At 39.8% G+C, this 144,179-nt stretch overlaps 1 protein-coding gene across 1 annotated transcript; it reads left to right on the forward strand.

Moving 5' to 3' along the window:
* Window positions 1-18,271: 18,271 nt before the first annotated feature.
* LOC149198217 (uncharacterized) lies at window positions 18,272-19,060 on the forward strand. The gene has a single exon (XM_089408955.1). The coding sequence runs from the start codon at window positions 18,272-18,274 to the stop codon at window positions 19,058-19,060; it is 789 nt and encodes a 262-aa protein (XP_089265081.1).
* The last annotated feature ends 125,119 nt before the right edge of the window (window positions 19,061-144,179 follow it).

The following is a 144,179-nucleotide window of genomic DNA, read 5'->3' on the forward strand; positions in this document are numbered from 1 at the left end:
ATCATCAATGAATAATATCAGATATTCTTCTCCTCGAGGTGTCCTTTTCCTAAATGGACCACATACATCTGTATGGACTAGCTCAAGAGGCAAGCTAGCTGATCCTTCCTTTTCTGGAAAGTTAGTTCTGGTTTGCTTTCCAAACTGACAAGATTTGCATATAGTGTTGTCTGGAATTTTGATATCTGGAAGATCGCGAACTGCCTGATATTTGCATGCTTTTCTTATTTGTGAGAAGCTTAGATGTCCCAACCTTCGATGCCATAGCCAGTGCTCTTCATCCTTGCTAAGATAGCATTGTTGTTGTCCTTCTTCAAATATGTACAGATTATTTGGAGTTCTTTTGCCTTTGAGAACTGTTTTACCTGTATCAAGATCACGAACAAGACATCCATTCGATCTGAAAATAACCTCGGTTTTTTGATCACACATCTGACTGACACTTAGAAGATTATGCTTCAATCCATCAACATACAAAACATTTCCAGCCTTGACCTTTTCTTTCAAAGGAGCAATACCTTTTCCTTTTATAGTTGCAGGAGTATCATTTCCAAAAGAAACTTTCTTTCCCTTTTCTAAAGTAGAATAAGATTCAAGTTTTTCTTTATCACCTGTCATATGTTTCGAACATCCACTGTCAATGTACCATAGATTTTCCTGTCCTTCTGCATAAAACGCTATCCCACATCTTTCTGTCTGAGGTTCTTTTATTCTCCATTTTTTGGTGCTCGTGGCTTGTTCCTTTTTCTCCTGAAACCTGCTCCTGCATTCAGATTCTTTATGACCAAAATTATTGCAAATAGAACATTCAACTTCATTTTCAAGAACCGAAAAGTTGTTATAGGTCCTCTTTGTAATCCCTGTCATACTTCTTTGTTTTTGAGCTTCCCTAGTCATGATTGTTTTATATGCAACACATTGAGCTGCTTTGTGACCAAAGTTATGGCAAGAAAAGCATTGTCCATTGAAGAAGCTTCTGCGGTTATTGAATCTACCAGCCAACTGATTGTAATTTCTATTTTCATCTATTCTTGTGCCAAACTGAGAAGATTTTACCTGTGGTTGGTTGTAGCTTTTGTTCACCCTTAAGAAGGATTGTCCCTGATAGTTTCTGTTTGTAATTCGTCCCTGCTTTACCTGATTATCTTCATTGTTCTTCTGCTCATTTCTTCTTGCTGCATCAAGATAATTTTTGAGGTGGATGCTTTAGAGGTTTCTCCATTATAGCCCAAACCTGTCTTGTTTAGAGGAGACCGCTGCACATTGATAATCTCATCCAAAGTTTCAGATCCTTTGACAAACTTAAGATTAATAGCTTTTGTTTTCTCAATTTCTTTTCTGAGACCAACAATTTCACCTTCTAGTTTTTCAAGATGTTTTTCCTTTTCATCAATTTGAAATTGCAAAGTATCAATGATCACACTCTTTTCTTCTATGCATCTCTTGAGTCTAGTAATTTCATTATAGAGATTATCCACATCTACAGCATCCTCATAATCATCATCTTCAAATGCCATTAATAGCTTATATTTATTACCTTGTTCATCTTCATCACTGTTTGATAAGCCATCACTATCTTCATGGGTGTAGTAGCTTTTCTTATTTGCACTTTGTTTCTTATTCCATCTAGCAGGTTCTTTTCCTTTATCTTTATTAGGACATTTTGCAGCATAATGACCTACTCTTCCACAAGCAAAGCATTTGAAAGGTAGCTTACCTCTGAACCTTCCAGCACCCCTTTGAAGATTTCTAACAAAATTTGATTCTTCTTCCTCTTCTTCTGGAACATGGCTTGCCTCATAGTAATCTTCTTTTCCTGATGCCTTAAAAGCAGCTTCCCTTCTGTCTGATGGACCTCCCTTTCTCATTTCATAAGCAGTTAGAATTCCATGTAACTGAGACATAGTGAGAACTTTGAGATTTTCCTTTTCTTCTATTGCAGATACTTTAGATTCAAACTTGGGGGATAATGATCTTAGAATCTTTGAAACTACTATAGTTTCTTTTATTTCTTCACCCAAATTTTTCATACAATTAACAATCTCGTCTACCCGAAGAAAATAATTTGCCACACTTTCATCATTATACATCTTGAGAGTCTCATATTGAATCCTGAGAGTTTGAAGTTTAGCTTCCTTTACCTGTTCATCTCCTTCATAGCTAGTGATCATTTTGTCCCATATCTCTTTTGCTGATTTGAAGTGCATGACCTTCATGAATTCTGTTTGGGATATACTTCCTAATAGAGTACTGACTGCTTTTGCATTTGTTTCATATGTCTTTTTCTCAGCTGGATCTGTAGGAGTAACTGAAGGAAAAGCATAGCCTGTTTCTACAATGTTCCAAACTTCTGTACCAAGAGATTGAAGATATGCAGTAACTCTTACCTTCCAATAATTGAAATTTGTTCCATCAAAAACCGGTGGCCTGATTGATGCTTCTTTCTCGTAGTTGCTCATGATGAATGATCTACCTTCAAGCGATCAAGCTTCCCTGAAGGACCTGCTCTGATACCAATTGTTGGAAATAATACTGAGAGGGGGGGTGAATCAGTATTATCAGATCAATCAAACCTTTTCAATGCTCAGAAACATATACGCTACTTCAGTTAAGTAAAACAGCGTGTACACGCTACTGTGACTAAATAAAACAGCGTATAAGCAGAAAACTCATAACTTAGTTAGCTTATTCTTCAGTTAAGTTCATCAGGACATTATTCAGCACATTAACAGTAAGTAGATGCAGTATAACAGAACGGATCAAAAGTCACACACATGAACACCAAGATATAAGGTGGAAACCCAATGTGGGTGAAAACCACCTGCTGCAAGTTATCTCTATCTTTCTTTAAGAAACTTCAGTTTACAATCTTTTGTACTGGTGCAGCCTTATACCAGTACGCAGGCTACAACCTGCAGAAGGCTACAACCTTCTCTCGTTCTCCAAACTTCCTTGGAAGGGAGTTCCAACCCCCCTGTTCTTGTACTAGCCAAGATACTAGTACGTAGGTGCTGACCTACAATCTTCTTTTCTTCAGGTATCACCTTTCATACATTTTCAGACTTGAATATTCCTGAAGCACAACATTACAATCTGAAGACCACAATTCATTCAATTTCCACAACAGATCATTGAAGCATAAAACAACCAAACTCTGAATCACTGAACCACTGAACCCTGTCAATCACCAGTTATCAGAACACAGAGCAGACTACAGAACTCTGCAATAACTGTCAGACCCCACTGTAAACCCAAAAACAAGCTTCAAAAGATATACGCTACTTCAAGGAGCCAAACCCGCGTATACACGCTCTTTTACCGAAGCCAACCTGCGTACAGATCTAAAAATAAACTTTCTCAATTTGCAGCTGTACCAGACATTAGTTAGATCCAGAACATAGCATTGCGACAATATGCAGATCTAGAAATAAGCATAATCAACCATATCATGATAGTGCATTTCAAACCATTAGATCCCGATCTATCCTTAGATCTAGTCTTCCATCAACCAATGTGATCTCTCCTTGGCTTAGATCAAGCAACCCAGCACCTGCAAATCAGATCTCTTTCACTCTTAGATATTCAAGCCCTTGTCGAAAGATGATTTTGCCTAATGATCTTCTTCTCCTTATATAGTCTTAGGCCTAGCTCAATACCAAGAGCCAAAACCATAGTAACACAATACCATCAACTTCAAAACTAGGGATCGACACGCCCGTCGAGACACAATGGTCCGAAATCATAGGCACAACTTCCAAGGACTAACCACCATGGACCAAAGGAACCTTTCCACATACACGCGCTTTTTATGAATCGAACTAGCGTGTACACGCGACTTGGGCTTAACGAAACGGCGTGTATGAGCTTCCTTGGCATGCTGTACTGAGATCTGTCTTCTGATTAAGATGCCATCACTTGTACCAACCTCTGAGCACTTGTACCATCCTCTGAGTGAGTTGCCATCAAGGACAACACTTGAATCATAATGCCAACAAATGGGTGCACTGTTAAGGCACTCCTTGCGATAGGTCACCGGTTCAAATCCCCCGTGGGTACTTAGGTTAGTCTTAACTAGAAAAAAAAAAAAAAATCCGCCTCCATCGCAAGTCCCGGCTAATAGCGATATCCTCTACCAATGCGATCTCCGATTGCGATGGGAACCCAGACCCGACGCAGTATTTTTCATGTTCTATTTCCATATCGCGTCCAGCCCTTATCGCTTTCCTTTGTGATGGGCCTTCCTTCGCCAAAATGCGATTGTGATATGCAATTATCCTGTATCCGACATCATTATCCACCCGAGTTCATAAAATTTCAAGTCTTCCATATCTGTTTTGCGAAGGTTTTCTTTGTTAAATCGTTTTTATGATTTTAACGAAGAATTAACCTTAACCTTTATTTAACCACTAAATCTCAGTTTTAACCCATAATAAAGCCATTGCTACCATAATTGATCATTGGTTCCCTCCGTACTGCTCATTTTCTCCACCACCGTCCGATCTAAGGCCTTCAAATCCAACGACCCTTAGGGATTTTGGGTTGGCTCTCTGTACAGGCATTACCTAGCCGAAAAGCGGTATTCCACCGTCCTCCATTGCTACGTGTCAGGATTTAAACCATATTGGGTGAACCCTTTCTAAAACCGCCCACACCTTATAAGTGGCGTGATGAAAACCACCTCCCGCATAACGACAAAATGGCCATTGTTCACCTTGCACCATAGTTCAAAAAATGAATTTTTTTTCCATTTAAAAGCAAAAAACGCCACTTTGCTTTGTTTTGCCTGTTTTACACATCGAAGCCTCCATAAGCCTTTGTGACCAAAAAAGCCATTGTTTTGCCTTCCGATACATTTTGGACTCCTTCCAATATCCTTTTAAGCTCAAAAAGCCATTGACGACCGTCTCTGTCACCTGTGTTTTCCTTAACAGTTTCTGTGTTTTGCAGGTAACGCTTACGTTCCAGGTTTACAAAGAAAAAGCCTGTTTACAGTTTGAAGACAAATATGGAGATCATATCAAATTACTTTACCATGTGACATAAATTCTAAAAGGATTTACTGTTGAAAAACACAGTAAAAACCTCAAATGCACTGTAAAGGTAAAAAAAATAGTAAAGGTTACTCAGCAGGGTTAAAGGAGATTCACAGAGTTTAAAGAGTATTAGATGAAAGTTCAAATGAAGGAGTCAACTAGTGCAAAGGATTCAAACAATCTAGCAGCATAAAGGGCAAAATATCAAACAACAAAGCTAGCACAACCTGAATAAAAGGGACAGCAAGAAGAAGTTCAATAACTGCCCCTGTCTTCTTGCATGAAGATCATTCCTTCCCTACAATAAATCTTAAACAGTTTTAGGATATTTTATTAGTCTCATTATTGTATAAATAACTCTCTTCTCGAGTTATTATGGGTTCAAAGTTCAAGGTTCATAGTTCATTGCTTGTTAAGTTGTGATTGTTTATTCTACTTGAACCTGGAAGCCACCTTTGAAGGAAGCTTTTCTAGACACTTGATGTACTCAGTCTTTCTGGAACCTTAATACAAAGTAGAGGATTCTGAATTTGGTTTTACACAGTTTGTGTTATCCTATAAGTTTTTCCAGTTGTCAATCATTATGTTTTTCCTCATATGCTTATGACTTATAGAGATATCTAGGTAGGAAGAATTGTGTCACAATTTATTCCTATAAGCTCCTGAAGTGATCATCTATTAAGAGAATGGATTAATGAACTGTATGTTTAGCTAATCCCCTCTAATCAATAAATTATCAGCATCTTGTGTAAGCTTAAGTATACTTCCTTGAACCTTTGGAACGTATTTTATAAGGTTTTCCCACTTATGATTGTTCTGTTTTACAGTCTGGAAACTATGATAATCATATTATTTGTTGTCTTCTTCTCGCCACTATTTTGATCTATATCACTGTGTAAATTCTTATAGCAGCCCTTTTCTGAGATATTAATATAACCCAAAGGATTAATTACTTCAATTCTACATCTATTTTCATTCATTGGTCTTCCAAAACTAAAACCAAAAACCCCAAAACAATTATTTTAGATGCTTTGGCATTGGTAGCTGGCCTACTACTATCTCAAAGGTACAACATCAGACTGGCGCCGCTATCGGGGATTCAAATTTCATTTAAGTTTCCCTTGGGACAACAATATTCATTCATTCTTTTCCTTTAAAGGTGATTAAAGGTTTAGAAAGGTTAAAATCATTCACCTAGGCGACTCCACACTCCCAAGCTGGCACCTTTTAAACATACCAAATCTCGTTTAGAAGCTGACATAGTTAGTCCTCTGTCAGATCATAAAAGGCTTATGAGAAAAGCCAGTTCTAAAAGGGGACACCATCCATCTTCTTCTTCCTCTTTAGTCCTACAGTTTGAAGAATTAGAATCATTTGACCCCTATAGTAATATCCCATCTGATCCTGATTACTCCCATTTATCACCTAGGGTTGCTGAACTTCTAAATAGAGGAGTTGATTTTAAATCAGCCTACCTTATTCATTCGTTAGAATCTCATCCAATACCCAAACTACCATCAAGATCACCTAAAACTGAATCTGATTTGGGTGTTGATCTACCAGACTATAAATGCACAGATTTCATATCCCCTAGCACCTATCCATTTCCTTCCATCTTTGACCAACCTTAAGCTTCTTCTTCTAAACAATCTAAGGAAACTTTCTCTATATATACCAATCCTCTTTTTGAAACAAAAGAAGGTATTCCTTTACAGGTCCCAAAGCTAGTTCTTAAGACTCCTTTGAAGTCTTTCAGGAGATCTCCTCCTCCTTCACCTCCAACTAGTTTATCTACTGCTAAATCACCATCTTCTTCCTCTACTTCTTCTTCATACACCTCATACTCCACCTGGACAACCTCATACACCTCAAGCACCTCATACACCACCTGCTATCATGGCTTTCCGACCTATTGTACAGGCTAGATATGCTACCTTAGCCTTACCTAATAACCTTGATGCATTCCTAGCTGGATACTTAAAATACCTTCCCAACTAGGATGGAGAAACTGGGCCCTCAGCTGAGGACCATCTTCAAGCTTTCCTAGACTTTGTAGACAACATGAATATTGAACAAGAAAACGTTTATATGAGATTGTTTGTACAGTCACTTGAAGGAAATATGTGGATTTTGTTTAGGCAGTCAAAAGAAGCTTCCATTAGAAATTGGGAAGAGCTTACAACCATATTTAAAAATCAATGGGGTGTGAAAAATGATCCTCTTTACTTCCTCACATAATTTGAAGAGCTTAAAAGGAACTTCGGTGAGCCAGTATCATATTTTATCAAAAGATTCAATAAACTCTATCACAAAATGCATGCTGATTGTAAGCCCCCTATAGCAGCAGCGATGTCTATATTCTCTAAAGCTTTTGATGATGACTTTGCTATTATGCTAAGAGAGAGAACTTCAAGAACTCTTGAAGATATGAAAACAAGCACTATAGAAGTAGAAGCAAATAGGGCAGCCTCAACTTCTTTAAAACTTAACAAAGAAAAGGCCCAAAGAAAACTCAAATCTATTCAAGAAGCCTCTATTTCCTCCAAGACTAAATCAGAAGACTTAAAAATAGATGAAATAACATCTCTTCTAGAAACCTATCAAATAGAATTTCAAAGATTGAGACCCAACCTAGGACAATACAACAAACAATTACTAGACCTCAAAATCAAAATCAAGGTCAATATAAAAGAAATCCACCACCACAAATCCTTCAGAGACCTAGCAACGATCAACAGGTTCCTACTCCTCTACTAATATATGACCAACAACCTGATGATAATACAATGACAATTACTGAATATATTAATAGTATGGATTCTTCTTCCAATCAAATAGCCATTATTCCTCTCTCACAACAGAATCAGGTTCAAGAAGATTGGGAAGCTTCACAAGTCTCTAAATATCATGATTTCTTTGAATTTTTAATTGCAGAATTAAACAAGAGGTATGATCTTAGGCCTAGGCCCGGTCTTGGGAGACCTCCAAAGGAATCTCTAGTAATTGAACCACGTACCAAAACTACTGAAACTCAAACAACTCTTATTCAGCCTTTAGATTAGTCAATTGATACTACCCAAACTGGTATAAACATTTTGACTACATTTAATGTTGAAAAAGAATTAGAGAGGGTTAAGATCCCAATTCCATTGTCAGAACTTTCTAAAAACCCTGGTTATAAGAGCCAAGTCACAAAATGGATACAAAATGCTTCAGTTGATGCCGAAGGAGATGTCATAAGTCTGCAAGATGAAAAACCAACAGTAGTTTGTGGCCCTAGTTCAGACATGATAGATGAGATAATGCCTCCTTGCTATGTAACTCTTAAAACAAATGATTCCATGTTGTATAATTGTATGCTTGATTCAGGAGCATCACACAACCTTATGCTAAAATCTATCATGGACCATTTGAAACTCGACATAACTAGATCCTACCATGACCTGTACACCTTTGATTCTAAAAAGGTGCCCTGTTTGGGATTGATTGATGATCTAGTGGTTACTCTTGCCAAAACTCCAATGAAAAGTGTAGTACTTGATATTGTTGTCACAAATATCCCTCCCAAGTTTTGAATGCTCCTTTCTAGGTCTTGCTGTGCCAAATTAGGGAGTACTCTACATATGGATATGTCATATGCTACTATTCCTGTTTATGGAGGAAAGCAATTAAGATTATATAGAGAGGTATGATTTATACATACTGTTTGTAAGACTGACCAGCCAAGGAACCATCCAATTTATGCAATAGATCAAGGCTTTGCTTGTTTTCAACTCACTTCAAACCAACATAAAACTCAAGTAAAAATTGAAGAGGTAGTTGAAAGTCCTGAACCAAACCAAACTGATATTTGGAAACTATTATTTGATGGCTCTTGCACGAAAGATGGGGCAGGAGTTGGAGTAGTCTTAATTTCACTTGAAAAAGAAAATATAACCCAATCATGTAAATTAGATTTTGAAGTTAGGCTGAATATGAAGCTTTCCTTTTAGGATTGCAATTAGCCAAAAGCTTAAAAGTTCAATACTTAAGTGTTTTTACTGATTCAGAGCTTATTGTTAAGCAAGTAAGAGATGCTTTCTAGACCAAACACCCTAGACTTAGGTCCTATCGAAATGAAGTATGGGATTCAGTTGGAAACTTCTTTGATGCTTTTAATTTGACTCATATTCCCAGAGATCAGAATATTCATGTAGATGCCTTAGTTGTGTAGGAATTTACAGGGTAAGTTCCACAGAAGAATACCAAAAGGACACCGCTCACAACCAGATCTCAAATCAATACACCAGTATTTTTGACGTGGTTAAAACCCTCAGAGTGCAAGGAGGGAAACAGTCCACGGCCTGTCCCAACGTGGGTACAGACAATTTATTAATCAAAGAATGAAAATTTACATAAGCTTCTCTCATGCACGGATTACCCGAACAATGACCCTCCATGCGCTTTAAATAGAACTCATGGACCAATCGGGTGTCAAGCCACGGATCAAGTGTCGGTAATACCGAGGTGAGAGTGAACCGTCGGATCACTACATATCGTGACCGTCGGATTGTAAGTTACAAAATGTACAACGGTAAAGAAACACACTTTACCTAACTCTAACCTAACTCTATACTAGACCAAGTTGAACTTAACTATATCCTATGTGTCGGAATATCCTAACATCCCCCCTTAAGAACAACTTGGGATAGGATTGAAGGATTTACAAATATGACACAATAGGAGAAGGAAGGAGGCACTAGAGCCTATCCCCCCTTAGTGACAACTTCCTGAACTCCAAGCATATATCGAAGTTTAGTGAACTTCGCCTCTGTGAGAGCCTTTGTGAAGATGTCTGCAACCTGATCATCCGTTGGACAATATTGCACTTCAAGAACATGGTCATGAATGAGCTTTCTGATGAAGTGCATGTGTAGTTCAATGTGTTTGCTGCGCTGATGCTGGACTGGATCTTTGCATAGCTGAATGGCACTTTGATTATCACACCAAAGTGTGGTTGGATGCTGCTGCTCAAAGCCAAACTCTGATAGGATCTGACGAAGCCACAAGGCTTCCTTACTAGCTTCCACGGCACCACGATACTCTGCTTCTGCTGACGAAAGAGAAATGGCAGCCTGTTTCTTACAAGCCCATGTAATAGGTCCTGAACCAAGAGTGAAGACATAACCGGCAGTAGACTTCCGATCATCAAGGTCACCAGCCCAATCAGAATCAGTGAAACCAACTAACAGAGGAGCTGCTTTGGCACTGTAATGAATCCCAAACTGTATTGTACCTCGAACATAACGAAGTATTCTTTTAGCTGCTTTCCAATGACTTTCACGGGGGTTTTGCATAAAACGAGCAACAAGGCCAACAACAAAGGAAAGATCAGGACGAGTATGGGTTAAATACAAGAGTTTTCCGACAAGTTGACGGTATAAGGTAGCATCAACTTCAGGAGAAGTACAAGAGACTGAAAGTTTGACTCCAGACTGAAAGGGAGAAGGGGCTGGCTTACAGTCTTCCATGTGAAAATGACGAAGAATATCACAAGCATACTTGGACTGGGAAAGGAAAATACCCTCTTGGGATTGCAAGACTTGAAGACCGAGAAAATAGTGTAAGTGTCCTAAGTCTGTCATTTCAAATTTCTTTTTAAGGCTGGACTTCACATGGTTTATAAGGTTGGGATCACTACCAGTAAGAATAAGATCATCAACATAAAGAACAAGGATGATGAGAGAGTTGCCCACTTTCTTGGTGTAGACAGTATTGTCAGAATGACACCTAGAAAAGCCAGATTCTAAAAGAAAGCTATCCATTTTGGCATACCAAGCTCGAGGAGCTTGCTTGAGGCCATAAAGGGATTTCTTAAGTCGACAAACGAGGCTGGAGTCTGTTTGTATGAAGCCAATGGGTTGTTCCATATAGATTTCTTCCTGCAAGTCCCCATGCAAGAAGGCAGATTTAACATCCATTTGATGGACTTCCCATTTTAAAGAGGCAGCAAGGGAAAGAACAAGGCGGATAGAGTTCATTTTGGCAACTGGAGAGAAGGTTTCAGTGTAGTCAATGCCTTCAACCTGTGAAAAGCCCTTAGCAACTAGACGAGCTTTATGTTTATCAACTTTCCCATCTGGTCCATACTTGGTTCTGTAAACCCATTTGCATCTAACAAGTTTGCGTCCCTTTGGTAGAGGAACAAGATCCCATGTATCATTTGTCATCAATGAATGATATTCTTCATTCATAGCTGTTTCCCAATGTGGATGGCCTGAAGCTTCTGCAAAAGTGTCAGGATCATGATTTACTGGAGCTTGAGCCAGTAAAGAAGAGGCTCTTTCAAACTGAGAACGTGTACGTCGCTGATCTGTAGGATCACCGGCAAGATCACCTGCTGCATCCCGAGTAGCACGGACCCATCTTGGAAGTTGAGGATCCTGAGAAGGTGGGGAAGGATTATCATCCTCGCTTTCATCATCAGAAGAAGAAATGTTTCAAAGATAGAAGAGATGGGAAGAGGTGGCACATCCGCCGGACTAGGCTCGCAGGCCGATTTATTTTCATCAAATTTTACATCTCTTCTAATGATAACATTTTTGGACTTAAATGGAATAAGTCTATAACCTTTTACATCTTCAGAATATCCAACAAAAGTACATTTCTCACTCTTAGGTTCTAAAGCTTTATGCTTTTCATCTGGAATATGGGCCCATGCTTCACTTCCAAACACACGAAAGTGACTTACATCTGGTTTAATGGAACTCCAAGCTTCTTCTGGAGTGATATTCTCTAGAACCTTAGTAGGAGTGCGATTGATTATATAATTTGCACAATTAATTGCTTCGGCCCAAAAACTAAGACTGAGTCCTTTAGATTGCAGCATACAATTAGCCATTTCCTTTAAGGTGCGATTTTTCCTTTCAGCTACACCATTTTGTTGTGGAGTGTATGGAACAGTATGTTGCATTTGAATTCCATTTTCGGTGCAAAAGTTGATGAATGCATTTTTAACATATTCTCCACCATTATCAGTTCTTAGCTTAAGAATTTGATGTCCAGATTGTTTTTCAACGAATGCTTTGAAGGCCAAAAAGGTGGTAAATACTTCGCTCTTGAGTTTTAAGAAGTATACCCAAGTGCGTCTAGAGAAATCATCAATGAAAGTTAAGAAGTACTTGCAGCCAGAGAATGAAGCAACAGGAAGAGGACCACATAAATCACTGTGCACAAGCTGTAAAGGGGCTGAGGCGTGCCAAGAGGCACGTTTGTCAAAACTGTCCCGATGATGTTTTCCGAGTACACATCCGGAACAAACACCATCTTTGCAAGATACCATAGGAAGACCTGTCACCATATTTTCTTTACATAGATGCTGAAGGGAGCGATAGTTTAAGTGACCATACCGCTCATGCCAAAGTTTGCTCACTTCATCATTATGAGCAACAAATACTGAGGGAAGATGGGATGACCCAAAGTTGTGAAACTTATACAACCTTTTGGAATCATCAGCAAGACCAGTAGCTAGAATCTGTTTAGGATCTTTTAGATCCTTGATTACAACATCATGAGGTGAAAATTCAACAATTTTACCTTCACCTGAATGAGTTATCTGATAGACAGATAGAAGGTTGCAGGATAAGTTTGGAACACATAATACATCATTGAACTGACCATTGTCTAGATGAACAGTTCCAGTCCCTACAACATTAAGAGATCTATCATCACCAACATATATATTTTTGGTGTTACAATCATTTAAAGAAGAAAACATGGCTTGGTTTTTGGCCATGTGACAAGAGGCTCCAGAATCAATGAGCCACTCATGAGAATGAGAAGAAGAAGAAGATACATTTAATGCATAACCAGACTGAGATGATTGACGATGACATGCAGAAAATGCCGTTCCGGAAGTTGAAGTTGAAGTAGGCTCCAGATGGATGTTATGTTTCTTCATTGCGGCTTCCAAGGCTTCCATCTTCTTAAAGCATTTAGATTCTAAGTGGCCATCTCGATTACAAAAGTTACAATGTCTATCAGTCTTCTTCCATTTGTTTTTATTGGTCTTATCATATTGCTGAAATGATCTTTCATCTTGAGGCTGAGTTGGTTTAGGACCATTCCTTTGAGGATAAGACTTCTTAGGATTCTTTGAATTTGGTTGCTGCTGGGCGGCTAACGCTTTTGTGGAAGAGTTTCCAAGATTAAGAAGACCAAGGTGTAAGAGTTTTTCTTGTTCTCTTATTAAGGAATCACAAAAGGAGTCAAAGGAAGGGGGCTTGTAGTCTTTGCCTTGACAAATGAAAGCTTCCCTGGTAGAATGGAAAGTGGAAACAAATACAGAGTAGGCTGGCCCAACTTAGTAAGGATGGAATAAATAAGGTTACCATCATCTTTCTTAACTTTAACACCTTCCAAGAGATATCTAAGGTTCTTGAATTTTGACAAGAAATCTTCAATGCAAGAAAAATTATTAGGATCCAAAGTAAGCAGCTCATTTTCAAGTTGATGGGCTCTAATTTCATTTTTAATCCCAAAAACTTTAGCAAGTTTTTCTAATGCTTCATGAGGAGTTTCAATTTCTGCAATGTGGAATCTAAGATCAGGAGAAACAGACATTCCTATCAAACCACGTGCTTGATCTTGTCTATTTTCCCATTTTTCGGCCTTGTCTTCATCTTTGGGTTTCTTCTCTTGGTCTGTGGCTATTCTGAAGAGACCTTTACTTCTAAGTAAATCTCCCATGTAGGCTACCCATTGGAAGTAGTTAGTGCTGTCAAGAATGACTTGGCATGGACTTTCCATTTTTGAAAAACAACTGAAGCTGAAGATGCTGAAAGTAAGTGGTCCAATGGATAGATCTCGAAAAAATAGGCGGTTTTAAAAAAAAACGGCTCTGAAAAAGGCTTCCGGATGAAGAAGTTATGGCTTTTTGAAAAAAAATTGTTGACGTTGCCGGCAAAGTGCGCGAATGTGCGGGAATGAAAAAATCCGCCCCCACAAAATGGAGACTTGAACCCAAGACCTCTACTCTCTTAAAAGGTCTTTGAACCAATTGATCTATACAAAAGATTTGAGAGAGAGAGAGAGAGAGAGAGAGAGAGAGAGAGAGAGGGGGGGGGGGGGGGGGGCCTCGATTTGCGTGCTTGCCTTGGGAAGACTCTTTTCCCCTACAAAACACAAAACACAAAACCCAACACGAATATCCAAAGAAAAACGAACCTTACGGCTCGAAGTTAGCTTTAGCCAAAAAACTAGAAATTTTAAAAAAAAATCTCAAAGTTAGCTTTTAGCCGAAAAACTAAATATTTTCCTCAATGTTTCTGATTTTCCGAGATCACACTAAGGTGCAGGGAAAAGAGCATACGCATGAGAAAAATCCTTTCTTTCTGTTTCTGATTTGCCCAGATCGCACAGAGTCGCAGGGCAAAGAGCATACGCAGAAATGAAAGGTATAGATCCGGGGAAAAAAAAAAGGCTAAATAAACCGAAACCGAAATAAGCAGAGAGAAAATGACAGTAAACTGCAAAAAAAAACACTGTATACCTCCCGATCTGAAAAATGACGCAGCTAGGGCTACCGGAAACCTTTTCGCGTGAAACGAAAGGGGTTCCTCACTGAAACAGATGCTCCGAATGCAACAGAGCAGTCCTCTCGGCCCGAAAGCAGTCAGAAACAGCAGATCTAGGAAACGACAGCCGCATGCAGTTCTACCGGCTTCAGATTTGGATCACCAACGGACGCGGCCCTCAAATAGCTCTGATACCATGTAGGAATTTACAGGGTAAGTTCCACAGAAGAATACCAAAAGGACACCGCTCACAACCAGATCTCAAATCAATACACCAGTATTTTTGACGTGGTTAAAACCCTCAGAGTGCAAGGAGGGAAACAGTCCACGGCCTGTCCCAACGTGGGTACAGACAATTTATTAATCAAAGAATGAAAATTTACATAAGCTTCTCTCATGCACGGATTACCCGAACAATGACCCTCCATGCGCTTTAAATAGAACTCATGGACCAATCGGGTGTCAAGCCACGGATCAAGTGTCGGTAATACCGAGGTGAGAGTGAACCGTCGGATCACTACATATCGTGACCGTCGGATTGTAAGTTACAAAATGTACAACGGTAAAGAAACACACTTTACCTAACTCTAACCTAACTCTATACTAGACCAAGTTGAACTTAACTATATCCTATGTGTCGGAATATCCTAACAAGTTGTCTCTGCTATCTCTTTTAAAATTCCTGATCATACTGATGTACTCTATCAGATACAAGTCAAATATAGGCCATCTATCCCAGATAATCTAAAACATTGGCAAATATTCGAATATGATGAACATTTGAAATCATTTCTACAGGTAATAGATGATTTTTCATTTCTACAAATTGATGAAGATAGAACTGAAATAAATGAAAATGCATATGGAAATGATACTTCAGATTTTAACACCCAAAATTTCTAATCATGACATTATTCAATTGTCTAATTATTTTATTCCAAAAGGACTCATTCCTTTAGAAAAATTGTTTGATCAAAATGATGTCCTCCGAAACCCTCAGTCCATTTCTTCAGAAGATGACATAGAAGAGATTAATATTTGAAATGTTGAAGATATCAAAAACATCAAATTATGTGCATCTCTAGATCCTTAGATCAAAGCTCAATATCTTAAGTTACTACAAAATTATAAGGATGTTTTTGCTTGGACTTATGCTGATCTAAAGACCTATGAAACTTTATTAATACAACATAAGATTCCTTTGAAGCCAGAAGAAAAACCTTATCAAAAGAAACTTAGAAGGATAAATCCAGCCCTTCTACCAACTATAGAAAGGGAGATTAAGAAAATTCTAGATGCTCTGTTGGGCAGCGGACCCCTTGCGTAACGGTTATGGGGCTTAAAGCCCACAATTTTGGTTATTGGTATTATAAAGGACCTGCGAAGTGCGCGGAGCGTGAGTTGTAATGAGTCCAGTCAAAGAGTAGTTCACTCTAAAATATTGTAACCTAATATAGAATGTGTTGGCTTACCCATGGTCTGCGGACCATGGGGAAGGTATAAATAGAGTAAGGCTCTAGGTGTAGAAGGCAGTTTTTAGATTTTATGGGAAGTAGTATGGTTTTCTGAATGCGGTATTTGATCTAAGTCTATAAGTCTGAGTTTGGGTTGTAGTAGGAGATAGAGGCTCGACAACTATGTGTGCCGAGGCCAGGTAGACTCTGCAGCTGTGTGCGCAGACCCCTGTAGCTGTGTACGCAGGGTAGGAAGTGGATTGTAACTGGAAAAGGCATTAATAAAGATAAGTTGGTTTTGGAATATTGAGTATTTGTTTCTATATTTCGATTTATGCATTTGTTTATGGTTTATGATTGTGCGCATATCTGTTTATGTTAAATGGTAACTAAAAGTATTGGATCTACTTAATTTATTTTAAGATCTATAATAATACTAAGCACAAAACGGAGAGAGCTCTGAGCGGACTGAGCGATTAGGGTTTTGCAGGAAGCTGTGACGGCGCAGACAGCGCTGCTCTAGTACTGCACTCATCCTATCTGTTTCCTCTGGCGTGTAGCAGAACAGCACGGCATTAGATAGGCGCTATGGAATATCCTCAGGGGGGGGCGTCAGAGCCCTCCCCAAAGCAGAACGACCCGGAACAGGCATTCCGTTTTGGATCGATCGATAGAGAGATCCTGAACAAAGGGAAAAGACAACAGCAAGATCACAAGAAAACAGAAGGACGACAAGACCATGACAGCGGCAATCAGGAAAAGGGAAAAAACCCGGAGGAAGCACCAAAAGTATCCTCTACAACCTGTAAGCCAGTAGCCACAGAAAGGCCAAGAATCGAGTTACCTGGGCACAAAATAGATGCTCGAATCGAGTTCATGAGAGATCATGCCATCATTGGGAAATTTATAGGGTTCTGGCCGACGGAAAGAGCTCTATATGGGTGGATTGCAGCAAAATGGAAGCCAAAAGGAGATGTTACTCTGCAGTTAGGGCCAAAGGGCTTCTTTACAGTTATCTTTTACTGTATTGAAGACAAACTCAGGGTACTGGGAACAGGGCCTCACTTTTTCAACGCAGCAGGCCTGTACATGAGAGATTGGATACCAAGATTCAACCCGGACAAGGAAGACCTCACCTGGGCGCCAGTCTGGATCAGAATGTATGGACTTCCAGATGAATATTGGGACGAGGACGTTCTCAGGAAAATTGGAAATGGACTAGGGGAATACATTAGAACTGCAGAAGAAACAAAAATGCGCAGATTCATTTCCTATGCTCGCATCTGCGTATTTATGCGGCTGAATGAAGCACTTCCAGAATCGATAAGTCTCTCTCATAGGGACGAAGAGTGGATCCAACCCTTGGACTACGAGCATGTTCCCTTCCGGTGCAGAAGATGCCATGCTCTAGGACATCTCTTCCGTGACTGTCCCTTGAATGCCAAAGTTACTTCACCTGACCCTTCTGCCTCAGATGCCCAAGATGGCTTTACAAAAGCCCCCAGCCGAAGACGCGCGCACAGGAAACCCTCAAATGGGCAAAAGCCCCTGCAAAACAGCTCTAGCGGCCCTGCATCTAAGAATAGTTTCGAAATCCTGGCTCAATCCTCTGAGGATCCTCCCCCGATCTCTGAAGCTAACCCTTCCCATCCCTCCTCTTCCACCCACCCACCTCCTTCCTCCTCCCCCCAATCGCCACTCCCCCTTCCGCTTCCATGATCTCCCCTCCGGGGATAAGAAGGATCAGGCAAAGAACGACAAGGAAAGGGATATCGATGGAAAGTCAGATTCTCCTTCTAACGAAAAATTGATTGAGGACGAAGGCACTCAGGTGCAACCGATGGAAGAGGAACCGGAAAGCATAGACCTGCATGGCCTTGATATTCTAGAACTGGAACTAGCATGCAAAACGAAGGCGTATGACAGCATCTCAGAAGCCCAACTTAGCAAGTTGGAAGTGGTTATCTCAAGAGCATACCAGCAGCAGCAACTTGGGATTCAACCAGGAAGCCAGTGGGATGGAAGCCAACCTCCAAAGGAGTCAAAAAAGAGGGGACGAAAAACAGATCTACAAAGAACGATCGAGGTCGGGAAACTCCTGGTAGACTCAGGCAGGTATGCGAAATTGACAAAGTACTACAAACCCTCTCCAAATGGTTGAACCATGAAGCTGGTCTCATGGAACTTAAGAGGGCTCAATAGCCCAGGTAAACTTAGAATGTTAAAAAACATGATTAAAGCGGAAAAGCCGCAAATTTGCTTACTCCAGGAAACCAAATGTAATGGAACCACATTAGGCAGCATCCTCACAAAAGCTTGGCCAGGATGCCGCTCAGTAGCAGTAGATGCATCAGGAGCGTCAGGAGGGCTGGCCATCGCATGGAATACTCAAGCAATAGATCTCTCAGAGTTCCATGCCTCTCATCACCTCATACAGGCAGCCTTCCACATTTTGGGCACGAATGTACATGGTAATCTCTCGAATGTATACTTCCCGCAGGACACAGGAAGCAAAATAGCACTTCTAGACACCATCGAGGCACTGAATAATAACAGAAGGCACCCTCTCTGGATCATTGGAGGGGATTTTAACATGATCACTAAGCTAGAAGAGAAGACTGGGGGGAGAAACAGATTGGAACAAGAAAACATCCATTTCAAGGACTTCATTCAAAACGCCTCCCTTATAGACATGCCTTTCTGCAATGGTACATTCACGTGGAGTAATCACAGAGCCGGCAAATACCAAATCGCATCCAAGCTCGATCGCTTCCTCATCTCAGATAATGCGATTCATCTTGGAGGGGACATCACAGCCGCTATTCTCCCGCATACCGGTTCGGACCACTGGCCGATAGCTCTCCAATGGCAACGACCCGGAAACCAGACTCGGAGACCCTTCCGTTTCGAAGGTTTCTGGCTCTCGCACCCTGAGTTCAAAGACTTTGTTAAAGCCACTTGGACCTCCTTCACCCCTCCAGAAGGATCTAAGATGTACAAATTCCAACAGAAGCTCTGATTCCTAAAAATCCACCTAAAGCGATGGAACAGAGAAACCTTTGGAGATATATTCAAAGCACAGCAAGATCTCAATCGGGAACTAGCGGATCTCCATCAAAAAATTATCACAGAAGGACACACAGAAGGGACACTGGAACAGGAAAGGCGCATCCACAGGCAGATTGAGGAAAGGCAGAAGCAGGAGGAAATTTACTGGAAACAAAAGTCCAGAATAAGATGGTTGAAGGAAGGCGAACGCAACACCAAATTCTTCCACAGAACCACCATTCAAAGAAGAATGCACAACAACATTCCGTTTATCCAGAAGCCAGGAGGAGAGAGAGTAGAAACGCATGAGGAAATCGAGGAAGAATTTCGCAATCACTTCAACCAGATCCTTCAAGAGCCGGAAGGAGATAGAAGACAAGCAATTGAAAAAATCACTAACAATGTGCCTAGAATCATTACGGAGGAACACAATGAGCTTCTCCTCCGCCCGATTCAGCTTCAGGAGGTGGATGAGGCAATGTCCCAGCTCAAGGATGGAAAGGCTCCCGGACCAGACGGATTCACCACTACGTTCTTTCATACCTTTTGGGAGATGATAAAACAGGAAGTATGGCAAATTGTTGAAGAATCGAGAGCACTCCACTGGATGTTACCTTCTCTCAACACCACCTTCATAGCCCTCATACCCAAAGAGGAGGACTCAATCAAGCCCGACAAATTCAGGCCGATTGCACTCTGCAATGTAATTTACAAGGTCATTTCTAAAGTTGTGGCCAACCGGCTGAAGCCCCTGCTGCCGCTGCTCATATCCCAGGAACAGTCAGGTTACGTGGAAGGCAGACAAATCTTGGACGGCATTCTCCTTACGCACGAGATCATTCACTCCCTCAAACAATCAAAGCAAGCAGGTATGATTCTTAAGCTTGATCTTTCAAAGGCTTTTGATAAACTCAGCTGGAACTTTATTCAGCAAATGCTAAAAGCTTTTGGTCAATACTATGTGGATCCGCTGGATAATGAGCTTAATAAGTTCAACTCAATTCTCCATCCTTGTTAATGGAATCCCTTCTCGGCCCTTCAAACCATCAAGAGGAATTAGGCAAGGGGATCCCCTATCCCCTTTCCTATTTGTTCTCATGGCAGAAGGGCTTGGCCGTCACATCAAGCAAGCTCTCCAATCCCACCAGCTCAAAGGTCTTTCTGTTCACAACTCCCCTGCCACCTCTCATCAGCAGTTTGTTGATGACACCATGCTTTTTGGATATCCTTCAGCCCAGGAAGCCTCTTGCCTCAAATCCTTGCTCAATGACTTTGCTGATGCATCTGGCACTGATGTAAACTGTACCAAATCGCAGATTTTTTTCTTTCACACGCCCCCTCAGGTTAAATCTGCTGTCACCCGAATTCTTGGCTTCCCCTCAGCGTCTCTTCCCTCAAAATACCTTGGAGCCCCTCTCACCGCCTCTGCTATTAAGCATTCCTCATGGCGTTCCCTCATTGAGAAGCTTGAATCTCGTCTCAACCTTTGGACGCACAGATCTCTCAACCTGGCCAGCCGGGTCGTGCTCATTAAGTCAGTTCTCCAGGCAATGCCATTGTACCTTTTCTCAGTCCTTGCAGCGCCCAAATGGGTCTTAAAAAGAATCAGGAAGCTCCAGCGCAGTTTTCTATGGGGCGGATCAGCTACAAATAGGAAATGGGCGCTAGTCAAATGGTCTGCAGTATGTCAACCAAAAGAAAAAGGAGGCATAGGGCTAAGAGATCCGGAGCATAGTAATTCTATTATGAGTGCCAAAATATGGTGGCACTGGATCACTAATCCAGAAAAGCCCTGGGCAAGAATCTGGACGGCCAAATATGCCAACAACCGTCCCCAGGAGGAGCTCATTCGGTTCACCCCCAAGGAAAAAGGATCACTAATCTGGAATGCGGCAAAACAGCATTTCCAATTAATACAGCAACACAGCTTTTGGGAGGTCAGGAATGGCAAAACGGCGAGATTTTGGACAGACGCATGGAACCAAATGCCAAAGCTGACCCACATTCTTCATTCACCGCTGGACCATATAAGGCAGGAGCAGCAGCAAGAAAAAATCCATCACTACTGGTTGCAGGAGTCGGAGCACGGATTCAGGAAATGGATACAGGGAAATCAGTTAACTAACCTCACAAATCTACAGGATACAGGGGAATTGGAGAGGGAGCTTGGAAAAAGGAGAATCAGACATGATGAAGGCAACGATATCCTAAGATGGGGATACCGCCCAAAAGGTAACTTCTCAACTTCAGAGGCCTACAAGATAGTCTGCAACCATAATATCCCATCGGACCCAATCTGGAGTATAATATGGGATCCTAACTCATGGCCCAAAGTCTCATATTTCCTGTGGTTGGTGAGTCACAAAAGAATTCTCACCTGGGACAAACTACGAAGGAGAAATTTCCATGGACCATCTATATGTCCTAACTGCCATCAAAATGAGGAAACGCTCCAACACCTTTTGGACTCCTGCCCCCTAGCCAATCATTTGTGGGAAAAGGCTAGTTTCAGATGTCAAAAAAGGTGCAGAACAATGAATGACATAACTGACTCCCTAAGACACTGGCCGCAGCATCCTTATAAGAGCGAGCTCCTCAATTGCCTATGGAAACTGCTACCAGGTCTCATCCTATGGGGTATATGGAAGGAAAGGAATAAAAGGATATTTAAAAATCAGAGCTCCAGGGTCGATGATATATGGACCAGAATATGTGGGAACCTCAATGAAACGCTGGCTCTCCACTCCTGGACACTGGAAGATCTCCCATCTCTAGACATCGAGAAAGGCATTCTAAGCAACTGGCATTTATCTCTACCACAGACCCCCCACAAAAGCAGTACTTCTACAAGCAGCAGCACCATTGAAGGTACTTGGAAGGCCCCCCCAAGAACTCTTACAAGCTCAACTTTGATGGGGCCTCCAAAGGTAACCCGGGAAAGGCAGGCTTTGGAGGCATCATTAGGAATCAAGCAGGCACACCCTTACAGTTATACTTCGGATCTTTGGGATGGGACACCAACAACTCGGCGGAGATCGAAGGTTTATGGCAAGGAATTCTTCTCGCTAGGAACCTCAATCTTCAGCCCCTGATCGTGGAAGGAGACTCCCAGATTCTCATAAACATGGCCAGGAGACTTCAGAATGGCTCTCAAGCGGGAAAAATCACAAACAGCTGGAGACTTGCAGCCAGACTAGAAGCCATTGAACAAGCTCTCCGCAGCAACAGGGCTATCACCTTCACTCATACAAAAAGAGAAGGTAACAAGGTTGCGGACTTTATAGCTAACATAGGTGCAGATAATGATCATTATCTTCTCACAGGCACCATGGCCATCATATCAGACATTTCAAAGGCTCAGGAATTAGACAAGCTAATCCAAAGTGAGGCTGCTTCCCCGGATGCGGGTGCCACGAGCGAGGAGCTGGGAACGCCACCTGGTCACCATGGGCGGTACCAAGATTAAGAGGGGCATTCACTGCAATCTTCCGTCAGGGATTGCAAGCGTGGGCGTTGTTGAGAGAAGGGACGACAATTTATTACCTGGTCCGGAATATAGCTTTGGTTGCTGTGTGCAGTTATGGCATACGAGGGTCGAGACATCGCAGAGGAGCATAAGTATGATGAAGGTAAGGAATGTTTTGCATTGGATCGTTCACAGTTTGTGGAATTTGGAGTATGGTTGTCAGCTCCCAGAGGTTCGGCTCAAGGTGCCCCCGTTGTATTTGAAGTTGGGAGCTCATCTGCAAGTGTGGGCGACGGGTGTGTTTCTATTCTCCCTGCTCTGTTTCGCTCTCCGATTTTCAACACCATCATGGTCAAGCCCCGACAGCACCTTATCAGCCGTCGCGGCTCTGGCAGAGGCGGAACTTCATGCCCCTCCATCGATAATGCCTCTTCCCGTTGTTGCCGCTGTTTATGTCACCGAGTTGTAGAAGCTAATCCCTTGCAATCGCGCCAGTTCATGGATTCTGGCAATCGTGATACGGGCTCTAATCCTCTTCCTGCGTTTGGAACGCGGTTTTCTCCTTTAACAGCTCCCAGGCCAATTCGCGCATTAATGCCCATGTCTCTGTCCTTTTTCTGGAAGAACCAGTGGAGGAGGTCGGGGAGCAACCCCTCCCACAGCTTCATCAGGCTGAGAGCTCCAGGGCTGCTGAGGGAATGCCAGAAGACCGCCCAAAGCTAGACATCGACCCTCCTGCGACTCAGGAAGCGCCTTCGTCAGAGAAAGCCAAGGTCGATTGGGGTCCCCCCCGGAAGGTACGTGCTGGATATATGAAGAGGAGCCGGACGATTAGTCGTCCGCTCGCTCAGTCTCTTCCCTTCATTCGATGCTCTGGTTTTGCTATGAAACGTCATGTAAGCCGCTATGGAAGCTGGTATGTTTTGAATGTCTCTGTTTTGTATGTGAATTCTACTGTTCAGTGTGTCTCCATGCCCCTGCGAGGGATTTTGTTGAAGATTCTCTTTTTCTCTTCCACGCCCCTGAATGGAATGACTACTTCTGCCCTCACTGCCCCTCAAAGGTTTAAAGTCCCTGCGTGTGCATTCTATCTCTGTGGTAGCGCCCCTACGTGGGTGTCTGGTCTCAAGGATGCTGCCCCTGCGTGGGTGATTTGTTTTCATGCTAAGGCCCCTGCGTGGGTTATCAATCTAGTGGTGTGGACCCTGTATGGGTGGTGCCATCCCCGGCCTCTGGCATATGACTTCATGGCTGTAACTGTTTCTCTTTTAATGTAAATAATAGCATAGAATAGTATTAACGAGAAAAAAAAAAATTACTAAGCACAAAACGGGTAAATAACATTCATGCTTGTCATCCTACTCGTGCGAAGGTAGTTGCACTGAACATACAGCTTCGCGGAAGTAGCGTAGCACGTAGGATCAGTTCGCAAACTTTCCATACCTCACTAAGACATCCCTAAGGTGCGGAAACTTGGTTCCAGCACCCTCCCATACTACCTCGGGTGAGACCTCAGTTTGTGCTCCGTGGACTATTGCCGAAAGGGCCGGTAGTTTCATGATTTGTTTGGCTAAACATTTCTGAACCTAGGTCAGGCCCCAATAAGCCAACATGCTCAGATCATCCTCCCTCTTAGATATTCTAATTGGGTTGCAAATCTAGTTCCTGTTAGAAAGAAAAATGGAGAAATAAGATTCTGTGTGGATTTCAGAAATTTGAATAAAAACATCATTAAAAGATAATTATCCTTTGCCAAAAATGGATGAGTTACTTCAAATGGGTTTAGGAGCACAAAGACTTTCTATGCTTGATGGTTTTTCAGGTTACAATCAAGTGAATTTTGATACAGCAGACAGAGAGAAGACAACCTTTACTACACCTTGGGGTACGTTCATGTACGCTAGGATGCCATTTAGCTTAACCAATGCTGGAGCAACGTTCCAGAGAGCTATAGACATAGCTTTTATGGGTTAGGTAAATAAATTTGTGGTTATTTATCTTGATGACATAACTGTTTTTTCTAAATCTGATTAGAAACATCTAAAGCACTTGATGAAGGTTTTTGTTAGGTGTAGAAAATTTGGAATATCACTGAACCCTAAGAAGCCCTTGTTTGTTGTCAAATAAGGAAAACTGTTGGGCCATATAATTTCAAAGGAGGGAGTAGTAATTGATCCCAAACGAGTATCTGTCATTGAAACATTGACCTTACCTAGAAACAAGAAGGAGATTCAAGCTTTTCTAGGCAAGATTAATTTTTTAAGGAGGTTTATTCCAAATTATGCAGAGATTGTAAAAGATATAACTGACATGCTCCGAAGGGACCATGAAGTCAGATGGACCCCCTCTTCTAGGCATGCATTTGAAAAAATAAAAAGGGCTATCTCTGAAGCTCCCACCTTAGCCAATCCTTATTATACTAAGCCATTTAGTATTTTCTCTTTTTCCTCTGAAACAACCCTTGCTGCCATTCTATTACAGAAAAATGAAGATTCCCATGACCAACCCATAGCATTTTTCAGCAAGGTTATAAGAGATGCTAAGCTTAAGTATGAGATCATTGAGAAGCAAGCCTATGCCCTCATTCAAGCCCTGAAATCATTTAGAATGTATGTATTACATTCACCTATTACTGCTTATGTTCCTAACAGTGCTGTGAAAATTGTCCTAACCCAACCAGACACTGATGGGAAAAGAGGTAGATGAATCACTCAAATTCTGGAGTTTGATCTAACTATCAATACTACCGAGTTAGTAAAAGGTCAAGGATTAGCCAAGCTTCTAGCTGAATCCAACTATAAAGTACCAGAATCAATTATGTTTCAGCAATTCAAGGGAAGAATAAACAAGAACCTTCTCTCCCTGCACAAGGGAAGAATCCACAAGACAGAAGGGGAGAATCCACAAGAACCTTCCCTTCATCCTAAAGGGGAGAATCCACAAGAACCTCTACCTTCAGAGCAGATTAGTCCTACACACATTGATGAAAAATTCTTGTTGTCAAACTGGTATCAAGATATTGTAAACTTCTTGATCCATTTTGAGTGTCTAGCATCATTCTCCAAAACCCAGTGTGAAGCCCTTAAGTTAAAATCAGTCAAGTATTGCATTATAAATGAAAATTTATACTGGAAAGATCCACTGAATATTTTTTTATTATGTTTAACAGAATCAGAAACTGAAGGAATCACTGATCAGTTTCATACAGGATTTTGTTAGAAAAGTTATCTATATGAAAAATAAATGAAAGACATATAATATGTGGAAAAAAACAAACACATAAAACCAAAGAGACACATATGTACATGTTTCACCCAGTTTGGGCTAAATCCACCTCGAATAGCTAGTCCTTCCTTTATATTATCAAGCAAAATGAAGAGACACAAGTTACAGCAGATCCGCTGTAATTTCCTCTGTTTTCTCGCACAGTCTCACCTATTATTTTCTCACTCTGAGAATACCCATCTATATCACAACCTCAGTATAATACCCTCATACAAAGAGAGGGGTTGCCTTATAGGGAAAAAAGCCCTAAACTAAACATAAATTCTACCGTCAAATCAGCCACCTAATGAATGACCCAGATTGACTAGAAATTACTATACTTTTACAAGGTAATTTTACATTTGTTTTTAGCTTCAAGGGCACTACCCCTAAAACCCCTGCCAGGGGACTACTGGCCCCCAGACCCCCCAGCCGAGGGGGATGCCCCCCCCGAACTCCTGTGGGGGGGGGGACAAGTCCCCCCCGAACTCTCGCGGGGGCGGTTTGTCCCCCTCGAATTCGCGGGGGGTACAAGTCCCCCACGCACTCCCCCGCGTGGAGGGGTGTACAATCTTCCTGGGGTATACATCCAGCTGAAAACAAAGACCTCTAAATAATCATGCTCCACACCCAACAATCTCCCACTTAGAGAATGATTGTAACAACTCCACTGCTGCTTCATTTGCTGGACAATGACTCCTCTTTGGACCTGGCTGTTTCTCATCTTCATCGTCATCCTTGAAGACCAATTGAAACTGAGCATATTCTCAGTTTTTCCCTGGTTACAACTTTTTTTAGCATATCTGCAAGATTCTGGCTAGTGTGTATCTTTTCTAGCTTCAAATCTCCATATTCCAACACTGATCGTATGAAATGGTACTTGAGTTGTGTGTGTTTAGTTCTGGAATGAAATGCTGAGTTATTTGCAAGATGAATGGAACTTTGGCTATCACTGTATAACGTGCCCATATCATGCTTCTTACCCAATTCATCCATAAACCTTGTAACCAAATCATTTCTTTACTAGCCTCTTTAGCAGCAACATACTCTGCTTCTGTTGTTGAAAATGCAACAACACTTTGGATTTTTGAAACCCAACTGACAACTGTTCCACTTACAATAAATACATATCCTGTAGTGATCCTCCTGTTATCTATGTCACTTGCCATATCTCCATCAACATATCCCTGTAGAGAAATGTTTGAACCACCAAAGCATAATGCTTGATTTGTGGTACCTCTCAAATATCTAAGAATCCATTTCACTGCCATCCAATGTTCTTTTCCTAGATTGTTCATGTACCTACTTACAACTTCCACTGCATGTGCAATATCAGGCCTTGTGCAGACCATTGCATACATTAAGCTTCCAACTGTTGATGCATATGGAACTTTAGACATATAATCCATGTCTTCATGGGTCTTTGGGCACATCTCCTTACTAATTTTTAAATGGCTAGCAAAAGGTGTGCTAACTGGTTTTGCATTGTGCGTATTAATTCTTTTCAACACCTTTTGTATGTACTCATTCTGAGACAATGTTAATTTGCGATTTTTTCTCTCTCTAGTTATTCTCATACCAAGGATTTGTTTTGCAACTCCCAAATCCTTCATTGCAAATGAATTTGCCAATTTTCTTTTGATCACATTTATTTCCTACATGTTAGACCCTGCAACAAGCATGTCATCTACATACAATAACAATATAATATAGCTGCCATCATTTTTCTTTTTCAGATAAACACAATGATCAGAGTGACATCTAATATAACCTTGTTCAGACATAAACTTGTCAAATTTTATATACCACTGCCTTGGAGGCTATTTTACGCCATACAAGCTCTTCTTCAACCTACACACTAGTTTCTCCTTCCCTTTTACCTCATATCCTTGTGGTTGTTGCATATATATCTCTTCCTCCAAATCCCCATGGAGAAAGGTTGTCTTTACATCTAACTGCTCAAGATGCAAATCTTCAACTACTACTAGACTTAAAATAGTTTTGATTGAAGTCATTTTAACAACATGAGAAAATATTTCATCAAAATCAATACCTTTATTCTGTGCAAACCCCTTCACCGAAAGTCTAGCTTTGTACCTCTATTTTCCTCCATCTTCTTCCTTGAGCTTGTAAACCCATTTATTCTGTAATGTAGTTTTACCTCCAGGCAACCTGACTAAGTCCCAACTCTGGTTATGCATTAAGGAGTCCATCTCTTCTTCCATGGCTAGCTCCCACTTCTTCCTTCTTTCAACTTGCATTGATTCTTCATAACATTCGGGTTCACCAGAATCAATCAACAATAAATAATATAATGAAGGAGAGTATCATTCAGGGGATATACTTATCCTGGTAGATCTTCTAACACCACTTTCAGGTGTTTTGGGTCCCTATTGTTGTTGTGGTGGTTGTTGTTGTTGTGTTTGTTGATTATTATTATTTTCAAGCACCTTTTCTTTTTCAGTGATCTCATCAAGAACTGTGTATTCCTTGTTTTCTTTTTCCTGTTTCTTTTCCTGCAACTGATTCTTATACAAGACCTTTTCATTGAATATTACATCTCTGCTCTTAATGATTTTGTGATTTTCATAATCATATAAGCGATAACCAAAATTATTAACACCATATCCAATAAAGGTACATTTCTTTGATTTTGCCTCAAGATTTGTTCTATTTTCTTTATTAATATGGACAAAGGCATCACAACCAAAAGGCTTTAAAAAGGAGTAGTTTACCTTTTTACCTATCCATGTTTCCTCTGGAACACCACCATCCAAGGAACTTGAAGGCCCTCTATTTATTAGATAAACAACAGTATCTACAGCAATTGCCCAAAATTGTAAAGGAAATCCTACATGCAATCTCATGCACCTTGCATGCTCCATGATTGTTCTGTTCATCCTTTTTGACACACCATTTTCTTGTGGTTTTCTTGGAACTCTCTTCTCTCTGTGAATTCCATGCTCTAAACAGTACCTATCAAACTCTTTGCTGCAATATTCACCTCCATTGTCTGATCTGAGACACTTCAATTTCTTTCCTGTCTCAATCTCAACCAAATCTTTCCATTTCTTGAAAGTATCAAATACATCAGATTTATTCTGAATACAATAAATCCAAGTTTTTCTAGTTGCATCATCAATAAAAGTAACATAATAACGAGAGCCACCGAGAGCTAATACCTGAGCAGGTCCCCATACATCTATATGCACAAGCTCTAATTTTTCGCTCTTCTTTTCTTTCCCAACTCTGAGAAATCTGACTCTCTTTTGTTTTCCATAAATGCAATTCTCACAAAAGTCCAAATCAATATTCTTCAAACCCGGCAACAAATTCCTTGAGTGAAGAATCTTCATCCCCTTCTCACTCATGTGTCCAATCCTATGATGCCATAATGCTGCATCTGTTCCTTTGGAAGTTATAGCATTAACAAAGTTAGAAATACCGTTGCATAAATACAATGTACCAACCTTTTCGCCTTTTGCTATTACCAGGGCTCCTTTGGTGACCTTCCAAGCTTTATCTGTGAAAGTTGTCACGCAACCTTCACCACTTAATTGCCCTATTGAAATCAGATTTTTGTTCATATCTACATGCCTTACCTCCTTTAGTAATCCTTGGTTTCTATTCTGTTGTTTTACAAGAACCTTACCCATTCCAACAATTTTACAGGGTTTATCATCACCCAAACGGACTTGTCCAAAATCTCCTTGAACATAGTCATGAAAATATTTCTTATCAGGTGTGGCATGGAATGAGGCCCCTGAATCTACCACCCAGGAATCAATAATATTTTCGAAAGAAAGAATCAAAGCATCCTGTAACACCTCACCTGTCACATTTGCTTCATGATTTTTTTCTTGCTGTGAATCTCCTTCTTTTCCCTTCCGGGATCTACAGTCTTTCTTTAGGTGTCCTTTCTTTTTTCATTTCCAACACACTATCCCTGATCTGGACTTAGATCTACCTTTCCTTGATTTACTGCGATATCTTGAGCTCTTTCCTCTTTCCATTCTTCTTCCCCTAGACTTTGCACTCAAAGCATTACCTGATGTCTCACTAGAGCTTTTTCATCGCATTTCCTCGCTAAGGATAGCACTGAAGACATCATCAAACTTTAAAGTAATAGATCCAGAAACAGAGTTACCAATTGCCATTACTAAACCATTCCAACTTTTTGGCAACGAGCACAAGAATAACAGAGATCTAACTTCATCATCAAAGTTTACCCCTATAGAACTTAACTGACTTGTAACTGTATTAAAATCATTTAAATGGTCTACAACAGATCCACCTTCTGACATCTTCATATTAAATAACTGTCTCATAAGAAATACCTTGTTTGAGTCCAAGGTTTTTTCATATAGTTTCACCAATGCCTGAATCAAACCCTCTGTTGTTGTTTCCTTCGAAATGTTGAAGGCGACCGACACTGCGAGGCACAACCATACTATTTTGAGTGCCTTTCTATTGAGAATGTTCCATTCTGCATCCGTCATAGCCATTGGCTTCTTTGCTTTTCTGCTCAATGGTAGGTATAGATCTTTCTGATACAGATAATCATCCATTTGCATCTTCCACAGTGGGAAGTTTTGGCCGTTAAATTTCTCGACCGTGAACTTACCATCTTTCGCCATTTCTCCCACTCAAACGAGGAACCCTTCTTTCCTGTGAGTTTATCAACCAAATAGACCTTTGACTCTTATACCAGTTGTTAGAAAAATTATATATATGACAGAGAAATGCATGACATATAATATGCGGAAAAATACAAACACATAAAACCAGAGAGACACAGATATACATGGTTCACCCAGTTTGGGCTACGTCCACCTCGAACAACCAGTCCTTCCTTTCTATTATCTAGCAAAATGAAGAGACACAACCTATAGCAGATCTGCAGGAATATCCTCTATTTTCTCTCACAGTCTCACCTATCAGTTTCTCGCTTTCAGAATAACCCTCTATATCACAGCCTCAATACAATACCCTTGTACAAAGAGAGGGGTTTCCTTCTAAGGAAGAAAACCCTAAACTAAACATAAATTCTGCCGTCAGATCATCCGCCTAATGAACGGCCTAGATTGACTAGAAATTAATATACTTTCACAAGGCAATTTTACATCTGTTTTTAGCTTCGAGGGCACAACCCCCGAAACCCCCATCGAGGGACCGCTGGCCCCCGAACCCCCCAGTCGGGGGGGAGGGACAAGTCCCCCCTGCACCCCCCCGCATGGAGGGGTGTACAATCTTCCTGGGGTATACATCCGGTTGAAACACAAATACCTCTAAATAATCATGCTCCACACCCAACAGATTTTGTTGGGGACATTATTCTTGGAGAGCAACAACATACAAGATTATGGGGGGAGGATTTTATTGGCCCACATTGTTCTTACAAGTAGGGGCAAAGGTCAGAGGTTGTGTTCCTTGTCAAATTTTTGCTGGTAAACAAAAATTAGCAGCTCTTCCACTCATTCCATCAATAGTTCCAAAACCTTTTACTCAATGGCGATTAGATTTTGTTGGAGAGATTCACCCCACTTCAAGTAATCAGCATAGATGGATCCTCACTACAACGGACTACTTCATTAGATGGGTGGAAGCAATTCCAGTTAGAAATTCTATTGATTCAGTAGTAATTAAGTTTATTGAGGAGAATATCTTATCTAGATTTGGTTGCCCAACTCAAATTGTCACAAATAATGCAGCAGCTTTTTCTAGTTTTAAAATGATTGACTTTTGCTAGAAATATCAGATTCTGCTACATCATTCAACTCCATATTACCCTCAAGGTAATGGCCTTACAGTGTCATCCAACAAAAGCCTGGTAAATGTAATAAAAAAGACTCTAGCTAATCATAAGAAGAGTTGGGATTCACATTTGATTTGTGCATTATGGGCAAACAGAATTACTCCGAAGAGATCAACTGGAAAATCTCCATTTCAATTAGTCTATGGAAAAGATGCAATCTTCCCTACCAATTTGGCCTTCCCTGTTTTAAAATTCTTGCAGGATTCAACAGATGTACCTAATGATTTATTAAGAAGGATAAATCAGATTATTGAACTCAATGAGAACAGAGATGAAGTTCAATACAAATTGAAGAGATATCATAATAAGATGAAGGTCCTATTTGATAGAAGAGCCAGGGAAAGGGACTTTAAGGAAGGTGATCTAGTTCTAATATGGGATGCCAGGAGAGAAGAGAAAGGAAAGCACGGAAAATTTGACAATCTATGGTTTGGACCTTTAGCAATTACTGAAGTGAAGGGTAACAACACTTTTGTGCTGCAGAATCTTGAGGGGCTATATTCCACTTAGTCTATAAATGGAAGGTTTCTCAAACATTACATTCAGTACTGAGAAGTTGAAATAGTTTTCATTGTAAATAATCCAATTTTATTTTACTTTTCAAGATGTCAGTGTGATTTTCTTACAGCAAGGACTCCATAGCCCAAGGAGAAGGCACATGGATCTGCAGGTTCTCTGCATTCTACAGGAGAAAGTAGTCCCCAGATGGAGCCAATGTTGTAGCATTTTTTGGTTTTGATAAGATAGAATATTTGAAAAAATGTGAAGTTAGGATATGGACATAATAATAGTGAATAAAATGTTTTAAAAAAATATATCTTGATGATGATGTCCATATCAAAGAAAATGTTAGGTTAGATGTCCTAAAAAATAAAGACAAAAAGAAAATGTTAGGTTAGAAATAAAAGAAAACAAATAAACTTTGAAAGTGAGCAAGTCTAAATGCCACTACTATGTTTCTGCAAAATAATGGTTGTGTGCAGCTTGTCTTAAATGCCACAACCCATGACAGTCAAATAGTTTAATCTTGACTACTTCATGCTTTAAAATTGATGTTATAGTTAGAGAATAAAGACCTGGACAAACTGATTAATCTTGGTAGATCAGTAGTTAGGTCGAGAATAATAAGGTGCTCATCAGTTTGGATGTTATAAGACTAGATTTAGATAGTTTGCTTCTGTAAAATAAAAAGAAAGGAAAAGGGTTTTCTAGCTTAAATGCACCCACTAAGTGAAGAAAAAATGATAGGATAAGCGAAGGGTAAGTAGAAGAAAGGTTTCATAAGTTTGATTACTGATTGGACAAAATGTACATTTATCATGTTTTTGTGCCCATGAGGCAATTACACAAAGCAAATGAAGGTCTACAAGATCAATTAATTAGCTTCTCATTCATCCCCATTCATCCCTATATTTACTAATTTCCCCTTCCTACATTCATACATTCATATTCATCCATTTTCCATAAAAACCCCTTTTCCTAAGGTCAAAACACTTTTTGCCTAGGAAAAGTTAAAACCTCATGTAAAATCCCTTTTACCATGTTAAATCCCATTTTACCCAAAAAACCCACAAAAAGGTGTTTAGCCTAAGTATTGATGCATATATGAAAAGAAAATAACTTATTAAAAAGGAATTATACTTATTCTATTTCCGCTCATATTTCCTATATTTCCCTTTTCCGCCTATATTTCCCCTTTTTGCTTATATTTTCACTTTCCGCTCATATTTTCATGTTAACGCTAACTATAGTATTAAAACACTAAAATTCCATTTTCCCGTATATTTTAACTCCCTTTATTAAATACCCTGAAACCTTTAGTTTTATTATAAAACTATATATTTAATCAAACAACACATTGGCAGATTGCAAGCCTTTTAAACATGCATCCACTCTTCTCCGACTGTGATATGCAATGCACAATGGTCCCGGACCTGACGCAATATATATTACAGTTCATGCCGTATCACACCTGCCTCCATCGCAAGTCCCGAATAATAGAAATACCCTCCGTCATTGTGATCTCCAATTGCGATGGGAACTCGGACCTAACGCAATATTATTCATGTTCTATTTCCATATCATGTCTGGCCCTTATTTTTTTCCTTTGCGATCGGCCTTCCTCCGCTAAACTGCGATTGCAATATGCGATTAGCCCGGACCCGATTATCTGCCCGAGTTCATAAAATTTCAAGTCCGCCATATCTGTTTTGCAAAGGTTTTCTTTGTTAAATCGTTTTTATGATTTTAACGAAGAATTAACCTTAACCTCCATTTAACCAATAAATCTCAGTTCTAACCCATAATAAAGACATTTCCACCATAATTGATTGTTGGTTCCCTCCGTACTTCTCCTTCGCTCCACCACCGTCCGATCTAAGGCCTTCAAATCCAACGGCCCTCAGCAATTTCCGGTTCGCTCTCTGTACGGGCAATACCCACCCGAAAGGTGGTATTCCACCGTCCTCCATTTCTATGTGTCAGCCTTTAAAACATATCGGGTGAACCCTTTCTAAAACCGCCCACACCTTATAAGCGGTGCAATGAAAACCACCTCCCTTATAACGACAAAATGACCACTATTCACCTTGCACCATAATTCAAAAAATGAACTGTTTTTCCATTTAAAAGCAAAAAACGCCACTTTCCTCTGTTTTTCCTGTTTTACACAGAAAAGCCTCCATAAGCCTCTGTGACAAGAAAAGCCATTGTTTTACCTTCCGATACATTCTGGACTCCTTCCAATATCCTTTTAAGCTCAAAAAGCCATTGACAACCGTCTCTATCACCTGTGTTTTTCTTATCAGTTTCTCTGTTTTGCACGTAAAGCTTTTGTTCAAGGTTTACTAAGAAAAATCTTGTATACAGTTTGAAGACAAATATGGAGATCATATCAAATTACTTTACCATGTGACATAAATTCTAAAAGGATTTAATGTTGAAAAACACAATGAAAACCTCAAATGCACTGTAAAGGTAAAAAGAAACAGTAAAGGTTACTCAATAGGGTTAAAGGAGATTCACAGAGTTTAAAGAGTATCAGATGAAAGATCAAATGAAGGAGTCAACCAACGCAAAGGATTCAAACAATCTAGTAGCTTAAAGGGTAAAATATCAAACAACAAAGCCAACACAACCTAAATAAAAGGGACAACAAGAAGCAGCTCAATAACTGCCCCTATCTTCTTACATGAAGATCATTCCTTTCCTAGAATAAATCTTAAACAGTTTTAGGATATTTTATTAGTCTCATTATTGTATAAATAACTCTCTTCTTGAGTTATTATGGGTTTGAAGTTCAAGTTTCATAGTTCATTGCTTGTTAAGTTGTGACTATTTATTCTACTTTGAACCTGGAAGCCACCTTTGAAGGAAGCTTTTCTAGACACTTGATGTGCTCAGTCTTTTTGGAACCTTAATATAAAGCAGAGGATTCTAAATTTGGTTTTACACAGTTTGTGTTATCCTATAAGTTTTCCAGTTGTCAATCATTATGTTTTTCTTCATATTCTTATGACTTATAGAGATATCTAGGTAGGAAGAATTGTGTCACAATTTATTCCTATAAGCTCCTGAAATGATCATCTATTAAGAGAGTGGATTAATGAAATGTATGTTTATCTAATCCCCTCTAATCAATAAATCATCAGCATCTTGTGTAAGCTTAATTATACTGCACTAGACCTTTGGATCGTAGTTTAGAAGGTTTTCCTACTTATGATTGTTCTGTTTTACAGTCTGGAAATTGTGATAATCATATTATATGTTGTCTTCTTCTCGCCACTATTTTGATCTATATCACTGTGTAAATTCTTATAGCAGCCCTTTTTTGAGATATTAATATAACCCAAAGGATTAATTACTTCAATTATACATCTATTTTCATTCATTGGTTTTCCAAAACTAGAACCAAAAACCCCAAAACAATTATTTTAGATTCTCTGGCATTGGTAGCTGACCTACTACTATCTCAGAGGTACAACACTGGACATAGGGGAGCTTCTCATCCCATGTGCGTGGATGCTTTGAGTTGTAAATGCACAAAATGTGTACGATCATCTTGTTGACAACCTCTGTTTGGCCATCATTTTGGGGATGGAAATTTTTGGACTTAGCGAGTTTGGTGTCCAACATCGACTAGAGAATAGACCAAAATGTATCGAGGAACCTCCTATCCTGATTGAAGATAACAGACTGTGGGGTCCCAAAGTGTAACCACACTCATTCAAAGAAGATTTTAGCAGTGGATTCTGCTACGATATTCTTCTAGCAGGCTGCCATAATGGGCATCTTCGAGAATCTATCGACGACCACAAAAACACAGTCGTTTCCATGCTTAGTAGAAGGAAGGCCCGACATGTAATCCATGGAGATGGATTCCCAAGGTCGACTAGGGGTAGGAAATGGAGTATAGAGGTCTTGCTTCTTGATGCTTGGTTTGTCAATGGCATAAGTGGTGTAGGATTTGATGTAATTTCTGACATCTTGTCGAAGATTCAGCCAATAGAAATACTTCTACAGTACTACCACTATTTTCTTGACCCCAAAATGCCCAGTCGCTTGACTTTAGTGCGCTTCCCAAATCATCTTCATGTGCTCGCTTGAAGGAACATAAAGGTGTCCCAGGTGGCATAATAGGGCATCCTGGAGGTGAAATTCTAGAACTTGCTGACCCTTCAAGAGTGTCTGGTATGTGTGGCCAAATTTTGGGTCACTTTTTTAGAGAAGTGGCCAATCAGAAGTCTTGTGCCCACAAGAGTTGAGCACAGTGGTTAACGCCATAATCGATGGTCGGCTGAGGTAGTCTACAACATTATTGGTGTTGACCTTCTTATACTTGATATTCAAATGCAACTGTTGCAGGTATGTGGACCACTTTTGATGGCAATTATTCTGTAACTTCCCTTGCATCTGTATGAACTACAGGGGTCAGTGGTCTCTATGGATGATCGTTTCCTTCCCCAAAATTTAATGGTTCCATTGTTGGCAGGCCTGCAAAATGGAATACATCTCTTTGTCATAAGTGGGATACTTTTGGGCTATGTATGAAAGTGTCTCACTATGATATGCAACTGGATACCCCTGTTGAGTAAGGTTGCCCCAATAGCATAGTTAGAGGCATCTGTCTCGATCTAAAATGGTTATTGCAAGTCTGGTAATGTGAGTACTGGTGTAGAGAAGAGGCGATGTTTCAACTCTATGAATGCCTTCTGTTGAGATTCAAACCAAAATAATTTTTTTTTCGCTCCTTCCTTGGTGACTTGACTCAAGGGCCAAGTGATATGACAGAATCCCAACACGAACCTATGGTAGAAATTGGCAAGACCCAGAAAGCTGCGGAGCTCTCTTAGAGTGGTTGGGGCTGGCTAATGCCAAATGACTTGGATCTTGGCTAGATCCACATGCACCCCCCATTCATCAATAATGTATCCTAGATACTGAACCTTGGTCATGCCAAAAGTGCATTTCTCCAAATTGGCACACAACTTGTGTTGTCATAGTGTTTGGAGAACCTGTCGGATGTGCTGGAGGTGTTGTTCCCAACTTCGGCTGAAGATCAGGATGTCATCAATGTAGGTTTTAAGCGTGTACAAAAACTACCTACATACGAATTCTAAAACACAGAAAATAAACAATGTAAGATCATAACACATAAAACACATATACACAGAGATTTTCTCCTGCATTCCAAAACCGGGACTACCAACTTTATTTTTCAGTATGTTCCTTTCAATGTTACAATAGATATTTATACATGCTGAAGCATCCAATACCATGGACCGAAAACCATTGCATCCAAAACCATGGACCAAAAACATTTGCGTCCAAAACCATGTGCGAAAATCATGCACAAAACCATAGGTAGGTCCGCCCAACCTAATATAGCGTCCAAAAACCAAAATTTTCTAGGGCGCTGCCCTGGAACCCATAGAGGGGGGTTACCTGCACCACTCAAACCCCCTATGACTCCCCCGCTATGCAATCGACGCAACAAAGGGGGGCCTCTAACCCCCCGGTCAACTACATGGGCTAGTCGTGGAAAGAATATAACACAACCCCACAATCAAAGTATACCACTACAAATGATTTGGTGAATGGCCACAAGATGTCATCCATCAGCCTCATGAAGGTTTCTGGAGCATTCATTAACCCGAAAGGCATAACTAACCATTCGAAAAGACTCTCCTTGGCTTTGAACACATTCTTCCACACATCGGAGGGTTTGATTGGTACCTGGTGATATCCAGACTTCAAGTTGATCTTGCTAAAATATGTTTTCCCCCTTGATTTGGTCCAGAAGGTCATCAATTCATGGAATCGGGTACCTATTCTGAACAATGATCTTGTTCAATGCCTGATAGTCAATACAAACTCTCCAAGTCCCATCCTTCTTTTGTACCAACATGATCGAGCTCCCACAAGGTGATGAACCTGACCGGATGTGACCTTTTTGCAGCAGCTCCTGAATATGCCTCTTGATCTTTTCGTTCTCCCGAATAGAGCGCCGATATATTGTTCCATTTGGAAACGACATACCTGGGGTTAGATCGATGGAGTTCTTGACCTGACAGTGTAGAGGCACCCCTGCGGGGGAGGTGAAGATGTCCTTGTACTCCTCCACGACCTTTTCCATTTTTTTTTGTTGTGTGGAGGGGCCCTAAGGGTGTATCATCTAGAAAACAAATTTTCTAGTTTTGGAAATGAGCTTACTGCATTGTTTGTAGTAACCAAAGAGATGACAGTAGGCGGTGCTACCTCCGGTATCTTGTACAACTTATTTCCCAAGGTAACAATAACATCACGAGGCCTTGACTCATACACAACATGTCGCTTCCACAAGTATGGGTGGCCTAATAATAAATCACAAACATCAAGGGGAGAAACGTCATAGAATACCTCATCCATGAAGGGCTTGATGCTAGATGGAAGGCACCACTGTTGGCTCACGCAAAGATCCCATCCTTGCTGAAGCCACCTGACAGTGTATGGTTGTGGGTTTGTCTTGGTCGATAAGCCCAGACGCTTCACAAGATCTACTGAAATGAGGATATTCTGGCTCCCACTATCAAAAATGAACTGTAGCGGGGAACCCTTTACCCACTTATGGGAGTGGAAGAGGCGCTCCTCCTCCTCTCAATCTTCGGGTTCCTCTTCTGGATCTTCGTGGTGGCAATGATGGCATTGAGCTCTGCATCGATAATCTGCTTCCCATTGTCATTCCCCTTGTCGGGTTCTGACCCAGAGTCGGAACATGCATCTGATTCTAAAGCCTTCAGCTTAGCCACCAGTCACTGCTTGGTCCGACACTCACTTTTGTTGTGAGTGGAGCTCTTATGGAACTCACACCACTTTCCCGTGTCCTTCTTCAGCTTCATGATGTTGTTATTTGCTTACAGATTTGGAGATTTTTCCTAGGTCACCCTGCCTTGGATTTGTCCTTTTTTCTATAATTTGGGGGCACATTTCCCTTGCTTCAGATTTGTAGATCCAAAGTCTCGCTTCTTCTGTTTAAACTTCTGCTCAATCTTAATGGTGTATCGGTATGTCGTGCCGAGCAAGGAGATGTCCAAGAACTCCATCTCATCGTGGATGTACCTATGCATGTAGCTGTGGTACTTGAGTACCAAATGTTTCTCTCAATAGTTGATACCCAACTTCGTGTGAAGGGTATTAAAAAAATTGGTAAACTCTGACACATCTTGGTCCCTTCCCTACCGCAGCGTTGTCTATTTTATGTATTTATCCTCATAGCTCCTGACAGGGTAGTACTACTCCTTGATGGCATCCCAGAATGAGTTCCAAGTGGGTGTGGATGAAAACAACTAGGTCGTACTTTCATCCTTCTGCTCACAATAGGTTTCCCACTAGTCCTTAACGTGGGGGGCAGCATTTAGAAGAGCAAAAGTAATATTTTCTCGGCTACAAAAATCATGAACAGAAAAATATCCTTCTAGCAGATTTAACCATTTATCTACGGCATCTGCATCTATTTGGCCCTAAAATATGGGAATGTCAAAGTTTACTTGTACCTTAAAAGGAGTGGATCCTCTAGAGTGGTTGTTGGATGTGGATGCACTGTCGGTGGGAAACCGTTGAAGGATCTGGGCAAAGTTATCCATCATCGCGTTCCTTTGTTTCTCGAGGGCCTCCTCAAGCAATATTTTGATAGGATCTCCTGCCCCCTTATCTTTCTTTTCTTCCCCCATGGGTGGTCATTGAGGTTTGTGAGGCTGATCTTGCAAAGGTTCAACCAGATCAAGCCCTAACTCCTTCTATCTCGACCTTGCTGGGGACATGCAAGGAAAGACAGAGAAAGAGAAAACTGCTATGATACCACTGATCCAGATTTAAAAGGTAACGCAACAAATTACATATATAACCATAAATACAAATATGCAGTAGAAATAAAACTTCATTTCATTAATATCAAATATTGAAATGTGCTTATAAATAGAATGGAAATAAGACTAGCTTGGGCGATGTTAGCTTATCTCTGAGAAGAGATGTGGCAGCTACATGCCTATGAATAGTGTTACAATGAGGCTCAAAGGCCTATTTATTATTAAGAAAGAATGGTAAACCATAAACATCCAAAAACCTAACCCTAGGAGATGAAGCGCAAAACTATGGGCTCCGTTTCGGTAAATTGGTACATCAACGTCCCGGGGTCATAACCTTGGCATATGATGTTTGTTCGACACACACAATAACTCGTTAGAAGGATCTATCTGAGGACTACAACTTTTGAATGACCAACATCAATCAATGACCCATGCTGGTCCCAGTTTTCCCAAAAAACGTCGTTTAGGGCCTCAATATGGCTCCGGAAGTTCAGGACCCAAAAAACTGCCAAAAATAATAAATTATGCTACAAATAAGGAAACTAAAAAATTGACAGAAACAATGGTGGGGGTCCAAATGGAATAGGCAAGTCACAAACAATATCCACCTGGATCACCACAGTTATGGGTTAACCATACAAAACCATTCTCTTCATTGGCTCATATTCAACATAAGCTTCTAAGGAGGGAACTTGACACAATGGGATCACTGCTTTCTAAGGGGGATGATTGATCCGAATGGGAAGTTCTATCCACCCATGATATTTACCCATGGTACTGAATTATGTAGCTCAATAAGTCACCAAAAATACTATAAATAATGGGCCTCAACTTTCAAAAGGACAAATGTTTCTAGCATGATGTAGTTGTAAAGGTTTTCCTCATTTAATAAGGAGTTATCTTTCTTCTCATAGGTTGTGATGAATTCAATGTGTTTGTTTTTTTAGCAATTTTTTTTTGAGAATAGTTTTAGAAAATATTTTTTGACTGCTCTCCTCTCTGTTGGCATTCAAGCCTCCTATATCTTAGCCTACAAGATCTAGATCAATTGTTTATGGTTTTCTTATAGCATATTATCTATCTCTTATTCTTAATTTATTCTTCATTACATTATTTAAATTTAAATTTGGTGTTGGAAACCTTTGAGCACTACTAGGAGGGGGGGTGAATTAGTAGTGTGACCTTCTGATAATTTTTTTCTTTTTATTAATTCTCAATTATGTCACACATAAGTTTACAACTAGTCATTAAACATGTGCATCACATAACATAAATAAAACCATAAGCAACAATTTAAACAATAAGCATGCACACATGAAACACAAGATTTCTGGTGGAAACCCTTTCAGGAGAAAAACCACCCTGGTTGTTGCTGCTTTGCTATGAGTTTCTATTATATCAAACAATTGATCTTTTACATAGTTTATTGACTCCCATCAACATGGAGACTCGACCTCATAAACATAACGCCAACACCCATTAGCTAGGATACTCGATACTACGAGATCAACTCAAAATACTTTGTTCTCTACCAATCTTTATGGACTACCATCTGTTGAATTCCACCACAATCAGTCGATCCTCACCCAACTATGATTGGACTGTGCAACCACCATTGGATTGAGAAACTTCTTCCTTTCGTTGAAGCTTCTCTATCACTACTCCACCTCCATGAAGTCACTACTCCTCAGCACCATGTAGACCTCCTTTTAACTATTTTCAAAATGGATCCCAAGACACTATGCTCAATAAGAAATCATCTATACATACATGCTCTCAGTAGCAAGATCTCATCATCAAATCAATATAAAAACAATGCACAAATATGTGCTCTCTAATAGAAAAACTTTGTCAACACAAATCTCAATATCAGACCCTCACAAAAATAGAATGTTGTATACTAGATATAACATCATAAGACACATGGCTATGTGTTACATGTATCAATATCCCTTGCAAAACAAGTGGGAAAATCACCATCAAAATATCTACCAAGCAGCACACACAACTCATCAAATCAAACTCAACTCCAGTAGCTCCAACTATGATCTATATTAAATCATTCTTTACATCTACTCATTATTTAGTAATTAGCACTCATGGAATGAAGCATATATGATCTACTTAATATCTAAAGCATATGTAGAAATTCTGCAAATTCTCTACAAATCTCGCTCTAAGACCATGTAGAAAATCTCACTATAGATTAACCTGATAATGCAATATAAATCAAAGAAAAATACTATAACCTAATTATACTATCAAAGTTTGTTTTTCAGAAGCTTAAAGATCGAGCTGAACAATATAACCAGAAGAAGAAGAATCAATGCACAATACATATGAAAATACTTTGGGGAAAGCCTCAGCTAAAAATCCCACCATATGTATTATCATACAAGGTGGAAATACATAGGAATTATACAAATCCTTAGCTCTCACAACTAGCCAGCTCTCAATACAATTCTCACAGATGCTCACAGGTAATCCTGGCTTCTCACAAGCCTTTCTCGTTGCCCTCCAAGCTCCTATTTTCTTGCGCAGTTCCTCTGGGATGATCTTCTTCAACCAAGTGGAAAACCTCTTCTACCCAGTGGATGATCACTCTCACACACTGTCAGAACTGCGCAATCCTCAAGGAAATAGTCCTTCTACATGCATGATTTTTTTTTATAGGAAAACACATGAAACTGATAGTACATTGTCCTTGACATTTAGCTCAACTGGGTCTTTCTTAGAATACACATGCATGAGTTTCTGATGAGGGAATATTTAGTTAACTAGAGTACACTAGTTGAGTGCATGCATGCATCAACTGACTGTTAACTCTTTATTAGTTCCTCAAATAGTTTGGAACTAATTTAACTGGACTTAAATCAATAAATTGAGTTAACTAATTACAACTCAAATATAACTCAATCTTATCTTCTTAATTTAAGTGATAACACTCACATGACTTCAGAAAGACTTCTAACTTGAATTGCTCCAACTAATTAAGTCAAAATAAAATTATTTCCAAGTAGTGTTAATACTAAATTCGATTTTAATTCACAATTTAATTCAAGGACAAATTAAATTGGAATATTCTTATTGCCACATTTCAACACTCCCTCTCAATAAGAAAGGGAATATCTACCACCCCAATCTTGTCTCTATGGAACTCGAATTTACATTTTGATAATGCCTTTATCAAAATGTCAGCATCTTTCTCCTATGTCGAAATATACTACAGCAACATGATCCTCCTCGCTACATAGTCTCTGAGATGATGATACCATATTTCGATGTGCTTGGACCTATCATGAAATACTGGATTCTCAGAGAGTTTGATACAACTCTGATTATCACAATAGATCACACTTGGATCCATCCTCTCATCAAACAAACCAACTAGGATTTTCCATCCAGATGGCCTCACATGCTGCCTGACTTGCAGCCATGTATTCTGCCTCTGCCGAGCTAAGTGCAACCAACCTCTACTTCCTACTGTACCAAAAAACGGCCACTGACATAAGGTTGAAAATCCCTCCTGATGTGCTCTTTCGATCAATGGACTCCCTGCCCAATCTACATCAGTGAAGCCCTATAGCTTCACTCCCTCTATTTGTTTGTAGCATAATCAATACTGAGATGTGCCTCTGAGGTATCTCAATACATGATTTTCTGCCTTCCAAAACATCTTTGTAGGCTGAAGCATCGCTTGACTCAGTTGGTTCACCGCATAGCACAAATCTTGTCGTGTGTTCACTAAGTACATCAGTGAACCCACAAGCTGCCTGTACACATTAGCCTCTACCACTTCTCTTGAGGTAGCATCCTCCATCCTCCAGTTACCTGCTAGAGGAGTCTGCATGGGCTTGCACTTCTCCATGTGGAATATCCTGAGTATCTCGTTGGAATACTTTCCCTGAGACACAAACAACTCCCCATCCTTCTGCCACACTTCCATGCCAAGGAAGTAATGCATGAGACCCATGTCTTTCATCTCAAATTCTCTTGCAAGGTCCTCCTTACAAGACACGATCAACTAATCATCACCAGTCAATATGAGATCATCAACATAAGGTACAATGATCAACAACTTACCTTCCACCATGATGTGGTAGAGGTTCACATCTGCTTCACTCTTTGTGAAGCTCAACCCGGTGAAGTAGTTGTCTATCCTGGTGTACCAAGCACGAGGTGCTTGGTTCAGCCCATACAACGCTTTCTTGAGTCGGCACACATGCGACTCATGATCGAAGGTCTCAAAACCTTCTGGCTACTCTATGTACACCTCTTCCTCAATCTCGCCATTGAAGAATGCAGTCTTCACATCCATCTGATGGATCTTCCAACCCATCTGTGTTGATAGTGCTAACATAGATCTGGTAGATGAGTACCTTGCGACAGGAGAAAAAGTCTCATCATAGTCAATCCCCTCTGTTGGAGAGGTAAATCCCCTCTATGGATAGAGGTGATCCCTACTAGCCCAGCAAGGGTCTAGCAACAATCAGTCAATGCTACTACGCATGTTCCTAATTGCAATTAAACAAGAGGTAAAAAGCACCTACTTGGATTCCAGCGCTGTTGTTTGACGAAGAGATGCCGCCTTCGCTCCTTCGCTTTGGCTGGTCACGATCCTCCGCGATCTCCGCGAATAGATACCTGCACACATGAAGAGGAAACAAACACAAGCGTGAAATCTAATAAAAGCAACCATACATCAGTCAGAAAAGATGTAATTTACATTTAACCATTGCATAGACAAATGAGAATGGAACAATAATAGCAGTCATCTATTATTAATCAAACAGAGAAGAGTACAACCAAATGTTCTGACGTCGGTAACCTTCTCAGGAGGGGCTGGTCAGCAAGTGTCTCAAGCATTCACCTTTGGAAATGATTCTCCCAAGACAAGCAACTCTCTCTCACACACAAGCAACACAAAACAACCTTCCCTAAGCAATCAATCACTTCCACACCTAGCACACCAAATATCTATAGTAGCAGCAATCTGAGCACTATAAGCTCTATACAATCCAAGCTATTCCAAACTAGCTGCTCATGGTAATGGTGGAGGTTTATATAGGAGAAGAAGCCTCCTAAAAGGGTGGAAGGATGAGCTTATCCTCAAGGGAAGTGGTTGCAAAGGGTCGAACAGACATGCCATAGAAGGGAGTCGATATTCACAAGGCCAACAACCAAGCCTGGAGTTATCTGGAAGGCTGGCTGTTGGAACAAATTCGCCCAAACAGGATCAGCGCAGATTATAAGGTAACTGACGCGCTGACGTCGCCATGTCATAATGTAAAAGGCCATGTCAGCACGGGTAGGTACACAGAGGGGCTGCGCTGGTCATGAAATTTCGATCAGCGCGGGAAAGGCGTGTGCTTCCGTGCTGACAGCGCCCTCAGTCTGTTATAAAGCGCCAGTCATCGCGGATATTTGAGAAACAGACGCGCTGATGAGGAAAACTTTGGAAAAGTGGGTTTTGGGTCAATTCAGAAGGCATGAACTTGATTATTGTGAATTCTTGACACAGTAGGGTGACTGACAGGGAGACAGTGACAAATTACTGTGTAACAGATGCCCCCTAAAGCATGAAGACCGAGAGAGTGGGAGGGGTGAAATGGTTTACAACACTCGCCGAACTGGAACACCACCAGGAAGGACCGAATATCTCTGATAATCAAGTACATGCAGTCTAGGCATGGGCGCAGCCATCCGAAAGACATGCGAAAAAGGTCTGTGGAATGGACGCAGCCACCCAGCTAAAGAGACCAAAATAATGATAAGGTATGGTCGCAGCCATCCATGAAGACTCAGGTATGGGCGCAGCCATCCACCAATGAGTCATGTAATGATCATCCACAAAATCGCAACCTGGACCATAACAGACAGGGATCCAGGGTCTTGCGCTCCGTCCCGATCCGAACAAAGTACAAGTCCAAGCATGTGAATACATGAGCTGAAGTCGAACATGCATGAACATCGTCTGATTACCAGCCAATGAGGAAAACTGTTAACAGACGCGAGAGGTACCACCAATAATGACAATGGTCTTCAAGGTACTATAGGTACAATCCGCGGCGTGTGAATCAATGAGCTGGTGTCGAACACCCACGGAATCATTCGATCAGAGGCCAATGATGTAAACCTCGCGTCGAACATGAAGAACCTGCCATCAGGGCATGCAGGCTCTAAGGCACCTGAAGGGAGTCTCTAAGTCACCTTCCCGGATAATGAGCTGAAGTCGACAGGAAGTGACCTTGATCGAAGGTAGGCCATAATGATTCCCACATCAGCGACACGAGACAGAGGTAAAATGATTTGTGTGAGATAGCAGATGAGGTTGTATTATTGCAGAGGTCAACTTCTCTTGAACATACCGGCGACACGACAGTGGATTTGGCAGTATTTGACATCAAATGAGCAGAGGGTATGATGACGGCGGCAATGAGCAAATGAGAGGTCAAATAGGATAACCCATACCCACGGAGGTCAATTGTGAAACAACATGAGAAAGCCCCACCCGACACGAATGCAGACCAGTGCCATGTTCAAGAGCGACATACTGCCGACGCAACGATTGCAGTTCCATTTTCCCCACCATTTCTGGCAGGTACCCCGGTTATTTTTGGATGACAAGCTTGACGGGGATAGCATATGCTTGAAGAGTGTCATTTCTACAATGCCCGATGTCATCAAGTGTTTAACGAGCCTGACAAAGGAAAAACTCGGCGTCTTTTCTTATTTAGAGAGTCTGAAAAGACAGCAGAAAAGGAGACTCCAGGGGGGTCCTTTTTCGTACAGTTGTGTCTTCCGAGCCCGAAAAAGTATAAAACAATGCTTGGAAGAACCGCCTGACCATTACGATCGAGGAGTACTTTTCGTAAATAGTGCCTTCGACCTGAAAAAGTAAAAAAGCGGTCGGAAACACGTCGTTTTAGAGCCGATATCGAGTGTGAAACGACAAACACCCGGCAATCTTTTTAAGTTACACGATCGAAAAAGAGCTTAAAACGACCGCCTCTCGTTCCCTTTAATGAGCTGAAAGGAAGCTCGGCCATATTTTCTTGTTTCATGTTGGAAAAGAGTTCAAAGATGACATTTTTTAGACCAAGTGGTTTTTGGACCATTATGATGTCACCTACTCTAAGGACCTGCACAATAAAAATACCCGCATAAATCCGTTCGATATGTTAAAAAAACACATTGAAACATGTATGAGAAGTGCTATATCCATGGTAAAGGCATGACAAAACCCACATTTGTAAAATCTATAGCTAATTGAGCCATTTTTACTATAAATAGAAGGGTAAATAGTCATTTTTACCATTGTTACCATATTGAGCCTTTGAGAACGTCGTGAAGCTGAGAAGTTGACGGAGCAAATTCTTCCTCGTGCGGGCACCATTCGTCGAACGGCTTGCTCCAGGTAGGTTCCCCTTGCCATGCGCTCTCTTTTGAGTCCTCTTTTGAGCATTTTGACGGTGGGATTGGCCCAATTGAGCAATTTTTTGAGCCATGGGTGCGCTCTCAGTCAGCGCGGGTTTCCCGCTCGGGACCGCGCTGACCGATTAAAAATACACGTACCAACTTTGCGGTCAGCGCGGAAAACCCGTGTTCTTCCACGCTGACCTGAAGAAAATACAAAGCGCTGCCATGGTCGGCACGGCTGTTTTAAAAACAGCCGCGCTGGCGCTGTTAAATTTCATTTTTTAAGTTTTGGACGTAAAAATTTTACTCGCCAGCGCTTCTAATTATTTTAATGCTCATGCAGGACGCAATGGCCTTTCAGTGGCAAGAGAGGGCTCACGATGTTGAAGATATAGCCGTTTTTGCAAGTGCGGATTGCCGAAATACCATGCAGGCGTGTGGATTCATGAAATTCTTCCTCACTCCACGTCTGAGAGCTCAGCATGATCTACTTGAGTTCCTGATCAGGGCATGGAACCCGATAGATGGTAAGTTTACCATCCGAGGCAAAGATATCAAGTTCGACCATATGGACATTTATTTTCTGACTGGATTTTCCCGTCGGGGAGAGAGGCCTATCATAGAAGGGCAACGTCCCAGCGGCGAGACCCTTGACCAGCTCATGGCTCGAGTATGTCCAGAGGCTGTCAAATCGCGAAGTGGGAAGGTAGCGATTCCCACAGTGACGGATATAGTCCTTCGCACCATCCTTTTTATGGTAACCCGGGCAGCGGGAAGCTTGGCCAACCATGAGGCCTCGAAGACCCACCTATTGTTAGCTCTCGAGTGCCTACAGCCTACTGTGTTTGACTGGGCCACAGCGGTGACCAACAGCATGAAGAGACAACTCAGCAACTTTCGTCGCGGGGAGACGAAACAGTTTGGCTACGGGTCGCTCTTACTCCCACTCATTCTGGAGCGGGTGCCAGCCATGCAGCTGCAGACTATGGCAGTAGATCCACCTAGAGGTCCGCGGGAGACGAGGGCCACTCGATGGGCGCGCATCATGCCGCACAGAGGTGGTGGCTGTCCAGCTGCTTGGGGAGTGTTCTTTCGAGAGTGGTTGGACCAGCAGATCATTTTCGTGGAGGACTGGCCATACGCTGGTATGGACTTCCGCAACGATCCTGATATGGTACTGCCCGCGGGAGATCACTGGGATGATGGAGGTATGACACTTGATTTTTGAGTTTTTTAATGTTTTTTGATTTTTTATGTACATGTCTTGATAAATGTCACGGTGCGCAGATGTGGGACCCGTTAGACCCATCGGCCTAGCCCCAGAGGCACGGAGAGAGGGGCAAGGAGCTGGAGCCCTGGCCCTAGTCCCTCCAGGAGTTGATACTTCAGAGGCGATAGCTCGCAACCTTGAGGGTTTGCTGGAGGGTGTGCCGGACTACCAGGGAGTCGAGGAGGTTCCCATAGAGCACCAGATCCACACAGTGGGGGTGGCACCCAGGGTGCACCACTTGTTGAGGCGAGTGGCACGAGCAGCTGTGTGCTACAGAGAGCACAACCCAGCACAGTAGTCGCCTAGGTTTCCTTTTGATATTTTTGAGAGACGTATGTCTCGAATGTATGGAGAACAGTGACTCTTATTTTTTGACACATACACTTATTTTTGAGCGCCTTAGTGCAGCACACAAAACACACTAAACACGCGTATGTACACACTAAGTGCACGAAGTCATGCACACAAAACACACTAAACACGCGTATGTACACACTGAGTGCACGAAGTCATGCATAATATTTCTTCAGATACAGCCCGTTGCGGGGCTTGTCAAGAGGATTTCCTTCGTAATCAATCAACTCATATGCGCCCTTTTGTAAAACTCTTTCACGATATAGGGACCTAGCCACATGGATTCGAGTTTTCCTGCCCCCAGCTTATCTTTAGCTTGATCGTAGAGCAGTACTAGATCTCCCTCAACGAAGGAACGAGGATGAATGTTCTGGTCAAAGTGAGCTTTGACTCTTTTCTTTTGCGCTTCGATAGCCAGAGAAGCTAAACGACGAGTCTCGTCTAACCGTTCTAGGTACAGAAGCCGTTCCTCCACCGGAGTGGTGTTGGGAAGCAACTCGACAGCTAATTTCAACGAAGGAATCTCGCATTCGACAGGAAGGGTGGCCTCCAGTCCATAAACCAACTGAAATGGAGTGAAGCCGGTGGCGTCCTTCACAGAAGTCTGGTAGGCCCACAAGGCTGGGAACAGCATCAGATGCCAATTAGACTTGTGTGTATTGATGGTGCGTTGAAGCATAGTGATCAAAACTTTGTTCACGGCTTCGACTTGACCGTTAGATTGTGGATAGTACGGTGTCGAACTATCTTGACGCAAGCCTAGTTGGGTCATTAGTTCCGTCATCATGTGATTACGGAAATGCTTTTCGTGATCCGTGACAATAGCCTGAGGGACTCCGAAACGAGTAATAACATGATTGAATAAAAACTGCGCTGCTGTGTAACCATCTTCGTTCAATGTAGGCATCGCTTCGGCCCACTTGGTGAAATAATCCACGGCAACGATAATGTACCCATGCCCCCCAGCCGAACGAGGGTTACAGGACGTGTAATCGATGCCCCATTTGGCAAATGGACCTACGGTGACAACAGGGTGCAGTGGTGCAACAGGTGCACGCATCTTCCGGTGGTAAACCTGGCATTCATGACATGCACGTACAGCAAGGATGCAACCCTTGAAGATGGAAGGCCAGAAATAACCAACACGGACGATCTTCTGGGTGGTAGCATATCCGGACATATGGCCGCCACAAGCGCTGGAGTGGCAGTCATTCAACACCCGCTCAGCCTCCTCGAGAGTCAAGCATCGGCGGAGAACGGAATCAACGCCGAGGCGGTACAGGGTATCGCCCAAAATGCGGTAGGGTTGAACTTGGTGACGAATTCGCCGTCGAGCATCTTTCGATACATTTGGATGGAAAGAAGACGTCTGTAAATATACGATAATGTCCCCGTACCACGGGTCGAGGATGCTGATGAGAAACAATGTTTCATCCGGAATATGCTCCTCCGAGCGAGATGGTGCAGAGTGAGATGGTAAGGAACAGAGCAGTTCAGCAAAGACCATAGATTTCTTAGACTTGGCCGCAGTGAATTCCAAGTCGAACTCTTGGAGGATTACAATCCACATCGAGTATTTGCCCCCCAACAGCTGACGCGACAAAATGTAGGTCATGGGGTTGCAATCAGAGATCACGGTCGTTGTGCGCAACAAGATATAATGCCGGAATCGTTGGATGGCGCAGACAGCGGCCAATGCCAACTTCTCGACATATGCGTAGCGAGTTTCCGTATCCAGAAGGTTGCGGCTAAGATAATAGATAACGTGCTCGGTGCCGGCATCATCGTCCTGCACTAGAACCATGCCGATGGTGGTGTCAGCGGCAGCAAGATAGAGAGTGTAGTCACGGTGGTAATTCGGAGGTCTTAAGAGCGGAGCTGAGACAAGAAGGTCTTTAAGGCGCTCGAAAGATTCCTGGGCGATAGCATCCCAACGAAAGGGTGTGTCTCGCTTTAACAACCGTGTGAAACCCTTAGCCACCTCGGCATAATTCGGAATGAATCGTCTGAGAAAATTAGCTTTGCCCTGCAAGCTCTGCAATTGCTGCAAAGAGGCAGGGGGAGGAAGATTCAAAATGGCCTCGACTTTGAGGGGATCCAGACGGATGCCTTCCCGGGAGACGATGAACCCGAGTAGTCGGCCAGATTCTACGCAGAAGACACACTTATGCGGATTGAGTCGAATACGGTAGTGTCGACAGCGGAGAAAGATTTCGCGTAGATGAGATGGGTGGTCTTGACGTTTAGCTGAATGAGCTGGGAGGTCATCCAGGTAAGGCTGTACGATGTGTCGAATATCATGGAAAGCATACGACATCGCACGCTGGAAAGTGGCACCGACATTTTTGAGACCGAAAGGTAGCTTCTTATAAGCGAAGGTGCCCCAAGGACAAATGAAAGTTGTCTTATGCTGGTCTGCAGGGGCTATGCTGATCTGGTTATAACCAGAGAAGCCGTCCATAAACGAATAAATCTCACTTCCTACGCAGTCATCAATAAGCTGATCAATAAAAGGCGTAGGAAAGTTATCTTTTGGACATGCACGATTGATATCGCGGTAATCAACACAGACCCGGATAGTGCCCTGCTTTTTATTCACAGGGACTATATTGGATACCCACTCCGTGAGGGGAATGGCATAGATGAAACCAGCTCGAAGAAGCTTTTCAACTTTGGCCTTGATGGCTGCAGCCTTTCGAGGGTGCACTGGACGTAAGCGCTGACGAACAGGCTTAGCGCCTGGATAAGTAGGTATTTCGTGCACCACAATACTAGGGTCAATGCCGAGAATTTCCTCGTAAGGCCATGCGAAGACATCACGAAATTCACGAAATAAAGCGGTATAAAGTTGAACTTCCTCAGGAGTGCATGTGACTCCAATAAAAATATTCTCGAAAATCCCTGGTTTCAAAGAGATGTCGATAGGCTGGGTCTGCGTGATGTTACCCATATTGCCTTCCGAAGACACTTGATATAGCTGAATAGGTGTTTGGAGAGGCGGAGACGGGACACATGAAGCAAACCGCTCGAGACATGCGACCATTTCCGAATGCGGAGGGAGAAACGAAGAGCGATGGTGGTGATCTAACCAAGGGAGCTCCTCGAGAGACATAGTCTCAATGATAGCCTCATCGGAGGGAAATGATTCCTTCAGGGGATCTGAAGTGGCCTCATCTCCCAACCAAGGGAAGTGATCATATGAATCGGGAACACTGCTTAGAAATGCAGGTTCAGGAGGGGGAGCCGATGCAGCAACAATCTCGATGTAGTTGAGCTCGGCAGGGCTCAATGGCATCATATCACCCCAAGAGTCTTCCTGATTCAAGGGAGGAAGAACCCATGGATCAGAACGCACTGAAATCATGTTAACAGGGGTGAGATTCGGAGGTGGGAGGGGAAAGACTCCCATTAAGGAGGGATCTTTGAATAATCCAGCACCCACACTCACTAACGACTTTGAGGTATGCTCCACGAATGGCACATTTCCTTCAGAAGAGGAAGCAAAAAAGGACAGCTGGTCCACCGTGACGATTCTTCCTTGATGGGGGAAGCGGACGACACGAAACAAGGAGGAAGCCACGGCTTGCATGGCGTATGTCCAGCTTCGTCCAAGGAGGAGGTTGTAAGTGAGATTAGCGTCAACAACTTCAACCTCTACTTCTACGGTTTTCCCTTCTAAAGAGATATGCAATCGTGGGAGGATACCATATGGACGAGATTCTCTTCCATCGAAAGCTTCCAGGGTCGTAGGAGACTGGCTCAGAGCAGGAGAACCAATAGCCTTCCAGCAAGCAACTGACATGATGCAGGTTGAGGCACCTTCATCAATGACTGTACGATGGATCGTTTTGCCGTTGATGAGGACTTGTATAAGGAAAGCCACCTGATGAGGCAGTCTCTGTGTGAAACCCTCGAGATCAAAAGAAATTAAATCCGAATCTGCCGGGTCTATGCCACCAATCGCTGATAGTAGGGACTTCCTCTGGGAGGGGCAGCTCTGGAGGACTTCTAACATGGACATAGCAGACGGAGCCTGAGCTAAGTCCTCGACAATGCTATAGTGCTGGGCAGCACGAGCATTGGGGTTATAAGATGACTTCCTGAGTACACCTTTAGGAGGGGGTCGGGGAAACGTCTCAGTGCTGGGCCGTTCGATGTGAAGGGGAGCAGAACTGGACGAAGGAGCGCTGGAGGGAACCTCCGGCTCTTTCCCGGCTGGAGATGGATAATATTTCGCTCGAGTTGAAACATGGATGGGAATCGTTCCGGCCATGAACACTTGAGAACCGAACGAGGAAGAGGATTGAGAGCGATCTGCCACCTGATGCGTCTGCTGGGAAGGGAAAGGCTCTTTTAGCACAGCAGGAGGCCCCGGAGCACCTTTCAAAAGTCGACTAACCTCGGACCGCCTTGGGCAATCCTTGGTGTAGTGATCCTCATCGCAGATGAGACAAGGATACTTAGGTTTTCGTTTAGCTCCTTCCTCGGAGGGAGGTTTAGGAGGGTTCTGCTTGGGCTGCCCAGATTTGTCTTTAGCTTTCCCTTTCTTTTTTCCTTTCAAGGATTTATCCGCCGCGGTGGACTGGATGGCGTTTACGTCGGAGGTAGTCCCAGAAATTGATTGGCCCTGAGAAGCATTTTCATTAGAGGCGTTCTGTTTCTGCTTCCCAGGGTTCGCGGCTGATTTCTTAGATGACGAATTCACAGAACTAATGACTCCATCAACAGAAGGCTTTGGTGGAGCCTTGGGCTGTCCAGGCCTCGGGGCATCTGGAAAATACTAATACAAAGTACCCGACTGAGAGTAGACTAAGTCGAGGTACTGAGCTCGCGCGATCGCTTGCTCTTCAGTTACACACGCTCCCATTGCGATGTCTTTTGCAATCTTAGGGACAAAGGAAGTCGTGAACCAGTCGGTCAGGAGTTGATCAGGAATCCAAAATTTAATCAAGCGACGACGCCTTCTCCATTCATGTATATGATCGGAGATGTGCGTAGCCGTATCCTGTTTGAGAGACGTGAGAAGATGTGTCCCAGTCTCGTACCGAATGGGTAACTGAAAATGAGTCAAAAAGGCCATAGCCAACGAGTTGAAATCTTGAAACATGCCGCGATTCAGTTCGATGTACCACTTAGCGGCTGAACCAGTGAGAGTCCTCTGAAAGAGGCGAAGCCAGATAGAATCATCAAGCCATGAGTTTGATGAACACCAAAGGTGATAAGTCATTACATGGGCCTAAAGGTCTTCACCAGCTTTGCCATCGAACTTTGGACAGTCACCTGGTATTTTGGTTGGAACCGGTGGCCAATACGGATTATGCAAAATAGGATCATTTGTTAACTTGGACACATCAGGCAGTTCCAACGTTGCTAAGAATGGTAACTGCGGGTTAAAGGACATCTGTGGCTGCGGATTCGAGGCGACATTAGGGTTCCAACCAGATGGTGGTTGCCCCCACGAACTCTGTCCGGACGGACCTGGCCCAAAAGGGCCTGGTGCGTAAGAACTTTGTCCCGATGGACCTGGCCCAAAAGGGCCTGGCGCATAGGGAGCTTGTCCGTAGGGGTTCTGTCCATACGGATTCTGGCCATATGCGGACGGCTGTCCCTGTGTCTGCCCCCCAGCTCCCCATGTATTAGCAGCTTGCCCTACAGGTGCACCATATTGATAATTTTGGTAAGGAGTGACCTGTGGCTATTGATAATTTTGATAAGGAGCAAACTGATTTTTCCCCTGGGGTTGCTGGTAGCCATACGGTTGCTGGGCCCCATACTGAGCCTGATAGGGAGGCTGCATCTGGTAAGAAGGTTGATAACCCGTTTGAGTTTGAGGCCCAGAGTAATGTCCTTGAACCGGCTGGGGTTGAACCATCTGTCCCGAAGGTTGACTTGGTTGGATTTGAGATGGACCTGGTTGGCCAGCAGGATGGACTTGCTGGGTACCAGGTTGTCCGTGTGCCACCAAGGGTTGTCCTTGCGGAACGGATGACTGAGCTGGCTGGATAGCTGGTTGACGCTGAGGTTGGCCAGCTTGTCCAGATGGACGATTAGGGCGGACAGCGGGTTGACCTTGCTGCATAGAAGGTTGGCCCGTTTTCCCCCTAGGGTGAACAGACTGAGGAGAGGGCTGGCCTTGCTGTATAGCGGGCTACCCCCCTTGGTGCATAGGCTGAGCAGAGGGTTGGCCTTGCTGTATAGCAGGTTGCCCCCCTTGCGCAGAAGGATGCATGGATTGAACAGTGGATTGACCCTGCTGAACATAGGGTTGCCCACCCTGCCCAGAAAGATGACCAGACTGGGCGGTGGGTTGGCCCTGCTGTAAGTAGGGTTGCCCCCCCTGCCCAAGAGGATATCCCTGCTGGACTACTGGTTGATTTTGAGGATTATAAACTGACCCAGTTTGTCCAGATGGGTACCCTTGCTGGAAACCGGGTTGGCCTTGCTGAATGTAAGGCTGCCTGGGCTGTCCAGTTGGGTAACCTTGCTGGGTACCAGGTTGCCCTGGATATCCAGTAGGTTGACCTTGATATGAATACGACAGACCTCCAATGGCCGAGGGTTGTCCCTGGTAGGGTTGTCCCTGTGGGCCCCCAGATTGTCCTGGGTAAGGCGGGCCATAAATTGGTTGCCCCTGAGGGGTTTGCACATAAGGCGGCTGACCTTGATTGGGTTGTCCTTGAGGCTGTCCGGGAGGATTCCGGTGCCCAATGAAAACATGAGTAATGGGATCATACGTGACATCCAACAGTTCCTGGTTCTCTTCAAAAGGACGATGAGGAAGGACCGAAATGTTCTCGAGGTACTCGCCGTTCGCATCATAATAAAAGAGTGGACCGTCGTAATTTGGGTCCACAATGGGCTGCCCATGGGCATCATACGGCCCTGCTCCTGGAATGCCATGAGGAAAGGGCCCAGCTTCAGAGTTTACAGATGAGGATGTTGGTACAGCACTGATGACCAGATTCGAGCGTGCTACACAAACGGTTGGATTGGTGGGAACTGAGGTAACAGGCGTGTTAAGCCCTGAAGTAAGAGGTGTATTAAGAGGTCGCGAAACAAAGGGCCCGGTGGTGGCAATAAGACTAGGATCCCATATAGTCGTAGAAGTAGTTCTAGTGGCTATCCTATCCCTCATTGATTGATATCGTGGAGGGAGTGGAGAGGAAGCCGGGATCGGAGTCTCAATGTCCGTCACCACGGGTGTCTCACCTGTGCTGGAAGCTGTCTCATCCATAGGGGAAGTAGACATTGGAGACGACATACCAAGAGGAGTACGAGGGGTACGAGGGGTATAATTGTTGTCAGGCTCCCAGATAGGATTCCAATATTCTATGTAATCCTCGTCACCTGGGGCACGTACGTTGATAGGCTAGATACTCGGAACAATGGGAAGAGTACCGCTTACAACTGGTACCTCTGGAGCAACAGAAGATGGAGAACCTTGATCACTTGGACTGGGAGTTGACGGGTCAGCCAGGATGACAAGACCCCTTAGAAAACCTAAAGCAAACTAACGATAAAAACCCTACTCAAAACTAACGCACACAAGATCTAATCAGGTGATGTTATCGTGGCTGAATTAATTTTAAGACACAAGAACCAAACTTGACCTTTTCATGTTTCAAGAGTCGAGAAAAGGATGAAAATATGACTCCAGTCTCCTTCGAATGTTTAGTGAGCACGAAGTGACAAGACGCTCACAGGCACCTTTTCATTTAGGGAGTCCGAAAAGGATCAAAAGTGACTGTTCTGGAGACTCTAGGTATAGGGTTTACCAGGTGACCCGTAAAACTGCTTATACACCTCAGTAATCGTATGAGAGCCAAGGACTTTCCGTACTGCAGTCAATCTTCCCGAATGCTGTGTTCGGTGCGTTACGGTTCACAAGGCGGCAGACTCGGCTTCCTATGGATAAAGGATAAAAGCCTAGTGGGGTCTCCCTATATACGCGACGGTACGTGGGAGCGCAGTCCGTGTTAGACCACTATCGAGTCACAGAAGGAGGAATCACCCAACCATAATGTGAAACAACAGTGACTTTGTTTAAAGACGTCGGAACACGTCTCTAACCTAGACCTCTAGATGTTTGCGTTTAGTTCCAATGCGTTTTTAGATTCATTCGGTTCATTTTATAGTTGATCTTGACATTAAGTTTCGGTTTCAGGCTCTATCGTATGTTCTCTCACAATTACCTAGATGCAAACTACATGCCAAAGAATACCGTTTTGTTCGATGAATTCTAGCTATGAAAGGGTAAAGAGATTTTTAATCAAACAAAACGAATACAAGCAATCAAGCAACCTAATGCAGCTAAAGGCAAGGAAAGGAAACGTTTTCTTTTGGAAATGCAAATCAACGAAATGATCTTTTCCTTTTCAATCTTCAAAAGCAAAGCTACTAGTTTGATTTTCTTTCAATGGCACAAAGCATCTAAATGAATTTGGAGGAACCAGAACACCAAGCAAATCACTTAATGAAAGCACACAAAGTTCCCAAAACATCCAACAAAGGCTTCCAAAACGAAAGGAAAAACTACGTTCTGTACGAGCTATGTGATCTAAGCTCGGCAGGGCAAGCAAGGATTCAAACAAGGAGGAAGCGAAAACCACTCGGAAACACAACCAAAAACACTTCGACAATCACTGAACAAGTGCAACAACAAATCTGAAGTTGGATGACCAAACAAGAAAACAAGATCCCTATGGAAGGCTTGATACGCACACGGCCACTAGATGCCCTAGGGCTAGAATGCAGAATCAAAGGAAAAAGGAAAACACCCGAAGGATGAGAGTTACAACCAGTCAAATAGAGATTCAACACAATCCAGCAACTGTAAGAGTGATGGCGGAAACACAAACCAAGCAGCGAAAGCAAAGAGGAAGGTATTTGCAAAAACCGAAAGATGAGCAAAACGAAACCCTGTGGGACAAGACTTCGCAAACAAGCAACTCAGAGTTCAGATAATGAAAAGCAAGTCACAAACCAAGTGGAGAGAAGAGGGGAAAGTCATAGCAACAGGTTCAGGAGGGAAATTTGGACAAAAATGAATTCTACAGGATCAGCACGGGTAGCCTTCAGCAACTCGGCGCTGACAGGAGGAGGCCTGTAGCAACTTTGCGACGTCAGTGCGGAAATACACGGATAAAGGGCGCTGTCGAGGTCAACGCGACTATTAATCACACAGGCGCGATGACAGGGAGGACAAAGAAGCAGGTGTGTGACATCAGCGCGGAAGAACACGGACAAAGCGCGCTGTCTCTAAAAACGAGGTCAGTGCGACTATTAATCGTGTAGGCGTGATGACAAGGATAACAAAGAAACAGGGGTGCGACGTCAGCGCGTCTATTCTGAATTAAACTGCAACGAAGGTGAAAACAAGTAGAATCAAGGCAGAAAACTCCCAAACCAAAGGTAGAAAGTCTTTTAACAGTCAAGACACTTCCCAGATGGACCCAGGAAGGCTACAAGGAGGAAAACAATCCCCAAAACTCAAAAAGAGAGAAAAATCAAATTCAAGCACAAAGAGTGGACACAAGAGATAAAAGGCTGCGTCACCAGTGGAGTCGCCAAATTGTTGGAGAGGTAAATCCCCTCTACGGATAGAGGCGATCCCTACTAGCCCAGCAAGGGTCTAGCAACAATCAGTCAATGCTACTATGCATGTTCCTAATTGCAATTAAACAAGAGGTAAAAAGCACCTACTTGGATTCCAGCGCTGTTGTTTGACGAAGAGATGCCGCCTTCGCTCCTTCGCTTTGGCTGGTCACGATCCTCCGCGATCTCCGTGAATAAATACCTGCACACACGAAGAGGAAACAAACACAAGTGTGAAATCTAATAAAAGCAACCATACATCAGTCAGAAAAGATGTAATTTACATTTAACCATTGCATAGACAAATGAGAATGGAACAATAATAGCAGTCATCTATTATTAATCAAACAGAGGAGTACAACCAAATGTTCTGACGTCGGTAACCTTCTCAGGAGGGGCCGGTCAGCAAGTGTCTCAAGCATTCACCTTTGGAAATGATTCTCCCAAGACAAGCAACTCTCTCTCTCACACAAGCAACACAAAACAACCTTCCCTAAGCAATCAATCACTTCCACACCTAGCACACCAAATATCTATAGTAGCAGAAATCCGAGCACTATAAGCTCTATACAATCCAAGCTATTCCAAACTAGCTGCTCATGGTAATGGTGGAGGTTTATATAGGAGAAGGAGCCTCCTAAAAGGGTGGAAGGATGAGCTTATCCTCAAGGGAAGTGGTTGCAAAGGTTCGAACAGACATGCCATAGAAGGGAGTCGATATTCACAAGGCCAACAACCAAGCCTGGAGTTATCTGGAAGGCTGGTTGTTGGAGCAAATTCGCCCAAACAGGATCAGCGCGGATTATAAGGTAACTGACGCGCTGACGTCGCCATGTCATAATGTAAAAGGCCATGTCAGTGCGGGTAGGTACACAGAGGGGCTGCGCTGGTCATGAAATTTCGATCAGCGCGGGAAAGGCGTGTGCTTCCGCGCTGGCAGCGCCCTCAGTCTGTTATAAAGCGCCAGTCATCGCGGATATTTGAGAAACAGACGCGCTGATGAGGAAAACTTTGGAAAAGTGGGTTTTGGGCCAATTCAGAAGGCATGAACTTGATTATTGTGAATTCTTGACACAGTAGGGTGACTGAGAGGGAGACAGTGACAAATTACTGTGTAACACCCTCGAACTGTGAAAAGCCACGGGCAACAAATATTGCCTTATGCTTCTCCACACTACCATCAGCATCTTGCTTTACCTTGTAAAGCCAATGAGAACTCACAACTGTCTTGTTGTCCGGTCTTAGAACCACGTCCCAAACTGTTACGAACTATCGAGTCATACTCCTCCACCATAGCATCAACCCAAATCAGTTGCTGCACTACTTCCTCAAAGGAAGATGGCTCAATCTCAACACATTCCCCAACAAGGGTAATGTATCCAGTGTACCTCTCAAGTGACCTCCTCTGTTTGCATTGAGAAAATGGTGCTCCCACATTCTCTCTTGCATCCTCCAACAATCTGTCAGCTTCTCTTGTGCGTTTCCGTCCATCTCTGGAAGATTTTGCATGAGTGGATGTATCCACTCCTAGAACCTCTGCATGTGGCTACTCTGCATCAGTCTAAGGCTCCTCCTCCTTAGGAACCGACAGTTCCTCCACAGTCTGTAGTTGGAGCTTCCTCTCAAGGGAAAATCGCATGGTCTTATGCTCATCAAATTTGAGATCTCTGCAAACCACTGTCCTCCTACTGGTAGGCAAGTACACCTGATAGTTGTGAGGTGTATCAGTGTACCCCACAAGTATCCCCAACTCTGATGTCGGCTCAAGCTTCTTCCATGCATCCTTTGTCACATGGAAATATACCGATGAGCCAAAGATCCTGAAGTGACCCACATCTGGTCTCTTACCGAAGAAATCTTCATTTAGTGTCTTCATCCCATGTATGCAATGTGGGTTTGTATTTTGCAAATAGGCCGTTGTGTGCATGCCTCAACCCACAAGTGAAGTGGTAGGCCTTGTTCATGCAGCATTGCCCATGCTACCCCTACAATAGTTCTATTCTTCCTCTCGGCCACCCCATTTTGCTGTGGGTTATGAGGTGTCGTCAACTCTTGTTTAATTCCTTTCATTGCACAGAAGTCCTTAAACTCTTGAGGGACACATTCTCCACCGTTGTAGCTTTTCAAGGCCTTGATCTTCTTCCCTGACTCTTTCTCGGCCAAATCTTTGAACTCACAAAACTTTGTGAAGGTTTTTTCCTTCTTCTGCATGAAATAAATCCAACATTTACGAGAATAGTCATCAACGAAAATCAAATAATACCTTTGCTTCACTATGGATGCCGTCGAGAATGGTCCACACACATCAATATGAACTCACTCTAAGATAGCCTTTGCTCAACTATCTCGATCATGAAAGGAAGACTTGGTGTACTTTCCCAAGGTACAAACTTTGCATGTGTCAACTTGCTCAAGTTTACCTTTGGGAAGTCCTGTAGATATCTGTTGCATTGTCTTCAAAGCCCCATGATGCAAATGGCCCAACTGCATGTGCCACAACTTGCCAATGTCTTGGCTTTGCACCAGTTCTGCTTTCATACTCAATACTGCATAATCATCTACCTCTAGTTTATAGAGATTCTTCACCTGAATCCCTATCCTCTTGGTCTGACCCATGGCTATGTGTCTTAGGAACACCTTTCCTTTACTGAAGACAACATCGTAGCCTTTGTCGTCCAACATCGTGACTGATACCAAGTTCTTCTTCAGTCCAGGCACATACACCACATAGGTGATAGGAGGTCCATGCTCCCTCTGAAAAGCAACTGTGCCCACTCCTGAAACACTATACCTTCCATCGTCACCCATCTCTATGAACATCTTGAGGTCTTTCTCCTCCAATGCACAAAATAAATTTTTATCATTGGTCATGTGGAATGATGCTCCACTATCAATATACTAGACACAACCCATCATCAATGACACTATGCATGCGATGAGGGTAAAGTCCATTTCAAACTGAGAGGCTAATGCTTCACCTTCCGATCCTTCCAAGGATCCCTTCTTGGACTTCTTCGATGGGCATTTAGTTTCATAATGTCCCATCTGAATTTGAAGTATGATATGAATTCGATTTGCACCTGCAACCCCAAACTTCAACATTCAAATTCTCTCCTTCGTATATTATTCATAGCTCCAATAAACTTGGCTCTGATACCATGTAGAAATTCTGAAAATTCTCTACAAATCTCGCTCTAAGACCATGTAAAAAATCTGACTGTAGATTAACCCAATAATGCAATATAAATCAAAGAAAATTACTATAACCTACTTCTACTATCAAAGTTTTATTTGTGAAAGCTTAAAGATCGAGCTAAACAATATAACTAGAAGAAGAAGAATCAATGCACAATACGCATGAAAATACTATGGGGAAAGCCTCAGCTAAAAACCCCACTATATGTATTATCATACAAGGTGGAAATACATAGGAATTATACAAGGCCTTAGCTCTTATTACAATCCTCATAGATTCTCACAGGCAATCCTGACTTCTCACAATCCTTCCTCTCTGCCCTCCAAGCTCCTATTTGCTTGCATAGTTCCTCTAGGATGATCTTCTTCAACCAAGTGGAAAACCTCTTCTATCCAGTGGATGATCACTTGCACACACTGTCAGAACTGTTCAATCGTTAAGGAAATATTCCTTCTGCACGCATGAGTTTTCTTTATAGGAAAACACATACAACTGATAGTACATTGTCCTTGACATTTAGCTCAACTGGGTCTTTCTCAGAATAGACATGCATGAGTTTATGATGAGGGAATCTTCAGTTAACTGGAGTACACTAGTTGAGTGCATGCATGCATCAACTAACTATTAACTCTCTATTAGTTCCTCAAACAGTTTGGAACTAATTTCACTGGACTTAACTCAATAAACCGAGTTAACTAATTACAACTCAAATATAACTCAATCTTATCTCCTTAATTTAAGGGATAACTCTTGCATGACTTCAGAAAGACTTCTAACTTGAATTTCCCCAACTAATTAAGTCAAAATAACTTAATTAATTATTTCCAAGTAGCTGTTAAGACTAAATTCGATTTTAATTCACAATTTAATTCAAGGACAAATTAAATTGGAATATTCTTGTTGCCACATTTCAACAGCATAGTCTTACTATTTTTCCTTCTCTCCACACATACCATCAACATCTAACTCAATCAACTCACAATCAACCATCATCTGGCTCCAAGATCAAGTGTGTAAAACATGTAGGGTGAAATTGAGCTTGGGACTAGGACAAACGGTGCAAAAAATTAGACCAAATCAATCCACTAAGGTCACTAGTAGTGCACTAAATGCATTCACATCATGAGAGGACATTTTCAAACCATTGGTGACCTTTTTCACTAATTCTGGAAGCCTCTAGGAATTTCCAAGCTGTTAGAAAATTATATATTATAGAGCAATGGGACACATAAAATATTGCAGAAATATAAACACAGAAAATGCATAAAACAAGAGAGACATAGATATACGTGGTTCACGCAGTTTGGGCTACGTCCATGGAGAAACAACCAATCCTTATTTTATTATATTATCCAGCAAACTAAAGAGATACAACCTACAACAGATCCGTTGTAACTCCCTCTTCACTCTCAATCTTCTCTCTTTTCTTCACTCAGAATACCGATATGATAGAGGCAATACAATTCCCTCATATATAGTGAGGGGTTTCCTTATAGGGAAAAAAAACCCTAAGTTAAATATAACTTCAACCATCAGATCATCCGTCTAATGAACAACCCAGATTGACTAGAAATTACTCGACTTTTACAAGGAAATTTTACATCTGTTTTTAGCTTCGGGGGCGCTGCCCCCGAGCCCCCGCTGGGGGACCGCTGGCCCCCGGACCCCTCAGCCGAGGGGGATTGGCCCCCCTGAACCCCCGTGGGGTGGACAAGTCCCCCCCGCACCCCCTCCTGCATGGAAGGGTGTACAATCTTCCTGGGGTATACATCCGGCTGAGACCTTTGAATCTAGAAGATAATCAGGCTCCACAGCCAACAATCTCCCACTCAGAGACTGATTATAGTAGCTCCACCGCTGCTTCATTTGATAGACAATGACTCCTCTTTGGACCTGGTTGTTTCTCATCTTCTTCATCATACTTGAAGACCAATTGAAACTGAGCAGATTCACAGTTTCTCCCTGGTTACAACTTTTGTTAACATATCTGCAGGATTCTGGCTAGTGTGTATCTTTTCCAGCTTCAACTGTCCATCTTCCAATGCTGAGCATATGAAATGGTACTTGAGCTGTATATGCTTAGTCTTGGAATGAAATGCAGAGTTTTTTGCAAGATGTATGGCACTCTAGATGTCACTGTATAACCTGCCCAACTCCTGCTTCTTACCCAATTCATCCAGAAACCTTTGTAACCAAATCATTTCTTTACTAGACTCTATAGTAGCAACATACTCTACTTCTGTTGTTGAGACTGCAACAACACTTTGTAGTTTTGAGACCCAACTGACAGCTGTTCCACCTACAGTAAACACATACCCTGTTGTGCTCCTCATGTTATCTCTATCACCTACCATATCTGCATCAACATATCCCTGCAGAGCAATGTTTGAACCACCAAAGCATAATGCTTGATTTGTAGTACCTCTCAAATACCTGAGAATCCACTTTACAGCCATCCAATGTTCTTTTCCTAGATTGTTTATGTACCTGCTTACAACTCCCATTGCATGTGCACTATCAGGCCTTTTGAAAACCCTTGCATACATTAAGCTTCCAACTGCTCATGCATATGGAACTTTAGACATATGAGCCATTTCTTCCTGAGTCTTGGGACATGCCTCCTTACTTAATTTGAAATGGCTGGCCAAAGGTATACTAACTGGTTTTGCATTCTGCATATTAAACCTTTCTAACACCTTTTCTATGTACTCACTTTGAGAAAATGTTAATTTACGATTCTTCCTGTCTCTAGTTATTCTCATACCAAGGATTTGTTTTGCAGCACCCTAAATCCTTCATTGCAAATGAGTTTGCAATTTTCTTTTGAGCACATTTATCTCCTACATGTTAGAACCTGCAACAAGCATGTCATCTACATACAATAACAGTATAATATAGTTGCCATCATTTTGCCTTTTGAGATAAACACAATGATTAGAGTGACATCTAGTATAACCTTGTTCAAACATAAACCTGTCAAATTTTAGATACCACTTCCTTGGAGCCTGCTTTAAGCCATACAAGCTCTTCTTCAACCTGCACACTAGCTTATCCTTCCCTTTTACCTCATATCCTTGTGGCTACTGCATATATATCTCTTCCTCCAAATCCCCATGGAGAAAGGATGTATTTACATCTAATTTCTCAATATGCAAATCTTCAGCTGCTACTAGACTTAGAATAGTTCCGATTAAAGTCATTTTCACAACAGGAGAAAATATCTCATCAAAGTCTATACCCTTTTTCTATGCAAACCCTTTCACCACAAGTCTAGATTTATACCTTTTTCTACCTCCATATTCTTCCTTCAACTTGTTGTTAGACCCCTATACTACTTGTGTAACCCCTTATTGTTATTAGTACAACCCCCCTTATTATATTGTTGAACCCATGTAGTCCCCATATTGTTACTATTGTGCCCCATAGAAGCCCATTATTGTTATTATTGTGCCCTTACATTATTATTGTTATGTCGGCTCTGATTATATGATGACCCCTTAGACTCCTATATATAGAAAGGAGGTGTTTTCATTTGTATCATCCAAGAAGTGTTAATTTATGTAATGTAAAGGAGGTTTCCCCCTTGAAGAGGCTGAATTCTAAGGCGTTAATCTATCTTTTCTATCTTTTCGTGAGCTAGTTTCATAACATTTGGTATCAGAGCTTTGAATTCTAGGGTTTTGCTGCTCCAAATAGGTCATCGTGGCATTTTCACTATAACTTTTTTTCTGCAACGTTTCAGAAGTGAAAAACAAAACCCATTTGAGACAAAATCACACTGAACCTTGGGTCCGAATTTGCAGAGATATGATCTGAGGAAGTTGGTCCTTTTGCAGAGTCTTGAATTACATTCCAAACAGGTGACCTGGGAAAAATCGTCATAACTTTCTCTCTGAGTATCAGATTGAAATTTCGTAAGAAGCTGCAGAAAGAGGACAGAGTTACTAATGACCATAACTAAGCCATTCCAACTTTCTCGCAATGACCACAGAAATAAAAGAGCCCTACTTCATCATCAAAATTTAGCCCTATAGAACTTAACTGAGTTGTAACTATATTAAAATCATTTAAATGGTCTGCAATAGATCCACCTTCTGACATCTTCATATTAAATAAACGATTCATAAGAAATACCTTATTTGAGGCTGAGGGTTTTTTATATAGTTTGGACAATGCTGACATTAAACCCTCTGTTGTCGTTTCCTTTGAAATATTAAACGCTACCGACGCCGCTAGGCACAGTTTTATTGTTCCAAGTGACTTTTTTTCGAGAATATCCCATTCTGTGTTTGTCATACTCATCGACTTCTTTGTCTTTCCGCTCAATGGTAGGTACAGATCTCTCTGATATAGATAATCTTCCATCTGCATCTTCCACAGCTAGTAGTTTTGGTTGTTGAATTTTTTGACCCTAAACCTACCATCTTCCGCCATTGCTCCCACTTGAACCAAGAACCTTTCTCTCCTATGAGTTTATCATCCAAATAGACCTTCGGCTCTGATACCAGTTGTTAGAAAATTATATATTACAGAGCAATGGAGCACATAAAATATTGCAGAAATTAAACATAGAAAATGCATAAAACAAGAGAGACACAGATATACGTGGTTCACCCAGTTTGGGCTATGTCCATGGAGAAACAGCCAATCCTTCTTTTATTATATTATGCAGCAAATTGAAGAGATACAACCTACATCAGATCCGTTGTAACTCCCTCTCTGCTCTCAATCTCCTCTCTTTTCTTCACTCATAATACTGATATTATAGATACAATACAATTCCCACATATGTAGTGAGAGTTTGCCTTTTAGGGAAAAAAAACCCTAAATTAAATATAACTTCTACCGTCAGATCATCCACCTAATGAACGGACCAGATTGACTAGAAATTACTAGACTTTTACAAAGCAATTTTACATATGTTTTTAGCTTCAGCAGGGGGAATTGGCTCCCCCGAACCCTCGCGGGGGGGACAAGTTTCCCCCGCACCCCCCGCGTGGAAGGGTGTACAATCTTCTTGGGGTATACATCTGTCTGAGACCTTTGAATACAGAAGATAATTAGGCTCCAAACCCAACACAAGCTAAGTAACTTCTTAACAACGCGAGGAATGCAGAGGAAATATCGAATAATCCCATAGTCTTTGCCTTGAAACTCTCTATGTACGAATTTGGGACCTTGGAGCCATAACTACTCCCTTAGCACTATCTACATGCGACTATAAGATTCTAGTCACTCACATAGGCTTATGTGCATGCGACTAGGGCTAAAAGTGAGGGAAATTGTTAGCCCTTTAGCTTCGGGCCTCTACCACTTGTGGGATCACCTTCCCCTACATTTATACTAGCCTACAGACCTATGATATGGCTTTTGACACATCTGCAAGTAGATCATTCCTCCCAAGTGTCACTGCCAAGTTGACCTAGAAGGTTCAACAAACAAGGTTGGCAAGTATGCCAACAAGTCCTCCACTCTTCATTAGACCTCAAAGCAAGATGAAACACATTTGAAGCACTTCTACAACCTATGTAGCACCATCATCAAGCCATCACATCACTACAAGTCATCTCCATGAAGCATACACACGAAAACCTAATGAAGACCTAGTTGACAACTCAACTAGTGTGCCATGAACAATCGCCATCACACATAGATCTACACGATCATTATGTAGAAACATTCTCTACATATAGCAATGCCATCCAACTATCCTGCAGCATCAAAAACCATAATGAGATGTCTATCAGTGCATATTCTGACTCCTCCAATACCATCATGCTACCACCAGGCTCCATCAATGCCAACTCATACCCACACACACCATGGTCCATCAATCTACATCATCATGTGGTTGAAATAATTTCATGACCTCTTGAGTTGAGATCAATGGAAACACAACCATCTCACTATTAATAAATCCATGCCAACCAATGGGACCACCAAGTCATACCATATGCACATGACAAGCCTGAACATGACCATGACCTTGTTGAAATCAATGCCAATACAACTATTCCTACAAAATCCCTCTTTGGCATTGATGTTAACCTCATCAACATGTTAGGTTGATCTCCATCCAAATTCTCTTCAAATTCTCTCCCCCTTCAACATTAATGGGAAAGGGTCAACTCCATATGAATAAGCATCAAGAAATGAAGTACATACTGGAGCATACATCTCTACATGGCTTAAATATAATGAAATCAATAACCATCCATATTTCCATAAAGAAAGAAGAAGCATATATATCAAAGCAAAATTCATTGCAACATATCAACCGACGACTACTAGTAGTAAGAAACATATGCCAATAAAAGGAAACCATAAGCAACATATGTAACATCATGATAAGCAAGTATGAGAAACATCAAGTATGCAAATGAGGCATCAACCAACACCTCCACATGGTAACACAATATTGGCATCACATAAAATGAAACAACATCCTCATGAAACAACCATACACAATCTCCCCCATGACTATGTAGCAGCAACTACCAAGATATCTCATCACATGAGGCCAAGAACCCCCCTATCATATCATAGTATGAGGCATAGCATGAAAACATACAAGTGAATCATAATGCCAACAATGTATGGTTGAAGAAAATAGGAAAAAGTAATGCAACCCCTGAACACATGTCATCTCCAAGCTACAAAGATACCAATTCTTGGGCTGAAATTACTGCTTTCGTTGCAACCAATGCTTCCTTTGACAAATAGAAGCACCATATGTATCAAGACTCCACATGACCATGACTCAAGTGACATATACATTGATAAATACATGGTTTTAGCCACAATATAATAGACCTCATACATAACCCATATGACCATAACATGACCTCGTGACTCATGGATAAATGACCCAAAATATAGTACAATACAAGTACTTGCAAGCTCCATGAGAATTGTACAAGATTTTCAATGAAAAAAATAGCCACTATGATCATATCCTATGGAACACTCATAAACATAACACATCATGACTATTACATCATCATTAGCTCATACATCTGGCTGCAATAGACTCCATATGATTCGTCCAAAACATGCCTATCACCATGATGACTCAACATACTATTGACTGGACTCAATACCATCATGAAATGATGAAACAATAGCAAGTACATGGTTGTAGTAATCATCGTATGACAACCTACACATGGCTGGTCCATCTCACATGTCATCACAATACATCATGGAGTCATGATTACAATCTATGCGTGGATGCACATCTTTTCAACCAACTGTTAGAAAAAAACCAAAAACAAATATATGGATGAAAAATGTGCTCATTTTCACTCTTAAATACATATGTAAATATACCACGAAAGGATGAGTTAAAATAATGAGAAAATATCAAATAATATAGGTAAAATATCATAGCATACATAGCTCCACCTCAACTCAATATACCTTCAAGAGTCAGGTTTGTCCTGTGGACCTGAATGTGCATGATGCTGAAAATAACTCATCATATGTGGCTGCAAGCTCCATCATACGCTCCCCCTAAGGTTGTGCACCCCTCATGATCTGTAGTCCTCTATAAGTATGCATGAATAATCATGGACTACAGGAGGAAATTCTATTCACTACTTGAAGAGTTTTTTCTCCTTCCACATGATAATAGGTTGCTTTTTCTCCTCTTTGATCTACTTTTTATCCTCCTTCAACAGATTATCTTGCTTCACTAATTTAGAGCTAGATCGTCCTTTTTTTTCCTTCTTGTGGTGATTTTGGCTTAAGTAACGAGGCAATAAATAATCTCTTGCCATATGGCCATATATATGGAAAACATAACACTCCACATGGCCAAGATATGAATTAAGAGGATCAAATTTCCTACTACTCATGCTATATATAAACCGTGCATGGAATGTGTCTCTCCTCCAATGGTGAAATATGCAATCAAAGGCCTTATGGACAAACCAGTGACATGAGTAACAATAACCATAAAAATCATGATTATACCTGAAGGCCAATCTCCTTGGCTACTAAAATTGTTCAAAACTCTGCTGATATAGTCTATACGTTCTACTCCAACAATTTTCCGCAACATGCCCAAACTTTTGACAATTGTAACATTCTACATTATGCCCAAAATGAACAAAAGGACTTTGATTCCTTTGAAACCTTACAAATCTGTCACAATCATCTCTAGGAGAAAAGGATCCTCCTAATGTAGGTGCTCCTTGATATTTTCTTCTATGTTGTTGGTTTTGCTGCTTGATTGTCGGATGTAACTTCTTCTTATTACCTTGGATCTCACTTTTATTGTTGGTATTGTTTGCTACATGTTTATTGGGATCTTCTTTAGTGTTTTTACCTGCATGAAAATTTGATTCACCCATTTGAAATACAAGCCCATATTTATCCATTGGTGATCTTTGGATCTCAAGAAAATTATCCAAGGCTATTATATTCTCCTCCATTTTTTGCTACTTTCTCAAGGAAAGAAATTCAGCTTCTAATGTTTCACACTCATTTTCTTTCTCTTGAAATTTTTTCCTGATACCTTCCTCAACTTTTTTAGATTCTTCCAACTTAACTTTTAAGAACACATTCGCTTCCTTGAGCTTATCCTCCTTATCATCACAGATCTGCCACAATCTTTCTTGATCCTTACATGTAGTTGTTAATCTAGAAATCTCAGATTTAAGACTTTTAATAACATTCTCATTTTCACTATGTGCTTCAACATGATCTAGATATGAATCAAAATTATAACTCAATAGAAAATCATTAATATTTATACCTTCAGGAGCATGAATTTATGATATCTTCTCATCATCTGTTGAATCATGTGCACTGGAAGAATGAGACTCATGTGGTTGAGATTCTTGCTTCTGGGGGCTCTTCTTTTTTTTATTCTTCTTAATTCTCTTATTCACATTATCCTTATTGTTGTTGGTACCATCACCAAATATGGCTTCTATCTTGTCCCACATATCTTTGGCACATTTCAAACCCACTAGTCTCTTCATATCATCATTATGAATATTCTTATAGATTATACACTGTGCGTGTGCATCCTGCTGTAAAACTTCATTTGGAATTGGACCTTCACCACAACCTTCACACACTAATTTACAAATGTTAGATCCACAAGAAAAAAATAGAGATTTTACGTTTTTGTGCCATACCTCGTAATTTTCAGTAGTGAGGACAACCATTCTATATATATATATATATATATATATATATATATATATATATATATATATATATATATATATATCTAATTTCTACCAACAAACCCAAGATTTACTTTCGACGATCAAGCTACAACCAAGAGCCCTAATATGATACCGATAGTTGGAAACCTTTGAGAACTACTTAGAGGGGGATTGAATGTAGTGTGATATTCTTATTGATTTTTTTCATTTTATTACTTCTCAATTATTGAATCATACATTAGTTAGCAGCTACTCATTAAACATATGCATCACATAACATAAGTGAAACAATATGCAACAATATAAACAATAAACATGCACACAATCACATCAATCACACATGAGACACAATGTTTCTGGTGGAAATCCTTGCAAGAGAAAAACTACCCTTGTTGTTGCTGCTCTACTCTGAATTTCTATTATATCAAGCAATTGATCTTTTACATAGTGTGTTGATGCCCATCAACATGGATAGTAGACCTCCTAAACACAATTCCAACACCCATCGATTAGGATACTCGATACTACTGGATCATCCCATAATACTCTATTCTCTATGGATCTCTATATACTACCATCTGATGAAGGCCACCACTATGAGTTGATCCTCACCCAACTACAATTGGACTATCCAACCAACATTGGATTGAAAAACTTCTTCCTTTTGCTAAAACTTCGCTATCACTCTTCGCCTCCACGAAGTCACTCATCCTCACCATCATCCTTAACTCTTTTGATCTATTTTAAAAACTCGATCCCAAGACACTATGCTGAAAAAGACATCAACTCTGCATACATGCTCTCAGTAACAAAATCTCATCATCAAATCAATATGAATACAATGCATAAAATGTGTGTTGTCTAATAGAAAAATAGCGTCGACACAAATATGAATATCAAACCCTCACAAAAATAGATTGTTGCATATTGCATATAACATCATAACACATGTGTCTATGTGCTACATGCATCAACAACTCCTGCAAAACAAGTGTGAGAATCACCATCAAAACCTCTACCCAGCATCATACGCAACTCATAAAATCAAACTCAACTCTAGTAGCTCCAATTTTGACCTATACTAAATCATGCTTTAGATCTGCTCATTATTCAGTCATTAGCACTCATGAACTGAAGAATCTATTCTCTACTCAATATCTAAAACATAGTCTCACTATTCTGCCTTCTCTCCATAGATAGCATCAACATCTAACTCAATCAACTCATAATCAACCATCAACCAGCTTGATGATCAAGTATATAAAACATGTAGGGTGAAATTGATCTTGGGGCTAGGATCAAAGGTGTGCAAATTGGACCAAATCAATCCACTAAGGTCAGTACTAGTGCACTAAATGCATTCTAATCACGAGATGACATTTTCAAACCATTTGTGACTTTTTTTCACTTATTATGGAATCCTCTGGGAATTTCCAAGATAATTAACTTCATAACTGTGAGAGGAATGTGGAGGAAATCTCAAGAAATCCCATAGTCACTCCCTTGACACTCTCTTCATGTTAATTTGGCACATTGGAGCCATAACCTGTACCTTAGCACTATATACATGTGACTGGAGGATTCTAACGCTCCCATATGCTTATGTGCATGTGACTATGGCTAAAAGTGAGGGAAACCATCATCCCTTCAACTTAGGACCTCTCCCACCTGTTGTATCACCTTCCCCTACATCTGTGCTAGCCTATATACCTTTGATATTTATTCTCACACATCAGAAAGTAGATAAAACATGCCTCCCAAGTGTCACTGCCACGTTGACTTTGAAGGGTCAACAAACAAGGTTGGAAAGTATGCCAACAAGTTCTCCACTCTCCATCAGACCTTTGAACAATCTGCAACACATCCGGAGCACCTCATCAACCTATGTAGCACCATCATCAAGCCATCACATCACTACAAGTCATCTCCATGAAGCATAGACATGAAGACCTAATGAATACCTAGTTGACAACCCAACTAATGTGCCATAAGCGATCTCCATCACATGTTGACCTGCATGATCAACATGTAGCAACATCATCTACCTATAGCAGCACCATCAAACTAACTTGCAACAACAAAAACCATCATGACATGTCTATCAATGCACATTCCAACTCCTCCAAGACCATCGTGTTACCATCAAGCTCCATCAATGGCAACACATACCAACACACACCATGGTCCATCAATCTACATCATCATGAGGTTGACATAAGTGCATGACCTCTAGTGTTGACATCAATGCCAACCAATGGGACCACCAAGTCACATCCATATGCACATGACAAGTATGACCATGACCATGACCCTTTTGGCATCAATGCCAACACAACTATGCCAATTGTTGTAACATATTTTGATACCCTAGAACTTACAAAAGTTTTAACATCTGCCATCTTCCAAATATAATTGGATATCTTAGCATGATGATCATAGTGAAATTTCAAGATCATTTTTCTCAATAAAAGTTGCTTTTATGCATGGAGAGTGCCAATATTCATAGTGCATCCAAAGGTGAATAAATGGTGTCATGCAGTTATGCATATGATTAAAAAAGTTAGTAGATTATCTTTTCCATTTCCAAATAGCCAAATTTTATGGTAACAAGAATTAAATAATTATAATAAGATAATATGAAAAATAATCGTGAACCAAATATTCATGGAAATCTCCCCTTTTAATGAAATGCCAAGTATAATACTTCCAAATTTACCATATCTTCATGTGCCACGAATAATGAGTTGTATCAAAATTTCAAAAGAGCCCATGAATCAGATCATTCAATGCTATCAGCTAAAGATAATTGTTAATAAGAAAGATATTGGAAATGGAGTTTTGTAAAAGAAATTAACCATGTATCAGTTGTGGAGAGTTTGGTTATTTAGTTGTTTAAAATCGTGCATTGATGGAAATCATGTGGAAATTATGGCATATTGAACATTGCAAAGTCATCATAGGTGTGAATTCAATAAAAAAAACTTGAAGCTTTTAATGGTTTATATTAGTGCTCATAGGTCAACAACCATCATTCAATTTCAGACTCCCCGTGCTTTCCAAAGTTTAACAAAGACAGGGGGGTCCAACAAGTGATTTTGATGAAACCATCTTTGTATACTTGGAAATCTGTGATAAATCTTGCACCCCCTCGACTTGAAACCACATACCGCCAAGCTCTACCCCCCCTGAAATCCACTTGTGATTTTAGAAATAATATCAATGATCAAAGGAATGAAGTGTCAAGAAGTAAAAATGTAAGGTAGAGACCATACCCCGACCATGATAGTTGGAGTGATTCTTCTAAGGGTCATACTACTAATCAGTATGGAGACAAAGCTAAATATCCTGATGTCTGAGGCAAGAAGACTTCTTAAGGCACAAGCTTTGTGTCTATAATTGGACATGGAGTTAGAGCTTGAATGCACAACAAGAATGTCCTTGTAGGAAATATCAAGTTAATGTTAGATTCTTGAATTAATATTTCTGAAGATATTTATGGAATTTTGAAGAAGGAAAAACTCATGCTGCCAGGATTTGTTTGCAGTGCATTAATGCTTATCTGTGTGGTTTTAAAAAAAAATCCATCTAATTTTGCTATGGTTTTTTGTTGAAACTATTGATTTAGATAGAGGATAGATGGAATAGTTGGTAGACTTTTCCTGTTCCAAAGGAAATTTGACAAAACTTCAGGAAATAACCTCAACATCTTCAAAAAATTTTAGGCACAAGAGCAGCAACCCAACAAATTTTCAACAATCAAAAGAATTTGGAAATCAAAGGTCAAACAACTAGAATCAGATGAGCATGATTAGGGTATCAAATCACCAAATCCACGTTTGCAGTAGAGGATCATCATTGAAGATAATTTTTAAAATCACACTCTAGATTCCAAGAAGAAAAATAAGCCCAAGCATTAGAAAACAGTTGGACTAATTCAAGAAACTCCAACAATTTGAAATATTTTGTAGACATTTTCAAGATTGGGCTTTATTTTTATAATTATTAATTGGTTTTGTTCCCAAAAACTAGACAAAGTCTAAATGGAAGTTTAATATTAAAGGATCGATCTATCATTTTTGAGAAGTGACACAATTAGTGGTGAGATTTGATAAAGGAACATGTGGCAGAAAATTACCAATCAAATCCCTCATCTCCTATTCAAGCTATTTTATAATAGTTAATTCCATATTTATAGGGATCGAATTGATCATGTCCATGCATGAAATAAAGAAGAGGCAAATTGAACATTTCAAGGCAGAATTGATCAAGTAGCTCAACCATTTGAGACATCTGGTGATTATTTCAAATTTAGTTTATTTTGATTTATTTTTAGAGTTATGTTCCTACAATTATGTAATCGGTTTGATGTATTCTCTGATATATTTTTTGATTTCTAATAAGAAAGGGTTGGATTTTAATGTCAAACTCTTTCGCTTTGTAAAATTTTTATCACATAATTCCTAATTGAAGTATTCTAGCTCTAGTTCATGACATAAATTGTTTTTTTCCTATTTCTTCAGTGATTTCATACCTTATTTTTGCAAAAGTTCAATGTAACATAGGAGATCTAGGTGAGAATAGATTGAGTGTCCATCTCTTTGAAATCCCCTTCAAAGTTATAATTTAAAGAGATTAATTAATTGAATTGTATGTCTTGGTTAATTCCTCTTCATCTTTTATTTATTACATTTTGTCATCTCTTGAATGTGTTCTGTTTGGTTGTAGAAATATTCTATACACATCCACTATGTCTGGTTGATTAAGTATTTAGTATGACTGCTTAATTATAATGTATCCTCTTATATTCTTCTGTCAAATTCTCTAAAAATCATGTTATTATGTCAAACTGGATGTTGGAACTTTGACCAAGGAATCTGCAAGAGAGGGATTTATTTATGAACAAATATTGGACAATCATCCACAACGACCAAAAATAAATCATAGATATGGCCATTGTGCTCCATAGGTTGTTGTCCAATGACAATGAACAACGTTAAAAAAGGCCTCCTGAAATTTGAGGGAGCCCCCTCGAACGTAAAGACCGATTGAATTGGTTTCTTGGGGTAGTTTTGCAGTGAAGAACTACCTACAAAAACCAAGTACAACACCAACATTTGTTATGATAATAATTTTAATGGTATATCAATAATTTTAAGGGAGACTTCTTCATTTATCTAACTTTAATGTTTAAGCCAAAAACCAATATTTTTCTAGTTGACATCTTGATATGGCTTAAGTGATTATTACTAGTATTTGAAGCAATGCTAGGAAGCCTCTCATTGTTCATGTTGATTAGCTTGTACTTATAAAATAAACATTGGCGATAACATTATTCTCAATGGATAGAATCTCACTGGCCAAGCTTCAAAAACTTATTGAGGGAAACCCTTTATGCACTTTCTCACATTATATTATATAACTCATACATACCCAGAGGGACTCAGGTATATTTGACCTTTGACGATGACAACTTTGATGTGGCAAGACAAACAACATGATCTAAACCTTAGGGCTATATCTATTTATATATCTATAGAGGACTATTTGTATTAATAAGCAAAATAATTGTGATATTGTTATGTAGAGTTGATAAATTCCATTTCCTTATAGAGCTATAAGTATAGAGAATGAGAATCATAACATTTTAAAAATAATGTAAGCTAGAAATATTGCAGTTCTTTTAATCTAAAATTTTCAAGTTTAACTTCTTATAATTTTTATGTAATGGGAACAAATATAAATATAAATTGACTAGAAACTTACATCATTTAGACTTAATGATTATGGTCTCTGGATTGGTGGTGTCAACCTCCTCCTAATACATGATATATACCCCAAGCTCGGTAGAGTCTTTAAGGAGTGCTTCCAGTGGAGGGAGCTTCAAGTGATTTGCAAGGCAGGGAAGCAGGGCCCAAACAATAATCTAACGAGAGACATTTAATTCATTCACATGCCCTCCTAGTATGGTGAGAGAATTGTTAGAGTTCATTACCATTCATGAATAGTTAGAATGTATTTCACAACTTCAACATAAATAAGGTCATTAACCATATTGGTGTCACCATGCAGAGACTTGAATTTGGATCTTCGAGTCTCTCTTTTATCATTTAATGTTGTTATGATTATATTCATCCCTATCAATTCCATTGAATTACCATTTACACAATCAAAAGCCTCCCTTGTGTCTGTAACAATTGTTGGGCATAAGACTCCGTTGAAAAAAATGGAACGTCCAAACGAAGGGGAGACATAAACTAATGACCAAAATCTACATAATTTTCCCCAAGTACTGAGGAAATAAATAACTTGTAGAGCTTAAGAGAGGAATGAAATGATGAAATCTCAAAGAATCACATTTTTTATGGCTAAGGAAGATGTTGGATTAAATTCCCTTATTTATTAAGATGTCCTCCAACCAAAAAGAGAAGAAAATGTCCAAAGTAACTATATCTTCAAGCCTGCAAAGTATAAATTTTATGGAAACTCTCACCCGTCAAATATTTTTTTTATGATGGGTCTTGTTTTAAATCTACACTTCACATGACATTTTATATTTATTTATGCTCATCACTTAAATGTTATTATTATATTTGTTTTATTAAGTTTTTACAAAGAATTCCATTAGAGAAATTTTAAGGTCTAAAATGGGTCTCCTAAGGAACCTTATAAAATAATAAAATAAGATTAGTTTACATCATCAAAGTTTAGAGAGAAGAAAGAAAAAACTACTTTTTCAACTCATATTTTCAACTTATCTCCGTACTGCTTTACTCACATTTCAAGTGGGAGCACTAGTTGGACGTGGAATTTAATTCTTCATCCAAGGACTACTCATGTTGCATACTTTCCACAGACCCTACTACACGAAAAATGAGAAATACATGGAAAAACGTTATTGCATTCACACTTTTCATGTATTTGTCATTTTTCGTGTAGTAGAGCTCGTAAAAAATATGCAACATTGGTTCTCATTGGATGAATAATTAAATTATACATCCAACAAGTGCTCCCGCTCGAAATTCAAGTAAAACCATAGAGAGATAAGTTGAAGATACAAGTTAAAATGGTAGCTTTCTTTATTTTTTAATTTTTTATAGTTCGAATTTTTTACTCCAAAAATGGTGAATCATCCCCCATCATTGACATCATCATGTTGAATCCTATTGTTTCTTATAAAGTTGATTTCAGTTGTACATTTTTGTTTTAAGGTCCATTTTAGACCTCAAAATTTCTCTAATGTTTTGTTGATATAATTTGTGTGTTTTATCATATCAATTTTACCTTGACTATAAAGAAAAACGAAACCAAGTAAAATCATAGTTATACATGTTAAAGAACAAATATATTGAATCATGTTCATTATTCTGAAACTAGCCAATATTTAGGAGAATTATGTATAGTCATTGTTTACATATCGAATCATGTTGGTAATGGTGAAACTAGTCAATGGTTTAGGAAAATTATGTATAATAGTTGTTTATGTAATTCTGAAGGTTTTGCAATTCATTGAATTATTCTACAAAATTCTCAATTGACATGCTCCAACCGATTAGTAGTAATGTATTTTGAAGATGACTAATTGACCTCAACTTTCAATGTGATGATTTGGATTGAAATATTAAGATCTTATAAATAATAAAACAAATTTGAACTCACTTTTACTTTTAAATGAGGATTTAGGAGGATTCTAATATTTCAAGAAATAATAATATACAAGATATGTGTTATGAAGAAATTCATCATTGTTTAACAAGTAAGGACAAATCTCTCTAGCCAACATCTCAAGATTTGCCAAAGGCCCAAACCTAGTGATGCTCAATTTTAATTACGAATTTATGGAATGCATATGAGCCATGATAACTTCACATTTAATATTTGAATTTCCAACCATGAAACAGATCCATTTTACAAAAAACGGGATCTACCATTAGCACACTAATTGAACAAACTACATAAAAACTCTCAAAATCAAACAAAAACTTGTTATGTCAGATTTATTATTTTTATTGAACAACTAAAAAAGCATTCAATCTAATTACTCTATCCTCATAGGTAAGTGTTTTATATAACATACAAATGGCCCATGGGTGAGAACATGAATTTCAATGTTCAAGCTTCAAATATTAGGGTTCAGCCTACATGGTGTGGGATTACAAGATGTGAGTTAGGATAGAAACAATTCTAGCATGCCTAAATATCCATAGTCAACGTAGTGAGTCTCATACTATGAGCACAACTTCTATTTATCTCAGTGTGTATAAGCACAATGCAATATGTGCTTACATTAAATTTTCTTTTGTACATAACTTCTTTTATTTTCTTCAATCGTTAAGAATTACTTACATCTAAGCTATAGAGTTATAAAAATATATGTAATAAATATTACTCTCTAACATGCACACATACCTCTCTCTCTCACACACATACACACACACACACACACATATTTGTTCACAAATCGATATGCGTAAAGTTTTATTTCACCTGTAAAATTTGACAGTTTTAAAAAATGACTAAAGGTCAATGATGACGTGTAGATTTTAAAGTTATCACTATTTGACAGTTAAAAAGATACAATACAATAAATACCTATCAAATTTAACCACTACTTCAAGGCATCAAGTGGAAGTATAATTGAATATGGATGGTTGTCTAATTAGTTCAGAAGTAGTGGATCTAGGGAAGGATCTCCCATTAGTTGTAAAGACCTACATCTGGATTAGGATTATAGTCTATGGATTAGGTTATGATATAGCATGTGGATTGTTATTCAGTAATTGACATCAAGAGATTTGTGATTTGGGAGTTCTAGACGGGGGAATTTGAAACCTCAACAGTTCAACTTGGGAGCTACACCTTTATGAGGGCTACGAGACAACTCGATGGAGTTCATTCTACAAGATTTCAAAATGATTGAATATGTTGATGAATGCTTTACGAGACAAAGATCAAGACAAGTACTCATCATTGAGGGAGATATTAATTCTTACTTTTTGTGTGCTTACCAGTAGTCATCATTGAGAGAGGGTGTTGGAGATATTAACTCCTACTTTACTTGTGCTTAATATTTGATATTAGACATCATATGCATTGGTTATTGCAATCTCTATGTGAGTTGTTTATTTGTATTATGTAGGAGATTGTTAATTAGTCTGATTTAAAAGATTTTTCCAACTCATATAAATATATAATATTGTGATGATAATAATACATGCGAATAGTTTGTTTGTACAATAATTTCTACTTTGCACAATTTTATCTAAATTCATAATTCATTGTCAACACTTAATTTGATATAATTTTTTATAAATTTATCTAAAATTTTAAGACTAGTTTTATTTTTATTTTTTAATAATGAAAATACTTATCATAAATTAGTTGTTTATTAGTAAAGGATAATTATTATTAATTGTTATCTTCACAAATAAAAAATAAAATAAAAACGAGATAGTTCATTTGCGGTGGCTTTCTAGAACCTTCATAAAAATTAGTTAGTTATTAAATTCATTATCAAAACATAATTTGATATAAATTTTTGCTATAAGTTTTTCCAAAATTGCAATAGCATATCCATTAATAATAGGGATAATTATTATGGGTTGTTATCCATAAATGTAAACAAAATCATAATAGTTATTGAAAGCAAGCCCTACTATTTAGAATAATCTATTGCTGGTTTGTAAGATGGTATATTTTTAGCCAAAATAAAATATGGACGCAGGTTCATTATAATGCAGGTTCATTCAACGCGACACTCGAGCTGTTGCCAGTCGATTGGAACTCCAACTTTGCAGATCGGGCGCATGAAGACTGATGCCAATTCCGCCCTGAAAGCTAAAGCGAAAAACAAACGAAGCTCCAGAGCCAGAGTACTCCCTTTCTTTGGTGACCTCCTGCGTTCAGAGCCAGAAACAGAAATGAGGAAACAGAAATTGGAGGAGGGGAAACAAATTAGCGGAGCGCAGGAGGAGGAGGAGCAGCTTCCGGTGCCGGAGATGGATTTGGAAGACGATCCAGAGGTATTAGCGGCCCTTGCGCAGCTAAGATTGAACTCAAGCCAACACTGGAAGCCAAAGTTGGAGACAATTGAGGAGTTCCGGCCAAAGCTTCAGGATCTGTTGCAGTGGAATGTGGAGCTACCTGAGAATTACTGAGCTGCACATTCAATCTGATCTTTCTTTCAGAATATGGATCTCTCAAACAGACACATTCCTCCTCTGGTTCTGTACCAAGAGAACTTTTACCCGTCTCAAATCTGCCAAAGATGTGAGGAGGCCATTGAATTACAGAGAGGCTCTTCTCTTCTTCATGTACTGCAATCTCGTATTTACTTGGGTTCATGATTATTTTATGATTATTATAAATAAATATGGTTGTTTTCTGCATTTTTATCTTTGCAATGGTTATGCTAATTTTATGTGCAGATTAAAATATATTTAAAATTCATAAATTAAAACACCAATTTCATCCCCATAATCTTAAAAATAATTAAATCCATTATATATTTATTTTTTTCCTTTATTTTGATTTCTTAATTCACTGATATTTAAATTTTAAAAATATTTAATAAATACTTTATTTAATAATATTTATTTTTTTAAATATATTTTTTATTTAGTGGTATTTTAAAATAATCATAATGAAATTAGAATTGATTTTTTTTAATTAAAAAAAAAAAAATTATTTGAATTTCTTAAAATTTTTGTTTTTATATTAAGAAAATATCATTATGGCTTAGAAAGATATGTATTGTGTCAAATATTTTAAAATTGTAATTTAATTTGGGTATATATATAACATTTAGAAAATGTTTTTCATTTTACCTCTTTTAGAGTCATAGAGATAATAGAGTTTTTTACCCCAAATATTCTAGGAATTATCCCATGGCTTGTTTAATTATGCTTTTTGTGAGAGTTTTTCTTATTAGCAATGTTGATTTTCTTCTTTATAAAAAAATGATGAACTACTTTGATCTTTTAAGTTAGGTTTGACCACATCCTCCTAATATTTTAATTTTCTTTATCCCTTTTTCTTTTTTTACATTTGGGATTGTCCTTAAATTTATGCCTTACTTATTTTTTTCATTTACGATTCTCCTTAAATTTAGATGTAATAAAACTTCATATTATCTGTGTTTTGCATTGCAAAAATTACTTCTTTCTTTATTTTCCAATGATTTAGCCAAAAAGTGACATCTTTATATCATCCTCGTCCGTAGTTGGTTTTGGCTAGAATTTCAAGTAATTTTTGGCAACCTCATTACATTTATATTTTTTGACTTGTTCTTCCACATTAAATACCTAATCATAGCCATGCCCTCAATGGGAGAAATGCTTGCTTCTTGGATAATGATATGGTAGATTGTATTTCCTTTAATATTGATATTATGAGATACGAGATTCTTTTGGATATCTATCTTTCTCTAGGATTCTTTAGAAACACTAAATCCCCAAATTTCACATCCATATAAAATAATGGCAGTAACAAGGGTCTCCTAAAGGAGTTTCTTCTTATCCCATAGCCAAAGATCTCCTAATTTATAATTGTTTTCAAACTCATAATAAGCTTTCCATAATCCATTTATCATTTTATCAAATGGTGTAGTTCCAAATGAGCTTGTATTGAGTATCAATTTTGAGATATTTGTAAGAAGGTACTTCCTCCAAGCTATTGTCATCATATACTAAAATATCATACATGAATTTTTTGGATTAGATTATCATCATCTTTATTTTGCCAATGTTCAAAGTCATACCCATACTAGAGAATACATTTTTAAGAATTCTTAGTTCTTTGCCGAGTTAATAAGGACTCCAAGCCGTATGAAAATTATCATCGATATAATCCATGTGTTAATGCATTCATCAAAAGGCACGTTATTGTGAGTTGTTGCACAAGTAGATCTTTTTTTTCAATGCATTTGTGAATGGATCCCAAAGATGCTCAACACTAGTGAACGCAATAGAAAATGTTGGTGGACTAAGTTGTCTTATCATTACAAATATGTCTTTTCATATGCTTTCAAATTAGGCAGGAGATGTATGAATGTCTTTTAAACATTGATATTGAATTAGTGATAGCAATTTTGTTTTGAAGATTGTTTCTATTTTTGACGTCTTTAGCAAGTATTTTTCACTGTTTAACTCTCCCTTGTGAATAAAAATCCAGGCCGAGTTAGAAAATTGGTTTATCAATATACAAATTTCTTTAGAAATATACTCATAATATATGTTGATAAGTCTCAAGTCATATTCAATAGCTCCCATTATGCAATTTGTTGACAGGAGAAGTGGTTGATGACTTCAACAAATTGATTAGAGCCATAAAACAGTGTAGGAAAGTTAAATTCTTGAGAGAACCTGTCTTGGAAAATGCCCAAGGGTTGAAATCCTTCAAAAGACATGATTTGTATTATTCTTGTATCAATATCATGGATTAGATGGGCCTTTGAGTAGCCGTGCACAAGTGTTTATGATTCTGGCTCTAGGTCATTGTCATCGTTTGGTGAATCTAGTGGATCTATTGTTGGAACATTACAACCTGGGTTTTTCTTACTTTGGTCAAAATGTGTCTTCCATTCATTGTTGATTAATATTCATTCATTTTTGTAGAGAGTGGGTTTGCACAAGTCATTTAAAGAAGTTATCACTTTTTTGGCCGAATGTTTTGAGACAAATAAGCATTTATGTACTCCATTTTTCTCTTTAGCATAATTGCAATTGTCATGCATTCATGAATATTTCTAGGCAGGGTTGTTTGAACATTATTAAAATTGGCAGGAACATTTACAATTATGTATGCCAATCCAATCTGCGACCTTTTGTAGCCAAGTTTCTTTATTTGTGCAAAGGTCATTCTTGGTGCCACTAATATCTCCTCTAAAGGTGTTGACTTTGTAACAAAAATCAATTTCTAGTTTTGATGAATATGTAGAGGTGATGAAAATGTAGGCAAGTTTTCATTGAGTATTGTAGTATTACAGGATGTACAATTTTTTTCATTGAGTTTGATGGGTTTGACTTCTATTGCAGGAATGAGGTTATTAAAAGTTGACAATGTGAGATTGTCCATGAGTCACATGTATTTTCCAAAATGCAATTTGTCAAAAATGCATCATGCATATGTAGGTGTGTCTTGGATCAATTGTAAATATGTATTAATTGCTTTAATTGATTGTATGTTCTATTTCTATTCTTGGTATAGAAAGGGACCTTGTGTTTCTATTGCATGTTTTAATTGATGCAAGTGAATATGTTATTTGTTGGATTTATTGGAAAAAAAAACATAATTTTTGTTGTTGTTTTGTTTTCCCAATGACAAAGAATGGGAGTATTTCTTTGAGTGCAAGCCTTCGTGATTCATAATGTTTAGAAAGAGCTATTTTGGATCAATCACATAGATAGTTTTCTGATCGACGCATTTCAAACCACCCAATGTGGTTTATCATTAGGACTAAGATGTAGAGATTGACATAAGCCAACAATTAAATAATGCAAAGATGCAAGGATGAAAAGAATTACAATGGTCAAATTTTTTATAATGTGCAATTATTAGGCACTTTAACAAATTTTGTTTCTATTAACATTTTATTGTCAATTGAGTGAAAATTTAATTGAGAAAAAGATGTAGAGGCATTGGGTTCTTTGTCAACAAAAGTTTTGGAAAGTATACTTGACACGACATTGCAATTTTTTTTTTATGACCTACATTCGAGCATTGTTTGCACATAGTTTAAAATGATAGGAACTAGGTTGTAAATCATTAGAAATATAAATATGTTCTCTAGTAGTGTTATAGACATATTTGGGCACTGCAACCCCAATCACATATGTCCATAAACCAAGGGCTTCTAAGTCCCTAAAAGTGTTGTTTCATACCTTAAAGGAGCAAGGTCAGCTGATTACATCATCTCCCAGAAGTTCTCCCTGAAAAACTACTCATAACTGGTCAAAACTGGACCATACAGATTGCTCAATGCTAAGGGTGTGATGCATCTCACCTGCCACATGCAAAAAGTGCGATGCATACTGGAAAGCCCTTTTGTAGGGTGCGATGAGCGAGAGCATACAAATGGCAGAAGCAGTTTGCTAGGTGGAGACCCTGAGAATCTTCTAGAAGCTGCTCATTTGACACTTGCCTCTTTGAATTCGCCCAGGGATGAGTAAGAGATCATGAAATCTCCAATTGGAACCAAGAACTATCAGAGAGATGACACTAATCAAAATCCCAGAAGCTGACTCACCCACCTGCAAACATCTATATATGGATCCCTCATCCAAGAGATCGAAGAGGCTGGAATTTTGTAATTTGCAAGGAAGTGTTTTTGGTTTCTCTTTGAAGACATTGTTGGCTGATCTTGCTTTGTATGAGGTGAATAGGGCTTTCATGCTGGGAGGATGATGCTGGGTCAAACAACCTGGTTGTAATCCTCTCTTCTACTACTTCCATCAATAAAGCTATTTGAGTTTTCCTCCATATGCTTGTATATCTCTGAATCTTGTTTGTGTATGCATTTATATGGTTAATGTACATCTGATCCTACATTATTTATGATTATATATCTCTATGCTTCGATGGTATTTTTCTACCTTGACTCTACAAGTGTTCTTTGAAGCGAGACAAGTAAGGAAAGAGTGGCGAATTTCTATCAAAGGGGAAAGGAAACAAGCAAGGAGCCAAGCAAAAGACTGAGGTTGGTACTCTCTACTTCTTTCTCATCTTTCTAAGATAGCTACCCATCTTAGTGGGATTAGTAGCTCTAAATAGACACTAGTTTTCCCGATAACAAAATGGCGACTCCGTCGGGGATCGAATAGTTTGATTGCTTGTATCTATTTGTTTGCTTCATAAACTACAGATGGAGCCTGAAGTTAAGCCAGCTAGCCTTCGAACTGCATTTGCTATGCAGGTGCAAAGTAGATCAATTCTGCTTCAGTCAATCTCTGGGTTTGTTTATGAACTAAACAACTAACTTGCAAACATCCTAAGTGCCTTGCTGGTAGCTCAAGTAACCTCATTAGATTAGCCCCTATACTTTGTGTTTACTGACTACCATTAGCTAAGCTTAAACCCTTGAACTAAGGTGCAAACTGTGACCAAAAACCAAGTGAAAGTCTCATCCCTGGATCATCGCATTGTCTCCTCTTGACATTCTGGATGCATCACACCTCCCATGTGCAGTAGGTGGGATGCATCCCTGTTTCCCTGTGTTACAGGTGCGATGATCAGATAAGACTATTTATGCCTCCAGATTTTGGTTTTTTCTTCATTGTCTTCAGCTTTATTCAGGAATTTTGTTGTCTGTGATTAGTATACCACTGTTGAAACTTCCTTCCTTTGCATTATTCAGCCTCCATTGTACAAGGAATTGTGAATTTTTTTATGTATTTTTCGCCATTTATAGTTCTCTTTTACAAAAAAGTAGCTTAATCAAACTGTCGTCGTTTGATTTGAAAGTGTCACAAGTGTTGTTTTAAGTCAAAGAAAAGAATCCTACTATTTTTTATGGTCGATTACACTGTTACTCTTGTATTTGATTTGAATTAATAGTATTTCAAGTGTCAAAAGAAGTTTGCAAATTGAAGTTGAAAGTGTTGTCTTGTCTTCCTTTCGTATTTTGAAGAGAAAATTGTTAGTACTGTTACTTTGAAAGAAAAGATAGTTCAGATTTGTAATAGCATTCTTTTTGTCATTCACACATTAAGAAAGCGGAAAACAAATACATGCATGTGCATTTGCATTTAGACTGCTTGTTGATTTTGATTTAGGATAGTGCATCTAGTGTGTACTCTCTGCTCTATGTTGAAAGAATTTCGCTTCTCTTTCCTTAGTAGCTAGGATTTTCATTGCAAAAAGAAGAGTAAATGACTGTTTATCATCTTAGATTGCATATTTAGGAGTTGTATATCTACATCATGCGGTGAACCTTAAAGGCAAACTTATTAAGAAAAATCAACTATAAAATAAATTCAATGAACATAAAAACGCTTTGGAACCTAACGCACAACATCTAGAAGTCTAGGCTAGAGACGTATTCTGGCGTCGTAAAGCCTAGTAACTGTCGCTTTCATCGTAGGTTGGGTGATTCCTCCTCTTTGACACGACAAGTGCTAGTACAGACTTGTGCTCCCACGTACTGTCGAGTATATATTGGGAGACCACAATAGGCTATATCCTTTATCCTTAGGACGCCGTGTCTACCGCCCTATCGATCGCAATGCACTGAACAACATTCAGGAAGATTGACTGCCGTACCGTAAAAAGTATTCTGCAGTTTTGTGATTGGTTTGGTAATCCCTTTGTCTAGATTTCCTGAGTAGTCTCTTTTGTTCCTTTTCAGACTTCTTAAAAGAAAAGGTCCATCTGAGCACTTGTCACTTCAAGCTCATTTAAAAATCGAAGGCGACTAGAGTCATATTTAGTTTTTTCTCGGATCTTAAAAATTGAAAAAGCAAGTTGTGTCAAAGCATCATAAAATTTATTTTAATCGAAATAACGTCATTGTTCCCTCGTTGGTCTTAGGTTGAGAAAATGGAGCCCACCAATCAAAGATTTCCCCTTGGGGGAAATCCTAGTCCTTTCTCCTCTTGGGGGGATGTTGGTGCACCTCATATGGCCACATTGTCCCTTCCAGGACTGACAATTGGCTTGCCAGTATGCCTCTTCTCAACCTCTATTGTTCAAAGCACCGTGATTCCTGAGCAATCAAATCAGCAACTAGATGATACTAAAGTTACCCCCCAACCTTCTACTTCGTTTGTTTCTCCCTCTCCTTCTTCCTCTTCTCTTGGTGAAACTAAAAACCAAGTCATTGAGAAGAAGACGAAAGGGAAGGAGAAGAAGAAGAAGGAGCCAATGGCAAAAAGGGGCAACCGTACATCGTCTAGGGAAAATCCACACACTCCACCATCCAAACCTAAATCTCCATGTGTCATTTGCAAAGGGGACCACTATCATCGAGATTTTCCTTGCACCCTGCGGATCTTAAGGGACTGGTCTCCCCGCTTGCACAATCTAGTGTCATCAACCTCTGACGATCATGTTGAGAGTACACCGCCAACTAGTGAAAACAAAGTCAATGGACAAAAAGGAAGATCTAAATTTCCTTGCAGACTGTGTGAAGGTGATAGTGCCCTCCACCGTTGTCCCTTCCTGGACGAAGCTAAAAGAGTCTTGGATAACCATCCTGCATCACCGCAGCGACTTCCTCCTGGATACAAGAAAATCTTGTCGAGTCCATCTCTAGTTGAAAATCTGACTGACACACCTTTGTTGTCGGTCGAAGCACCTATCATTGAAGATAAACCCTCTAAGTCCACCTCAGGCCAAAGTCAACAGGTCGAGACGGCAGTGGACCCCATCTTGTCTTCAGAGGATCCACCTTCAGATGATACCGTCACCAAAGAGAATGAGAACGACACTGTTCAAAATATTTTTGTAAACACAGACTCCGATGAACATGGGGGTAATCTACCCATTCCTTTACAGCAGGAAGGAAGTTCATCAGAGATTTATTCGGCCATTTATTCGGTTCCACCTCCAAGCAACCTAGTCATTTCATTCGATTGGAATCTACTAGGCAGACCCCGTCTACCATCTAATGTACCATTCTGAATCATAGTACAAGCTTATAGAATGGTTATGGTCGGTACTATCATAGATGAAGGGGCTTCTGTGAGTATCCTTTCCTCAACTTCCTGGAAAGCGCTTGGTTCGCCATTGCTTCTGCCTGAGATGTGAAATCTGATAGGCTTCGACAAAGGAACCAGTCGGCCATTAGGGATCCTTCCAAATTTGCCTATAACTTTGAGAAGGAAAATCGTTTATCTGAATGTAATGGTAGTCCAAGGACCTTTAGATTACAATCTACTCCTTGGGCGTGACTACATTTATAGCATGGGAGCTATTGTTTCCTCACTCTTTCAAGTGATGTGTTTTCCACATGAAGGCAGAGTGGTCCAGCTCGTAGACCAACTTTCATTCCCTGGTTCACACATAGCTAATAGTCAAGTGCCATCCCTAACTGGTCTTTTTGCACAAGGAATGTCTCATCAATCTCCAGTCCATCCACCTAATGAGCGCGAGTGATTCGGTGATTGTGACTGAAACCCAGGAGGCATGCGCCCTGGTCTGCTTCGGCAGGAAAACCCCAATTATAAGGTAGGTTTCCGCATAGGAATATGACTAGTCTAACACACCCATCCATTTAGGAAAATGGGATTAGACTGGAATAAGATTCCTCCTTCAGAAGGTATGCCTTTCTCGACAAAGCCAAGGAAGTGTTTTGTCTGCAAATTGAATGGTAACCTGGAAACTCTACTTCGTTATACCTAGGGGCATGCAAACCTTTTTCCATGCAAGTGAAAAGAAACCAATGTAACTCTAACCCCGTTAGTTTTTTCTGACTTCAAATGCTTAAGTTGGGTAATTGGTCTGATCAACCATTCACCTTTGTTGGGACGAACGGAAATGGCAAAGTAAAGGAGATGTTTCCCACCGAGAAGCTATCCTACCTAACCTTAGTAATTATTTAACCCCTAGGACAGTAGTTGGTTGTTCCTAGCTTGCATAACAAAAGGCTCTGGAGCAAAGTTTCGAATGGGGCAAACTCCCTAAAAAATGAACCTATCGATGAGATATCCTTATTATACAACTGGCACGAGCAGTTTTACGCAAAGCTCAAGCTTATTAAAAAATAAACCTAGAAATGAGCATATGTTCCACCAGAGTTTAAGGTCATTAAAAAATTAACCCACCTTCGGTAAATAACCATTGCGATCGCATAATTATCATATTTTAAACCTTGGTCGTGTTCTTACCATCACCTCCACTCTTTTTTAGTCGATCATATGCCTCCATTTGATTGTTTACCCCTTTTGAGGAACAGCTACGACGAGTGATCCTATTCGCCACTTTCTCTACACTACCATGATTGAAAAGTTCCAAACCTTATCTGGAACCGATTGCTATCCAAAAACATCACTCGTTCCTCAGAAAACAAGTCTCAATTTAAGATCTTTTCTCTGACTCGTAAAATATAAAAAGATTTCCGAGCAATGGGCCTCTCCAACTCATTAAAGTGATTGGAAGTGCCATCCCTCCTCTAGATTTTAATCTTTTTGGACCTGAGGGATTATTACACAAAAATATCAAGCGTTTGTCTTGTTCAGCTCATTAAAACTATCAAAAAGTCATCCCTTTCGCATTGTTTTATACTTTTTCAGACTTAATGGATTATATTACAAAAAAGGAATATTGGAGTTTCATTTCTGTCTCTTTTCAGACTCTCTAAAATTGAAAAGAACCGATTTATCCTTGTCATTAAACTCGTTAAAACAATAGCGACAAACTTGTCCATGCATACAAGAGTGAGTTTCACTGTCGCTAGGCTCGTTAAAACATAGCGACGGGTTTGCTCGAAGAGCAAATTATAGAACAAGAATATGTTATTCTCCTCAAGCTTGACAAAAATAAAGAGGTACTGGTCAGAAATGACTGGGGAAAATTGGGAAGAAAACTTGAAGAAACTTTATTGGTAGCATGTCGCTCTTGAACATGACACTTTCACTCCATCACCATGATTGAGTCAGGTTGGGTTACTCCGTTCACCGGTCATATCACCATTGGTCCACCGTACCATCCATTTTTGGGGTTAACGCTACCAATCCATTTCAGTGTCGCTGATATGTTCAAGAGAAGTCGCTCAGAGAATTCAACAACCCAGCTTGTGTCTCATCCGCTACAATACCTTCACACTTCATTCTTTGCTCCGTTCCATGTCGTAGATGTGGGATTCATTAATGCCCTCCTACGATGGGTCACTTCTTTTCGACATTAGCTCATTATCCAACAAGTTGACCTAGGAACAACCCTTTTTAGTACTTTGAAGCTTGCATGCCTCAATGGCAAGTTTCTCACTTCCGGCGATAGGTTTACATTAATGGCCTTCGACCAAAGGATTTTGCGTGGTGTTCAACATCGACTCATGTATTCACACCACGTAAATTGTACTGTAGTACCTTGAGGGTCATTATCATTATCGGTGATTCCTCTCGTGCCTGTTAATAGCTTACATCATTGCCTGGTAATCAGGCGATGTCTTTCCATGTTTGACGCTAGAACATATTTTCACATGGATCGACTTGTACTTCGGGCGAAGATTGAACGAGTTTGAAGACCCTGGATCTAGTTTCATCCATCCGGGCTGTGATATATTCAGGAAAATAAAGACATCAAATATACATTGTAGCTGCACAGATAATCATCCAAACTAAAGGATGATGGCTCTACCAGAATCATCAGTCCACCACACAGACGACTGTCTTTTTTATGTACATGAGTATGAATTGATAAAGCTGAGCATGGGAATGCCCGCCTCTGCTAGATCATGAAAATATTATCAAGATAATGTATTGTGTTGTATCTTATTACAAGTCACCTTCCAGTTCGAAAAACCTCGGATCCTCATTATAAAGCATTTCACCAGACATCAAAAGGATTTACGACCTCATGCTTTAGGGGGCAATTGTTATAGACATATTTGGGCACTCCAACCCCAATCATATATGTCCATAAACCAAGGGCTTCTAAGTCCCTAAAATTTTTGTTTCATACCTTAAAGTAGCAAGGTCAGTTGATTACATCATCTCCCAGAAGTTCTCCCTAAAAAACTACTCAGAACTGGTCGAAACTGGACTATACAGACTGCTCAGTGCTAAGGGTGCGATGAATCTCACCTGCCACATGCAAAAAGTGCGATGCATACTGGAAATACCTTCTGTAGGGTGCGATGAGCGAGAGTAGACAAATGGCAGAAGCCGTTTGCTAGGTGGAGACCCTGAGAATCTTCTAGAAGCTGCTCATTTGACACTTGCCTCTCTGAATTCGCCCAGGGATGAGTAAGAGATCATGAAATCTCCAAGTGGAACCAAGAACTATCAGAGAGATAACACTAATCAAAATTCGAGAAACTGACTCACCCACTTGCAAACATCTATATATGGATCCCTCATCCAAGAGATCGAAGAGGCTGGAATTTTGTAATTTGCAAGGAAGTGCTGTTGGTTTCTCTTTGAAGACATTACTGGGTGATCTTGCTTTGTATGAGGTGAAGAGGGCTTTCATGCTGGGAGGATGATGTTGGATCAGACAACCTGGTTGTAATCCTCTCTTCTACTACTTCTATCAATAAAGCTATTTGAGTTTTCCTCCATATGCTTGTATATCTCTGAATCTTGTTTGTGTATGCATTTATATGGTTAATGTACATCTGATCCTACATTATTTATGATTATAGATCTCTATGCTTTGATGTTATTTTGTTGCCATGACTCTACATGTGTTCTTTGAAGCGAGACAAGTAAGGAAAGAGTGTCGAATTTCTGTCAAAGGGGAAAGGAAACAAGCAAGGAGCCAAGCGAAAGACTGAGGTTGGTACTCTCTGCTTCTTTCTCATCTATCTCTCATAAAGGAAAAATACAAGTAACTTTACTCTGTTTGTTTCTAAGATAGCTACCCATCTAAGTGGGACTAGCAGCTCTGAATATCTCCATGAACCCTTCGTGGGATTCAAGAAAAAAAAAATAGAACAAACAAAGTTTTCATGTATATTTATCTATGAAATATGAAAACACTATTTGTAAATCATCAGAAATATAAATACGTTCTCAAGTAGAAATATTGTTTTGTATTCATGGCCACGCAAAAGCAAGAAGGTAAAATACAATAAAAATTTTCGTATATTGAATTGTTTACTGAAGAGGCATGATCTCTCTCTCTCTCTCTCTCTCTCTCTCTCTCTATATATATATATATATATATATATATATATACATATATATATATATATATATATACATATATATATATATATATATATATATATATATATATATATATATATATATACATATATATATATATATATATATATATATATATATATATATATATATATATATATATAAACAACTCGATGAACCCTTAGTGGGATCTATATCATCAAAGAAAATAAATTCTCTGTTGGGCATGGAATCCCCCCAAGGCATGTTTTGGGGCTTAAATCCCAAGTTTTGACCAAATCCTTTTATAAAATCTCCACGAATTAAGGGCACAGAGCGTGAAATCATAATAGAGTCACAGGGTTGTCCGCCCTCATTTTTGTAAAGTAATGTCGGCTTAATAGAATTACTCATGGTCCACAAACCATAGGATTGTATAAATAGAGCGAGGCTCTAAGTAGAGAATAACATAAAAGAGCATGATAAGTCTAAGTGAATGAGTCCATGTGTAAAGTGTGTCTTTGGGTCATAGAATAGGATAAGGCTCTGCAGCTGAGTGCGCAGAGGCCTATTAGTTCGCAGCTGAGTGCACGGACCCCTGCAGCTGAGTGCGTAGGACAGATCGAGTCTGTAACCATTGGAAGAATCAATAAAGAGAAGTTTACCATATTTCCATGTATCTTTTCCTATTTTAATAATGATTGGGTATAATTTGCAAGTATACTGTTTATTTGTTGCGCGAACTCATATGAATGTTTGGTATAAATAAATATAATATAAGACATCCAAGTACGCAAAGGTAATTAACTGGTATATGAAGATAAATTAGGTCTTGGGTAATAGCACAAAACGCTACTCTACCAGCGCGAAAGCTCCACAGCCCCTAGTTAGGACTCCGCGAAAGCAGTGTATCAAGGAGTGAGGAACAAGGAAGTGCATGAAGTAACCTGTGCACAGGGATGAACAATTGGACCAGTCGAACCTCTCAGACATCTCAAGGGTGCGAAAACCTGGTTACAACACCCTCCCATACTACTTTGGGTGAGACCTCAGTCTGCGCTCCGCGAATTGTTGCCAAAAGGGCCAGTAGTACAGGGATTTGTTTGAATAATTAACTTCGAACCTGGGTCACGCCCCAACAAGCCAACAAATGGTTCAGTTGCTGGATCGGGATCTGCATAGAGATGTCTGATGTCGTATCACTAGAATCCAAAAAATAAAGGAATTGAAGATTGGTTGGACAGGAAGATTCACGCGTTTGCGGAGCAGGAAAACAGGAATCTGCGACTATTAAAGGAAGAGTGGTTAAAATGCTACTTAGATACAGACATCCATGAAATTTTCTTCACATCCTTCCCCACTAAGTTATATGAGTGGATCGCGAAGCTAGTAGATAGCCAAGGAAGGTGTAAACTCGACAGACCTATTGTGTGGAATCCAAAATTGGTGCGCAGACTGGAAGTATCGGAAGATAAGATTGCACGCACTATCGATCACTAGCTTGATCGAATCATAGGAGGATTCATCACCCAATTCGCGGTAAATACTTCAGTCAGTTATAGCAAGGCAGAATGATGCTTCCTCAAAGGACCACGAGGTAAGTACATTAAATATTTGAACACTTGGATTAAACTGCTATTGTGTGAAAAACTGGTTATGCGAAGAAATTGATGTTTAGGGCTACACGAAGTGGGAGAATCTATAGAAACAAAGGTAGCATAGAACTAGAAATTATCCCTTTGATTTCACCTCCACAAGGGGGTGAAGAAGAGCTCACAAAGGTCTCGCCAAGAAGTGTGATCAATCTGTTAAGGCAGAGAATTATGTGCATACCACCCCCACCCAAACCACCGCTAGTTTCACCATCTTCACCCCCATCTTCACCCATACCACCTCTGGCACCACTGCAAAGCAGTATGGCAAGTGTGATAAAGCTACCAGTGTTCAAGGGAGTAGGGAATGAAGATCTGAACCTGTTTTGGTTCATGATAAAAGTTGTATGGGAAGCACAGGGAGTCACTGATGACAATATAAAGAAGGCATCATTGGTCAGCGCTTTGCAGGATTGTGCTTTGATCTAGTACATTAAGCATTCCAATGACAATCTGAATTCGGGGATCGTATATATCCAAGCTGCACTAAACAAAGAATTTAGCAGGCCAAAGTCAGAGGCACAATCGATCATTGGGTTCATGGAAATCACAATGCTACTAGGTGACACCCCTTGGGAGTTGGATCAAAGACCGAAGTGCACAATTCGCGAAGCTAACAAGACGCTAACATATGGGCAACATCACAAATGGTTTGTAGCATCATTAACGCCGCATCTACGGAATGCACTGTCACAACAGAGGCTAACCACTCAAGCCAAGGCCTTGGAGGTCGCACTGAGATTGCACAAGACCCCAATACAAGATCCCAACCTGGGAGTTCAGTAGATTCATGCGCAGTTGAAAAACTTGTGCCTTGAGATGCTGAATTTGAAACAAGACAAGACAACCTGTCCAAAGATGCGCGATGAGGTATGGTGCGTAAAATTCAAAGGCCAGAGGCACGACAAGGACCATTGCCCGGTGTTCGCGAATTACCTTACGGGAGGAGGGCCAATGCCATTAAGAGCAGAGGCAAAAGCAGGACCGAGCGCGGTGCCTGCACTATGGTGCGCAATTTGTCAGATAGGAGGAAAGTGTGTTATAGATAACTGCCATCTATTACAGAAGTATATGAAGAATTCACAGCAGTTGTTCTGTAATTTATGTAGGTCAGTGGGACATGATGAGCACACCTGTAGAAGTTATGAGCTGATGATGGATCGAACTCCTACCTATAGAGTTCAGTCTATAACACGGCCCCTCGATCAAAATGCAGGAATGGTGTGCACCAGATTTCAGGGGCGCGGACGAGGTCGAGGTGGAGGGGGACCAGGAAGAGGTCGCAAATAGCTGATATGTTACAATTTCAAAGGGCCAGGTCATCATGCCCACGATTGTACGAATCCAACACAACCATCATGCTTGTATTGTACATTGTTTGATCATGAGACGGAGGATTATCCCACACTGATAGTGAGGTTGCGCGATAAAGGAGCACTCTAACCTCCACCGACTTAGAACCTACAAATGATGAGGTCTGAGCCCCGTGAGGAAGACCTTAATGTAAATATCATGCTCCAGAGTGGAATTACGACAGGGGATGACGAAGGCAAGCAGCCTAAAGAAAGTACCTGGGTTCGGAAGGCCCCAACGAAGGAAACAAAATTTTATTTGGAGTGTGCTGAGGAGACCTTCAGGGAAGCTAAAAGGAGCTTCGTTGGTGCCTCCACTTCAGGAAGTAAAGATATACTAGAGCCGAAAATGGACCCATCAATGCTCACTATGTTCTTGGAGACATGAATAAAGTTGTTGCATGACAAAAGGGCTATAAAGGGGTTGCAAGAACTCATAACTAGATGCGCAGGGACCGTGCCAGGAGAATCACACGTAGTCTGAAAGCTTGGGAAGCACACAATGTGAAAACAAAGGGTGATGAGATTGAGTGCACTGATTGGGGGGTATGAGATGGACCAAGTGATTCTGGATCTAGGATCGAACGCGAACATCCTGCCAAAGCAGACATGGGAGCACATGGGCAGGCCTACGCTGCAATGGTCTCCTATCCAACTGCGAATTGCGAACCAACAAAAGATCTTACCTATGGGGAGATTGCAGGGAATCACAGTAGATACTGAAGGAGCAAGCACGCTAGCATATTTTGAAGTTATAGGGATTGTTGATGACAAAAATCCCTACCCTGCACTATTGGGAATAGATTGGGCCACTGACATGAATGGAGTGATAAATCTAAAGAAGTGCAAGATGATTTTTGAGAAAAAGTCTCTGTGCGTAGTGGTACCTTTAGACCCTTCAGAAATCGCACTACACGGAGCCAGTGTGTGACTACGATAGCGACGACGATCTAGACTGCATCTACAAGATAACCGCACATGCTAAGACCCAAGAAAGACAAACAAGTGATGGTTCCCGTACGTGTGTCCCCGCAAAACCCATTGCGCACCAAGTTGTTGATGGAGGAGAAGGGGAGAGTCGTTACCATAGAGACCGACAAGGAAGAAGAAGACTTGGAGGACCTTATCATCGAAGAACACGAGGACGAAGGCATGGAGGAGGAAATTGAGCCTACGCACCCTCTGACAAAGCTGCCTGCCTATGTTCCACGGCAGAAAGGGAAGGCTAAAGTGCCCAAGCACCTTGAAGAGACCAAGAGCTCGCTCGAGACCCCGCTCCTCCTAGACAACATTATTTTTGAGGGCACGTACCTAGGATGGGTGCCGAGCTTAAAATTTGAAGATTGGGACCTCGCTGACCATGAGAAGTTCCCTCACCTTGAGACCTCGCACCTCATGAAGCCCAAGTAGAACACCGCAGTGGGGGTTATAGAATTAGAGCCGCGAAAGTGGTTGCGTGGAGTGGAAAAGGCCGGGCTACTTAACCTGCTCTGGGTGCTGCATTTCCACCACGCCCCAATAACAATTTTCATCATCAGGCAGCTGCTCTGCCTGGTGCATGATGGGTGTTTGTGGCTAGAGGAGCCCATCCCCATCACGACAAACTTGATTCACCACATTACCCAACTTCCATGCAAAGGAGAGGACCCCGTAGACATCTTAGAGGGGAAGATAAGTGACTTGGCTATAGCAAAGGCCATGAAGAAGAAATACAATCTAGAGAAGAAGAAAAGGGGCTATGCCATATCTAGCATCAACGATAAATCAGTGAAATTGGAGACCCAAATATTGGCCGATAAGGTTATGCGCAAGTGCCACACAAACGAGGTACCCGCGCCGGTGGTAGCACTTGCTGAACAATGCATAGAAGGGGTTTAGTTTAACTGGTTTGAGTTCCTCTGCAAGGAATTCTTGGAGAAGTTCCGCGAAGCTCAAGAATAGGGCAAAACGTTCCACTATGCATGGCTTATGTTGTCCATAGTTCTCGTGGTAGGGGAATTGCCCAAAGATAGTTAATTCCTGAAAATTGACAAGGATCTGTCGGAGGCCACGAAATACGAGCCACAAAGGATGCAAAAAGGATCTGCAAGAGTAAGATATTATGGATGTTCATGGAGATAACCTCAGAATGGGGATCAACCACAAGCCGCGGTTGTCACCCACTTTCTGCAATAGCCTACAAATTTTTGCGGAATTTAAAGTGGACATCCTTTGCATATACATCAGAGCGCACAAAGACCTGGCCAAGAAATGGAGAGAGATTTCCTTTGTAGCCATAGACAATGTAATATTTAACGTAGTGGAGACATGGCCACCAGAGTGGCGTGCTCCAGCCATCATGGAGATAGAGAAGTCGGCAGTGCAGAGGATGAAGGAGGAGGCCAAACTGTGCATGGCATAGTTGGCAGAAAAGAGAAGGAAGGAGGCAGTGATAGCAGAAGCGTGGGTAGTGTGGGACGCTGCACAGACAACAAATGAACAGGAAAAGGCTGCAGCAGTAGTAGTAGCACAGGAGGCAGCCGCGAAGGCACGCGAGGGCCAAACGTCGCCTTCGCATGGGCGGGAAGCAGAGGAAGAAGAGGGAGGCACGGACCCGCAAACCACATCAACATAGTTGAAGCACCAGCACTCGATCAAGAAGACAGGGCCACGCAAGAAGGTCAAGGCATCGAAGTTGTCTATTGAACTGATCACCTTAACTGGAGGTGATCTACATGACATCGTCAAGATAGTGTGTGATTTCACCTCCGAGGCCCTCTAAAATTTTATGTAGGAGAACCAGATTGTGTTGGGGGCCCTCAGAGCACAGCTGCAGGAGTTGCAGGTGCACACTCCTCAATATGGTACCCTTTCGACTAGCCTTGTAGTCGGAACAATGGCAGCAGAATAGATGTTGCGCGCTTGGGTGACGAATACCATAGTGCAGCCACAAGGGGCAGTCATGACAAAAAATGAGGCCAACAGGCCTACGGTTAGCGCATTGAAGGGTCTCGACATCAACATGGCTGCACTCCTATGGGAGACCTTATACGTTCTGCAGGATGGGACTAGGAAGAGCCATGCATTGCAAGTCCTCAACGAGCAGAAAATAAACATGGAATAGTTGAGCTTACAGCGCAACGAAGTGGTGTCGCAGAATCAACGGCTAGTACATGTATTAGATGAAGCTTGTCGAAGCGTCCCTAAGCTGGCCATCCCAGCAGACACACTAGCATAGGCGCACATCCACAGGCTAGCAGCAGGGGTGTGTGAGGTGCGAGAGGAAATGACAAAGGTTCAACTGGATCTGAATCTTCAGACCGTCGAGTTTTGGTTAAAGGCGAGTCGTCCACCCCTCTAGAAGTCAGAGAACATCATGCTAGTGCTATTACAGCGGGACTGGACAAGATCGGTAGTGCAGTGCGAGACTGCACCGGCATGTTGGAAGAGTCATTTGAGGTCCTCACGAATCTGTAGGAGGACCCCAACATCCAACGCTTAGAGACAGAGGTGCGAGAACTCAAACAACAGTATGACAATGTCAAACAAACTGCGTAGATGGTGGCCCTGACTAAGATGCTCACGCGGATGCAACAAGCCAAAGCACTGAAAGAACAGGTGGACATGGCATGCCACAAGGAAGCAGTCCTGAAGGCGCGCGTTTAGCCTTGGATAGACGAGGCCTTCACCATCACATCAGAAATTGAATGCAAGATCGCACAAATATAGGGGATACAAGCACAAATTGAGAGAAGCACTTTTGACACCGCAGTCTCGGAACACTGCGTATAGCAGATCCAGCAGGCAGAAGCTCAGTGCGCTACTGACCTTGCATCAATTCAAGCAGAGTTGGAAGGACTCCGTGCAAAGATCTCCACGCCAACAAAGTGACTCGAGGGCGAGTCATGATGTTTGTGTTGGGGGCCTATTGGGCATGGAATCCCCCCAAGGCATGTTTTGGGGCTTTAAGCCAAAGTTTTGATCAAATCCTCTTGTAAAAGCTCCATGAATTAAGGGTGCAGAGTGCGAAATCATAATAGAGTCACAGGGTTGTCCACCCTCATTTTTGTAAAGTAATGTCAACTTAATAAAATTACTCATGGTCTGCGGACCATGGGATTGTATAAATAGAGTGAGGCTCTAAATAGATAATAGCATAAGAGCATGATAAGTATAAGTGATTGAGTCGAAGTGTAAAGTGTGTCTTTGGGTCGTAGAATAGGAGAAGGCTCTGTAGCTGAGTGCGTAGAGGCCTAGTAGTCCGCAACTGAGTGCGCAAACCCTTGCAACTGAGTGTGTAGGGCAGGTCGAGTCTGTAACCGTTGGAAGTATCAACAAAGAGAAGTTTACCATATTTTTGTGTATATTTTCCTGTTTTATTATATGATTGGGTATAATTTGCAAGTATACTATTTATTTGCTACGTGAACTCATATGAATGTTTTGTATAAATAAATATAACGTAAGACATCCAAGTACGCAAAGGTAATTAACTGGTATAGGAAGATAAATAAGATCTCGAGTGATAGCGTAGAATGCTGCTCTAGCAGCGCGAAAGCTCCACAACCCCTAGTTAGGGTTGCGTGAAGGCAGTGTATCAAGCCATGAGTAATAGGGAAGTGCACGAAGTAACCTGTGCACAGGGACAAACAGTTGGACCAGTCGAACCTCCTCTTAGACATCTCAAGGGCGCAGAAACCTAGTTCCAGCACCCTCCCATACTACTTCGGGTGAGACTTCAGTCCGCGCTCCACAGACTATTTCTGAAAGGGCCAGTAGTACAGGGATTTGTTTGGCTAATTAACTCCGAACCTGGGTCAGACCCCAACAAGGCAACATTCTCAGTGGATCTATATCATCAAATAACAAAAACAAAGTAGAGCAACAAAGGTAGGTTTGATATATATTTGTCCATGAAATATACAAACACTATCTATTTAAACCAATGGCAAGAAAGTATTACTAAATACATTTTCCTCATAAACCCTGGTGGTTTCTATATCTTCTCATGGATGATATTGATAAAAACATGAGGTAAGATATCATTGATTGAGCTCGACGCAGAGTGTGAAATAGGTGTTTGTTTAATTTTACAAATTTAATGCATATTCTTAAGTATTTTTAGAAGAAAAATCCAATATAATATTTAAACTATAAATGTGAATGACCCAACACTCTAAACATGATTAAGTGTGAGATAGGATTTTGTTTAATTTTACAAATTTAATACATATTCTTAAATAATTTTAGAATAAAACTCCAATATAATATTTAAACTATAAATGTGAATGGCTCAACGCTCTAAACATGATTTAGTATGAAGTGGATAAAAAAGTTTCGTTGGGCATCATCATTTGTATAAATCAAATTACCCAGAAAAACAAAGTTATTTAATTTTTAAGAAAATAAAAATTTTTAAAGTACAAAAATGAGAAGGGTTTATTAAAATCATAAAATTGAAAACAAAGATGAGGTTGTTATGCTTTCGTGGAAGTTTTCTAGGAAATAGATTTTGTGTGATTTCATGAAACAAGTGTTGGATAAAAAAATTTAAAAGAGAAATGATTGACTAATCATTAAAAATTAATATAAAAAATTTCCAAATAATCGTTCACAATTAAAGCGTCCATTATTTCTTGCTTTCATACTAGTTGGTAAGAATATTAACATAGTGAAAAGAACAATGGTGTCACACGGGCCATAATGCCTTGTTATGGTAAACCAAGGCTTACAACGCTCTGTGAAAGGATGACAAAGCATGTAAATATTTGTTTCAACAATAGTCTTATATATATTTGTCACTAAAAGAAACGATGGAAGGATCATATATATTGTTCTTAAATATAGGTGCACCGTAAATTTATCAAGAAAGACATATATGGGCTTTTGTTGGTTTTCCCTATTGAGGGGCATTTTTCTTTGCTTTTCTTTTTCCCTTGTTTTTACCTCTAGGTTGTTGAGATTCACTAGTTGATGAAGATTGATTTTTTTTAATCTCATAAGTATTAACAGGAGCAGTTGTAACAGGAGGATTGTTTTGAACAACAATAATGGGAGTAGACGTAGGATTAGAGTGACCAACTGGTTTACTCACTAACTATTGATTAATAGAACCAATCACACCATCAACAGCATGCGATTCTGTAGGAGTTAGTGGAATAGTATTTGATGGATAAGGAGCATTACGAATTGTATCGTACGACATGTCAGATTGTGAATAAATAATATTTAGATATTGGGCACGAGCAATAACCTACTCCTCAGTAACAAATCCACCTTTCGAAACATCTTCAGTAATAGTAGGAAGCAATGACTTAACAAACCATTATGTTAGTAACTTAATCGGGGATATAAGTCGAAGGAGGAAATCTAGGGTGACCTATTGTGGGTTGAGATGTAAGTGGAACTCCTTGGAAAGGTTAACTTGTTTGCATTTGATGATAACCTTGATATTGTATTTGGGGTATACCTTGAATAGGTTTCCCAATGGATATTTTAGGTTTGCCTTGAATAGTTTGACCAACAGGAATATTAGGTGCAATCTGAATAGGTTAACCATAAGGAATCCATGGTATAACTTGAGCAGGTTGACCAGAGGGACTTTGAGGTACAATATCATAAGAAAGCTTCCAAGGAGTACTTGTCATTGCTAGGAATGGGGCACCAGTAAGAGTTTGAGTTCCAATAGGTTGCGGTAAACTTGTGTGAGGTGTTTGACCTGGAGGTGGATAAGATCCAACAACAGGTTACCCTCCATGAGAAGGATAAGTTCCTACAAGATAATTACCGCCTATGGGAAAATAAATACCATATAAATATTCCCCATAGTAGGATAAGATTGTTGGAAATAATACTGAGAGGGGGGGTGAATCAGTATTATCAGATCAATCAAACTTTTTCTATTTCATACTCAGAAACATATACGCTACTTCAATTAAGTGAACCCGCGTGTACACGCTACTGTGTCTAATGAAACTCGCGTATATCCAGAGATCTTATAATTCAGTTATCTTAATCTTCAGTAAATGCATCAGATCATTATTAAGCATATTAACAGTAAACAGGTGCAGAATAACAGAACAGAACATCACACAAGAGCCACACACATGAACACCATGATATAAGGTGGAAACCCAATGTGGGTGAAAACCACCTGCTGCAATTCGTCTCTTTCTTCTTTAATAAGAAACTTCTTTTACAATGCACTGGTGCAGTCATTTACCAGCACGCAGGCTGCAACCTGCAGAGGGCTACAACCCTCATAGCTCTTGTACTAGCCGATCCATTTACTAGTACGTAGGTGCCAACCCTACAGAAGGCTACAACCTTCACTCGTTTTCCAGCTGCTCCTGGAAGGGAGCTACAACCCCCCTTGGCTCTTGTACTGGCTGATATGTTTACCAGTACGTAGGTGCCGGCCTACGATCTTCCCGGGACCACATTTCATCAATTTTCATACTGGATCCATGAAACAATCACCATTGTAGAACAACCTGCATCATCAATCACTGAAATACCCAATTCTGAATCACTGTAACCCTGTCAACAACAACCAGACAACATAACAACAACCAGATCCAACTTCATCTTCAAATATCATACTTCACATTGTATACGCTACTTGGATGAACCCAACCTGCGTGTATACGCTCTTTTACCAAAGCCAACCCGCGTACAGATCTGCAAATTCTAACTTATAACTCTGCAGCTATATCAGACATCAAAACATACCCAGATCATAATAATAAACATGCGTCAGTAGATCTGATCTATCCACAGTCAAACCATATGAAGCTAATCATTCCAAGCCTTGAGATCTCGTTCCATCATTCATCATCCTCCACATGAGTGAAACCTTGGTTCAGATCACCAACCCATAACCAGCACTTGGATCTCACACTTCCTCAGATCTTCATCACTCACACACACTCTTGCACCTTGCCTACATTCATTTGCCTAATGATCTTCTCCTTATATAGCCTTAGGCCCTTTACAATACCACGGTCCAAAACCATAGTAACACAATACCATCAACTTCAAAACTAGGGATCAACACGTCCGTCGAGACGCCATGGTCCAAAACCATAGGCACAACTTCCAAGGACTAACCTCCATGGACCAAAGGTATGTTTTCACATACACGCGCTTTTACTGAAGCCAACCTGCGTGTACACGCGACTTGGGCTTAACGAACCTGCGTGTATGACTTGTCTTGGCCTGCTATACTCAGATCTGTCCTCTGATTAAGTTGCCATCACCTGTACCACCTGTACCAACCTCTGAGCACCTGTACCAGCCTCTGAGTGAGTTGCCATCAAGGACAACACTTGAATCATAATGCCAACAATCTCCCCCTTTGGACTTGATGGCAACCACCACACCAAGTCACTCTCCCCCTTTGACATCAAGGGCAAAGGGCGTACCAAGATATTCTCTTCTTTGGTATACCTTCTACTGTCCATACTGCTGTCCATACTCCCCCTGAGTACATGCTGAAATCTCCAAATGTGCTCCCCTTTTGTGTATGCCAAAGTGTACCAATCTATCCATCCTGCTCTTGCCGAATTGTGTTGTTCATGCTCCCCTTGACTGTAGGCAAGATCTGCAAAAGATGTTCTTCAAGAAGAACAAAGACTTATACATTATAGAAGACCTTCCTATCACCAAAAGACTTAATACATACATTCATCACCCAACCTAGTGGGGATATACCAATATTGACTCATCCATCTAATCATGTGGAGATACATTAAGAGTTTACTCATTACATCATTCATCCCAGGCATAGTGGGGAAACCAACATAGGCCGTTACATGACCTTGACATCATAAAAGAGATATCACAAAAGAGATACATGACATAGTGATGAAGTATCAAGACTTATGAAAGCCACCAGCAGCATCATGATCTGTACCATAAGCATCAGCCTGCAATACCAGCAAGATGTATCATTCAGCTTCATAGACTTTATCAACAACTTCTAACCATAATGCCAACAATGCATTATTTGAAGTATATGCTCCCCCTGAGCAAGTATCAATACATTTCCAGACATCCTCAGCAGACTGTAACTGTTAACCAATAGAGCATATACTGGACTGGATCATATCAGACCCTTTTTCTGAGTCCGTCCCACTGCTTTTTCACAAACTGACATATACGCGACTTTGCAGTGTGAAACTCGCGTATATACGCGGTTTTCCTTCATGAAACTTGCGTATGAGAATTAGAACACTGAAGTTTTACACCTTCATCTCCCCCTGAGTTTGTTATGTCTGTGCTGTGCTGAGTACCCTGTGCTGTGCCACATCTTTCTGACTGAACTTCCTTCTTCTTCCATATCTTCAAGCATGTTGATGATTTCTTTTTATCATGAGCTTTGTTCCTGCAATCTTTTGCTCTATGTCCAAACTTGTTACATGCATAGCATCTTACATGTTTCATATTCCTCCTATAACAATCGGCAGCTTTGTGACCAAACATATTGCAAGAAAAGCAATATCCATTAAAGTACCTTGAATGTGATGATCTTTCTGCATGATGGTCTTGAAACCTTCTTCTTCTACATATGGCTGCAACATGTCCAAGATTATGACATACATAACATTCAACATTATTCATGGGAGGGGTAAAAGATTTTCTTTGAGGAGCCTCTTTCCTTGTTTGTTGATGGAGTTGTCCTTTCATCTCCTTGATGAGCCTTTCAGACTTTGCATTAGAGTTTCTTGTCTTACTTTGTGAACCAGATTCACCTTCAATAGACTCATGAAAACCAAGTCCAGTTTTGATAGCAGGGGACCTTTGACTACTAAGAATATCATCCAAGACTTTAGAGCTATCTTGAAATCGTAAAAGCTTATCCTTTTCTTCTAATTTACTTTTCAAGATATTTACCTCAACTTGATGTTGTTCTTCTTTTTCCAGACATTGCTTCTTCAAGGTCTCTTCAGCTTTCCTTCCTTCATCCAACTGATGCCTTAGTTTGAGGATCTCATTCTCTTGCTCTTTATTCAGCGCTAGCAGCATTTGTCGAATTCTGGATTCACATTCCAACTGATCTTTTAATATGATGATTTCTTCTTTGAGGGCATTCTCCCTTTTGCTAGGTAGATCTATGATTTGATCTGGTGCTTCATTTGCTTGTCCATCTTCAATCTGAGATGCTTCAGGATCTGAACACTTGCTTCCACTCAACGGCAGGTTGTCATTTTTCCTTTGAGCTGTCTTCTTCTTCTGACGTGCTTTCTTCCCCATTGTTCTACGAATCTCCTTCAAGCGATCAAGCTTCTCTGAAGGACCTGCTCTGATACCAATTGTTGGAAATAATACTGAGAGGGGGGGTGAATCAGTATTATCAGATCAATCAAACTTTTTCTATTTCATACTCAGAAACATATACGCTACTTCAATTAAGTGAACCCGCGTGTACACGCTACTGTGTCTAATGAAACTCGCGTATATCCAGAGATCTTATAATTCAGTTATCTTAATCTTCAGTAAATGCATCAGATCATTATTAAGCATATTAACAGTAAACAGGTGCAGAATAACAGAACAGAACATCACACAAGAGCCACACACATGAACACCACGATATAAGGTGGAAACCCAATGTGGGTGAAAACCACCTGCTGCAATTCGTCTCTTTCTTCTTTAATAAGAAACTTCTTTTACAATGCACTGGTGCAGTCATTTACCAGCACGCAGGCTGCAACCTGCAGAGGGCTACAACCCTCATAGCTCTTGTACTAGCCGATCCATTTACTAGTACGTAGGTGCCAACCCTACAGAAGGCTACAACCTTCACTCGTTTTCCAGCTGCTCCTGGAAGGGAGCTACAACCCCCCTTGGCTCTTGTACTGGCTGATATGTTTACCAGTACGTAGGTGCCGGCCTACGATCTTCCCGGGACCACGTTTCATCAATTTTCATACTGGATCCATGAAACAATCACCATTGTAGAACAACCTGCATCATCAATCACTGAAATACCCAATTCTGAATCACTGTAACCCTGTCAACAACAACCAGACAACATAACAACAACCAGATCCAACTTCATCTTCAAATATCATACTTCACATTGTATACGCTACTTGGATGAACCCAACCTGCGTGTATACGCTCTTTTACCAAAGCCAACCCGCGTACAGATCTGCAAATTCTAACTTATAACTCTGCAGCTATATCAGACATCAAAACATACCCAGATCATAATAATAAACATGCGTCAGTAGATCTGATCTATCCACAGTCAAACCATATGAAGCTAATCATTCCAAGCCTTGAGATCTCGTTCCATCATTCATCATCCTCCACATGAGTGAAACCTTGGTTCAGATCACCAACCCATAACCAGCACTTGGATCTCACACTTCCTCAGATCTTCATCACTCACACACACTCTTGCACCTTGCCTACATTCATTTGCCTAATGATCTTCTCCTTATATAGCCTTAGGCCCTTTACAATACCACGGTCCAAAACCATAGTAACACAATACCATCAACTTCAAAACTAGGGATCAACACGTCCGTCGAGACGCCATGGTCCAAAACCATAGGCACAACTTCCAAGGACTAACCGCCATGGACCAAAGGTATGTTTTCACATACACGCGCTTTTACTGAAGCCAACCTGCGTGTACACGCGACTTGGGCTTAACGAACCTGCGTGTATGACTTGTCTTGGCCTGCTATACTCAGATCTGTCCTCTGATTAAGTTGCCATCACCTGTACCACCTGTACCAACCTCTGAGCACCTGTACCAGCCTCTGAGTGAGTTGCCATCAAGGACAACACTTGAATCATAATGCCAACAAAGATCCTATTGGGGCCTTTCATGGAAATCCTATACCACCAGATAATAAATTAAGTTTTTTATTAACTCTTGGTTATACCCCAGGTACGAAAGTTTGTGAAGCAATTACTGGGTAGCTTGACCAATACTTCCAAAAGATGAAAAAGATAGAATTTCAATGGACCAAGTGGGTAATTGAGGAAAAGAAGGACCAGTTTCAACTCTTGAAAAGGTTCCACTAAGTGAGTGATACCCAATAGGTATGCAAGGTCCACCATGAATGGGTGAGTCTATGGTTCCAATAAACAAGGAAGACATACTTAACTCAGTAGGTCTACTAACGAGATCAAATGAAGTTTGAATTTCAAGTGTAGAATCAGTCATGGTTGAACTCAGAAAAAAATATGAAGGAGTGCATAACAAGAAATTCTCTTAGTTGGGCTAACTGTGATGGGTCTTAAACAGTTTAGAAAAGCTTGATACCAAGGGTTTGGCCTAAAGGAGATGATGGAAGCTTAATGAAAAAAGGTCTTATAACCTCGGTAATGATAGGATCAAAAGGAACAAGTTTTTAAGTAATACCTTTGATACTAAATAGACCAGGTGGAAGATGATCTACTTCGTCACTTGAAGACACAAATATTTGAGATGTAACTGATAAAGGGGTAGATACTAGACCTAATGAAGGAGAGACATAAGTTTATAAAGTTACTGATCTAGTAATTTACTAGTCATTAGGTAAAAGTACTTATGGTTCCAAAGTTTCAGCTTTGGTTACTTCATGATCCAAAATTGCAGGTTTTAAGGTTTCAATTATTTTCAATTTTCTAGTTGTTAATTAAGGGGTAAATGTTGCATAGTATGAGAACAATGAGGTAAATGTGCCACGGTGAATTTTTATTAATAATTTAACAATAGTGAACAATTCACACTTATGGTCCTGGTAAAAATAAAAACAATGTAACAAGTAATACACACTAATAAATCTAAGAAGGAAAACCATACAAACAAGTTTTTCACAATGACCACACTAGTTGGTGGTGGAATCCAACATTGTAGAGATCAATATGAAAAGTGGCTAGAGATAGAGTGGATGGAACCAGTTATAATGACAACCTTCGTAATGACATGACTCGGTGCAAGTAACTCCACATACAATGAAGTGCTCTCCAACAAGGCCCGAGTGAGTCTTGACAAAGTTTTTCCTAGGTAGAGCAAGGACTCTCCCCTTTCAATCATCTTGTGTAATATCCCTAAGATTATGGTTACTAAAGGTACCACCTACAACACCCTAGCTTGGGGGAGTAGTCGTAAGTTAGATATACATGCAAGGGCAGAGTAAAAAAGCTCTAAATCCCCTTGAAAGATCTGTCATAGCGAGGTAGACCTTTCAAGTGACCCCCAAGTGCCTTTCGAAATTGTTTTTAATGCATGAAAACCAACACCACCATAACCAAAAAAGAAGGGTAGATTACTGCATTGGGTCTGATGTGACCTCATGCTTGAATCTTGTCTAAGAGGAGCCTCCCAGAGACAAGATATGGTAAATTCATTTCTCTCCCTATCACAAGATTCTATGTTTGTTTCTAGCTTTCGATTGTTAACTTTCAACACCTAATCCAAAGCTCTACACTTAAACTAATGTAGGTGTAGCTACCATAAATATATAATAATGTTACACTGATTTTATTAAGAATTGTTTTAAATTATTTTCTTACTAAATAAGTGAATGGAAATGAAACTAGTGGTAGATGAATTGACTCAAATATTAATGCAGCGAATATGAAAATGCAATCTTTTCAATCCAATGAACTCTTAGTTAGAGAAAGGAGAAGATTTTTGAATTCCCAACATGCAAAAGTCGTATTTTAATCAAATTCTTTTTGAACCAAACAACAATTCCATAAAAACTTATTTCAAAACACAAAAATATATCCTCTAAGATGTAATAATCTATATTTTTGTTTTTATAAATAGAATAAGCAACAACAATGCAATTAGTTTAGTCTAATAAACAAATTAATTCAAGAAAATCTTGTTCTTTTTGTGAAAAACATTATTTTATGCAAAGTAATGAAAGCTCTTTTATCAAAATATAAAAAACAAAAATATGAAAATTATCACTGAAATAAAGGAAAAACAAATAAACAAACTTGAATAATAAAAGCAACAAAACCATCATTCCTTCAATTAAATCAAAGTAATGCAAGAATAATTAATTTTCACATTAAGTGTTAGGTCCCTATACTACTAGTGTAGCCCCTTATTTTTATTAGTGAAACCCCCTTATTGTATTGTTTTTCCCATGTATTAACCATATTGTTATTATTGTGCCACATAGAAGCCCACTATTGTTATTATTTTATCTTTACAATATTATTGTTATGTAGGCTCTAATTATATTGTGACCCCTTAGACTCCTGTATATAGAAAGGAGGTCTTGCCATTTGTATCATCCAAGAATGGTTCATTTGCATAATGTAAAGAGATTTCCCCCTCTAAGAGACTTATTTTTAAGTCGTTGATCTATCTCTTCTTCTCTTTTCTGAGTTGGTTGCATAACATTTGGTTTCAGAGCTATGGATTCTCGGGTTTCACTGCTTCAAATAGGACATCGTGGAATTTTCTCTATAAAACATTTTCTACGAAGCTTAAAAAGCGGAGATTGAAACCCGTTTGAACCAAAATCATGGTGAATCTCAGGTACAAATTTTAGAGCTTGTCTGAATACATTTTCAAAGATATGATCTGAGGAAGTTAGGGTTTTTGCAGGCTCCATAATTCGATTTCAAACAAGTGAACTTCATAAACTTGTCATAACTTTCGCTGTGAGAATCAGATTTAAATTTTTTAAAATGTCACAAAAAGAGGACGTAATTTTGTTTGTTGGGTATTTTTTTCAAGTCCGAAGGTTGAAACAGTGACATGTGGCACTTCGTACAAGTTCGCTCTACTAAACCCGTCTATAATCAGGTCATCATGGGAGATTGATCATAACTATTTCTTGGAGAATCCAATCTCAATCAGACTTATGGGTTGAAAAGATAACTTAGAGGGATAACAGAGGAAGAAATTTTAGAACTTGGAGATCCAAAATTCTAGCGTTAAAATTGTGTCAATATCGAGTTCCTAAAAGCAAGAAAAAAAATGAGTTGAATCAAGAAAATCGAAACACCTAATAAGAAAAATTGGATGGATGATTTGAAGAATGTAATTGAAGCTAAGATAAATGGTTTTATCTATAGCATGGAAGCTAATATCGATGGTATAGAAGTAAAACTGAAAGGAAACATGGAATATTTGAAGAAAGATAGGGAAGGTTTGAAGGAAGGTTGGACAAAGTTGCTACAAGAAAGCCTTCCTAATGATGAAAAGGTAGTAGAGGAAACTCATGACGAGAACAAAATAAATGTTAATCATGATTTCATAGAATCTAAGGGTGGATTAAAGGCCCAACATATTCCAAAGATCGATATGCGGAAGTTTGATGGTAAGGATCCTATAAGATGGATACTACAAATGGAGCAATATTTTGATCTCCATAATGTGTAAAACACACAAAAGGTATGTATTGCATCTTTTTATTTAGAACCTAATCAGTTTGTATGGTATCGATGGCTTTTATCTCGTAAGCAATTTTTCACTTGGCCAACTTTCTTGGAGGAAATGATAACACATTATGAGGATACAAAGAGAAACACCTTCTATAGCCAATTGATAAATCTCAAACAAAAGGGGACAATGGAAACGCACATTGAGGACTTCCAAAAATTGAATATAATGGTAAAGGATATTCCATAGAAGCATAGGATTAAAGTCTTTATAGGGAATTTAAAGGATAACATCCAACATGAAGTTTTCCTTTGGGAACCTGATTCATTAGAGAGGGCATTCAAGATTGGCAAGAAAAATTGAAAGAAAAATTATGGCAACAAGGAAGCCTACCACTCATAACTATAAAGATGGAAGTGATTTTTCTCCTAGCCTTCCACAACCTATAAGGTTGACACAATAACAATTGGAAGAAAAAAAGGAAAAATGGATTTGTTACATTTGTGATAGCATATACACTAAAGGTCATAAATGCATTGAGAAGAAATTGATTTACATAGATGGAGAAGAGGAGGAAGAAAAGGACCAACACATGTAAAAAGAAGAGAATATACACCAGGAACCTGTTAGAGCCTAGATTTGTCTCAGGCTGAAAAGACAAGGTTCTAGGTCCACATCAAACCACACTCAGCCTCGTAGCTAGCCCTACGAGGACAGGAGAGGGCTCTCTCCGGGTCAATCTCGGCAAAAGGTAATCGATGAGGCTTGAGATGACTAAATTTGCAATTAATATTAGGCTAGGTATGAAGTACAAGAAGTTTGAGGTTGATTTTTTGAGCTTTTTGTTGAATCAAAGGGAAAGGCAATTTTGCTTGCGGGGATGAGACATAGTTTTTGCAGAGGTCTACTTGGGGCAAGATAGGCGATTGTCTTGATGATTTTAAAGAGAATGAATGGCTAGATCTGACTGGTGAGAAGCTAAGGAGAGCAAGAAGCTTTCAAGGATTCTCCTTAAATAGATGAAAACATAAAAAATCAAACAAATTTAAAGGCAGAGCATAACAATCTATGGATTCCACATTAACACTTCATTTGTTCAATTGTAGAAGATGAGAGAATTAAGATGATACACATAACAACTTACAAATATTGAAATAAACACACCATCAACACATAAAGCCACATGGATCCCAAACAGTGCTGCAAAACCCTGGTCTTTCCTTTGCCAAAAATGCAGAAGTGAATGTACAATAGAGTGTCAAACTTTTCCCAAGAGTCCAACCCTGAAAATGACTTAGAAATTACATAATATAGGCAAGCCAACCTCTTCCCTTTCCTCTAGGGTTCAAGCTCATCATTCTAGGAGCTGTTTCAACCAATTCTAAACAAAGCACTACAATCTAGGCAGTCAAAACAACTTGCCTCTATAAGGTAGGAAACTGATTCATTCATTAAATTTTCACTCTTTGGTGAATGAATCTTCTAGAACAAGTAACTAGGTGTCAAAATTACATCATGTTCAATTAATTACATCAAGAAAAGTGAAAAATTACATCACAAATCAAAACTGGTCAAACTAGCCGAGTTTCTGAGCTGAAAGATGAAAAATAAGGCAAAAAATCTATATGCGCCGCGCTACTTTGCTGCTGATTTTGAGGTACCTACAGGAGTCCAAATTGAGCTCAGGTTGGCTTGTTGGAAAGCCCTGCCTATCTACTATCCAACCCAAGTATAATTTTCAAAATTGGTGTCCAATTTCCCCTCCAAAAGTGCATTCTCCCAAGACTGCCTCCTGTGTGTCAAAATAGGGGCTGTGAGGTCATTTTTTGCATGTTTTTTGACCTTTTGAGGAGCCAAAACTTTCCCAAATTTCTTGTCCAAGTACCAAAATTCATGATTTTTCATGAAAATCCAAAACTGCAAGCCATTTGTGTTTTGGAGCTCCCAATCCTATGCGTCGCTCAAGGTGCGTGATGCATATAGGGAAAAAGCCTATTTTTTAAGTGCAAAATTTCCAAAATGACTGTTACACAAAAATATCGTCACCATGATTATTTGCAGTTAGTATGGGTATATCATCACTTGTACTGTACTCTAAGCAAGTCTTAGACCTCAGCTCTTCAAATCAAGCTTTGGAAATGAGAGAAAGACATTAAAAATCAATGTAACTCTGGTTCCGCACTTTCTCTCATGGTAACCTGCGGTCCCACACCTTCTGTGTACAAAAACTGCGGACCTGCCCGCTCTGTCCCTAACGGTGTAGGTGCGGACCCCTGTGAAAGTCAAAAGGCGCAAGTTTTATCTTAAAAAACTCACTTTGGGTTAATTCTAGAGGTTTCTAGAAGGAATTTTGACGTGGATTGCTCGCTCTGAGGTGGCTCATGCATCCCAAAAGAGAAGGAGCTAATCCCTTGATGAGAGGAGCTATCCCTTTGAAGGAGGGCTTTATCCGTTTGAAGGAGGACCTAGTAACCTCCCTCCATTGCACTATAAATACAAGCATTGGGCTGGTTGCTGGGGAGGTTAGAAGCTGAACATTTTTGAGGGTAAATGTTGGTGAAATCAAGACTTCCTAGTTGAGCTTAAGAGGAGAGATCACACATCTTTTTGGCTTCATTGGGGAGTGAGTGAAACTTGTCAAAGTAGAGGAGACTTCTTGCTGGACCCTGGGAGGATCTTGTACAACGTCAAGGCAAAGGTTGTAAATTTCTTCTTCTTTTGAATTAATACAATCAAACTCATTTTTCTCAACAAGTATCTTATGTTATTTGTTTCATGGACTCCTTGACTTTCATGTTAAATATGTTTTATGCAATTGGATTTTCAAGTGCTATTTAATTTGTTTGCCTTGTTTGTGTTTGCAGATTCGTGAAAAGGAGCTCATTTGCATCAAAGAGCGAGGGCATCCACAAGCTTGCGTTGGACCTAAGGTAGGCCCTAAAAACACTTGTTTGCTATTGTTTATCAAAGCATATTTAGAGAAAGATAGTGTCTGGTTAGTTTTCTTGTCATTAGGTCTTCTTTAGATTCTAGGAAGGTCTATCTTTTCTGCAAGATCGACTTATTCCGTGTGACAATGACAAAAAATGCCCCAAATCTCTTGAAATTTGGGCTGGAGTTTCCTTATCAAGCGTGATGATGAGCTAAAGAGGCATCGACCAAAATCTGAAGACGATCGAGCTCCCTTTGTTTCTTTTTCTTACAGATTGCCTTCTTTAATTTTGCCATTAGATTTCTTATCCGAGCCTTGCAAACTTGGTTCTGTGCCCTGTAGTGAACATCCATATGCCTCAACAATGCATTATCTCTGTTGGCCTTGCTCAGATTAGACTCTCGATCCTCATTGACCTCTCGCTCTAGAGAAGTGAACTGAATCCTCCTATGTCGAGCAACTTGGCGATTCTCACGGATGTTCTGTAGCTCCATGATCGCATGCTGGTCTTCAAGCTGCTTATTTCTCTGTTCTAGATACCTGATGTTCCATTTGGCCATCTCCAACTGGATTTCCAAGGCTTGAATGTCTGTTTCTTGCTCCTCAATCATCCTTCTATATCTAGAATTTTCTAAATCCATAGCTGTCTCAACATCAGGAATGAGAACGAAACCTGATGACTCACCTGAAAGCCCTTTCTCATGCATGGCTTCTTGCCCTTGTCCTGTACATGTGCCTGTGGCGCTAATGTCGGAATCGAGGCCCCTTCCACGCCAGGTGGAGATAACACTCGCTTTGCTGCTGCAAACAAAGGTCTAGTGTCTTTCGGATAGCCTCTCTGATATGTAATGAAAATAGGCCTGGTCTCATGACGCTCATACTGCTAAGAAGGTTCACCCTCATGTTTAACCTCTGATACTCTTCGTGAAGCTCTGAAGAAATCATGTGAGATAAAGTCATCCCAAGTGATGCCTTGCAAACCAAGCTGATGAACCACCAAAATCTTTATAAGCGCAAAATGATATACACTGTTGAGTTGCTGCTGAGGGGTTCTATGCTGTATAAAGGTAGTCATCCTCTCTATATTCCGGCAGATGAAATACGGAATGTTCATCATCCGCACCCTGGTGAAATGCATGAGTAACCTGATGTGATAAGCATAAAGACAAGAGAATCGTCCCTCACAGCTGAAATATTTCATGATCAATCTCATGAGTGGAGCATATTCATCTTTCAGGTACCTGAACGGGAACACTCTTTTGAGCTGCCTCAAGCAATTGGGTTTGATATATGGCTCATAATGCTGCTTATCAATCTGTTGTTTTTTATGCCATAGTTCACCAATATTTGGTATACTTGTTGCCAGCGAAACAGTTTCTGGTGTAAGTGTAAAGGTGACCCTAGCCAAGGTAGCTTGATCTTCGTGCAAATGTAGGACAAGCAGACGAGCCAACTCATAATGAAACTGGACCTCAGCCACCTTTTGACAAAACTCATAGCATGACTGATGCTCAAAACACTGCATAGCAAGAGGACAAGCATGCAATTCTCTAAGGCTGATTGGTTCTTCCCTGACATGTTTGCCACTTTTACAAGGCCTCCGGGGTTCCTGTTCACCCAAGGGAGAATCACTTTGGGTTTCTGCCTCATATTCAGATGAGTGACCAGATGACATCACTGCTGATATACAAACTGCCTCGAATGAATGCTGATATGTGAAACTGCTGTGTGCAACTGAATATGGACTGTTCTTTTGATCTAAACAATGTTGTGACCAAGGGGAAACAATGTACAAGGGAATATTAGGAAGGGGAAAATATCAGGGAATTAGGGAATTTTGAAATAAAATATAAGGAGGGGAAATGTAGATACGGGATTAGGATTTTAGTGTTTGGGATATTAAATAGGATTAAGGAGCTTTAATAGGGGTGAGGGATTAGGATTTTAGGGATTGTAATGTAGGATTAATGAGGAAGTTTGATGAGTGAATTTGGGAATGAGGAACAAAGGGAAATGGGGAAAAGAAACAACCTTGGTAACAAAACTGTTTTCAAACCCTATAACACCTTTTTTATATTGGCAAAGGGAGGCTTTCAAAAACTTGTCTCAATGGCAATCCTCCATGAACCCTTCACATTCACCATTAAAAACAAAGCAAAAGCAATGGAGGCGAGCCTACTTGACAAATTGATGTGAAGATGAGGCAATTTGATGAGTTTTCAAACCATTTATGGGCTCCAAACTGTAAGTGTCGCGCTCCTTACCCAGTGTGCCGCGCAAGGTATATGCGCCGTGCTGGTTATATTTTTCACTAGCCTGAAGTCCTGTGTGCGACGCGCGTGCTGTTATATGCGCCGCGCAGGTGAAATGGGGACCAATCCTCTCCAAAACGCACATACGCGGCTTGCAATGACTTTATCCTCCTTTGGCATGCACAATGACTTGAAACTTCATTGAAAAACCTTTATATAGACACCAATTTGATTTTTGCCTCTTCCATAACCCACTTGGTTATGTTTTACAATTGACACTTTTTCAGGATTAATAGAATTTTGACCTTTTTGTTTCCTCCTTAAATTTGGTTGAAATAATGATTTTCTTTGACGATTTTTTGCAGGGATAGCTGTGATATGATCTGGAAAAGGAGACCAGGGCTGCACCTGGACAATTCAAGAACTGAAATTTTTGAAAATTTATTAAAAAAAATGAAATGTCGACTTATCTTCAAAACAAAGTTTTGAAGAGAAGTCATAATCTATCCGTGTAATGATAAAAATCTCTGAGATAACAACCTAACAAGGACCTCCCTCTGGCCTGCTGGCTTTATTAAACTTTGTCAAAGACCCAATTGACTTAACCCTAGACCTAATGACCGAAAAACTATTATGACCTAGAGACTGAAACAAGACAGCAAATGACTTTTCAAGACTTGATTTTTATGAATAGACCTGAGCCAGCAGTGCCAAGCACGAGGGGAATGAGTCACACAAACCTCTCCGTCAGATTTATGGCATGCTTCTAATGAAATGCAACTGATCGAAACTAATGAGACACCTAAACATGAAATGCAAAAAAGAGTTTTGATCTCTGACGGAGGGATAACCAGACCGACTCTAACATTGGCTCCAATGGGGATGGTAGCTGCTCGGAGGTGCCAAAAACAATAAATCTCTGTAAGAGCTAGACAGTGCCTTCATCCATTGGGCTATGGAATCATGATTTTGACAAAAAATTCAAGATGTTGACTCAATTTATTTGACTGAAAATTAACTTGAAAATGACTCGAGAATATGACTAACAAACTGACTCAACAAACTGAACTCAAACTGAAATCTTTCCTCAGAATTATAGCCTTCACTTCAGGCCCTAGACTGAAGAAATGATCACAGCACACACTTGCATCGAAACTGAAATGAAATGGTATTTACAATGCTAATAGGATAGCAGAAAAACTCAAAAATGTACCACTTGAGCAGCCGACCATTGACCAACCCTCCTGGACAATCTTCCCCATTCATCTCCTTAAGAAGAAAAGTGTTCTGACCTCGAAATGCTGCAATCTTAAAAGGACCTTTCCATAGATTTTCAAACTTGCCATGCTTGCCCTTTTCTTCATTTCTTGCATCCCACTTTAACACCACATCATCCAACTGAAATGTATCCGCCTTTGCTTTTCTGTCAAAAATCATTTTAATTCGCTCCTGCAACTTACATGTGTTCTGCAAAACATCTTCCTGTGTCTGCTGCAAGTGGATCATTTGATTTAGCCTTCACTGCATTGGATCCTCTTCACTACCAGCCTCTTGAAGAAGTTTGACTACCGGAGCTGCAAGAGAGGTAGGGAACACTGTATCGACTCCATAAACTAACTCAAAGGGGGACATGCCAATGGATCTCTTTTGACTCACTCGATCTGCCCAAAGTGCATGGACTAGCTTCTTATGCCAACTTTTCTTGTTCATTTCCCGCATTTTCTTAATGATATTAACCAAAGATTTATTGGAAGACTCCGCCAATCCATTACCTTGCGGATGATAGGCGGTTGAGTGTCCCAAAGTAATATGATATTTATTACAAAACTCAACCATCCTTTTTGAATTCAAAGCTGTTGCATTATCAATGATTAACTTACTCGGGCAACCAAAATGAGACAAAATATTATTCTCAAGAAATGAAACTATTACCGCATCCGTAGCTTGCCTGGTGGGAATTGGTTCGATCCTTTTTGTGAAGTAATCCATACCCATGAGGATCCATCTATGTTGACCTGAAGAAGAAGGATGAATTTCACCAATAAAATCCAACCCCCACTACTGAAAAGGGGCACTCACCTCAATGGGCTTAAGCAGCAACGACTGTAATATTTGTTTCCCTTCAAAAATCTCGCAATTATGACAGCTCTTGACAACCTTAAACACATCAGCAAATAATGTCGGCCAATAGTATCCAGCCCTCAAAATTTTATTTGCCGTTGTTTTCCAAAAAAGGTGACCGCCACAATCGCCTTTATGGAAATCTTCTATGACCTGTTTCGCTTCTTCTTCCACCAAAAAATTTAACAAAACGCCACTGGGATCTTTCCAATAAAGTGCTGAATTTAAAACACAAAACTTAGCAGCCTTGAACTTAAGAGTTCTTGCTTTGTTTCTAGTCATACCAGGCGGTGCAGACAAATTTTGAAGAACATATATGATATCCGAATACCATGGAGAAAGAACAAACATTTCTGATACCTGAAGTGAAGAGCTTTCATCATTTTCATCGGACAAGGCAGCAATCAAATTGATGTCTAAGAGGCGCATATTTGATTCAGGCATCAATTTTGCCAATCCCTGACCTTTGACAAGCTTTGTAGGCCTTATCTCCACATCATACTCTAGCAAGGCCGCTATCCATTTGCCACGTCTTCCTTCCGGGTCGGTCTGAACCAAAACATCTTTGACAGCAGCATTAGGAAATAAGCTAAAATATGAGAATGCATAATATACACACGGAAATCTTTCAGTGCTTTTACAAGTGCAAGGGCTTGTTTCTCGATAATGTTGTATTTCAAAGGAGCATCTATTATGGTTCGACTGAAGAAAGCAATGGGTCTTTCATGCTCTTCTTTTTTCTGCATTAACACAGCTACCATAGTATGCTACGAAGCAAAAGAAAACAATATAAAATCCTGAGTATAATCTGGGTTGATTAGAACCAGATCTGAAGAAAGAATCAATTTAACGCATCATCATTTGTATAAATAAATCTACCCAGAAAATTAAATTTATTTAATTTTTAATAAAATTAACGTTTTTATGGTACAAAAATGAGAAGGGTTTATTAAAATAATAAAATTGTAAACGATTAGGTTGTTACGCTTTCCTGGAAATTTTCTAGGAAATAAATTTTGTGTGATTTCCTCAAACAAGTGTTAGATAAAAAAAATTAAAAACAGAAATGATGGAAAAATCATTAAAAATTTACAAATAACCATTCACAATTAAAGCGTCCATTATTTCTTTCTTTCATACTGGTTGGTAAGAATAATAACACAGTGAAAAGAACAGTGGTGTCATATGGGCCATAATGCCTCGTTATGATAAACCAAGACTTGTAACGCTTTGCAAAAGGATAACAAAGCATATAAATATTTGTTTCAACCATAGCCTTGTATATATTTGTCACTAAAATAAATGAGGGAGGGATCATATATATTGTTTTTAAAGCTAGGTGCACCGTAAATATATTAAGAAATACATATATGGGTTTTTATTGGTTTTCCTATTGAGGGGAATTTCGCTTTGCTTTTCCTTTACCATTATTTTTACCTCTAGGTTGTTGAGATTTACCAGTTGATGAAGATTCAACTGCATTGATCTTATAAGTATTAACAGGAGAAATCATAACCGAAGGAGTGTTTTGAACAACAACAATGGGAGTAGACTTAGGATTAGAGTGACCAAATGGTTTACTCGTTGACGGTTGATTAATAGAACCAATCACACTATCAACATCATGAGATTATGTAGGAGTTAGTGGAATAGTATTCAATGGACGAAGACCATTAGGAATTTTATTTTACAACATGCCATATTGTGAATAAACAAGATCTAGATATTGGGCATGAGCAATAACATGCTCCTTAGTAACAACTCCACCTTTGGCACAGTAATAGTAGGAAGTAATGACTTAACAAAAAATTATGTTAGCAACTAATTGGGGATATAAGCTTTAGCTAAATTACAATGGCATCTCCATTCATGTATATGATCAGAAATGTGTGGAGTCTAATTGTCGTAATGAAGTCAGAATCTCGGTACAAAATTCATATTGAATTGGTAATTAAAAATGAGTAAAAAATATTGTTTCCAAATAGTTGAAATTACCGAAGGATGCTTGTGGTAATTCGATATACTACTTAGCTGCAAGACCTGTAAGAGTCCAACGGAAAAGAGAGAGCCAAATAGAATCATCATTTAGGGAGTTATATGAACACCATAAATGATAATTCATCACATGATTCGATATGTCTTCTCTAGGCTTACCATAAAATTTTGGCATAACACTTTTTAACTTTGCAGGAATAGGCGGCCATAAAGAATGATGATAAATCAAATCATTGGTAAGCTATGATAAATATTTTAAATCTAAAGTAGCAATAAATGGTAACTTCCAATTGGAATCGGGTTGAGGATATTGGTATCCTTGTGGATAAATTCCTACTACGAGAGGAGGATACTGAGGATATCCTGGAATAGATTTTGCCATAGGAATTTTCATTTCACCGAGCTATGTCGAAAGAGGAAATCTAGGGTAACCTGGAATAGGTTCAGCTGTAATTGGAACTCCTTGGAAAGGTTGACTTGTTTGCATTTGACGATAGCCTTGATATGACATTTGGGATATACCTTGAATATGTTTCCCAATGGGTATTTGAGGTCTTCCCTGAATAGGTTGACCAACATGAATCTGAGGTACGTCTTGAACAGGTTGACCATAAGGAATCTATGGCATACCTTGAGTAGGTTGACAAGAGGGAATCTTAGGTACACTACCATAAGTAAGGTTCCAGGGAGTACTAGTCATTCCTGGGAATGGGGCACTCGTAAGAGGTTGAGTTCCAGTAGGTTGTGGTAAACTTGCATGAGGTGTTTGACCAGGAGGTGGATAAGATCCAAAAACAAGTTTACGTCCACATGAAGGATATGTTCCTATGAGATAATTACCCTCCAGGGGAAAATAATGACCATACAAATATCCCCCCCAGTAGGATAAGATTCGATTGGGGGTTGTTGTGGAAATCCTACACCACCAGATAATAAATTAAGTTTTTGATTAAATCCAGATTGTACCCCTGGTATGAAAGTTTGAGAAGCAATTGTTGTTTGGGTAGCTTGACCAATACTTCCTAAATATGAAAAATATATAATTTCAAAATACGAAGTGGGAAATTGAGAAACGGAAGGACCAGTTGCAACTCCTGAAAAGGTTCCACTGAGTGACTGATGCCTAGCAGGTATGGAAGGTTCACCATAAATGTAGGACTCTGGGGGTCCAATAAACATGGAATTCATACTTGACTCAATAGGTTTATTCATGAGAAGATATGAAGTTTGAATTTCAAGTGTATAATTATTCATGGTTGAAATCTAAAAAAAATATGAAGTGAATGACAAGGAATTTTCTTAGTTGGGATAACTGTGATGGGTCTTGGAGAGTTTAGAAGAGCTCGATACCAAGGGTTTTTTCATAAAGGAGATGATGGAATCTTAATGAAAAAAGGTCTTGTAACCTTAGTAATGGGAGGATTTGTAGGAAACAATTCTTAAGTAATGTCTTTGAAACTCAATAGACCAAGTGGAATATGATATACTTCGTCACTTGAAGGCACAAATACTTGAGATGTAAACTGTAAACAGGTAGATACTAGACCTAATCAATGAGAGACGTAATTTTCTAAAGTTACTGATCTGGTAATTTATGATTCATTAGTTAAAAGTACTGATGGTTCCAAATTTTCAGGTTTGGTTACTTCAGGTTCTAAAATCTCAGGTTATAAAGTTTCAATTGTTTCATTTTCTACCACTTTAGTTTGCAATGTCTCATATTTTGTGATTTTGGGTTCTATAACAATAGGTGTTGATGTTTTAGGTTATGTAGTTTCTAATTTCCAGGTTCCACAGTTCTAAATTTTTTTGGTTTTGTAATCTTTGATTTTGTAGGTGTTAATTAAGGGGGTAAATGTTGTATAGTATGAGAAAAATTATGTAAAAGTGGAATGATGATTTTTTATTAATAATTTAACAATATTCAACAATTCAAACTTATGGTCTTTCTTATAATTAAAACAAAGTAACAAGTAACACCCACTAATAAATCTAAGGAGGAAAACCATACAAACAAGATTTTCAAAATGACCACACTAGTTGGTGATGGAATCCAACATCATAGAGATCAATATGAAAAGTTCCTATAGATAGAGTCGATCGAACCAGATCTGCTAACAACCTGCTTAACGACATGACCTAGTGCAAGTAACTCCACATATAGTGAAGTGCTCTCTAAGAAGGCCCAAGTGAGTCTAGCTAATGGTTGTCCTACGTAGAGTAAGGACTCCATGCTTTCCATCATCTTATGTAATATCCTTGAGATTATTGTTATGAAAGTTACCATTTACAACAACCTAGCTTGGTGGGAGAGTCGTAAGTCGAATATACACGCAAGGGTAGAGTAACAAAGCTCGAAATCCCCTTGAAATATCCATCAAAGTGAGGTAGTCCTTTCAAGTGACCCCCAAGTGCCTTTCGACACTATTTTTAATGCATGCAAATAAACACCGCCGTAACCAACAAAGAAGGGTAAATTACTTCGTTGGGTCCAATGTGATCTCGTGCTTGACTTATGTGTAAGAGGAGCTTCCCAGAGACAAGATGTGGTAAATGTATTTCACTTCTTAACAAAATTCTATGTTTGTTGGCAACTTTGGATTGTTAAGTTTCAATACCTAATCCAAAGATCTACACTTAAACTAATGTAGGTGTAGCTACCATAAAAATATAAAAATGTCTGACTAATTTTATTAAGCATTGTTTTTAAAGTCTTTGCTTACTCAATAGATGAATGGAAATGAAACCAATGGTATATGACTTGACTCAAATATTAATGCATCGAATATGAAAATGAAATCTTTTCAATCCAATGAACTCCGAATTAGAGAAAGGAGAAGACTTTTGAATTACCAAGATGCAAAAGTCTTATTTTAATCAAATTCTTTTTGAACCAAACAACAATTCCAAAAACACCTATTTCAAAACACAACAATATATCCTCTAATATGAAAGAATCTATACTTTTGTTCTTATAAATATAACGGAGCACACAACAATATATCCTCTAATATGAAAGAATCTATACTTTTATTCTTATAAATATAATGAAGCACACAACAATGCAATGAGTTCAGTCTAATAAACAAATTAATTCAAGCAAATATTTTTTTCCTTTTGTGAAAAATGATATTTTATGCAAAGCAATTAAAGTTGTTTTATCAAAATGTAAACAACAAAAATATGAAAATGATCATTTAAATAATGGAAGAAAGAATCAACAAACTTGAATAATCAAAACAAGAAAACCATCATTCCTTCAATATACCAATGAAAAAATCAAATCAAAGTAATGCAAGAATAATAATTTTTCACAATAAGATAGTCAAACAAAACCAAAACTGAGAATTTTGACCTATACGAGACTAATAGCAAACTCAAAAACCACAGTAATCAATATATCCAAGATCACAGATAGGAAACCCTGAGAAAATTCCAATTTTTCAGAGATCAATGCAGGTATCTTGTACATATCAGTGTGATGAATAGGGATAGTCGCAACTTGTAAAATAAAACAATGATGTCGATGCACTATCTCTCACAGTAGAGTGTGATGATCGTGAAACTCAAGAAAGATTTTAAATTTTTTGAAAGGATCTAAAATATCTTGGTTTTTAGAATCAAGTTGGTTGGCTAGAGACTGAGGAACAATTTGACTTAAGGAAACAAGGAATACTACAGAGGAAGAATCACCAATTTTGTTTAGCAGACAAATTGCTCTTGTAGACAAGAGTGATCTCTCTAGGTTTGTAAACCAAATCCCAGAACAAAACAATCAAATACATAGAAACACTCCCTAGATTACCACCAAATCATAGATGTAGGATTGTAAGAATGTTTCATACCTTTCTCGAAATTCTTTTCCTTGTTGTTATTCGTTATAGATTTTGATCACATTCCCAATGCTCCAATAAAATATCTACAAAGAAACAAACATCGAAATTCTCAAAGCATGTGATACATAAATAATTTAACATAATATATACAAGTGATTAAGAAATCTCATAACAATCACCATAACAATGAATGTGGGATATACTCATTTGTATTAGTAAGGAAAAGGAGAGAGTTACAACCAAAGCCTCGATGTTGATAGCTTCCTCCCAATAGCTCTCAATCCCAATTTTTCATTCAAAATCCTTCAATGGATACTTCAGCAGAGTGGAAGTATAGTTTCAAGAGTAAAAAAGCCAACCCTTTTCCTTTGAGTGAATTGTATTTATAGGCCAATGATGGAAGTTTGAGATCCACTTAGGTAGGAGTTAGATCCAAAAGGAAGCGAACGAGTTCCACTATGATAGGGATGAGATCCATTATGGTAGTATTTCAAGCCCATATCCTCACTCCTTGGAAAGATACCTTCACAAGGCTTCTAGAATGGAAGCTTCATAACATTTTTTATTTTTTACCCAAGAAAGAACAATGTTACACTTTTAATGAAGGAAAGTGGTGATGAAATCACAATACATTTATTATGCAAGGTGTCATGTCACAGGTTGTAATATTGGCACCTACGATGATCTCAAAAAATAGGGTTTTAGAGGTATCCAAAAATAGGGTTTTAAAGGTATGTAATTCACGATTCTTATACTTCATGGAAAGGTATTTATTCCATATTTATTGGGGGTTGATGACAACAATTCTTCGGATGGCGAAAGATACATATTTTACATCATTTGCATGGATGTGAAAAATTGATGTGTAACATGAAATATAGTCTAGCAGATGCAGTAGTAGTGAAGTTGTTGTAATTAGTATCCAAATGGAAGATTGTTGGTTGTGGAGCATGATTATCTTCTTAATTCAAGGGTCTTGGTTTTAGCTATGTTTGAATCACAATCATTAATGGGGAAGGGTATAGGGGATCTTTCCCCCTATTATTTTCACCAAGTTATCTAGGGGGGTGAAAATAATCTCTTAGATCCCCTAGAAAGGGTTTAGGGGCAACACCCATGAAGATAATTTTTTGGGAAATTTTCCTTATAAATATTATAATTTTGTATTCCATATGGAATTTCACTATTATTTTGTCGATTTAATACTACAAGTTATGGTATGATTTTTACATAGAAGTAAATCATATTTTTACGAGGGCATTGGTATTGCAACTATGGATTATTGAGAAAACATTGTAATTGAGAGTGAAGAGGAGGTGGTAGTGGATGTGTTGTAGTTTGTACCCTTCATTTTGCTAGAGGGAATAAAATGAAGGACTAGTTATTTCTCCATGGATATTGATCAGGTGGATATCGTGGCCACCCACCTCTTTCATTAACTCAATCATTATCTACCTTCTTGGTAGTGTTTCTATGGATTTTTGGATCCCAAACTTCTGAGGCCATTTTGAGGCCCTAAATGATGTCTTTTTGGCTATTCGAGGGGGAAATATATGCCATGCAAAAATTTGTAATCCTTGGATAGTTATTTCCAATTGGCTATTATGAACCCCAAACATACATTGTATGCAAAATTTGTGCCCTCGGGAAGTTGATGTACCAACTAACCACTTTAGGGCCCACAAACCATTGGGAATTTCATCTTCTACGGTTAGTGTTTGGACCTCTAGGGTTATTTATTTATTTTAAATGGCCATTATTTCAACTTCTTGTAATATCATTTTTCCAATGCGTTTAGCCACCATCCCTCTCCATTCAGAGATAACTATCACCATTCTAGTAAGTTTGTATTCTATAATATATTGTTATTTTATTTATGATTAGAGGTTAGGTTTTCACTATATTATTATGCTCTCAGATACATTTCTCCACATTGTATGTTTTCCATTTCCTTTCCTTTCTTTCTTTCATGTTGCTCGTTGTACAACTAAAATCAGTTGTAACCCAAATAAGGTGAACCATGTATATTGGTGTCTTCTTTGTATTGTGTCATTTTATGATTTTATTTTTGCATTCATTTTTATTTTATTGTTATGTGATGCTATTCCTAATAGAATAAGGGATTTAACTCATTCATGCACCCTCTTAATATGGCGAGGAAAATGTTAGATTCATTTTCCCATCCATGAAGAGTTGGAGTGCTTACAAGATTCAACATAATAGAGGTCTATGGATTTATCAAGCTCATTATGCTTAGATTTGAATTGGTGTTTTCATACCTTTGGTTGCTTAATCATTTCAAACATGGTGTTCTTCATCCTTCTTATCGTATTTGTATCTCCATTCTTATTACTGATGGAAAGTTTCAATTATTGCATATAAAACATCTAGTTGACTTGCATTACATGTTGTAACTTTATTTGGGCCATGGAAAAACTAAAGTGACTCGTGATTAGTGTGGATCAATATACAATCTCCTAAAATATAGGCTCTCTAAAACTTCACATTTTAATACAAAGTGTGAGGCATAAATTCTTTATCATTTAGAGGGCAGTTCCAGATAGTTCAAGTGAAAGTTTCCAAATGACAAGAAATAAGTCTTATTTCTCACATGAATACAACTCTCCTAATACATAACTTGATTCATTAACCTCAATATGTAAAAATGCCTCTATAGAATTGTAATCTCCAACATGGTCCCCTCTGTAGAAATTCCCACTGTAGATCAACAGATTATGTAATAGAATAAAGAAAAATACAAGATCTACTTCTACAACAAACTTTGCGGAAGCTTAATCAATTTGAGCACGATCAATGAGAACACATATAACTGAGAATGAGAAATCAATCACACATAATACAGAAGAAATATCATGGGGAAATCCTCAGCCTAAAACCCCAACTCTGTATTATCATACAAGTGGAAATATAGTCCGGATTACAAAAGGAATCAGCTCACAAGCTATCCTGCTCTCTCTGCAATCCCTCTGTTGCTCATAGACAATCAAAGGCTTCTCTCAAACCTTCTCCTCTACCCTCCAAGCCTCCTATTTCTTTGCGAAATTTTCCTTGGGGTCCAGTGCAGCCACTTGTGTGAATTGGCCTCTTCACACACTCACTAACCTCTGATCTAACTGCGCAATCCTGAAGGAGATAAATCCTTCTCCATGGATGAGCTTCCTTTATAGGAAAAATCCATCCAACTGATAGTACATTGTCCCTACTCTGATCTCAACTGGGTCTCTATCTGAACTGACATGCATGAGATATTCATGAGAGAATATTCAGTTATCTGAAGTGCGGCAATTATATGCAAGCATGCATTAACTAACTGAACTCACATTATTTTAAACAAACTGTTTAAATCAATCTAACTAGACTTGACTTAGTTAACTGAGCCAACTAATTACAACTCCAATTAGAACTCATCCTTATCTCTTTAACTGATGGATAAATCCCTCAATCAATGGAGAAACTGTTGCATGTCCTCACATAGACTTCATGTTTGATTTTTCACATCTAATTAACTCATGGTGAATTAATTAATTTATTCTCAAATAGCTGTTAAGTTCAAATTCGAATTTTACTTCCTATTTTAGTCCAGGGACTGACTAAAAATAGGAATCCATCCTGAACTGCTAAAAATAGAATGCTATTTTTAGCACTTCCATTTTTCATTCCTTGTTGCTCAATCCAGCACTAGTACCCAAACTGCTATTTATAACAATGCTATTTTTAGCACTTCTATTTTTAGCATTTCTTGTTGTTATTTTCAACACTCCCTCTCAACAAGAAAGGCATTCAACTCGAACCCAATCCTATACCTTTGGAATGTTCTGCATGCATCACTTCTACCAAGTGTGGTTGCTCCAACAAATCGGAAAAAAACTCCCCACTAACCTCTCTGTTGGGCTAGAAACATACTCTAATGTTGAAGCTCTACCTGCTGCTGACAAGTGCTCCCTCTCTGACCTCTGAGCTACTGCAACGCTCCATGCATCTCACACCGTTGCACACTCTCTGTGTCATCCTACTCTAGCGCAACACTCATGTGCCTCTCGCATTGTTGCAGCCTGCTAGCGCTACACAGTCCTGGGACTCCTACACTGTAGCTCTCTATGCCGCTTCATCCGCATCTGTCTCTACCCACTGAGTCAATCCTGCTACTCCTCGTCGGGGCTCCTGTAGCAAAGTCGAATCAAAGAGGTTAGGTACCTCAAGGATCCTGCCCCCATTCCAGCCTTCTTGGGACGATCACTACACATCGCCTCACCTATGCATGTGATTCCTCTACCCACCTGGCTCGAAATTTCCCTCTACTGGAGGTCTTTGCATGAGTAGATGTCTCTACTCGATCTCCTCTCAACTTCTCTAGTTGTGGCTGCTCCACAACCTCCTAAAGCTGCTTCACCAATCGTGGCTCCTCCACAATCATCTGAGACTTCTTCTGTTGATGCATGTTGAGAGGTAATGTACTCTCCCTCTCAACCACCAAGTCTCCTGTTGAGCCTCAAACCTGCACTTCTTTACACATCCTCTCAGCGTCCTTTTCCTATTCATTTCCTTCTTTTGCCACTCATTCCCTCCATCAAATTGCTCAAATCATTGTATTTTAGGACTTTTTACATGGTTTGTTAATTATGCTAATGACTGTGTTGTTGGATTAGAATTTTGGTTCAAGTGCTGCGCTTTCCGCAGCTCACACGGGGTTTCCACAACTGATCCCGGTTTCCGCAGCCAACCACAGATTCCGCAGCTGTTTTATTAAACGGCATGTTCCAGGTGTCCTCCGGGCAGAAGAGCCACATGGGCAAGTTCGTGGAACCAAGGACATGGTGTGTGTCCTTCCAGCTCAGCCAAACTAGTCATAAAAACCCATGGTCAACGAGGGGGCAACTACGGTCAACAGAGGTCATTGGCGGTGGCACGGCTCTGCGTGTTCGGTTTTAGAGCACGTGAAGAACAGCTGGCCTCTTCCTCAGCCACGAAGATGATGGGAAACACAAATCCAACAGAAGATTTAATGCCCACCACGACCGTTGCCTAAATCCGAGGACGCTGCCAAATTACGTGTTTTTACACAGCTGATAGAATAGCGTAGTTTGTGTTAAGTTAGTTTTGTTTTTCTCTGCTATAAATAAAGCGTCTCTAAACGCTGGATAGTTAGCTGCTAATATGTAATTTTGAACCCCACTGTACTTTCTATTTTGATACATAATATATGAGAAGATTGTTCTCCATTTGAGCGTGTAATTGATCTTTGAGCTGGTTGAAGTAGGCAGAGGGCCCCTGTTTACTTAAGGCCTGTACAGTGCTTTTAATTTGCTGCATTTCTTTTTATCATTTTATGTATAATAGTTGTACAAAATGCCTTTGATTGCTATGTTTTGATCATGTACAATAGCTGTATATAACTTTGAATTCTGCTTATCTATATTTCTGCACTTTTGTTCATGACCGATCAGTGCGTTTTTGCAGATTTCTTAGGTGCCCGGGACAGTTTTCTTTCTTCTCTTTTTACAGCTAGTGGCATTTGTGATCGTCTTATCTAGACTGCTGATCTTTATTTTCGGTTTCCATTAGTATCATTTCTTTAGTTTACACTTTACTTTCTGCTCATAGCTTATCAAGTTGTTCCTCTTTTGATGGCTCTTTTTATCATAATCAACTAACTTTAGTGGAGCCAGAATATCACTTAGTGCAGCTTGGTTTATTATGTTTTAAGACTCACATTGCTAACTTGCTCATAACTCTTTCTTATATGATCAATCCAGCTGAAGGCAGAAAGGTTAAGGGAAAATTAAGTAGTGTGATTTGTCACCTAGATTTTACATTGCTTAAGATTTAATTGAAGAATTAAAGTAGTTGTTCTTATTTCTTTAATTGAGTTAATGTAGATGTCATTTTCAATTTCATTTTCATCAGCAGTAGAGGTGCTGGGCCGATGCCATTGGTCTTTATTTGATGCCTTCATTTTCCTTTAAGAGTTTATTTCATTTCAGTTGTTGTTCAAAGCTTTCTTGTAGATTACTTTTAAAGTTTTAAGAAATCATTTAGAACTCATCACAATCACACACACTTCACTCACTTCATTTCATTTCCATCACATCATTGTAGGGGAAATATATTTGGAAACAAACTTAAAAAGTTAAAAACGACAAAAACTTAAGAAACAGTTGCCTAAGTACATACAGTACACATCACTTCATCAGCTTACGAGCCCCGGGTGTTTAAAAGTTGCAATTTAGACATCACTAAATTGACCAAACATTTTGGCGCCGTTGCCGGGGAAGTGAAATTAGGTAGCCAATTCTTAAAAAAAAAAAACAAGAAAATTTCAAGGAAGGAAAATTAATAACCTCTCAAAGTATGCTCTCCTCTTGCACCTAGAGTGATCTGGAGGATCAGAAAAGAGAAAGTTATTGGTTTAATAGTTTCTTGAGTATGCTCTCTTCTTGCACCTAGAGTGACCTGGAAGATCAGAAAGAGAATTATTAGCCTGACTTGAAGGAAAATAAAAAAATGACATGCATATAGCAAGAGATTCTAGGGGAAGGTTTTTAGCTAGAGCCAAGAGTTCGATTTTTTACAAGTCCATCTACTTCAAGGAATAGACAAGAGACACCTCCATCATCTCCAACTCACACTCCTAGCCCTAGGATTCCTGGAATTCAAGAGGCAATAGTTGACTCTCCCACACCATCCATTGAATCTGAACAAGAAAGAGACCCTTTTCTTCCTTCCATAGGGGGACAAATTGTAATTGAAGAAGTAGAAACATCTGAAGAAGAGGGAGAAATTCCTTCTCGTTCACCCTTAGTAGAGGAACCAGAAAACTCTGAAGTCTCCGAGGAAACTACCATGACAGAAGAAGGAGCACCTGGATTTGGTAGGGGTAGAGGTAGAGGAGGAGGAGGAGGAAACAATGGAGGAGGTAGAGGTAACATTGGAGGAAATAGGGATGGAGATAACTCATTCAGGTTTCCTATAGTCGATGAGGACTCCCGAGCCACCATGAAAAACATCTCACCATCTGTCCTCCCAAACTTCCATGGGTTAAGGAATGAGGACCCTGAAACATTTCTATTTGAGTTTGAAGTCGTATGTCGAACTTATGATTATCTGGATGACTCTCAAAAACTCAAATTGTTTCCTTCAACATTGAAAGGACAAGCTTTGAAATGGTTCATGGGATTACTCACTCAATCCATTAGGTCTTGGAATGATATGAAACAAACATTTTTGGATAGGTACCTGGACTATTGTATGCCCACCAATCACAAGGATGAGGTATGCAAAATGGTACAAAAGGAAGATGAAAATTTGGAGGATTTGCTTGAAAGATTTCAATACAATTTGAAAAGAGCAAAAATGAACAACTTAGATGAGGAGACCTTGAAAGCCCTTTTGTTAAAAGCCATTAGAGATGAATGGATAGACATTTTGAACATGATGGGAAGGGAGATATATCTCAACTTTCACTCAATGATATAGCAGAACTATGTGTCCATCTCTCAAGGGGGAAATCTAAAACTCAAAAAGGGCCTAGAGATCCTTCTCTCCTCAAAGCAAACAAATCTGCAACTGGATCAGTAAGTAGGGCTGAGATTGGCAGTATGCTTGATGAATTTAAAACTAACATCTTAGGGAGTCTTAGTAAACAGCTAGACACTCTTAAGATTCACAATAAGCAGAAAGCAGAAGCTGAGGCTTTTGCCATCTTTTGCCCAAAGTGTAGAAAGAAACATGCTCTAAGGGAATGTCCCTTGGAAGCAAAAGTTGTAGAGACATGTGTAATTTGCTCAGAGAATCATGAGACCAAGGATTGTCCTTCAATCCCTGGGCTCAAAGTTGTTTTTCAAGAAGATCCAAGTACACTTGAATCTCTCTGTTTTGTTGCAAGGAGACCTTGGCAGGGGCAAAAAAATCAAGGGTTTAACAACTCTATGAATTTTCAACCTCCACCAAATTGGAATCCTTGGCAACAACCTTGGCCCCAACCTCAAAATCCTTTTCAAGCATGGGTACAAGGTATGCAAAATCCTTATGGGAGATTTGCTCAATTCTACCAATATCCTCCATCTTTTCAAAATCAACAAGCTCCACAACTTCCAAATCAAAATCCACAACTATCATTACCATTTCCACAACAACAACAACCTTCTCAACAGAATCCCAATTCTCAACTCTTGCTTCCATTCCAACAGAAGTCAAATCAACTTCCTTCTCAGCCATTGCCAAACCCCAATAATAAAAATCCTCAAAATGCTTACATGGTGGAAGGACAACCTTTTCCTACCTATATGATTGTTCCTCTCAACGAAGTACAACTCAGATCAGGTAGAGTTTTAGACAAACCTTCTATAAAAGCTCAAGAGCAAAGCATTTTTGAGGAAGAATCTCTTGAAGCCAATAAGGGTTCTGAAGCATCTCTTCAAAACCCAAACACTCAAAAAGAAAAAGAAAAAGAATTAACCCCCACAACTCCCATAGTTGAGCAACCTACATCTCTATCCACACCTCCTTTTCCTGAAAGATTACAAATTGACAAAGGAGTGGAAAAACAAATTTGGTTGCCTGACTATAATTTCCTAGATGAATTGAAAAATGTTTGTATCAAGATTCCCTTGTTACAAGCCATTAAGGAAATTCCTATTCTAGCAAAAACAATAAAGAAGTTGAGCCTTAAAAGACCAGGAAGGAAACCAAGAGATACCAGAAGGATCCACCTGGTAGGAAAAATTGCAGACATCATGATGGGAAAGATTACTATGCAGAAATATGTAGATCCCGGTAGTCCAATTGTCAAAACACATATCAATGGGCTAGAAATACCAAATACTTTGATTGATTTAGGGGTTGCTATTAACATTATGAGTCGACAGACTATGGAACAGCTAAAAGTTCCTAATCTTGTTTTTACACCTACTTTATTGCAACTTGCAGATCGATCAATTATTAAACCAGATGGTGTATTAGAAGACATTCCTGTCTCCTTAGATTCTTGGGAATATCCAGTGGATTTCATGATTTGAACTCCCAAAAGTAATCTAGGAGGACATCCTCTTATTTTAGGAAGACCTTGGCTAGCCACAGCTGATGCTTTCATAAGTTGTAGGTCTGGGGATATGTACATTTCTGATGGTAATTCAACAAAGAAGTTCAATCTGTATCCTCCAGCAAAAGCAATCACAGAAATAGGAGATAATGAGTGGGTTGATGATGAAGATACTATACAACCTGTCTTTACCATTTCTGAGATTAGTGAAGATAGTCAAATTCTGAATACATTAGAAAATTTTGAACCATCTTCAGAATATGACTACACACAATTTCAGTTGGATTCTGACATAGAGTGTCTATCATCTAGACAAATGTCTCTTTTCTCTATGGAAGAATTTGGTAGTTCTGCCATTGAGATCTTTCCAGGAAAAACACTAAACATCAACAGAAACTTGGAAAAATCACAACAGGAAGAGCTAACCAAAATCTTGCAAAGACATTCTACTGCATTTGCATGGGAGTATACCGATATGAAAGGTATTGATCCTAAGACTTGCATTCATCACATCTACATTGAGGAAAACAGTAGACCAATTAGACAACCTCAAAGAAGGATGAATCCAAACCTTAGGGAGATAGTGAAAGAAGAGCTCCAAAAGTTACTTAATGTAAACTTCATTTACCCTATTTCAGATAGTCGGTGGGTTTCCCCTTTGGTTATAGTACCTAAAAAGAATGGTAAATGGAGGGTTTGCATTGATTACAGAGAATTGAACAAAGCAACCTTGAAGGATCACTTTCCTTTACCCTTTATTGATCAAGTATTAGATACTCTAGCAGGTAAAAAGTATTTCTCATTTTTGGATGGTTTTAGTGGTTACAATCAAATTCAGGTAACACTTGAAGACCAGGACAAAACCACATTTACCTCTCCATGGGGAAATTTTTCTTACCGAGTACTTCCTTTTGGATTATGTAATGCACCTGCAACATTTGAAAGGGCAGTATTAGGAATCTTTTCTGATCTAATTCATGATTGTGTAGAGGTCTATATGGATGACTTTACAGTTTATGGTAATTCATTTGAAGAGGCATTAGAAAATTTGGAAAAAGTCCTTATAATATGTAAAGAAACAAATCTTTCATTAAGTCATGAAAAATGTTTTATGATGTTTACTGAAGGGATTGTTTTAGGACATCATATTTCGGGAGATGGGATTAAGGTTGATAGATCAAAAGTTGAAGTCATCTCCAAGTTACCTATTCCAAATTGTCAAAGGGATGTTAGAAGTTTTCTTGGGTTTACTGGGTATTATAGAAGATTTATTGAAAACTTCACCAAGATAGCATCTCCACTCTTCAAATTACTTACCAAAGACTGTGAATTCAAGTGGGATCCTGACTGTCAATCTGCATTTGAAACTTTAAAAACTAGAATATCTGAAGCACCCATTTTGAGAGGGCCAAATTGGAAACTCCCTTTCCACATTTCTACAGATGCTTCAGATACAGCTCTGGGAGCTTTGTTGGGTCAAAAGTATTTAGTTCCTTATGCCATTTATTACACCAGTAAAAATTTGACTCCCACTGAGTTAAATTATACTGTGACTGAAAAAGAGTTCTTAGCCGTTGTTCATGCAATCAACAAGTTTAGACACTATATAACTGGCTATGAAACTTTTGTCCATACTGATCATTCTGCAATTAGATATCTCATGAAAAAACCTGTTACTAATGGCAGAGTTACAAGATGGCTTTTACTTCTACAAGAATTCAATATTACTGTGTTAGATAGACCAGGAAAACAAAACACAGTAGCTGATTTCTTGTCTAGAATCCAAAATACTAACGAAGATTCCCCCGTAGAGGATAAGTTTCCAGATGAATATTTGTTTGTAGTAACTACTAAAACTCCTTGGTATGCAGATATTGCTAACTATTTGGTTACAGGGAAGCTACCTCCACACTTATTTCCTAATGAGAAAAGGAAAATCATTCAGGAGAGCTCAAAGTATTCTTGGATTTCTAATGAATTGTTCAAAACAGGGCTAGATTGTGTGATCAGAAGATGTGTTCGGGAAGATGAAATGCCTGACATCCTTAAGGCATGTCATGATGAACCGTGTGGTGGACACTTTGCTGACAAGAGGACAGCCTATAAAATCCTTTCTTTAGGATATTATTGGCCTTCTCTCTTCAAAGATGCAAAGCAATATGTTAGAAGGTGTGACAGTTGCCAAAGAGTTGGGAGACCAACTCCTTCAAATGAAATGCCACTACAGCCACAGGTACTCATCGAACCCTTTGAGAAATGGGCTTTAGATTTCGTTGGACCTATTAATCCACCATCTAAACAAAAGAAGTATATATTGGTTTGCACTGATTATGTTACTAAATGGGTAGAAGCCAAGGCATTGCCTTCTGCCACTAAAAATTCAGTTGTTCAATTTCTTTTTGAGGATATTTTTACTCATTTTGGTGTCCCAAGAGAAATTGTGACAGATCAGGGAAGTCAATTTACATCTAAATTGATGGAGAAGCTGATGGAGGAATACAAAATCAAGCATAGAAAATCTACTCCATACCATCTGCAAGCAAATGGTCAAGTGGAATCTACAAACAAAGTTCTTGAGAGCATCATCACCAAGACTGTTCATCTCCACAGAAGAGATTGGGCAGAAAGGCTTCCTGAAGCCTTATGGGCCTATAGAACTACATGGAGGAACACAACAGAACATTCTCTCTATGAACTTGTTTATGGGAAAGAAGTCCTGCTCCCCATTGAGTTTCAAATCAAGACCTTCAAGATGGCAGTTCAGTTGGGGATGAGTCTATCAGAAGCCCAAAAGCACAGAATGGAGCAGCTGAATGAACTAGATGAAATAAGACAAGATGCAATTTTAAGGACCGATCTAGTTCAGCACCAAAGAACTAAGTGGCATGACCGATATATCAAAGAGAATAAGTTTCAAAAGGGAGATTGGGCGTTACTGTTTGATTCAAAGTTTAAAGACTTCAAAGGGAAATTTCAAACTCATTGGCTTGGACCATATGAGATTGATGAAGTCTTTAGCAATGGAGCAGTTCGAATCAAGACTATTGATGAGTTTCAAACTCCTCTCATTGTGAATGGCCACCGATTGAAAATTTATCATAAGCCACTCTCAAAAGAGGACTTTGTCAAAATATTTCAAGAAAATTCTGCAATGAGGCTAGTGGAGAAGAATTCTTCTCCTCCATCAGCCTAATCTTTGTTTCTTTCTGAATTGAAAAAAAAAAAAAAATGTGTATAAGCCTGAAAACCAATCTTAGATTGGCGGTCTTATACAGAAAATATGAAGTGAAAATCAGGGAAACCTGACACTCTATATTTTCCAAAAAAAAAAATCTCTCTCTTTCCATCCTCACTTCAACCTCATTCCATTTCACTTCACCTTCATGATCATTTTCCATCTCCATTTCACTTCATTCCATTTCATTTTTCCACTTCACTCCATTCACTCCATCTCATTCCATTAATAAAATTCCCTTTTAGGACTATTTCCATTCAGTTAGTCTTTTTCTAACTAACTTTGTGCAGTTAAAAGGGAGATGTTTAGTTTCCGCAGCTGGAAACCGTTTCCGCAGCTCGCACTAGTTTCCGCAGCCAGAAACGATTTCCGCAGCCAGCACCACTCTGTCTCTACAGCTAGCAGCACTCTGTTTCAAAAAGATTAACATCATCATCATCACCAAAGGCAACAAGGATATGAGGCACCTACAGGATCAAAAAGCAATCATGGATCAGCAACCTTAATCAACAAATGGCAAACCCATGAAGGTATGATCAAAATCTTTTCCAAACAACCATTTAAATGTCATTTTATGCATAATTATTAAATCGTGGACAGAGCCACTAAATGCAATGATTCGACAAGATCATCCCACTTCTCCTCCACGATAATCCTTCATCCACCTCATACCCTCCTAATGGTCTCATAATCACTCTTAGTTCAAACTCAAATCGAGACCGTGCTTTCATTAATTAGACATACAAGGAAGAAGAGACCTATCGTACTACGTCTCTTCTCCACCACGATCTCCGCAGCCAATGCTGAAATGTGTGCGTAAGCCGCCCGACTCCAAGGGATTTGGCCGTTATTCCATTCTCTTATCACCCCATTTCCGCACGCATTTGAACTCATTCTCGTGTTTTTCTTCTACTCCCTCGCACTCACACCATTTCCACTCTCATTTTTGCTGCAAACTCCACGGCTCTGTTTCAAACCCCGCAGCTCTATTTCAAACTCCACAGTTCCGTTCCAAACCCATATTGCCTTGCATTACATTGCGGCTATTCCACTTACAGCCGTAGTCCATTTGTTTTTCCCGTGAGCATCCTCCTTGAGCATCCATACACAGTCAAAGCTTCAGCCGAAGTTGAGAGCCGAAGATGGGGAAACTGCTTAGAGCTGAACCTGAAGGTTCAAAGTATCTAGAAGGATACCCACAGACAAAGGAAGCATTAATGAAGGCAAAATGGTTGAAGTTCATTCAAAAATTCAGAGGATATGATAAGGAGGTAACGAAAGCATTTTCTCCATCATTCAATGGACACACTGTGGAAGTAGGGGACCTGAAATTCACAATCACAGAGAACTCCATAGCAACAGCAACCAGACTACCTCAGGTGGGAGACCGATGGTTCAAGAACAGAGTAGTGGAAGATCAGGGATGGAAAGACATGCTTAAGAACCCAGGTATGGACACTTCAATATTCACCAAAGGGATTCCTGTACATGTAATTAAGGAAGAATGGACTGCATTGTTATTACTTGTTCAAAAGTTTGTTACATGTGAGGGCCGCTTTGGCACTATGTATATGTACCATTCAAGAATTATGATGAACTTCATGGAAGGCCATGCCATCAATTTACCCTACTTTCTGTTAAGAAGCCTAACGAAAATGAGTTCCACTGTCCAAAAGAATATAGGCCATATTGAACCTCACTTGTATCATCACGGGTTCATTAAAATTCTCATAGAGGATCAATTGAAAAATAACAATGATACATGGGAAAAGTTTTTAGTCAGGAATCATTTTCAAGAGGTAACTGAAGCTTCTGCTAGTAGTTCTCCTAGAGTCCCAAAAATAAGTAGGAGAAGGAAAAGAGATGTTGCAGCCCAAGGTCCTCCTATTGTAGAAACTCAGGAAACTACTCAAGAAGAAGAGGAAGAGAGAGATAAAACTAAGAAATAGAAAAAGGATAATGGGAAAACAATTGTTCAAGAATCATATCCATCACCTGAACCTTCAGTAGAAGAAGACTCTCAAACCTTGGCTGATAGACTCTCACAACTTCAAGCTGCTACCCTCTCAAAGAAGAAACAAAAAGAAAAACAGAGTGCCCAGCAAAAGAGCACTAGTACACAAGTGAGAAGAAGCAGTAGACTTAAAGAAAGAATGAGTGTGACTAAAGAAAAACAATCACATTTCATTGATTTGGTAGAAAGAACACCTGAAAAGGTTCCAACTCAGCTTGACCTTGAGTCCACTCCTCCACGGGAAGAGAGCCCCTTTCAGCCAGAACCTCAAACAGAGTTTGATTTTGAACATAGCCCAAGAAGAACACCTGAAATTGACCCTGACCAGCAGGAGGTATACAATTATTTGGAGACCTTGGAGAAATCAGTTGCAGGTCCAAGCACTATATTGCCTCTTAATGAATAGGTCCAATCTTTAAAACAAGAGGTCTTTGAGCTAGAAGTCCTGAACCAGCATATTAAACAAGAAAACGAAGCATTGAAAGAACAAAGCAAGGTGGAAAAAATTGTCCATGACAACACCATGCTTCACTTAGGAATCTGGCAGAAGAAGAACAGAAAACTGAAGAGAAAATGCAAGAAACTGAGCAGGGCCTTGATCAATTTGAAATTCAAGTGTTTAGTTAAGAAACCAAGAACAATTTTGGCAACAAGAAGAAAGAAAAGAAGGCTAGATGTTTTGGCAGAAGCATCTGAGCACATGGACTGAAAAGTAATGACAAAGTTTTGGTTGCATGAGGACATGCAACACCTTCACAGTGGGGGTATGTTGGGCCTCAAACCTGCACTTCTTTACACATCCTCTCAGCCTCCTTTTCCTATTCATTTCCTTCTTTTGCCACTCATTCCCTCCATCAAATTGCTAAAGTCATTGTATTTTAGGACTTTTTACATGGTTTGTTAATTATGCTAATGACTGTGTTGTTGGATTAGAATTTTGGTTCAAGTGTTGCGCTTTCCGCAGCTCACACAAGGTTTCTGCAGCTGATCCCGGTTTCCGCAGCCAACCCCGGATTCCGCAGCTGTTTTATTAAATGGCATGTTCCAGGTGTCCTCCGGGCAGAAGAGCCACATGGGCAAGTTCGTGGAACCAACGACATGGTGTGTGTCCTTCCAGCTCAGCCAAACCAGTCATAAAAACCCATGGTCAACGAGGGGGCAACTACGGTCAACAGAGGTCATTGGCGGTGGCACGGCTCTGCGTGTTCGGTTTTAGAGCATGTGAAGTGTTGTGGGGAAAAATGCCTATTTAGGACGATCCTATCCACCTAAGGTGTGACAGCGCCTTAGCAACAAACGAATACAGCTATCACGATTTCTTCCTTTATGAAATATGAAAGAGAGGAGATCGGCAGACTTACCGTTGTCTTTCGGTTGTCCCTCGAACTAGATCCTCTTCTCTTTGTGTGTCCACAGCTACTTGCCTCCTCGCTTGATCAAGAGAACAGCTACTTGAATCCCACGAGATCACAAGAGAATAGCTACCTGTGACAAGAGAACAACTACTTGCAACAAGAGAAGAACACAATACAAAGGCAAATATACATATTCATAAATGATTTAGGATTAGAAGTAAATCAAATATACTAATGCAATCATACAAAATACACCAGCATATAGGAAAGAATCAAGATAGCTTTATTGAAAGTAACAGGGTTCAGGAAGATATACAACCCATAGGGTTCCAACCCAACATCTCCTTCCCAGCAGAATGGAATTCCTTCTTCAGCTCCCTTCAAAGCATAACACACCCAATATTTCTAGCCACAAACCAACAACAATTCTTTGCAAATACCAAATTCCAGCCTCCCTGATCTCATGTAGAAGAGATCTATATATAGGGTTATTGGAGAGAGGATGAGTCAGCTTGAGACTGGTTTGAGACTGACTAGTGTCCTCTCCCACTTCAGTTCTTGAGTCCACTTGGAGGTTCTTGCTTCCACTTGGAGATTTGGAACCTCTTACTCATCACCAGTCGAATTCCCTGATCCAAGTGTCATTTTGGAAGCTTCCTGGGCATTGACACCTTGAGGAATGACTCTGCCACTTGTCCAAACTCGCTCAGCACAGGTAGCCTTCTTTGCAGTTGACATTCAACGCAGGTAGACAGTGGAGCAGTTGACATTCAGCGCAGATGCTCAGTGGAGCAGTTGACATGATCCAGAATTGCCTTGTTTTTTAGTGTTTTCAGGTGGAGAACTCTTGTTAAGTGCTGTGGTTTGCTGGCCTTGTTCCTCTAGGGGTAGGAACAACATGTTTAGGGACTTTGGATCCCTTGATTATTGACATTTCATGCTCAGTGATGCAAGGCACAAAAATGTCTATAACAGTTGCCCCCTAAAGTATGAGGTCGTTTATCGGGTGAAATGCTTTATCTAGGAGGGTTCGAAGTTCATCCATATGCTGGGAGGAGACCTGTAATAAAATACAATACAATACATTATGATTCATACTGCTTTCATGATCTAGCTGAGGCGGGCATTCCCATGCTCAGCTTTATAAATTCATTTTTGTACATAGAACAGACGATCGTCTGATGGTAGACTGATAATTTTTGTGAAATTATTATCCTTTGAGTAGGATGATCATCTGCTGCAATGATGTACATGTCAAATGTCTTTATTTTTCCTGAATATATGTCGCAACCCGGATGGATGAAACTAGATCCGGGGTCTTCAAACTCGTTCGATCTTCACTCTAAGTACAAGTCGATCCATGTGAGAATTGCGCTGAAGTCGAACATGGAAAGACATCGCTTGATTACCGGTCAATGATGTAAACCGTTAACAAGCGCGAGAGGAATCACCGATAATTATAATGACCCTCAAGGTACCGCAGTACAATTCACGTGGTGTGAATAAAGGACTTGGCGTCGAACACCACGCAAAATATTCTGGTCGAAGGTCATTGATGTATACCTATCGCCGGAAGTGAGAAACTTGCCATTGAGGCATGCAAGCTTCAAAGTACTGAAGGGGTTGTTCCTAGATCAACTCCTTGGATAATGAGCTGATGTCGACAAGGAGCAATCTATCAAAGGAGGGCCTTAATGAATCCCACATCAGTGACACGGAACGGAGTTAATGATTTTAATGGAGGTGAAAACAATCTGTGACATATGATTCAGGGTGGCGGTCATGAATGGATGAAGGATAATGTATGGCAGTGGATGGGACCCGGTTGACTCTTTCTGAACGACTTCTCTTGAACATATGGCGACACTGAAGTGATGGATCGGTAGCATTACCCCAAATATGGATGGTATGGCAAGACCATGGTGATGTGACCGGTGAATGAAACAACCCAACCCGAATGTGATACGGAGGAAAAGTGTCATGTTCAAGAGCGACCTGCTACCATCAAAGTTTTCTTGATTTTTCCCAATTTTTCCCCAGTCATTGCTGACCAGTACCTCTTTATTTTTGTCAAGCTTGAGGAGGATAACATATGCTTGTTCTATAACATGCCCTTCGGGAAAGCCTATCGCTATGTTTTAACGAGCTTAGCAATAGTGAAACTCGTTCTCGTCTAAAGACAAGTTTGTCGCTATTTAATAATTTTAACGAGTCTAACGACAAGGATAACTCGGTCCTTTTCATTTTTAGAGAGTCTGAAAAGGTACATAAAGTTAACTCCAAAATTCCTTTTTCGTCATCTCATCCCTTAAGTCCGAAAAAGTATAAAACAATACAGAAGGGATGATTTTTCGATAACTTTAACGAGCCGAATAAAACAAGCGCTCGACCTTTTTGTGCAATAATCCCTCAGGTCCAAAAAGATTAAAATCTAGAGGAGGGATAGCTCTTCCAGTCCTTTAACGAGCTGGAAGGCCAAAACTCGGCAATCTTTTCATATTTTACGAGTCAGTTGAAAAGAGCTTAAAGAAGACTCGTCTTTTGAGGAACGAGTGATAAACAGGGATAGCAACTGATTCCAGGTATAGGTTGGAATTTTCAAATCACGGCAGTGTCACAAGGATGGCTAGGTGAAATCACTCTTCGCAGTTGTTCCTCAAAATGGGTAAACAATCATATGGAGGTGAACGATCGGCCAAATGAAAACGGAGGTGGCAGGTGCAAACACGACCAAGGCTTTTTATGGCTGATAAATTTACGATCACAGCGGTTATTTACCGGGATAGGTTCATTTTTTATTTAAAAATGAGCTTAAACTCTGGAGGAAACATTGCTCACTGCTTATATTTATTTTTTAACGAGCATGAAGACCGCGTTAAAACTGCTCAGATCTTGCGTTTATTTTTTAACGAGCATGAACTTTATGCTAAAACTGCTCGATTACCCAGTCTTTTGATAAGAGTGTCTCATGAAAGATCCCATTTTTTATAGAGCTTGCGCCTTATCAAAGCTATGCCCACTCTCCTTTCTTTATGCAAGCTCGGAAACGGCTAATCCTACGAGTTTAAAGGGTTAGACCTACAGGTTTAAAGGGAGGACCTAAAAATTTAAAAAATAAATAGTTGCCCCTTGCTTGCACTCCAAAAGGTTTGCATGCCCCCAGGTATAAAACAGGGTTTCAAGGTTACCTCTACTTACCCTCTGCCAAAACATTTGTTTTAATCGAGAGAGGCTTACCTCTTTCAGGTTACCCAAAGATTGTCTCGTTAATCTTTCAAACAAAACACTTCCTCGGCAATGCCTACCGAAATAGACAAGGGTGAGTGGCTAGTGCCAAACACGTAACTTTGACAAAAGAATCCTATTCTAGAACAACCCCTCTTCCATCCACGGACGGGGTACGGACTAGTCATATTCTCCCGCGGAAACCTACCCTATACCCAAAAGTTTCCCTGCCGAAGCAGGCCAGGATGCATGCCCCCTGGGTTCCAGTCATATCCTCCTGGATTACTCGCGCTCATCAGGAGGACGGACCGTGGGTTGAGACACTTCTTGCATGAATAGACCATTTAGGGATGGCACATGACTATTTGCGATGTGTGATCCGGGAAACGAAAGTTGGTCCACGAGCTTGACCATTCTTCCTTCATGCGGAAAACACATTACTCTAAAGAGTGAGGAGACTACAGCTCCCATGCAATATATATAGTCTCGTCCAAGGAGTAGGTTATAATCCAAGGATCCTTGAACGACCATCACGTTCATTTGAACGGTCTTCCCTTTCAATGTTATAGGCACATTGGGGAGGATCCCTAAAGGTCGACTGGTTCCTTTATCAAAACCTGATAGATTTGTCATCTCAGGTAAGAGTGTTGGCGAACCAAGTGCTCTCCAAGCAATAGAGGAAAGGATAATCACATATGCCCCCTCATCAATGATAGTGCCAGCCATTACCATTCTGTATACTTGACAAATAATTCTGAATGGCACACTGGCTGGCAACCGGGGTCTGCCTAGTTGGTTCCAATCAAAGGACACAACCAGGTTGCTTGGTGGTGGGACCGAATATACGGCCGGATAGCGCTTTGATGAACTTCCTTCCTGCGACAAAGGAATGGTGGCATTGCCCCCTTGATCATCAGAGTCAGTGCTGATGAAGAGAACCCGGACGGTGTCGTCTGTATTCTCCTCTGTGATGGTGTCATTCGAAGATGGAGCCTCTGAAGGCAAAACCGGGTCAACTGCCGTATCAACCTTTTGACTTTCGTCAGGCATGGAT

The sequence above is a fragment of the Pinus tabuliformis genome, chromosome 2_2, assembly GCF_031772625.1.
Source record: "Pinus tabuliformis cultivar Carrire ecotype Pingquan chromosome 2_2, CPIR1, whole genome shotgun sequence".
NCBI classification, from domain to species: domain Eukaryota; kingdom Viridiplantae; phylum Streptophyta; class Pinopsida; order Pinales; family Pinaceae; genus Pinus; species Pinus tabuliformis.

Coding starts and splice junctions, on each gene's coding strand:
- LOC149198217 (XM_089408955.1), top strand. CDS start 18,272: ATGATTAAAGCGGAAAAGCCGCAAATTTGCTTACTCCAGGAAACCAAA.